Below are 103,847 nucleotides of genomic sequence, written 5' to 3' on the forward strand. Positions count from 1 at the left end.
TGGGCTGCTTGAGCAGCAGGGACGAAGAACATAATGTATGATTTTCCCATATCTGTCTCTGGGTTTCTGATTGGTAAGTGTGTTAGTTCAGCTATTGTTCAGTTATCCAGAAGCAAATGGCGCGCGCACACACACACACACACACACACACACACACACACACACACACAACCTGCTCAATGTCAAGCACCATAGACCTGTCCACCACACGACTCCACTTGTCTCTACAGAGTGGAAGCCAGGTACTCTGGAAAAACAACTGCTGTGCGCCAGACATGCCTGCTTCACCACAACTGTTGGATTAGCTCCCTAGGATTGGGAAGAGGACAACAGGATACCTGGGGCGGAGCAACTTCAGGAAGTCCCAACACATCCCTGAGCCTGTGTCAGTGGCCTTTTCTACTAAAGTCCATAGTTTCTTGTCCTGCTGTCTATTTGGACATCTTATGACAGGGAAAAGAGAGGCACCACATATCCCATTCAACATCCCACAGAAGCCCGTGAGGCCCATGGAGATTTTGCACCCTAGAGGCTGTACAGATTCCAGCAGGTGAGTGCTTTCTGCCCTAGCCTCCACCCACAAGCCCATGCAGAGCTTCTAGGGGCCCCACCAGCTTCTCAATGCAGACAGCACTGGCTCTCCTCAGAGATGAGGCCTTACGTGAGAAGAACACAGCACCAACCAGACAGGCCCAGCACCAGCCATCTGCTGTCAACGGTGGCTGACTTCATACTGGTGAAAACCCACGTCAAGCTATGGTTGGAAGAGGAGCATGTGACCATCTTCCCCAGGCTGTCATCTAACCCCTCCTGGGGAGCTTCTGTGGAATAGGCTGAGGTAGCTAAAGACTTCCTCCTACGTGGATCTAACCTACCCAAAGGAAGATGCTGCACGTGACCTGGGAAATCATCTGCTGCCTGGCTTTCTTAGGAAGTTGTTCAAAAAGATTTCAGTAAAGGCTAAGTGACTGAAACGTGGCAAGGAGGTTAGATGACACTTTGGGTACACCTTGAAGCCACCAAGGGTCTCTACCATGAGGCATGAACACACCTGCCTGCTGAAGAGAGATACCCCGCCCCCACAGCGTGCCAGCAGGTAGGAACATACAGCTAGGAGGTAGACGGGCTGGGGAAGGTTATCAGATGGGGACCACGGCTGTTAGTGTTGTTCAAGGGGGTGAACAAGCAGCGCTGGGCTTGGGGCAGAATAAAATACAACAGTTGTCCAGGAGACAGCTTGTCACCAAGCACCTGGAGGTCTATGTGCAGTGAACACAGGCATTGGCAGCGTTGAGCGTGAGGAAAAATATTCTCTTAGGACAAACAATGTATTTTATATAGCAAACAGGATTTGAAATCGGAGGGAAAGTTACAGTTGAATTACGGCCCTCGAGGCACGTGTTCCTTGTGTGCAAACTGCACACGCATGCCCTCTCCTAGGGGAGGCTCTAAGTCTGAGTGTGGACACTACGGGCTGCCCTCTGGGAAGGAAAAATGGCAGAAACACTTTACTTTTCTTCTGTGGACAGGCGGTGCAGGGCTGTGCCCAAGTCCTCCAGTCTGCCTTTGTGCTCCAGTTCCTGGTACAAGCAGCGTGGAACAGTGGCCAGGCCATGCAGCAACCCGAACAGGCAGCCGGCGATGGTTCCCGTGGCTCCGCTCTCACCTAAAAGGACAAACACAAGTGTGTCCTTGGGGGGCGGGGTTCCCGCTGACAGTCTGCTGCCTTTATATCTCTGAGACCATCCTAGTACTCAGGAGACTGAGGCAGGTATACTGGCATGAGTTCAAGGCCTGGGCCAGGAAGTGAGTATCAGGCCAGCCAGGGTATATGGCAGTACCCTACCTCAAAAACCAACAGGACCCCTCCCCCAGGCTGCCAGCCACGGAGGCAGCCTCAGTTCTAAGCTCTAGGTCCTCTCTGCTGTAAGCTGCTTCCCTTCTCTCCCCATTCAGGTGACGTCTTGCCACCACAAACCAACCAACCCAGTGGTGTTTCTAAGCAGACAGTCATGAGTAGTGACTGGGAGAATGCAGTCCTAACACATAGCCCAATCCCTGTTCCTGTTTGTATAGCCTGGGAATTTAAAAAAGCCTGTCCTCAGCTTCCACAATCAAGCCTCAAGTTTCTTTCTTCTTTCCTTCCTTCCTTCCTTCCTTCTTCCTTCCTTCCTTCCTTCCTTCCTTCCTTCCTTCCTTCCTTCCTTTTCTTTCTTTCTTTCTTTCTTTTTTTTTTTTTTTTAGTTTCTCAAGACAGGGTTTCTCTATGTATCTGCTGTGGCCATCCTGGAACTAGCTCTGTAGACCAGGCTGGCCTCGAACTCACAGAGATCCGCCTGCCTCTGCCTCCCGAGGGTTGGGATTATAAGCATATGCCACCACTGCCTGGCAAGCCTCAAGTTTCTTAACTGATCGACAGCCCTGGGATCCATCTTTGAGCAACTTCATAAAGGAGTTATATGTGAGGTTACCAAGAACATGCATCTGCATGTGGCAGCTGTGTCTCCTGATGGTCAGAGCCCCTTTGTGGTCAAGCACACTTGATGTGCAGTTAGCTTGGTCCTCTATATCAGAAATGCAGGCACCAGGGCACATTCCCAGTTGTCACACATGTGCACTTGGATTCATTATACCATGCTTTTCATCCGCCCTTTGTGGGAAGAAATATCCTAAAAGGGAGATCTGGCCCATTATGATTGGGAGAAGAAGGGAGTTATCTTACTCCACAAATAAGCTAACCACCTCAGAAATATTCATAAAATTGTCCTTAAAATTGGGCTGCTCCCTATTTCTGACAATGGTGTGTTCACTGCCTTTCCATCTCTGGTTTGCATTCAAGCCAACCACAGCCTACTTTTGTTTGTTGGTTTTTTAATATTTATTTTTATTTTATGTTTATGAGTGTTTTGCTTGCATGAATGTGTATGCACCATATGTGTGTCAGTTGCTGATGGAGGCCAGAAGAGGGTATCAAAGCCCCTGGAATTACAGTTCATGATGGTTGTGAGCTACTAGCTGGATGCCGGAAACTGAGCTCACTTAACTGCTGACCCATCTCTCCAGCCCATTGTTTGTTTTCGAGTCAGGGTCTTTCACAGCCCAGGGCGGCCTTGATCTCACTATGGAGCTAAAGCTAGCCTTGGACTCCCAATTGCCTCGACTCTACCTTCCTAATACTGGACATATGGGCATGTGCCACCACCACACCCTGTTTGTGAGGTGCTGGGGATTGAACCGAGGACTTAGTGCATGTTAGGTGAGCACTCTACTAATTGAGCTCCGCTGACTTCCCTTCTCCAGTTTTTAAAAGACTTTAGTGGGTTTATTTATTGTGTGTATGTGAGTGTGTATGTGCCGTAGTGCCTGTGTGAAGGTGTGGGAGCTGGTTCTTTGCTTCTACCATATCCTGGAATTACACTCTGGTTATCAGGGTTTTACCTGCTGAGCCATGCCCCTCACCACCTGACGCACCTTTTTTGTTTTTGGAGACAGAGTCCTATGTGATCCAGACTACCCCCAAACTCATTATGCAGCCAAGGATGACCTTGAACTTATGATCCTCATGTCTCATCTCCCAAGTGCTTGGATTACAGGTATGTGACACCATGTCTGGTTTTTTTGTGTGGGACTGGGGATCGAACCCAGGGCCTCATTCATACTAAGCAAGTACTCTGCCAGCTGAGCTACATCCCCAGCCCCACGGCCTGCTTTTCAGAATTTCAGGGTCACTTGCTTCCTGCAGTCTCAGGAAGTTTTAAAAATCCGTGAGATGAGCACAGTTGAGTATGCAGATGCAGTGTCTAAAACTGCATGAATTTGCCATTTCTTAAAAAAGAGTTGAGCTGTGATCCCCAAGTGTTGTGGCCCCCGTCTCTTTGGCTGGGGACCTTGGAACTGCCTCTGATTCCTCCTCACATGACCTTTGACCCCAAGCTGCTTCTGAGTCCGGGTAATGTTTCAGACACACTCTCATGTGCTAGCATATGCATACTTGCACACACACACTCACACACACACACACACACACACACACACACACACACACACACACAGGGGAGAGCAACTGGACTGGATGAGGCTGGTGTCACAATGGCTGATGGAGGGAAAGTCAGAGCAGTTGTTCTTGGATCAGATATACTTAGAGACCTGGGTGCTGGTCCTGGGAGAGGCCTTAACATGGATATCCAGGCAAACAGTGGAACCACAAAGAACCACTCTGGTCTGAGTTCCCATAACGGTTCTTCCTCTCCTTCCCGTAGAACCTGCTTCCAGGATGGCCCTGACTCAGCTGTCCGTTCTCAGAGGAAAGCTGAGAGAATGCTGAAGGACACATCATGGTTTGTGGAACCAAGTTCTGGTCCCCCATAGAACTTTCCATTGGCAGCTGAGGGCTCTGGCCACACACTCAACCGCACCAAGATGCATTTGCTTCGGGACACGGGTCAGAGGCAACTCAAGGGCAGTGGCATCCCTGTCAGGTTCTCTCAGTCATCCAAATCCACCTTGCCTCTCTAGGCCATGCAGGGCACCTGGCAGCTCTCTTTGTCTCACAGCCTGCCTCAGGCAAGTGCATTCCAGACACTCTGCATTCGCTCTACCCCTGCTTGCAAGGCTATAAATGCTGTGCTTTTGTACAGGCTGCAGACCTGCAGTGGGGGAGGAGCCTGTGTAGTTGGGTTGAGGGAGACCTGCCAGCTCTGAGTGAGCAGCTAGACAGAGAAGAGTCAGCCGGGCAGTGGCGGCGGTGACGGCGGCGGCAGTGCACGCCTTTTATCCCAGCACCCGGGAGGCAGAGGCAGGCGGATCTCTGTGAGTTCGAGACCAGCCTGGGCTACGGAGTGAGATCCAGGAAAGGCTCCAAAGCTACACAGAGAAACCCTGTCTCGAAAAACCAAAGAAAGAGAAGAGTCCCTGCACCTGGCCACTGTCCTTCTGACGGGGGTCGTCTGTGAGACTGGCAGGCTTGTGGGCCACACCAAAGTAGGTTACTGCAACTGTATCTGTGGTCCTGATGCTGGCATGTATACTGCAATCAAGACTCCAGAGTGTGTCTGGCAATGGAGAAGGGCCTGTGTTCTGGGTCTGTGGCTGAAGCCCACGTCTATGGACTCTAAACACTGAGAAGTGCTCCAGGGCACAGGGTCTGTACCTTCTGGGTGTATCCACCACTGAGGAGGACATCTTACCTCCATGAAACATGGCCCGCTGGCACAGCTCAGACCAGTTGCTTCCTGCAGCAAGGAGGGCATCATAGGCAATCATGGGGGCATCATGGCCGCGCCGCCCCCCTCGGCCTTCTGAGCTCCACTTCTTGTATGTCTGAAGAGAACCGTGGGTCAGTGTGCATCTGGCAAAAGAGCCAAGTCTGTCCCTGTGCCTGCCATCCACCCACCGGTCTTGTTCACTCATTCACTATGCCCTGGCTGAGTTCCACGGAGCACAGGCACAGTCCAAGCCTGGGGCTGGACTTACCTTGTCTCTCTCCTCTGCATCATAGTTGCCAGGGAAGGTGGCTTTGTTCTCTGTGTCTTCGCTGATTTTTCTCTCCTCCAAATAAAACTGCCATTTGGCTTCAAAGTAAAACCAGTGCTCTTGGTACTCTAGGTGCAAGCACAGGGCAGGTGGGCTGATGGTGCCTGGCGGAGGTTGACATGGGGAAGGGGGAGGTGGGCAGTGCCTTCTTCCTGCCACAGGTGTAGGGGATGGAGGTCCTGTGCCTAAAATAAGCAGCCCAATAGGCATGGCCGCTTCCAACAGCAGCACAGAAGATGGGAGGAAGTGATACAGTGCTGGTTATTAAACCGTTCTCTAAGGCAGAAGGTGGTCACAGGACAATATGAGCCTATAATTTTAATTAACAATCTCTTTCTAAAGCAGAAAAAGGGGATATGATATAGATATAATAGGATGAAAGGGTAGATTAAGGAAGGAACTTACTTCTAAAGAGCAACAACTTGTTTAAAATGTTTTACATTGGTTTAGATTTTAGTCTATTGATACAAACTTAGTTAATTTTGTTATATTGTGTGTATATTTCTACTCTTGTTTAAGGTATTATGTTTATATAGCTCATTTAAAATTGTAATGGATAATTAAAAATAGATTAATAACTGGTCATCTATGATAATCATACTCATAGCCATGTTAGTTAAGTCTTCTAGGTATACACAGAGATATATCAGATAGACAGGTACTCTTCAAACACTTCAAAGGTCTACAGAATATGGCATTTAAAATATTTTTAAAATTTAGACTTTCTGGACAGTGAGACATGTCTGCTCCTGGCAGTACCGATTTGCTTCAGAGAGGAAGATGGGCATTGAAAACACTTCATATCTTATCTTCACCTTGGCAAACATAGCCATTTGGGCTAGAAACTGTTCTTGCCTGGACTGCTTGATCAACTGGACATGCAGGACCCATAGAAAGGTGACCACTGAACTTTGTTTGACAAAATGGTCCTTCAGATTCCTGCTTCGCAAAGGAAACTGCCAGACATTCTACAGGACACTGAGAAAAGTGACCAAGAGACTCTAGCCCTGTGGGCTAAAAACAGATGCCCCAACTTTACAAAGGAACATTAGGTGACTGTCCAGGCTGCCAGCTGTCTCTGTCTATTCTTGCAAGACTCCTGAAAAATGTTTACATCCTTCTCCTGGTTCTCAGGTAATATTATATCCTTCTGAGGTCTTTGATGTGGTTGAAGACTAGATAGTTATAATTTCCTCAGTTATGATACAAGATAAGTTACATATAAAACCTTAGACTCACAAATATAAGATAGATAGGATATCTTCTTTAATATTGTAACTGTAATTCTTGCTAGATAATTGTTTTGTTATATGTAATTTTACTATGTAAAAGTTAAAACCTTCCTAAAAAAAAAAAAAAAAAAAAGAAAAGGGGAAGTGCTGTGGATATCGCTCTGTGTAAATAAAGTTCTGATTGGCCAGTGGCCAGGCAGGAAGTATAGACGGGACAAGAGAGAAGAGAATTCTGGGAAATAGAAGGTTGGGGAGAGACACTGCCAGCCGCCATGAGAAGCAACATGTAAAGACACTGGTAAGCCACAAGCCATGTGGCAAAGTATAGACTAACAGAAATGGGTTAATTTAAGATAGAAGAAACAGATAACAAGAAGCCTGCCACGGCCATACAGTTTCTAAACAATGTAAGTTTCTGTGTGCTTTCTTGGTTGGGTCTGAGCGACTGTGGGACTGGCGGGTAAGAGAGATTTGTCCTGACTATGAGCAAGGCAAAAAAACTCTAACTACAATTAGGTCTGGAGATGTAGCTCAGGGTTAAGAGCACTTGCCTAGCATGCATAAGATATTGAAAGAGAGAGAGAGAGAGAGAGAGAGAGAGAGAGAGAGAGAGAGAGAAATTCCCCAAACAAAAGAAACCCAGAAACCCAAAGTGAAATCAACAGGGAATTCTGTATTTTGATGAGCTTAAACCTGGGCCTGCACAGTAAGGGGAGAAGTTTCATTATTACTGATAGCCTGAAACCCAAGCCGCAAGTAGGCTGCAGCACCCCTGGCTAGCATATCTGATGAGGAGGGCACTGGCTGGGCAGTGGCCAGCAGGCACTCATCTTACAGAGGACCAAGCCCTCCAGAGACTGGGAGCAGCAGGAAACGGAGGTGTCTGCTCTAAGAGGTCCACAGCTTGTCCTTCCCTGGAGGCAGCAGAGGATGGGGAATGCCCTGGCCTTTAGGGGCTGGTAAGGTCTGGGGGACACAGCTGAAGATAAAGATCTAGACCCTAAGACAGACGGAGGCGGCGCACACCTTTAATCCCAGCACTCGGGAGGCAGAGACAGGCAGACCTCTATGAGTTTGAGGCCAGCCTGGACTACAGAGTGAGATCCAGGACGGGCTTCAAAGCTACACAGAGAAACCGTGTTTCAAAGCAAAAACAAAAAACCAACCAAACAAACAAACAAAAAAAGATCTAGACCCTGGATCTTTTCTGTCTCTGGCTGGACAGAGGACAGAGCAGAGAGTTCAGGGCTACAGGGAGATGAGTAGAGGCCGCAGCAGAGAAGCCAGGAGGTGCTGGGGCAGCTTCTTGGATTAGCACATCTGGACCTGCCGGGCTTCACAACGCTGAAACACTGTCTACTTGAATACCACTAAAGGCAAACTGCCTGTGTGGGACAGCACTGGCCCCAGCCCTGCCTCTACCCAGGGAGCAGGTGAGGGCAGCTCGGCAGTGAGATTTCCAGGCCCAGAGCCCAGGACCAGCAAAGTCTGTCTGAGTCTTCTAGCTGCCCCTCAGAGAGGGCACTCTGGGAACACTCTCTAGGAATGTTTACAGAACATCTCTTTCTGGGTGAGCTTAAGCTCTTTTGAAAGTTTTGTGTCCGAGGAGCCCCTCAGACTCCAGTTAAGCAAACTTAAAATCGAACAGACATAACAGGACTGCTTCTCAGGGGTCACCTCCCAGAAAGAGTTCATTCCCCAAATGTCCTGGCCATGGATTCTGTTCTCAGGTTCATGCCCTCACGGATGGCACACTTCCAACAATAGCCCCCTGGGTTCTGGAGTCCTTGGGTGTCCCTTAGCAATGTGAATGCTGTGCTGTAAGGGTCTGCTCTATCATAGCAACTGCCCTCCAGTCTTGGGGGGCACCTGGTGACCCTGCTCAGATGAGAAACAGCCCACTGAGTGTAGGCAGTATTGGGGGACCTTCAGGAGACTTCTAAGCCATTTGAGACAGAGGAATCAGGAAATGATGGCTTAAACTAAGCAAAAATAAATAAAATAAATATTCCATGGAGGCCAAGTAAGTGAGGGACGGATAGTCCAGAGATGAGCTAGCTAGAATGCCTGGCACTATCCTTTAGGCCCGATTTCCCTCAGTGCTGAGGCCCACTGGGTACCCTGTGTGCTATGTGTCCTTGTAAAGTTGTTTGGAAATCCTCTAGAACATGCCCCCTCCCCCATCTTGTGGTGACTTTGATGGGACTCTTGGAGCTTCTCAAGAATCCCTCAGCTTTACACTCTTTTGGAGAAGCAGTAGCCTTGGCCCTGGGCTCACATCCTCCTTTCTCTCAGGATACCCTGGATGGCTTATTTTAGACAGTTTGCTCCTACTTAGGTGCATAGCAGGACATATGGTGTCATCTGCACTCCCCACTCACACACATCCCTCTTAGAGTGGAGAACAGCCTGGGGGAAGAGGGACTTCCATATACTCAGTGGCTTGGGGAGTGAGCCCTGAGTTTTCTGGTCCTGCATTTGGGCTCCTGTATCTGTGTCTACTGCACAGCACTCCCAAGTCAAGTGGGAGAGGTGGGGTATACTTTGCTGCTTGTGTGTCCGAACCTTGAAAGCCACAGTGCTCCCAGGATTTTTGAGTAACAGGCTGACCATGTCCAAAAGGTGACAGGCTCTGGGTTAATGAGAGCAGATGGAAACCTTGGAAACACATGCCCTTAGTGGTCTCTGGGGACTCATGGCATGGGGACCCATCTTGGTACAGATGGAAGTATGTGGCATGGGGTACATCTCTTTGGCCAAGTACATACAGGTTAGGGTGTGGCTGTGTGAAATGTGTGAAATAGATGCAATCCCTCTGTGAATGCAGAGACAGTTCTCTATTGCCCTGGATACTTGGTGTCAGCTTGGACATGGGGAGGGTGTGGGTGTCTCAGGCTACTGGGGAAGCAGCCACCCATGTGGCTGTGGTTCTCCTTGAAGTCCTGGTACCACTTGGAGCAGGCGTCTGCTCTCTGCCAGGTGAGGATCTTTGTGAAGTCAGCTCTTCCTAGACTGACCGAGGGCTTCTCTAGGCATTGCCTCTGGGTGAACCCCTCGAGCTGCTGGGCGGCCAGGGCAGGACTTGAGTTGGCATGTGAGCACCTGTGCTTTGGGTGAGTGGAAAGCAGAGGGGCCAGAAGACACTCACCTGCCATGTGCCGAATGGTCTTCCTACAGTACTCCTCAGCCAGCGGAAGCACCTTCAGCATATCTCTCCCCCACTGTACAAGTGGCTTGCCTTGTACTGCGTAAGAGGCGAACAGAGCAGTGCATAGGGACCCAAGGAAACCTAGAGAGCAGGAGGAGGAGAGAAAGAGCTCTGTTACCTGGGCCAGTGGCTTTCTGAGTTCAAACAGACCATCTCCAGAGCTGTGAGTTCTGCCTCTCTCTCTTTTTTTAAAAAAAAATATTTATTTATTAATTATGCATACAGTGTTCTGCCTGCATCCCTGCAGGCCAGAAGAGGGCACCCGATCTCATTACAGATGGTTGTAAACCATCATGTGGTTGCTGGGAATTGAACTCAGGACCTCTGGAAGAAGTGCTCTTAACCTCTGAGCCATCTCTCCAGCCCCCTGCCTCTCTCTTTGTAGAAGAATCAAGACACTCACCTTTTTGGGGCCGCTACAGGACTGGAGACTAAGCAGAGAAGCATAGGCCATATGGTGGTATTTTCTCCACCCATGATCTTGGGCTATACTGCCCAAAGGAGGCGGTGCTTCCTGCCATTGTACATAACCTCTTTTAAGGGGGGTGGAGAAGGGTCATGTGACCCTGGATTGGCTCTGGTCAGATCAGAGGACGACTTCTGCTGTCTACTCCATTCTGTAATCATGAGTGTGTTTCCTCAATTTATATCTTAACAAATTCTGTTACCCATTTAATAGAGTCACGTGGATTGATTGTAGTAAGTGGCGCCCAACTGTGGAGAAGGGCAGCAGCCCACAGAACTGACTCCAACATCTACTTAGCCTGGAGTCCAGTTTCCCCTCAAGATCTATACCTCTTTTCTCTTTTGTTCTGACATGAACGGTAGAGGGACAAAGAGTATTTTCCCCCTTGTGTGGCTTTTTCCTCACCACACTTAGTGACAATTCGGCTTCCAGGTGGAACATCACTCTCACAGGACTCACGTCCGTCCAGCCCCCGCTGTACCTGTGGGATGGTTGTGGGTCATTCTGCCGCACTCAATGCTGACTTCAATGAGGGTCTCCAGACGTTCTGGCTTCCAGTACCGCATCCCAATGCACATTGCTTTAGTGGCAGCTCCAAACCCTGAACCTACATGGGAGACAGACACCTGAATTCAGATTTGCCCCTGCGACCCCTGAAGTCTGGCATTCCTAACTTCTAAAGAACAAGGTTTATGTAACAACATGTCATTAGAATATCATTAGATGAGTGGACAATAAACATGCCACCCCAACCCCAGACAGGAGAAAAGAGATCTGTGGGTCAGGTCGCAAGAAAGTGGAGTTGTCTGACCCCTGAAAATGCACTTTTTCCTGACCTAGGGCAGGCTCCGAGTGAGCGTCTACTCGGGGACCATCAGAAGCAGCGTGGACCAGACATGCCTGCATCCTTCCTTCTTCCCTGTCTCTCTTTTTCTCCTCTCCTTCCTTTTTTGGAAACAGAGCTTTGTTATATAGACACATTCTTGGGAGCTTTTCTCCTTCACACCAGTGTCATTAAGTTATAAGTGACATAGAGTCCTCTTCTGGCCTCCTCGGGCACCTCACCTAGGTGGTGCATTTCCACACATCGAGACACTAATATTCTTTGTTTCTGCTGTTGAGGCTCTCTGCTCTCTTTTGTGAGGTTTCCCGTAGGCATGCTCTATGAACTCTCTCCACATGCACAATGGAAAGGATGTAGTTTGCTGGTTGGAATCTTGCCCCTTTTCACCGCTCTATAGCAGAGAATTTCCACACCTCAACACACAGACCTACTTCATTCTTTTAAACAGCCACATAGCACTCCACTGTATAGATACACAGTTGACTTTCCCATTCTCTTACTGAGGGACGCTAGCTGCTTCCAGGTCTTTGCAAAAGTCATCCTCATGTACACGTTTCTGAGCATTGCTTTAGTATGTGTCATTATGTGTCTTTAGGACTTTTAGAAGTAGAATATCAGACCAAAAGGCATTTTCATTAAACGATTTTGACAGATAATGCTGGATTTCGCTCTCAGGGGCTTGTATCACTTTTGCCCTACCTGGGAGAAGCCCTATATGTCCCCTTTTGCACCACAGCGATGACCCTGAAGTCTTCCTGGTTGGTAGTTGTGATGGTCAGTTTTAATTGTCAATGTGACACAGTCTAGAATAACCTGGAAAGAGTGTCAGCTAGGGACTAGCCACATTGGGTTGGTTTATGGGCATATCTGCGGGGCTTGTCTTCATTAAATTAACGGATGTGGGAAGACTCAGCCCACTGTGGGCAGCACCATTCCTAGTCAGGGGATCCTGCACATTTAAAAGTGGAGAAATCAAGCAGAGAACAAGTAAGCAAGTAAGCAAATACACATGAGTTCATTTCCCTCTGCTCTTGGCTGTGTGATGTGGCCAGCTGACTGAAGTTCTTCCCTTGAGGTCTCCATAATGATGGGATGTAGCCTAGACTAGAACTGTAAGCTGAAACAAATCCCCTTCCCTCTAAATTGCTTTTTATCCAGGGTATTTTATCACAGTAGTAGAAATGAAACTAGAATAGCAGTCCTGCGATGCCTGCTTAAACCGCTTCTCTTGGTAGTGATGTGTTTATAGCTGTTCCAATTATCTCTCCTGGTGTTAACACCCACACCTCTCTCATTGTGCCTTCTATTGCACCTGGGCTGCTCTCTTTTGGCCTACCTGGGGTATCAGAGTGGCTGACCTGGTGCTCTGCTGCTCTCGTGCCCTTCAGAGACATCCCAGGCTTTAGCACATTCTCTTCTGTTTGGGAAGAGAGAGCCCAGGTCCCCAGGTTGATGGAGCTAGAGAGGGGGCTGACAATGGTGGCACCCACAGTGGGACATGTCCACTCTGGTCCCTTCAGGATAAATGCAGAGCAGTGGTTTCATTATTCTAAAGGAGTACCTGGAGACAGGGCCAGCGGGGGGAGAAGAGAAGCTCTGAGAGGTGGGAGGGAGCTGGGCCTGCCTATATGCTGCACTCCATGGACACAGACAGCACTTCTTACCAAAGTACAAGCTCCGAGGAAAGGCAGTGGAAAGTATCTCTTACACTGGAGATGGATAGCAAAGCCCCTCTGGGGGAAGCCTGATGCCATGTGGACAGCATCTTTAACAGATGCTCAAGCAAGCAGGGCTGCCTGACAAGGAGATGCCCTGTCCAGTGAAGGATCTGATCCAGACATAGGGGAATGCCATGATGAGTTCCAGGGCAGGCTGCCAGCACCTGCACCCTCAGGATTCCCAACAGCATCTCTGTGAACAGAAATCTTTCTGACCCTTTTCACTGAAGGGCGTATGCCAGGCGAGGAGGTAGTTGTCTGGCTTCAGCTGCGAGCAGCCCTCGATAGTGGAAGGGTCCGGCCGATGCTCTGTAAGCTTCTCCACGGTCTCCACATAGCGCTTTACCATCTCACGGTACAGGTCATCCAGGCACCAGTAGTCTGTGGAAGAAGGGGTGGGAACAGATGTCAGTGAGGATAGAAAGTGGGTGTGGTGCTGGGCATTGGAACGGCTTCCATCAGTGGCAAGGACTCATGAGTGTGCTTAGAGGAGAGGAGAAAGTTCGGTAACTCAGTCACTGCCTGGATGGATTTTAGACCTTAAGCAGACTGTTTTGTTTGTCTTAAGGTTTCTATTGCCGTGAAGAGACACCATGACCAAGACCAAGGCGACTCTTGTAAAGGAAAACATTTCATTGTGGTGGCATTCAGTCCAGAAGTTTAGCCCATCATCATTATGGTGGGAGCATGGCAGTGTGCAGGCAGACATGGTGCTGGAGAGGTAGCTGAGAGTTCTATATCTTGCAGGCAATAGAAAGTGAATTGAGTGTCACACTGAGCACAGCTTGAGCAAAGGAGACTTCAAAGCCCGCCCCCACAGTGACACACTTCCTCCAACAAGGCCACACCTATTCCAAAAGAGCCACACCTCCTAATAGTGCCACCCCCTTTGGGGGGGCTGGCTGTTTTCTCTCAAACCACCACAGTGGTGTCCTGAGAGTCTAGGGAACACCTCCCACCATCATTTTTACTAATGGTTTTGTCCACGCAGAATAAACTACATCTCACTATGCTATGCAGAGCAGCGGCCTCACTGTTCTGAAGGGACACCAGGAGACAGGGTGATTCCACTGAGATCCAGCTCCCTCCCACCCCCTTGGGAAACCCAGGCTCTATATGGCTGCTATTGCCAAACTGTGCCCTTTTCCCTTGAAGTGCATTTGGGAAGCTGGAATGGGTTAAACCCCTGAAGATCACGGGGCACAGGAGGTGAAAAGAACTAGTCTACACTGAACATCTGCCTTTGGTGTGCACGAGCCCTGGCCCACCTCTGCCTCACATGCCCCAGAGCAGCCATCTTTTTCTCCAGGAAGACGTTTTACCTGGCTAGAGCTGAAGGGTTCTGACTGCAAAAGCCAGAGGTTTTTGGCCACTAAGTTAATGCACGCCTTGGTGGACAAAGGTCAACGCACACCCAGACAGTGGAGGCCAGGGTGCTTGATCATCTAGAGAGCGGGCAGTAGTTGGGGTCCCCAGTGAGCATGCGGGTGATGCGCTCCCATGTTCTCTCTCATAGCCACCAGTGCCTTTTCACTCTTTGTCAAAGCGGCACTCAGAATAGAGAAGTGCCATTCGGAGACAACCACTGGCCCTTCCACTGGCCGTGGGTGGCCTGACTTTGCTGAGGGCTGGCTGGTGAGAGGTGATGGAGCATGATAAGGGGCTGGTGACCCTGCTCCAGAGAAGAACAGGCTGGAAACCTCCAAGACTCCCTTGTTGCCAAGAGAAGCGAAGGGTCCATCAAGATTGCCCCCATCATCAGGATTGCCCCCATCATCAGAACTGCCCCCATCATCAGGATTGCTCCCCATCATCAGGATTGCTCCCCCATCATCAGGACTGCCCCCCCATCATCAGGACTGCCCCCTCATCAGGATTCCCCTCCCATCATCAGGATTGCCCCCCTATCATCAGGATTGCCCCCCCCCCCCATCATCAGGACTGCCTCCCCTCCCCGTCAGGATTGCTGCCCCTGCCCGTCAGAATTACTCCCCGGACAGGAGCAGAGCCTTTACCCGCAGCTGCGAGCTCTTGGAGAACGGGCTTTCTCCCACCCTGCCCTCAGCGCCCCTGGAACAGAGGTAACCCCGCCATTCTTCTTCTAGGGCTCACGCCTAGCTTGGAACTGGGGCGGGAGAAAGGATGGGCAGAACTTTGTTTTGGAAGAAGGAGTGCCCTGTGTCCCAGACAGGCTTCTTGTGGCAACCCTACAGGAATAAAATTAGCTTTGTCTGCCTGGGAACCCCCGCTGGGAGGCAGGACCTGCGGGTGGCCAGGCCCTTGGTGAGCCGCAGCATCTGGCACTGGTTTATCAGCGCTATCTGCTTACAGATGGCAGCTTCCTCCTCTGTCCTGGCAGCCCAGCCCTCCCCAAGCCCTCTAAAACAAAATCTCTGCCTGCAACTGAAACCAAGCTTTTCCGGAATAAAAAAGGTCCATAGGTCCAGCACGCTGCTCTGACTGCTACACCCAGCTCCCTACCTCCCCATCCATCCTCCCGAAGCCAGTTTAGAAAGCTGGCCAGCAGCTCTCAACGGACACGACAAAAACCAAACCAACCAAACCCAGTTTGAAGTAAAATGCCTATGAATTCCACAAAGTTGCACCTGCTTCCTCTCACCCTGACTCTGCCCTGTGTCTGCTCTATCTCTAATTCAGCTGTCAGAGTCCCTGAGAGGAAGAGAAGGGGCTGGTCTGGCACACCCTCATTCTGTGGGTCTCAGGTTCCCTGCAAGTTGCACAGGGAGATACTTCCTGCCCACCTCCCCTCCCTGCCTTACTGATTGGCCCTGGTAGTCACCAGTGGCACAAGATCGTCTAGAGGCCTGACCCCAGCCTGCTGGCCTTGCACTACCCCATGGAGCTCCTCATCCTGTGGCTCTGAATGACTCCTACAGCCACAAGGATTTTTCAGGAGCAGTCCTAGGCTCAGCAACAGCTAGCGGGAATGTGGAGCTACATTCCTGAGCCCCAGAGCAAACAGTGCTGAAATTGGCTCAGTGCCTGGGATGAGAGCCCGTGGTCACTACTGTCTCTGTCTTTGCACTCCTGAGTGAGACTGACAGGTCTTGTCTTTGTTTCTGCTCTTGTGTTCTGAATGCCACACGCCGACCCTGAATGAGCTGTGGCCACTGTGGCAGCTAAGCCATGGCCTATAGACCACAGAGCCATTGCTGGGTGATGAATCAGGAGTGCCACTTGGTTAAATGTGCCAAGAGGGGTTCCACTCTGGGAAGCAGGCTACAGGGCATCCAAACACCACAATAAATAGGCGGTGGACGGGGCACATAAGAACATGGCCTGTGCCAGATTGCCCAGATGTGTGCCGTCACATGGTTGCACAGTACTGGACAAATTCCTTAACCACGCCAAGTATCCATCTCTCACCTGTAGAATGGAAACACTGAAGCCACCTTTCAGAGTATGAAGATGACAGGGCTTTGGGATAGTGCATGTAAGGCAGGTGGGGGAGCTCCTCATGAACTTTTGCAGCCAAGAGTTGTGCCCACCATTAGTAACATGTCTCCAAGGCCTCCTAAAGCAGACTACAGTTGTTAAAAGCGAGGTTGTTTAAAGACAAAACCTTGAATTTTAGTGAGCAGGAAAAGACATGCTTAGTGTGTAGAGCAGTGGTTCTCAACCTTCCGAATGCTGCCGCCCTTCAGTACAACTGCTCACGTTGTGGTGACCCCGCCAAGCATAAAATTATTTTAGCTGCTACGTCATAATTGGGTAATTTTGCTGTTATGAATCATAATATAAAAATCCAATATGCAAGATGGTCTTAAGCAACCCCTGTGAAAGGGTCATTTGATCCCCCCCCCCAAAAGGGTCACAACCCACAGGTTGAGAACCTCTGGTGTAGACTAAGGGGTGTTCAGTAAGTGTTTTCGCATGATGTACAATGAGAGGTCATGACAGAGCCCAACATAGCAGCACATGCTTGGTACTCCTGGTGACTGGCAGGGAACTCTCTTGTTTTTTTTTTTTTTTTTTTTTTTATCAACAAACAAAACAAAACAAAGCAAAAACAAACAAAAAGTAATACTGCAAAATGGCCCCAACTAAATACACACACTTCATTTTGAGCGGACTTTGGTCCGTTGATCTAATCTCATGGATCCTGTGCCATTACACAGGACTTATCTGTGTCAGGGGCTCTCCAGGGAAGCTGCAAAGACATGCCTAGCACTCTGCACTCACAGAACACCCATCAGAAATAAGCACACACTAGCCCTTTGATGGTGCTGTGCATAGCCGTACATACAGCATCAAGGAAGCTGACACCAAGAGTCAGTACCCACTGCAGCTTTGTTTGAAAAGTCCTGTTCTCCAGAGGTTGTGAGCTGTGGTGGGCTCTGAGCTGTGGCATTGACCATAAAGGCGTGTAAGTATGGCCAAAAATATCAGAAGAAATAAATACCTGGAATTCATAATTTCTTGAACCCCTAAACAATGCTTCACCACTTCCCACAGTGTGATATTGTATCTTATCAATGAGTTTTACTTAGGGGCCCATTGATGATATTCCTATACAGTGACAGCAGGATCCATAAATACTTGGATTCCATAATTATGCACACTGAGAAAGATGCTTTGCCATTTCAACAAGCTGTGACACCATATCTTATCAACGTGCTTCAGCTCTATTTAGGGACATGACATTGGTGGCATTCCTATACAATGACCACAGAACTAAGTTGAGCGTGTTCACGACAGATGAACAGAATGGTGGATGCATATGTAACATTTGTTGGCTTAACTGCTGCCCTGAGATCTTAATTTTGCAATGATGGCATGTCAGATCTGTGGGATATCAGCATTCCTTGCATAGAAAAGACACACTATGTTTGCATATGCACTATTCTCTGAAATCCCTGTAATGTCTTGTTGATCTTAGCACTGACCTGTTCCTTACTGAACACACTTTGTTCTCCTGAATCCAGACTACTCCTTCTTGTAACATTTACACACAATGTCCAAACTGAATCACTCAGATGGATATTTTAACGTCAATTATTTGGGATTGAGATGCAATCCCCAAACAACGTTATCTCAAAGGGTCCAAATTTCAAGCCGGAGAACATATTCTTTGGAGTAGATTTAGAACAAGACGGCTCATCCTCTGCAGCGAGAACCTGTGCCTGTGCCTTCCAGGGGCATGCTTGTGCCAGAGCAGAAACAAGGGAAAGTTGTTCTTTAGGATCTGGAGTTTAACCATCTGCAACGTGCTGCCGTCCCCCAAACACACACTGGGGAAACATGACCTGCTGCCTGTCAAGCTCCAGGTCTTGGGTGAATATGAAATCACCACCTTCAGCCGCAGTGTCAGGTGACGCGGGGCACCCATGCACCACCACCTGCAGGGTTCTTGGTGCCGGTTTGCCATCAACACAGGAAGTCACACACCTGTTTTTCTACCCCAACACCCCTGGAGCAGAGCACGCCAGTCGATCCTACCTGTGGTGAGGGCCTCAGCAGTTGCCATGTGCATGATGGTGTTGTCACTCACTGGCCACTTCCCAGGGGAGAGCACGAGGCTGTCCAGCCCCCCTGTCTTCTGCAGCTCCTGCTGGATTGAGCCTAAAGCACTGTTCTCCCTGCAGACATTTCCATAGCCCAGGACATCACCAACGCTCGCCAACAACATCGCAGCCTTGAACTTCTCCATCTTGGAAGGTGACTCCTCTTAGCCTGCAGTTGCCTTTGTCCTTTCCTGGCCACCCTTAGCCGGCCCGGCTGACATTTATAGTGGTCATTGTATCACCATCCAGCACTCCCCAAATGGCCAGGCGTTCCTTCCCTGCCTTGGCAGGTGGCACCAATGAGATAAAGCTCCGAGCTCACCACGTGGGAGCTGTTTGGACAGCACTGACTCTCCAGCAAGGAGCCTGCTGGCACCAGTCCACACCCAGAGCGGCTCAGAGCCCTTGAGCCATGCTCCTGTGTCAGCTCCTTGATGGAATGTGCCCCCTGCTGGCAAAGAAGTGCATGTCACAAGGTGACCATGACTGCTCCATCATTGCCGTCCGCTTTGCCCCCCCCCCCCTTTCAAATAGACACTCATCCTGCCATCAAACTAATACATTATGTGGCCCCCTTTATATCGCTCTCTTTCACTCAGTATAATGTTGAGGTTCATCCATTGTAGTTTTATGCTTTTAGAAAACTTTCTGATTATAAAATTGTGAGGGCTGTGGGAGTAGCACCCTGATAGCGCAATTAATTATCTGATCTATGTGAGGCCCTTGGTCAGATCCTCAGCACCATTTAAAAAAAAAAAAAAAAGTCATGAGCTGGGCGGTGGTGGCGCACACCTGTAATCCCAGCACTCGGGAGGCAGAGGCAGGTGGATCTCTGTGAGTTCGAGGCCAGCCTGGTCTACAGAGCTAGTCCAGGACAGGCTCCAAAAAGCTACAGAGAAACCCTGTCTCAAAAAACAAACAAACAAACAACAAAAAAAAAAACCCAAAACAAACAAACAAGTCATGAGGGAAGAGTTTAAAATCTGTAGCACCCCTAGCTCCTGTGACAAAGCACTATCTCACATTTTAGTGTGCAGTAAGTGGCTCCCACGCTAAACTTCAGAGTGTGCATGTCTCAGCAAGGACAGTGAAACCTAGTTATACCACCGCAAGCTTCATGTGTTGTAAACATTCCTGCCTGCTCATGGAGTTATTAAATAATATGAGGCTGGCTAGGGCACACTTTATAAAGCCAGGGCTCTTAGTTTGAAACGAACCAGGAGGCTGGCCACCACCCCATTCCCTCTCAAGCACAAACCCTGTGGGCATAGACCCCAGTTGGCCCTCCTGTGACCTGGTCTGCCACATCCAGAATTGGCAGGGGACCACTTGGGCTTAAACACAATTGGTGAGAACTTTAGTGCATAGCAAGATGCTTTTCCTGCCGGCACAATTCTCAGTCAGAAGCAATCCCTCACAAGCAGAATGTATACGGTTCCCACCCAAGTAAGTCAAACAGCAGGAGTCGGCAAGAGACCCACTCCAGGTAGGGTGACTGCTGGAGCTAAGTCCAAGGACTCTAGGGAGAGGAACTTTGTAAACGACCTTTGGGAACAACTTCCACACTATTTGGCCAAAATCACAAACAAGATAAGGCTATCTCACAAGTCTGTCTATCTGACAAACATTCAGAGCCCCTACTGTTCCAGGATGCTAGCTAGACACGGCAACAGACACTGGAGACGTCTCCTTTCCTGCCCACAGAGCAGCAAGTTCAAAGCCAACTGAACACTTTAACACAACACTGCACCTATGTCACTCAGACAGGGATGATGCTGTCTGCTCTGGAAATTGCTGGCAGGTACTAAGTGGTACAGATTACATGCATCCCTTAAACTTGTTCTGTTCAGTAAATATGTTTTGAACATAACTAGAGCTATATTAGTATATTCTGATATGCAGCTCCCACATGTCCAGTATATTGCACTGAGAAAGAAACCTAGACAAATGAAATTGTCTGTCTCCAATCACTTATTTACCTGGTGAGGCATGAGAGGTGGTGTGGCAAGGGCTTGCTGTTGCTACAAGGGGGCTCACTGCTGGTCCAGCCAAAGACCAGGGCCTTGATGGGCACAGGTAGGCATGTGTACAACCAAGAGTAAAGGACACACAACACCAGGGAAAATACTTTATTTACTATTTCTGAAGTTCTCAGCATTTCTGTAACATGCACAGGTCAAGTGTAAATAACTGAACAGAAAGCACAATTCTTGGAAAAGCCTTTACCAGTCACTAGTACTTCCTAGCCTATTGACAATCCCATAGAGTTTAAAATGTTACAGTTACACTCATGTACTTAACTTACTGTGTAAGTACATGTGTGTGCAGGGGAAATACATGCATGTCATGGTACATATGGGAGTCAGTTCTCTCTTCCACCATGTGGTTCCCAGGGATTGAACTCAGGTTGTCAGGCTTGGCAGCAGGTGCCTTAACCTGCTGGATCATATCACTGGTCTTCCTGAAGAATTTTAAATCTTAAAAAGAAGAGCATATTGCAGACCTTCAGAACTTAGTTATTTGTGTCTATAAATTTCTCTGAACAGAGGTTAACTACATGTCAGGAACCCACAAAGCCTGGAAGGATGCTTTGTTCTCAGGTTTTCATTAGGTCAGTTTGGTTATGTCCACCCTCAAAGACATTCCGCTTTTCCCTTTACAGACCTGTGTTGACAGGTCACTAATGACGTTATCTCACACAGTGAGGGTTGGCTTTGTGGAGACTGGCCTCCTGTTCCAATCCTCCACCTCCTCTGTGAGATCCCTGTTCAACATCAGCAGTACACCTCATTACAGGGCACACATGCCTCAGAGCTGTTTCCTAAGTCAGGAGCATGTCCCGTGACCAGAGGCTGCCCCCACAGCATATCTGGGACATGCTTTCTGTGCATAGGCATTTGACCAGTCCCGAGTCCTGAAGTGGGCCCAGCAGATCTGCTCCATGGCCACGTTGTAGGCCGGGCAGCAAGGCACGCTTGTGACACCAAGTCTTGGCAAGTGTGAGGTAGGGTCAGCACAGTGATGTTCAAAGCTTGACACCAGATGGGCAGACGGTATCCAGGTCCTCCATGCCTGTGCACACGAGTAGTTCTGGAGCACACAAACACCAGGAAAGCAGACGGTGACACGGCACAGCAGCATGGTGCGGTCCCACGGTGCAGACAAGGAGCACAGAGGCTTTGGGTGTAGACTCTTTCAGATGACAGATGTGTTTGCTTCCAAATGCATACGGCTATCCAAGGGCTGGACACTGGGCACTGGAGACATTATAGACAGGTGAAGGGAACCATTGCATTTGATTTGTAAATCTAATTTATCACTCAAAAAGAAGTACTTCTCATGGAAAAATGTCCTTTTAAATATAATAAAATATATTAAAAAAATAAGAAACTTCTCAGGAGGCAGCATCCAGGCCTAATAATAACCTTATTAGAAGTAAAACAGGCCCACCAGCTTGTAAACAGTTTGGAATGAACCTGCTGGATTACATCCTATGCCATCCCTGTGCAAATTGCAACAATGTCTTCTAGAGAAAATTAAAAAAAAAAAATCTAGTAAATCTAGAGATCTGAGAATTCAAAACTATCAATCTTGAATACCAAGATTAAAAGCAGTAGGCCATCTTCATCAGGGCACGTTTTTAACAGCGTGGACTTGTATAAGAGATCCATCACTCTGCAGACACAGATGATATTCGAAGCATAATTACAATGTGACTCCATAGCTTTGGAAACCGCTGGTGCTCACCTTGACATCATGAACTCAACAGCATGCTCTCAGCCCTGCCAACAGGTTCTATGTTGCTTTCTGTAAAGACAAGTCATGCAGGCGTCTCCTAAAGCAATAGCTCTGATGACACATCCCTAGCATCCTGAGGAGCTTCTCCGCTTCTACACGTCAGCCACTGCAGCCTTTAAGCCGAGTAAGGATTTGTTTCATGAATGGACGAGGAAGACTTCTGAAGTCAGCAACAAACGCACATGGCAACCAACCCAGTTGTCTCCTTTCAGGGTACATCTTGTCTTACCCTCCATCTATCTGATTTTTCACTTAGAAAGGGCCACGTTTCCCACCTGTGACCACTGGTCGTGCATATTCTACAAAGTCATCTATAAGGACAGGCCAGGCTCCTAAAGGAAAACAAATAGAATTTTAAAGTAAGTCTTATCCCAGTAATTTTGTATTAAAAATATTCTTTCCCCAATCCTAACATCTAAAGAACAATCCGAAGCTTGCATCTGATCAAATGACCTGCTGAAGTCACTCAGTTCTTCTGTTCCAGGGAACAGGGTCAGTGAGTGGTAGGTATAATAGCCTGGAGACCACACTCTCACTGACTGGGCCTACAAGGTGGCCTCAGGCCTCAGCCATTTATGGGAAGTTAGAATCTGCTGATTGGGAATGGAAACAATGGACCCACAGCTTCCTGGGGGCCAAGGAGCATTAATCCTTAGTCATGGGCATTCTTTCTCTGACTCCTTAACAGAGACTCCCAGATCTACCCAGTGCAGGGCACCATGGCTCACACAGCTCCTCTACCCAGTGCAGGGCACCATGGCTCACATAGCTCCTGTACCCAGTGCAGGGCACCATGGCTCACACAGCTCCTGTACCCAGTGCAGGACACCATGGCTTATACAGCTCCCCTGCCAGACAAGTTAGTTTTACTAGGGACAGTTATGGTCCCTGAAAACCAAGTTGTCTACATTCAACTATCCCTTCTCTTACACAAGAAACTTTCATTAGGCATTTGTTATGAGCAGGGCACTGTGTTGAGTGTAGGGGACATAGAGATGAGGGACATTGCATGAATTGGATGCTGTCACTAACAGGGTAGTGGCCATAAGGCATGAAGAGTAAAGATGTCCTGGACAAAGTCCAGGCCAGTTACATTTGGAGAGGAGCCCAGCTACCCAGGACCAGGCCCCTCTTGGGGAACAGTGTTATTGTATGGGAGGTCCTTAAATGTCTCTAATATGGGGTTCTCTGGCATTAGCGGGAAATATGGATAGACTCAGGATAACATCTCCAATCATCCTAACCAGGTTTTATGTGGTTCTAGAAGCTGTCAAGGAAGTTAAGTCAGTATTCTGTTCTCATCCCTCTGGGTGGGTGGCCCTTCTGGGCCAGTGTCTGGCCCTCACTCTGGAGTAGTCCATTAGCATCCATAGGAGGTGTGAGCATCTCTGGTAACCCTGTGAAGTCCTACAACTTCTAGTACCTTCTTCATCGTAGTTAGACAAATCATCTGCAATCATGTTTCCAAAATCTAGGAGAAGGTTCCAAGTATCCCTTGGAATTGATCTTTTGTGATGTTCCTAATACATAAGAGAAAAACATCCACCAGGTTAAGGTTCAGATCTCAACTCCCCGATACTCTAGTGGTCAGGGCACACTGCATTAGCAAGTGCTCTTCCTTAGGGTGGTGAGGAAGGAGGGCAGATTCACAGCTATCACAGGTGAAAGTAATAGTCCTTTATAGTGATGGTATGTGCTATGTGCCATAAGTACAAATAAAGAATACTGACTTATTAAAAGATTTTAAATACTACAATTATATATCGTCTAAACGTCTTTCCTTCCCACTTCCCTAAACCTGTCCAGAAGTGATGCAGGACAACATGGAGTTCTATCTCTACTTACCTCATTTCCTCACATTTGTACTTCTATACATCAAGTATTCCTTGTGTGGGATGAGGTAAGTGTCTAAAAATATCTGTTACTCAGTATCCCAGTGACATCAAAAACATGGAGACTCTACAATGTCTGCACCACAGAAGGGCACGTTCTGAGGCCAAGCTGGGCCTCCTGTCTCAGCTAGCTCTCTCCTCATCTCACCTGCAAAAGTACTCCTTCCCTTGAACTTACCACTGTCACACCAGCTTTTACATGCCAGTACATGCATGTAACATACACGGCTACTCTATGCCTGTTATGAGTGTATGCTATCTTTAATTGTTTCACGTTTACCTATTTCTATGCACGACCATGGGATAGAGGACAACTTGTGGGAACTCAGTTCTCCCTCCTTCCACTTTTTGGGTTCTGGGGATCAAACTCTGGTCATTAGACTTGGTGGCAGCCACTCTTACCATCTGGGCCTTTTGCCAGGCCTTGTCTTGTATCTTTATTTTTTTTAAGCCTGTTTATTTATTTACTTTATTCTTTAAGAACTTCATATACTATATTAAAACATCAACTGCTGTTTTTACAGTCTGTTCCCCCACCAACACTAGGTCTAAAAAGTAGCCAGCTGACATGTCAATCTAATCTTGCGCTCTGTCCTCTGCTCTAGTGGGTATATACTCTCATCTGGATCAGTCTTCCTATCAGTGACACTGCGTGTATTCCAGCATTCTGCTGACTCCATGGCATGGTAGCACCTTCTTACTTCTGTACACACAGCTGTGGAGTTCTCTGGACAATGTCTTGTAGTTTGGGTAGAACCCAAAGACAAGAACCCGGTGAAATAGCCAGTAATCCTAGCTACTTAGAAGGACAGACAGGAAGATCCCCAGTTCAAGGCCTGCTTGAACTCAGCAAGACCATGCCTCAAATCGAAAGTGAACCGGGGATGTTCAGTTGTAGAGCACCTGTCTAGCATGTAGGAGGCTGCAGGTTCCATCCCAAGTATCACAAAATGAGTCAAAGAGGAATTGGGTATTGCTTTATCAACCACTGAACATTCTATAAGAAACATGACACATGATGGGATGAGCCCCTTGACACGAAGACCTTCCCAGGCCACTAAGACAGTGCTTGCCCTCCATAGGCTATGCTCTTGAATGCTATCACTAGATAAAGAAACTGAGGCACATAGAAGCAATATGCCCAACATCACCAATCTTGCCCATGGCCGAGTAGATGCATGCCAGCTGGGGGTCACAGATAGAGAAGAGGAGGGGTGCACCAGCCTGGCCACGGGGTGGGCAGCATGACCTTCTTTCATGGTTGTGACAGTGTGGAAGGTCTGAGTCTCTCTGCTATCACTAGGACCATCTTTTGTGCATCCAGGACATGTCCTTGCACTCCACTTACTTAAGATTGCTCAATAGCTCACAGCTAAACTGGCTGTCCCTACAAGACAGGGCTCATACAGCCACAATGCCTTCTTCATGGCACCCCATAAAAGCCTCCTGTCCATCCTGTGTGTGTGGCAAATTAGACACATACAATGGCCAGGGTACCTCTAGGCAATAAGATTTGGTCCACACTCCCCAGAGCAGTGTGCGGCGAGTATGGTCCTGGTACTTTCTGAAGTTCCTCAGTAGCAATGAAGAGCTACTGAGCTGAGGAAGTTCTCAGAGGGGATGGCAGGTCGGGAGCTGCTGAGATCAGCTGTAAGATGATTGACAACGTTCTAGAAAAAGTAGCTGTGTAGAGAACAGCCTTGGAGCAGCTCCCATCTTTAGTTGGCGCTACGGTTGTGCTGTGGCATTCTCCAAGTGGTTAACCTGTGCAGCCTCTTGCCTAATACCTGAGTGCCTTTGTATTCATATTTTAGCCAGATGACTACGTTCAGTCTCAGCATCCATCCATCCATCCATCCATCCATCCATCCACCCACTCACCCACCCACCCATCCACCCACCTACCTACCTATTTATTTATTTATGTTTTTTTTTGAGACAGAATCTCACTATGTAGCCCAGGCTAGCCTGGAGCACACTAAGTAGACCAGGCTGGCCTTGAACTCACAGAGGTCCACCTGCCTTACCCTCCTGAGTGCTGGGATTAAAGATGTGTGCCCCTATTCAGAGCCTAAACTTTAGCATTTTAAATATGAAAAGCTTTCTCTTGATTGGGCACACAAGGCAAGAAACAGTCACTTACCAACAGAAATGTGTTCCAAAGATCTAAAAATTTAAACCTTCCAGACAATACTAACTTCCAATATGCAACAGCCATTTCTAAATCTGTCAGAGAGAAGTGGGAGTGGGGAGGAGAGGGGAGTGGGGAAGAGAGAGAAAGAGAAAGAGAGAGAGGGCAGTTAATAAATCTCGGTCTTTTTTCTATGGAATAAAAGTAATTACTTGGCAATCTTACCCAGTCTCTACACAGTGTTTCTGGAAATGACATGTCATCTAACATTATGAGTCTGAGGAGATTTCTTAGGAAGCGCTGGTGCATTATTTGGACATGCAAGCAGTTGTCCCCAGTTAACCAGTTTTGGAGACTTGCAGTCCAGGTGTATCAGACTTACTGTGCCTGATCCAGTCTAGTCTTACTATTAATGTAGATATCATTTATTCACAAAGGAGGCCACTGCCATTCCCAAGTGATAAGCTGAAAATTAATTGGAAGGGAGGGATCAGTTCTCGCCAGGAGTCATGTAAACTACAATAGAACCAGCTATCTTAGAACTACCTGATTCACAGGCAAATTGGACAGTCTAAGGACTCTGAATTCCTCACTGCACAGCTAAGACAAATTTCTACACACTGAGAAAACTATTTTCACTACTACAAAGATATTCAAAATTTAGGTTATTTATCAATCAAAGCCACTATCCTCTCCCTCAACTAGAAGACAGTGAGTACTTCACCATTCTTAAACAAATCTACACTGCGAGGTCTGTCTTAAAGCTGAGTATTTAATGGAACCTGGATACTGGGTTTTAAGGAGGCTCTGGAACAGAATCTCCAACCTGAGTTTTTGGGAACGGCCGTCTACTCCTGCTCACTGCAAACTTCTTATATGCTAGACACAGCAAGCCTACCTCTAAGCCTGACTATTTTAATCATGATGAATACTGCTCACCACAGGCAATAAAAGGATAGCTATGCTGAAATAGTCTCCTAATTACATTTCTGCATGTATGTCAGATAAAGCAAGGTGAAAAGCAGATCAACAACTATATTAAGGGAACAGATTAGTTTAAATGTGAAACCTGCAAAGAAGCATTTTTCAAGACTTTCTCCTAAATCTGGTTTGATCCCACTTGGACAGAAATTATTGATGTCAGTGCTCCAATTTGAGACTTCAGGGCTGATCAGCTGATCACTACTATTCCTGATAAACTAGAGATGAATGGATAGTGACCAACACTGGATAGGATGATATTCCCTAAGGGCTTACAGAGAATGCTGCAGGCCTGATCAATCCTAAGCACCCTGGAGTCTCCATGGAAAGGAGAGCATCAGAGAGTCCAACCATGGTGTGTGGAGAGCTTGCTAGGCCTTACCTATGGGACCCGCAGTGTAAGGCTAAGACGATTAGTCTTGTCCTGCTTATAAGTCTACATCCTTATCCCTGAGGAAGAACATTAAGTGAGATCTATATTCAACTCATCTTAATGATGTAAAGCGCTCACACTGGGAAATGGAGAAGAACCTGAGGAGGAAAGAAAAATAAAGTTTTATGGCATACTTTATAATCTAGTTGAGTCTGGGTTAGTTTGGGTCCTAGAAACCCTTCTTGTAAAGTACCTCATCTGGATGTGCATGAGTTACATGACTATAAAGTGAATGTATAAATTTCCAACATTAATATTCCTAAGTAAAAAATGTCACTCAATCCAAGTGAGTTTGGGCCATCTGCAAAACAACAACTACAAAACTCCCCAGCAGTAGACCTTGACACTGAATCAGGGGCCACAGACACTTTGGAATGGCAATGTTTTGGCATCTGTTTCTTTTCATGAACCTCTAAAAAGTCCACCTGTCAATTAAGAAAATGCTAGAAGGCAAGGCTAGTTAGAATGACGGTGTGGTGCTCCACTAGACAAAGCTCCCGTGTTAAGAAAAACAACAGCTAGTGAGTATGAAGCTTCATTTCCTCAACAATCAAGATTCTTAAAGCTAGCTGATTTCAAATGGTAGCCAGCATAAAAATAATTCAAGTTTCTGTATTAAAACAAAGTACCAAGCTGAGGTGCATCTCAGTGGTTGAGTACTCACCCTAGCATGTGTGATGTTCTGAGTCTAAACACAAGAGCAAGCACATGTGTGCTCAGGCATGCATGTGTGCATATACACATACATGTTGCTTAGGTTAACGATCTGCTGAGTACAGAATGAATAATGACATCACATGAAAACATTGCAGCTGGGTGCAACAGCAGGAAGATCACTTGAATCTGGGACTTTGGGGCCGGTATGCATAACTTCAGAAGCCTTGTCTCAAAAACCACCAATACTGTACATAGGATATCGGCACACACAGCCACCAAAACACAGCGAAGAAGAGAACCAAGCTCTCTGGACACTGCCACACCCCACAGCAAGATGCGCCTCTTCTAGGAAGCGCAGAGCCATGCCTGCTAACCTCTCCTGCTTGTGCTGATTCTTCAGCAGACAGACCACACAAGTGTGCTCTGGAAAGGCTCAACTGATTGGTCTGCTTTTCATTTACAGCCAATAAAGTGACTCAGTTTTCACTTCTTTTGACAAGGCCCTCAAAAAAACTTCCTCAGACAATGTGTGCTTTCGTTAAACAGAAGGAATCTGCTCAGATTGCAGAGTATCAGCAAATATAAATGATTTCTTTCATTTTCCCTTGTTATTCGGAGACAGGGTCTTGCTATATGAAGCTTGGTCATCCCTGCCATGCTGCCATCCACCTGCCTCCCAACTACCCCATCACACACGTGTACATGGCCATGCCCACCTTCAAGGGTTTGCTCTAATAGTATACTAAGTTACAGAACAGAAGGAATGGAAAAACAAGATAAACCAGTGCCGACATCTACTGAAGCCCAGGCGTCCTTTCCTCGTGACCACTAACATCAGGGATTGCTGTTACTTACAAACCTGGATCAGACTAATGCTCATTCTGAAAAGCCAAACTAGGTAAGTCTCTAAGAATGCAACTACTCAGAAGTAAAGCATCACCTACTTTACAGCTGAGGATGGCAACAGCACCCTGACTGTATGCACTACTCCAGTGGCGGGGAAGCCGGGTGGGCGGGCGGGACTTCCTGTGCAGACTGAACATGGCCAGGGAAGTTGGGCTCAGGAAGAAGAGCAGATGAACAGCGCAGCAGAATCAATCCAGCTCCAAACACAGGCTGATCTTTGAGGGGCCACTGAACCTTCCCTTAACCACTGAGCCATCCGTCTCTCCAGCCCCTAACATATTTCCACAGACATCCTGAAGCCCAAGGGAGCCTAAACCCAGCCTTCCGTTAAGTCTTGTGGATTCTGATGATACTTAATGGATGATCAGGGTCCAAATGAAAACAGACCTTAAATGTAACAGCTAAATCCCCTTACTCTCTTAGGAGATGGGGAAGGTGAGAGGAAGATGCCAAAGCCAAGAGTTTTAGTCCCCAAAGTAAAAACAGCTCCTAAGAGTAAGGATGCTAGAGAGTTGCTACACACCTTTAACCCCAGCAATCAAGAGGCAGAGGCAGGCAGATAGATGTTTGAGGCTGAGGCCAGTTAGGGCTACATAGTAAGACTTTATCTAAAAGAGTCTGGAGACGTAACAGGTCAGTGGTAAAGCACATGTTTAGCATGTGTGAGGTGCTATGTTCAAACCCTACTATTGGAAAAGAATCCCTTAAACGTTTTGATACAAGTGATTAGAGACAGAAAGTTACCCCAGCTACCAGTATACATCATATCCACAGAGTGGGTAAAAAGTGTAACTTTCAACTTCAAAATAAGCAAAAGAGCATTAAGAAATAAAACACCATAAACCACATTTTAAAGATTAGGTTAAGGGACCGTGTTTCCTTTTTTAAATGACATTTTGACACAAGTTAGAGTCACCTGTTAAGAGGAAACCTCAACTGTGGGACATTTCTTGGTTGATGATTGATGTGGGAGGGTACAGCTCACTGTTGGTGCCAACCAACCCTGGGTAAACAAACTGAGCAAGCCAGTCGCTGCACTGGCCCGCCACCGCTGGATAAGCTCCTGCCTTGAGCTCCTCTGCCCTGACTTCTCTGATGCTGGACTACAAGCTGTAAGATGAAACCAACTTTCCTCCCAAGGTGCTTTTGGTCATGGTGTTTTATCGCAGCAACAGAAACCCTAACTCAACCAGGGACAAAACTCAAGAACTAGAAACACAGGGGAAATGGTTCCAGAGATCTCAGGAGAAAGCGCCCCTGAGCAAATAAGTTCAGACCCAAAGGACTTGAGAGACAGGACATGCTGACAGCTGGGGCCAGGCAGTTGATAGAAAGGATTCATTCAACACTATTTTTGAAGGGAGGAGGTCGGGGGGGGGGGGGAGTGGTCAGCAGCTCCTCCCTGGAAGAGCAACCACTAACATGTAGCCTACTGATTCTGTTGTTACCTTACACCCTTGCCACTAAGCACACAAAGAGACAAGACTAGACGTGCACTCACAGTGTGGAGAAGCTTGGCTGTGGCCACACTCTGCAATCCAAAACCAGAATTCAGAACGCTAGCGTAGGACCACTGAGAAGGCTCACTCAGCTTGTAAAGGTGCTTGCTACTGCCAGATTGGCAGTGCACTGATGTGGCACACATATGTACATGCAGGCAAATCACCCAAACATATAGAAGAAAAATAAATAAACCTCAAACAATTAAAAAAACATAGGAAGGGCAGACCATAGGAACCTGCCGCCCTCCTTTCTTCCCAGGACCCATGAGGCAGTGTGCTCTGCTCTGCTTCCCATGTGTATACTGAGCACAAGATCGGGACGCAGGCTGCACCTGACCACAGTGAGTCTGCCTCAGCCACCTTTGCTAAGCACTCCACTTGCCTGTGCTGCACGACCCGTGAGTATGGGATGGAATGGCCTCACACATCTCATCTGTTTTCCTGAGTCTTTCCTGAGGTTTTCATGCTGGAGGTGGAAGCCAGGGCTGTGTGCAGGCCGAAACTGCCGACTTCCACGGCACCATGCCCCTTTATCGTCCAAACATCTTTTTTTAAAAATTTATTTTATGTGCATTGGTGTGAAGGTGTCAGATCTCCTGGAACTGGAGTGACACAGTTGTAAACTTCCATGTGGGGGCTGAGAATTGAACTCAGGTCCTCTGGAAGAGCAGCCAGTGCTCTTAACCACTGAGCCATCTCTCCAGCCCCCTAAATATACCTTCTAATTTGCTTGTTAATCCTCATTTAAAAGACCACGTAAGGCCCATACCTCAAATCTGTAATAGGTTTCATGTATATTTACACACTCCAGGCAAGTAATCGTAGTGATACGGATTATTCTCAGGAAGAAATGAGAACTAAATAAAACCCCCAAATAAACCAAAACCTCACACTGAGATTTTCAGTTAAAAACTTCCCAGATGTGTCCATCTGTCAAAAGGCAGAATTAATTGTACAGATCAGAAGGGAATTGTGATGCCGCTTACTGTACGGTAGAGCTGTTTCAAAGGCCTGGCCACCAAAACCACCACGCAGAGAACAAGTCCCACACATTCAGACTGTCTGCTGTTGACAGCAGCAGGTACCACGAAACGCAAACCAGTTCTTATTTGAAGTTTACAGTATTTAAATTCAGAAGACATTATCAGTTGACATTTCCAGTTACATGAAGACTACATGGAACCCGGAGGCTGAGACAGAGAGCAACATCACAGCTGTCTGCCGGGATCACAGATGCTGTCCACTCACAACGGGACTCAGACCTGGCACCTTGCAAACCTGGACTCCATACTCACCTAAGCCCTTTTGCCCAGGGTTCTTAGCGAAGGTAAAGGTGAACTGGTAAAAGTCTTTAAACTTGGCTGAGTCCTTAAGCTCTTGCTCCAGCTTGGGAAGAAGAGCTTTCAGTTTCTCTGTGCTATCACACCTGCAACAACAGAGAAAGGCTTGCGACCGGTCCCTCCTGGTTTACAGAAACCTCATTTCCCGGGTCCCTGCTAGTGCTGCTGAGATCCTACTGCTATCGAGCAGTGATGCACTGAGGCCTCTGGCTGTGTGTGGACACTGCACGTGCGAAAGGAAGGCACATGTTGTTTGTGTGTTTGTTGAAACAAGGTTTCTCTGTGTAGCCCTGGCTGTCCTGGAACTCACTCTGTAGACCAGGCTGGCCTCGAACTCAGAGATCTGCCTGCTCCTGCCTCCCGAGTGCTGGGATTAAAGGCATGTGTCACTATGCCCAGGCTGTATTGTTTTGACATGGATTTTCTCCTAAAAAGGCAATCCCCTTTAAAAACAGTAATCAGCCTGGGCTGGGTGTGGCTCAGCAGTAGAGTGCTTGCCTACTGTATGTGGGCCTGGATTCCATCCCCAGCTCTGTAAAACAAAACAAACAAAAAGCCCCCTCACACAAACAACCCCAAAACCTCAGGGAAAGCATCAACTGTTCTTTAAGGCATAAATGTGGAGCAGTGAAACAAATGGGTCTTTTTTGCTTCAACTGTACAACAGAGAACAGAGTAAGAACGGTACTCAACCACTTATCCCGGGTAGGCCAACTAGGGAAAACAAGCTGGAGAAACTCTGACAGCCGCAGACCATCCACTATTCCACATCCTTATGAGATGTGGACACGGTACTAATGGAGTGGATGCCTGCTGGTGAACAGGTGCCCAGGCACCACCCCCAGGTAACACACCTGGGCAGCAGGCACCCAGGCCCACAGAGGCTGAGGACTTCCCCTTCTCAGAGAGGCGGGGTCCACTCCCTTGTTTTCTGTCTATCTCGACCACCCTGACAGCACTGTATATCTCAGAGCTTGATGTAAACGTGAAATCTTGCTATTTTGTGCTTGGTCTTTTGGGCTATGTGTGAGGTTCATCCTGCGGCATATGCAGATACAACTCAGTCATTACCTTTGTCATGGGAATTACGTGTGTGTGTGTGTGTGTGTGTGTGTGTGTGTGTGTGTGTGTGTGGTGTGATTTATAGAACACACTGACGGTGGTTATGTTGGCTGTTTGTAGTTTTCTTATCACAAGTAATGCCGTTAGCATTTCTACACACACGGCCTGAGCACACAGGAACCCACACCTCACCAGGCATGGGTCACTGGGAGCAGCAGCTCTTGGGTCAGGGTCAGTGCACCTTTGATGTAACAATGTGAGACCCACACACCATTATCTCCCCAGGCCTATCTCATAGCCAACCTCCAGGCTCCATCTCCCTGCACCCAAGCTTCCATGATGAAGGAGACCTCACTTCTGACAGTCTCACTGGCCCCTGGATGCCTTTCAGGATGTGCTTGTTCACACCTCTTGCTTGCTTTCCAAGCAGGTTCTCATCATCTGTCAGATTCTTTAAGGGCTCTGCCAGCAGGCTGTTTTAAAGCCCTCTCACCTAGAGTGTACAGTGACTCTTTGCTTTCTTTTTGTATGATGAGATGTTTTTACTTATTTATTTTTGGCACAAACCCTTTGAAGAAGCCCTTCCTTTATCATGTTTATTTGGTGACATTGTAAAACTCACCCTTTTGCATGATCACAAAGTTATTTTCTGCATAATTTATCAGAGTTTCAATTTTTTGTTTTGTTTTGTTTTTTCAAGACAGGGTTTTCTGTAGTTTTGGAGCCTGTCCTGGACTAGCTCTGTAGACCAGGTTGGCCTCGAACTCACAGAGATCCTCTTGCCTCTGCCTCCCGAGTGCTGGGATTACAGGCGTGCGCCACCACCGCCTGGCGAGATTCAATGTTTTTAGTGTTGAGAACTCAATCCATTTGAAACTGATTTCCATATATGTTTTTAACAGGGATCAAAATTAAACAGACTTAGAAATCATCTTCCTTTTATGAAGCTATCTAGTAGAGGCTGTTGAAAACATGGGATTTCTTTTCATTAAAGTCTTGTAAGTGAAGCCATCTCAAGTTTTCTCTTTGAAATTTTAAATTACAGAGTCTGGTGATAGGGATGAGAACGTTCCCCCATAGGCTCACATGTTTGAACACCTGGTTCCCAGCTGGTGAAGCTGTTTGGGAAGGATTGAGGGTGTGGCCTTGGAGGAGGCGTGTCATTAGGGATGGGCTCTGTGGTTTCAAAAGACTCTCACTGTTACTCTCTGCCTCCAACTTGCTGATCAAGATGGGAATGAGCAAGCCCTGAGCTGTTCCTGCCACCATGGGCTCCAACCCTCTGAATCTAGGCCACAAATTAAATGCTGTCTTTTATAAGTTGTCTTGGTGACTGCATTTTTAAAAGTCAGATACAGGTTTGATTAAGAGTTACTAATTGTGGGCTGGAGAGATGGCTCAGAGGTTAAGAGCATCATCTGTTTTTCCAGAGGTCATTAGTTCAATTCCCAGCAACCACATGGTAGCACAAACCCATCTGTAATGAGGTCTGGTGCCCTCTTCTGGCCTGCAGGGATATATGTGCAGACAGAACTAACTCTCTCTCTCTCTCTCTCTCTCTCTCTCTCTCTCTCTCTATATATATATATATATATATATATATATATATATATATATATATATACACACACACACACACATATATATAATAAATAATTTTTTTAAAAAGTTACAAATTTTTACAGCCAGGCATGGTGGCGCATGCCTTTAATCCCAGCACTCCGGGGGCAGAGGCAGAGGCAGATGGATCTCTGGGAGTTCCTGGACAGCCAGGGCTACACAGAGAAACTCTGTCTCTGTCTTGAAAAAAGAAAAATTACAAATTTACCACAATTTTCTATTTCTTTTCATGTCAGTTTTCAGCAAGTTTATTTGAAAACCTTTCTCTATTTCAAACAGGCTGTCAAGTTCACTGGCATAAATTTGCAGCGTCTGTCACTTCTCTATGTTATTTGATTTTGTGAGTCTCAGCGGCAATGAGCTCCTGCTTTTGCTGATTATCAACTTTTCCATTTAGTAGTTTCTATTAAATTACTTTAGACCAGGCTGGTCTCAAACTGAGATATTCACCTGCCTCTGCCTCCAGAGTGCTGGGATCGAAGGCGTGCTGTGGTGACAACTGTGTCCCCTAATAAAGCTAGCCTTGAGGATCAGAGAAGCAGAACAGCCACAGCCACCACCTCACCAACTCCACGAATCCTCTGACTGAATTCCTCTGAGTCCCACCGGAAAGGGTCTCAGCTCAACTGCCTTAGTTCCTGTTTCCTCACGCCTTACATACCTTTCTCCTCCCTGCAGTCACTTCCTGGGATTAAAGGAAGTGTGCTTCCTAGTACCAGGATTAAAGGCATGTGTCATCACTGCCTGGCTCTGTTCCCAGTGTGGCCTTGAACTCACAGAGATCCAGACAGATCTCTGCCTCCCAGTGATAGGATTAAAGGTGTGTGCCACCACTGCCTGGCCTCTCTGTTTAATCTAGTGGCTGGCTCTGTCCTCCGATCCTCAGGTAAGTTTTTTAGGGCACACAATGTATCACCACAGTGTGTAGCACCACTGCCCAGCTATCCTCCTGCTTTCTGGACTTCCTCTTGATGACCCTCTACCTCATCCTCCAGTACTGGACACTGGACCCAGGGCTTGGAGCATGCTCAGTTCTGTCACTACTAGTCTGCCTACCCAGCTCTACTTGGGGAAGGATGGATATTGTGCTGGCTAGTTTTATGCTGAGTTGATGAAACCTAGCATCATTTGGGAAGAGGGACTCTCAACTGAGAGAATGCCTCCATAAGGCAAGTCTGTGGAGTTCTGTTGTCTAAGTTAGGGACTGAGGTGGGAGGGCCCACTGATGCAGTACCTACTGTCCCTGGAATGTGGTCCTGGATGATATAAAAAAAAGCAGGCTGTGAGCCAGGCAGTGGTGGCACACACCTTTAATCCCAGCACTCGGGAGGCAGAGGCAGGCAGATCTCTGTGATTTCGAGGCCAGCCTGGGCTATGGAGTGAGTTCCAGGAAAGGCTCCAAAGCTACACAGAGAAACCTTGTCTCGGAAAAACAAAAAATTAGGCTGAGCACGCCATGGGGAGCAAGCCATTGAGCACACTAAGCAGCACCTCTCCATGGCCTCTGCTTCAGTCCTGCCTCCAGGGCATACCCTGCTTGAGTTGCTGCCCTGACTTCCCTTGGTGATGCATTGTTACCTGAAGTGTAAGATGAAACTCTTTTCTCTCCAAGCCGCTTTTGGTCATGGCATTTGCTTACAGCAAGAGAGAGCCTAACTACAACAAATAACTTTATTAATTGCTCACCGTTTCTTCTTTCTTTAGTATCTGAGAAGCAGAATTCTCCAACGTTTTAATGTCACACTTTCTTCACCACTGTGCTGGCCAGTTTTATATCAACTTGACACAAGCTAGAGGCATCTGAGAGGAGGAACCTCAACTGAGAGAACACCTCCATCAGATCTGGTAGTTGGCAAGCCTGCAGGGCATTTTCTTAGTAAGTGACGTAAGTGTGTGCTTTAGGGACAATCTGACAGGTTTTCAGTTGTTCAGCAACTCAAAACAACTGATGCTAAAGCATCAACAGTGAATGAGAGTTGAGAAACGTCAGCAAGCGGAACAAGTTGGCCTTTCTACCACCTCACAAAGTAGTGCAATGAGTTTAACAATTAAAAGACACTTTGGTTGGGTGTTTTCATTTCCTGCTGTGTCACATCTGTTAAATGAGCAACATCTTAAGTCATTAATCCTAACCCTGTTAGGTAGACTAGAGAAACAAAAACCAAATGGTATTTTATTGGTATTTAATACAACCACATAACAAATTATACATTTAGTATAAAATAACATGAGTGGTTAAAAATTCTACCCTGCTATTCACTGTTAATTCAAACTTGGAAGAATATTTGTTTCATAATTTTAAGTTTTATTTTTAGTAATTTAAATTATGCACATGTTCACGTGTATATGTACGCATATGTGCAGGTCTCTGAGGAGGCCACATGTGTCTATGTCTGCATGTGTGCAGGTCCCTGAGGAGGCCACATGTGTCTATGTCTGCATGTGTGCAGGTCCCTGAGGAGGCCACATGTGTCTATGTCTGCATGTGTTCAGGTCCCTGAGGAGGCCATATGTGTCTATGTCTGCATGTGTGCAGGTCCCTGAGGAGGCCACATGTGTCTATGTCTGCATGTGTTCAGGTCCCTGAGGAGGCCACAGAGGTCAGATCCCCTGGAGCTTGAGTGACAAGCTGTGGATTTGAACAACCTGACATGGGTGCTGGGAACTGAACTATGGCCCTCTGCAAGAGCACTTAACCCATGAGCCATTTCCTCAACCCAGGGGAAGGAATTTTTTAAATTTAAAGGATAAGAAGATTTAATGTGAATAAAGATAGTAGATAAAAACTTGAGTTCGAAAGGAAACCAAAGGCTTATAATACACAAAGAAAATACATGTATATGAAACTAGCATTTGTAAGTAGTTGAAAAAATGATCCAAGTATCTTTCCTTCTAAAAAGTTTCAATTGAGAATAATTTACTCACCCCAGCTCTGTCATGCCATCCACAAATTCCTTTTTGCTAAATTCACATTGAGTGGCAGCCCTGAACTTCCACGCTACGACCAAAACACTAATACTGGCAGGGTCCAGGTTCAGATCATCACAGAACTGCTGAATCCCATCAACTCCGATTTTGTTTTCATCCTGTGGGTCTGTTGTTAAAATTCAGGGGGAAAACATCATACTACATTGAAAATCAATCTAAAATTACTTCTTATAATCATACTACTCTATTAAACAGTTTTTATCAAGCATTTCAGCCACACCAATCAATAAACAACCATTTTCTATTAAGTATGAAACACATTTGGAGCATTAAAAGAAATCTATCTAGAAAACAGTTCTATCCTTAAAAAATCTATGTTTCTGGATTTTTGTTTTTGTTGTTTTTTGTTTTTCAAGACAGGATTTTTCTGTAGCTTTGGAGCCTGTCCTGGACTAGATCTGTAGCCCAGGCTGGCCTCGAACTCACAGAGATCCACCTGCCTCTGCCTCCCAAGTGCTGGGATTAAAGGCGTGTGCCATCACTGCCCGGCAGTTTCTGGATCTTAAGGGAAGGAAGAAACACTGGAACTCTTATAAAGACAGGTCATCATTAAGAATCATTTAAGGGCAAAAAAAAAGGAAACCAAAGCCCAAACTCTGACTTAATTTCTGGCTGAGGACGAAGCTGAGGCACTAAGGGTTTGCCCCATGTGCACATGCTGGGGTGTAAACCCAGCTCTGATGCTGGAGAACACGGGAGGAAAGAAGAGTGTTCACAGTCCTGCCAAGCAAAGGTGATCACTGTTTTCTTTTTAAGTAATTTCACTCGCTAGCTCTACTGCTGTGGACAATAATTATCCAAGTCAGTTAGCCTAGGCATCCAAATTCAACAGCTTGGAAACTCACACTCCCTACCTCACATGTCTAGTTTAGAAATCAAAGAATTCGGGGTCTGTCTATCAAAAAATGAAACAGTAGAGTATATTAAAATCACTTCAGCAAGACTTCAGAAACTAGATCTTTTCATTCCTGACAGATATATGTATCATAATACATCATCATAGTATACATATGAATTCCATTGGTTCAAAGATACAAATGAAAGAAACCTGTGACTCCTTTGCCCAAATAAAGATTGCCCTTCATAGAAACTTTACCTTTCGTTGTCCAAGTACTACACACATTATTTCTACATATGATGGCAAAGAAGTTTGTGTGCTGTACATGTGGCACATGTGTGCTGATGTGCATGCCCATGTGTGTGTGGAGAGGCTAGAGGTCAACCTCAAGGATTTCCCCTTATTGCTCTCCATGCTATTATTTTTTTGGTGTTTTTATTTTATGTGTATGAATGTTTTGTCTGTATGTACTAAACCATGTGCATGTTTGTTGCTAGCAGGAGCCAGACACGGGTGTCGGCTTCTCTGAACTGGAGTTACAAAGGGTTGTGAGCCACCATGTAGATGCTGGGAACCAAATTCCAGTCTTCTGGAAGAGCAGCAAGTGCTCTCACCTGCTGAGCCATTTCTCCAACCCCACCGTCTTCTTTCTTGAGACAGGACCTCTCACTAGGCCTGCAGTATGATGCTTTGGCTGTATTAGCTGGCTAGTGAGCCCCTGGAGTCCATCTGTGTCTACTCTCCTAGGAGTGGAGTTATTGGCGTGTCTCCACACTTGGCTTCTACGGGGGTGCTGGGATTCCCAATGCAGGTCCTCATGCTTGTGGAACAAGTACTTGGCTCACTAAACCATCTCTCCAGCCCTACTACTCTACGCTGAAGGATACACTTGTTGTCTTTTGAGAGAGGGTTTTGCTGTGTAACCCAGGCTGGCCTTGAATTTGCAGCAATTCTCTTGCCTCAGCTTCCCAAGGGCTGGGATATGCCACGGTGCCAACCAGCAAAGAAAAAAAAATTACACAAATGAAATGAATGAAACCAGAAATCTTTCTGACAGCATTATGCACGGAGAAAACCCCCACCATGCTTATGGGACAACGGTTCTATTAAAAAGCAAACAAATAAAACCAACAAAAACCCTGCTTCAGCCTAAACAGAAGAGCTTGAGGGGGAAATGGAGTAACAGGCACAGCACAGCTGGAACAGCAGCTGCTCCACAGTCCCCAGCACAGCACTCACTGTACAGGACAGGGATTGAGGGGTTAGGTGAAGGCTAGCTTGTCATCAGTCTTCTGACTCTCTCCCTCATCTCCAGCCTTTCTGCTAAGGAGAGGGGCCTCTAGAACTAATCCCAGAAGAGAGTGTCTGGAGCTTGTCCGTCCCTCTAACATCATCCATGCTGTCTGTCCCTCTATCATCATCCACACTGTCCGTCCCTCTATCATCATCCACGATGTCCGTCCCTCTATCATCCATGCTGTCTGCCCCTCTAATATCATCCACAATGTCCATCCCTCTATCATCCATGCTGTCTGTCCCTCTATCATCCACGCTGTCTGTCCCTCTATCATCATCCACGCTGTCCATCCCTCTAACATCAACCGTGCTGTCTGTCCCTCTATCATCCACGCTGTCTGTCCCTCTATCATCATCCACGCTGTCCATCCCTCTAACATCAACCGTGCTGTCTGTCCCTCTATCATCCACGATGTCCGTCCCTCTAACATCTGTGCTGTCCGTCCCTCTATCATCCACGATGTCCGTCCCTCTAATATCATCCATGCTGTCTGTCCTCTCCAGTACCATCTGTGCTATCCATCCATCCCTGTATCATCCACGCTGCTCACCACAGCGTTGGCTTTGCTGCCATTTCACCCCTTACCTTTGTACCTTCCATACAGCTGCTCCAGCTTCTTCTGGTCCACAGTGCTCTTCATAGACTCTCGGTGGAATGCCTCTGGGTTTTGGAAGAAGCTGTCTGTAGCCTCGTCTAGTTTCCACTCATTCTGTGTCAGGCAGTAGATAGCAGTTTTCTCGCTAGCCTGGGTGCATGCCATGAACTGGCGGACTTTGTCCTTCTGAGCTGACTTAAGTTTATGCTTTGGGATGAAAAAAAAAAAAAAAGGTGGGAAAGCCAATGAAGCCATGTTTGCTCAGCCTCTGTTCTTTTTGTTTGTTTTTGTTCTGTTTTTTTGAGACAGGGTTTCTCTGTCCTGGCTGTCCTGGAACTCGCTCTGTAGACCAGGCTGGCCTAGAACTCAAGAGATCAACCTGCCTTTGCCTCCTGAGTGCTGGGACTAAAGGTATGTGTCACCACCACCTGGCATGCCTCTATTCTTAACACCTACATTTTAACTTGATTTATTTTTCTTGTTGGATTCAACTTTCAGAATAGCAGGAACCAAAACATTGCTCTTCATCAGTTCAAAAGATTGTACAGTCTTCTGAAAATGATATTTCTGAAATGGAAATGAAAGTGTCTCTATAGTAACAAATATATAAAAGTTTAATCTCCAAAACTAATGAAAATCAACCTTTTATAGGAAATATACTACAAGCCAGGAGTGGTGGTGTGCATCTGTCATCCCAGAACTTGGGAGCTAGAAGAGGACTATGAGCAAGTTCAAGGCCAGCCTCTATGCAATGAGTTCTAAGGTAGCCAGGGGCTATATGGGAGACCCTGTCTATAAATAAGTAAATAAATAAATAAGCAAGCTAGCCAAGTATGGTGGTGCATACCTGTAATTGCAGCACATGGGAGGCAGAGGCAGGTGGTTATTCAGAGGTCTGCCTGGCCTACAAAGAAAGTTCCAGGCCAGCCAGTAAGCTTGTCTTAAAAAACAAAAAAGAAAAACAAAAACATTTTCTTATCTACTCAGTTCCTGTTGTATAAAATATAGCTCTCCCCCCTTTAAAAATACTAGCACAATATCTCAGGTATACACATCAGGTACTGTCAACAACACAGGGACCTGATGCCATCGCAGGGGCCACCTGCAGAGTCATTAGCTTCCATTAAGCGCAGGCTGTAATGAATAGGGAGAAAAATGGAGTGTCTGGAAGCCCTAGTTTTAGGGCTTTTCCTGGATTACAAGCAGAACCATGCTGATGGAATACACAAATAACTAGGAGTTGCGTTGGAGGTCACTGCAGAAGTGCCACAGCACAAGAAGAGCTTGTGATGGAATGCACACGATAGTACTGCATGTGAGATGGAAGCAGGACAGGGGCTGCGGGTCGGCAGTAAATAATCAGACTGCCAAGTACGGTGCTATATATAGTCTCCAGTGAAACAGGAGAGCATCTGCACACTTGCAGCCCAGCGTGGCTACTTCTCTAAGGTAACTTAGGGAAAGTCACACCAGCAGTGTTACTCATTTCTAGAAATCAAAACAGAGTCCATATTCTACAGGTGTCTTTATTTGGTAGTACTGGGGATCAAACCTGGGACCTCATGCATGCCATGAAAGTGCCATGCTACAGTGGTATATCACCCGTACTGAGGCTTTTTTTTTTTTTTAAAGAAGCTTTATACAATAATAAGGGAACAATGTTTACTTAAGAGGATTATACTTATCTTGTTCAAATAAAGATGAGAATTTATAGCAACACAGAATAAATTTTAGCTTACAGAAATACATAGTGAATAGCAAGGTGTAGATGGAGAAATAAAGGGGAACAAGGCAGGAATGGGGTTAGAATAAAAGACATGCATACCATGTACAAGAGTTGAAAATGGGCTGAAAAGCAGGCTCCAAGCCTCCTAGCTGCCACAGCAAAGAAGAAAACTTGATTAGGTTAGGAAAATTTCTTGTAATCACATGTAAAAATCTACCAATGGATCCAACATAGTTCTGTGCTCCTGGCCTCAATCCTGAGGGAAATGGTCCTCACAGCCCCTTATGAAATAAGACAGGTGCAATGTCCCCTGTGAGGACGTAAATGTCAACAACAGACAACAGAGCACATCCCAGAGTCCTAAGGCAAACCGCACACTCATGTCAAAACACCAGTGCTGACTCAGCAGAAGATGATGCAGTCAAATACAGCACGCTTGAGGAGGCACTGCAGATCCTGGGTGCTGAGACCTGTTGGGGGCTCACAATGACGAAACAGTTTTCCTAAGACTCTAGAATGTCGCCAGTCTCATGCTCTTCTTCTCACTGAGTATGCAGGAGAGGCCTCTAGGCACTCCATGATTATTTGTGATATAAAAAGGATGAACACATAAAAGATCAAAACCTTTTTAAAAAAATATAGAATGTTTCATGTGCCATCCTTGCACAGTGGCCATCCCAATCTTCTCTGTATAGCTCCAATTTTAGTATATGTGATGCCAAGGTGAACACAAGAACTTACCTTTTATGATGCTGGACAGTAAGATATCTTCACAGATGTAAGGGGAAAATGGGTTCACTATTGCAACCTCCATCCCCAGATAGGGCCTCTCTGTGTAGTCCTGGCTGTTCTAGAACTCACTCTCTAGACCAGGTTGGTCTTGAACTCACGGAGATCTGCCTGACTCTGAGTGCTGGAATTGAAGGAATGTGCCACCACTTCCCAGCTACAAATTCTTTAGAAGATTTTGGAAATTTTACTTATTATTTTCATGTGTATGAGTGTTTTGCCTGCTTTATGCCGGTGCACTAGGTGTGTGCAGTATCCACGGAGGCCAGCAGAGGGTGTGGGATACCCCAAGACTGGAGTTCCAGATGACTGGGGGCTGCCATGTGAGTGCTGGGTATCGATCCCTGGTCCTCTGGAAGAGCAGCCAGGTATTCTTGACAGCTGAGCCATCTCCTCAGGCCCCATTATTACAAAGGCTAAAATATGTTTATTTTAAAATATAAATTTCTGACATGGTAAATTCTGATGACCACTACTATATACTACAAGTACATGGAGTTCCTGAGACAAAGGCATAGACAGTGAATACTGCAAGCTATAGTCATATAGTCTTTCACACATACTCAGCATTGAAGAGTAAAGGTCAATGGCTCAGACACTATGTACACGCAAATAAAACTTTATACAAGCCTGACTTATTAGTTCTAATGGGCTGCTCCAATAGGTTCTGGGGGAATATATTCTACACACTATTCCTTAAAACTGAGTCTTTGAAAACAATAGACAAAGAATCCAAGGTACATTCTTGGCTAAGATCAAATTCAAATTAGGACAGATCTTATACACTATCCTAGTTACCTGACAGCTGAAGGAGACAGTATCTTTTTATGAATCTGGCATTCTCCCTATGGGAAGACTGGCTACTTAAAAAGCCTTAGGACAAAGACAAATCTGCCATGCCCTCTATTAAGAATTGACATGGTGTCTTTACCGTGAAATAAATAGCACTTGGTGCTAGAATCGAAACTTCTGCCGTACCTATAGAACTAACTTTGGGAAATGTAATAGAGTATCATTCAATCATAAAAAGGGATGAACCAATGACAAATGCCACAATGTGAGTGAATCTCAAAAACACCATGCTCAGTCAAACAAGCCAGACACAAAGGGCCATCTGCTACAGAAAATGTTATATGCTCTATTGAATGTGCAGATCTGGAGGTTAGTGGATACCAGGGGCTGAAGAGGAGGGGGAACTAGGAAGTGCTTATGGGCCCATGATTTTCTTTGAGGTGATGAAATGTTTTATAACTAGATAAAGGGGGTGGCTGTACAATATTGGGACCATGCTAATCACTATAAATTTGTACACTAAAACAAACAATCAACACAGTGAGCAAGAACCTCCAAGACTGCCCACCAGTTATATCCCCTGGAATAGCCGTACTGTGTGACAAGTGTAACGTCACTGAGAGCTGCACATCAAGAAACTGTCGACATCTGGAAGAGAGGATGATGCCTGGTTCCGAGCTACATGGCTCCTGAAGTCATCTCTGTAGGCCTCTCCCAGCGTGTGACAACTCAGCCTTATCTAGAGCAATGGTTCTCAACCTTCCTAATGCTGCCACCTCTAATACAGTTCCTCATGTGGTGGTGACCCCCAACCTATTTTTTTTTTGCTACTTCAAATTGTAATTTTGCTACTGTTATGAACTGTAATGTAAATATGTGGCATGCAGGATAGCTGATTTGTGACCCTGGGGAAAAGGTTGTTTGACTCCCAAAGGGGGTCGTGACCCATAGGTTGAGAACTACATCTAGTGCAAAGAGCATTAGGTGATAGATGCAAGTATACATCAGGCACTCAAAGAGGTTCTGAATGACCTCTATGTTAGTTAAAGAGTGGGCAGAGTGCAGACAGGAACGTAAACAGACCTCCCTTCGATCGATTAAAATTGACCTATTATAGGACACCCCCACCAAGTGCAGACCTCAAGGGAGGGCCAAGGTCCAGCGGGAGTAGCAGCGGCACCCATGAAGGAAGAGCAAGGTGTTGGCAGCACTCACATAGTTTGACATCAGCCTCTATAGACTGTCATTAAAGAATGATATCAGGATACCGGCATGGTAGTTCATGCTTTTAGTCCCAGCACTTGGGAGGGCAGAGGAGGATCAAGCTCTGTGAGTCTGGGGACAGCCTGGTCTACATAATGAATTCCTGACCAGTTAGTGTTAGTGAGATCCTCCACCCACCTCGCACCCGCTCCCCCCAAAAAAGGGCCTGGCAAAGTGGCTCAGTGTGCTCACCCCACAAGCCTGACAACCTGTGTTCAATCTCCAGAACCCATGAGAAGGGGGAAGGAGAGAGCTGATACCACAGATGTCTTCTGACCTCCACATGTCTGCCTCACAATAAAAAATATTTTTATAAGGTTTATTTTAATTTTATGCGCATATCTGCATGTCTGGTGTCCATGAAAGCCAGAAGAGGGTGACAGATCCCCTGCAATTGGAGTTACAGACAGTTGTGAGCTGCTGTGTGGGTGATGGAAACCAAATCTGGGTCCTCTTAACTGCTGAGCCTTTTCTCCAGTTTTAATAATCAGCACTAAATCTAGAGAGTGCTTTAAAAACCAGCTAAGAGAAACCAGGCGGTGGCAGTGTACACCTTTAATCTCAGCGCTCGGGAGGCAGAAGCAGGCAGGTCTGTGTGAGTTCGAGGCCAGCTGGTTTACAGAATGAGTTCCAGGACAGGTATAGCTACACAGAGAAACCCTGTCTCAAAAAACCAACCAACCAACCAAAAAAACCAAAAAGCTACAAGAACTCAGGTTCAATGGGAAGGAGAATTGGTAAGAAAAATGGCTTATAGATTAAAAATTTACAGGAAAATAAGAGTTTCAAGTCCATCCATGTAGTAGATGAGAAATACATGTCAAGGTCTACTCAGGCAAGTGACTTCCATTAAAGCTTAACTTTAATGGGAACCAAAGTACTAGAGAGCATTTTCCATGTTTCATTATTTTAGTGTTTTAAAATGCACAGAATTTTTTAGTGTAATTCCTTACATTAACTTATTTATTTTCTGTGCATATGCCACAATGTGTTTGTGTGTGTGTAGGTCAGAAAACAACTTGTATTGTTGGTTTTCCTTATTTACCATATGGATTCTGGGGATTGAACTCAGGTCATCAGGCTTGGTGGCAGGTGCCCTTACCTGCAAAACCATCTCACTGGCTCCTAAAACGTACAAAAGTCTTGAAATAAAAACTGGGAGAGTCCAGTTGACCTCAAGAATTGGCTATTATTATTAGAACTATTCCTGGAAATGATATTTAAAAAAAAAACTTATTTTGAGACCAGGTCTCACTATGTAGCCTGGCCTGGAACTTGTTATGTAGACCAGGCTGGCCTTGAACTCTGAGATCTGATGCCTCTGACTCCCAAATGATGGGATTTAAAATGTGTGTCTGCATGCCAGGCTACACATACACACACACACACACACACACACACACACACACACACACACACACACACGGGCACGTATATGCCCCACAGATGCCAGAAGAGTACACTGGATGCCCTGAAGCTGGAGTTACAGGCGATTAAGCTGCCTGATGCTGAGTTTGAGAACAGAACTCAGATTATTTTTAACCGCTGAGCCATCACTTCAGCCTGGAGTGGTAGATTTTACTTGTGTTAACCCTTTCGGTCAATTAAATTGAAAAAAAAAAAATTTCCCTCTAAGAAAACCACTTCAGGAAGAGACAGGTGGAGCTCCTTCAGCGACAACCTCTTGGGTGTGTTCTTTGCCTAACATTTCCAATAGCTCATCTGCATCACTTTCAGATGTTTCAAAATTAAATTTACAGTAGACCACTGTTACAAGTGCCTAAAGTCACTGGTTAGTGTTTTCATAGTTTCCCACAGAGCTCAACACAGTTCCTCACATCCAACAGTAGCTGTTCAGAACTGTTTCAGCAATTGAATACAGAAAACAGGACAAGTGGACCTTCTGAACGGCTGAAGCTGGCATGGAACAGAACAGGTGACCTTCTGAATAGTGGGAAGCTGGAACTTCAAACGCTTGATGAGTTATCTTGTAAAAATAGCACACAATTCGGGCACAAAGGTGCTCCTATGTAAGATTTTAAAAGCATCTGTAAAATGTCCTTCCAGAGACAACTCCTCTTAGGCTCACAGGACAACCATTTGATCAAATCAATTTGTGGCCCACTTTAGGTTTGACTGTGCTTTGGCATATGCAGGCCTGGAGAGTGGGTCGTTAAATCCAAATGCTTCCGGATCTTCAGCCTCCCATATTTCCTTCCCACGTTAAGTTCCTGTTCGAATGCATACGTGAGTGGCTTGGCCGCTGGGTCTGCTAGCTGCTGGTCAGAGGAGTCATTCGGCTGCTCTTCTTCATTATTTCTTGGTTTCTGGGCTCATACCTTCTAGTTTTCCAGCCTCACCCTTCTCGGTATCCCTTCCACCCTCTCTTGTCTCTCTAAGAGGTTCTCAGCCCTCTGCTTTCCCCTACACAGACACCGCTCTAGGGACAGAGACAAAACTTGTCTTCCTGGGCTCCCATCCACGCCCGCAGCTTCTCAGAGCAAGGCTACCCCGAGGTCCAGAGAATGGGGCTGTCAAGGGTCCCTCCCGCGCGCGGTCTAGGCCTTTGCACAGCCCTACTCGGCTAACCCCCCTCTACCCCGGCAACCTGCCAGTCTCTCCCCGTCTCCAGGAGCCCCAGACTGATTTTGGCTTTGGAAGAGAGCGGGCAACCGGTGACATCCTCTCCCGGCGCCAGCTGCGCGGATCGCAAGCCATCCTCACCCCGCAGAGCCTCGCGCACCACCTCCCCGGGACTGCTTCCTTCCATCTCGTCCAGAAACCTGGGCGGACCGAGAGCTTGCAGAGCTCGGCCAGCTCCGCCCCCGTCGGCGTCACTGTCCACTCACGCCGCGGGTCGGCTCCGCCCACCGGGCAGGTGTCACCCGACTCACTCTCTGCCCCGTCCCGCCCTCCGGTCCGGTCAGCCCTGGGCCGATCAGGCGCCGTTGCCCTCCCTGAGACCCAACGGGGCTGCTCACACCTTACGGGCAGGGTCATGCCTCTCCCGGTCAACCGTGCCCCTCCCTCCACACCCCGACGGGGACGCCCGGCCTCCTCAGTTCAGCTATCCTGAAGCCAGCACAGAGCGGTGACCTCCGCGCCCGGCCCTGGCCGCACCTGCCAAGCGCAAACCCCGCCACCTACCATGCTCCCCAACGCTGCCGAAGCGGCTTCAATTTTCTGCGCAAGCGCACGCCGCTCTCCTCTGCGCAGGCGAACGCCGCCGCGGCTAGCAGCAGGTTCTCTGCGCAGGCGCAGTATACTGACGCTCACTTTGGCAGACTGGCACCCTCGCCCAGTCTCCGGCTCTCTGAGTGCAGTGCAGATAGGCGCCTTTCCTGTCCGAGGCGCGGCGTTTTGGGCAAACCGTGACCTCTCTTTCGGAGGCCGTTGCTGTTTTCTGGCTCTGAGGCTACGCACCTACTAGAAGGAGACTGGCCGGCCGGCTCTAGAAACTACAGTTCCCGGCGTGCGTCGCGCCGCGCGAGGGCCGACGGAGCTGTCCATCGGCAGCCTGCTTAAAGGGGCCGCGACTAGTTTTCAGCTGCACGTCAGAATAGCCTGAAGTAAGAAGAGGGCGGTGTCGTCCTCCGTGTCCTGGTCCCACGCCCATGAAAGGGATGTGGGCAGGTCCACGTCTGTCCTGCTCGCTGCGCCGTGGAGCTCCCGATCGGGGACAGTGATGCTGAGGTCTCATGTCCAGAGAGCGGCCTCCTCCATCGGGGTGAGCTCTGCGGGTGCCGGACTCCTGTCCTGAGACTCGCTCCATCGGGGTCCCCTTCCGGGGAGCTCAATCCTGGGGACTCCTACCCAGGGGTCCTTCACGGTTTGTCTCTTCCAAAGGGGGATCCTTCCTTGGGGGCCCCCTCTGTCCACTTTCCTGTGGGGTGCTCCTTCCCGGGAAGTTCCCCTTTCCAGTGGCTTCTTTTCTTGGGGGACTCCCCTTTCCAAGACTTCACTCAGACTGGACGGTTCAGTTCTCTGAGCCTCCCGTTTTTGCTCGTCCCTAAAATTTTGTGTCGATTCTGGGTCCTGCCCTGTGGGGTACTGAGGCAGACAGCCTCTTTTTAAAGGTATACCTGGAAACGGACACCCCAAGATTGTTTTTCATAAGGAAGTGCGGTGCCCTGCAACCCTTGAATTAAGCTTATACAGCCCGGGAGGTGTCATAGTCAACAAGCAACCAAGATGGGCTTGCAGGTTCCCCAAGAATTCTTAATTCTTCATTTAGGTGTAGGAGTTTGTTTGTTTGTTTGTGTAACAATCAAGGAAGTTGATAGTGACCTGGAAGGTCACCCTAGCACACTGGGTTAACCTCTGGCTCCAGCCCCTCGCTGCTGCTTTGCAGCGTCAGCCAACTCTTGAAAGAAGGGTAGGACCACATACATAGAGCCTAGTGGCGTTATTCTCAGCATCCAGCTCGTCTGTCTGGGGCGTAGTGTAGGTCTGCTTACTTACCAGAGAAATATTTGCTGCCGATGAAAGAAAGGGCCTCTTTCTTCACAGTCTTTTTCTCCTCCTCGGCCTCCCTAGCTAAAGAAAGAGCAAGCAAAGGCAGCAGGCTAGGTGCTGTGTCCTTTCTCTGTAGCCATTTGAACAGCCCTTTGGACACCATCAAGACGCTCTGGTCTCACCTTTCTTTGGTTCATGACATCCTATTCCTCTTCCATATTATGTTTTGTTTTGTTTTTTTTCCAAAGTAGTTTCAAGGATTGGCCAACTGGACATGCCCCCTTCCCCTGCCTAAAAGTTAAACTTTAAAACTTTTTTGAGGGATCACAAGAATGATCTTTTCATTTACTTCCTCTTTCTTGTTCTCTACTTCTTGTAGTGATTAGGTATGAATAATATGCTTCATGTGTGCCAACTACCTGTTGGGTTTATGGGGGTATAGGTGCTCTTTTCCAATGTTCTGTAGAATTTAAAATGGGCTTGGCTGTTGGTAGAGCACACCTTTAATCCCAGCACTTGAGAGGCAGAGACAGTCAGATCTCTGTGAGTTCAAGGTCAGCCAGGGCTACAGAGTGAGACTGTCTCAAAAATAAATATAAATAAGTAAATAAATAAATAAATAAATGGCTTTAAGCTAAAGGGTTGAATTCAGTAATTTTCCCCGTTGAGATTTTTCTGTCTCACCCACCTCTTCCTCTTCAACCTACTCAGATGTACTCTTATAAAGAACTACTTTGGTGGCTGAGGTAGGAGACTGCGGAGCCTGAAAATAGCCTGGCTTATGTGGTAACACAGTATTTCAAAAATGAAAAATAAGATTTTTTTCTTCTTAATAAGTGTTGAAGTAAGTTTTATGGTTCTTGTGTTTTGTTTTGTTTTGGTTTTGGCTTTTCGAGACAGGGTTTCTCTGTGCAGCTTTGGAGCCTGTCCTAGAACTCACTCTGTAGCCCAGGCTGGCCTTGAACTCACAGCTGAGATTATAGGAATGAATCACTGTGCCTGGACAATGATGTGACCCTTATGCTGGAAGAACTGATGTTGCTGTTCTAAATGAAGAGTAGCCACGAGTTTGACTCCCAGAAAGTTTCTTCCTCAACCAAAAAGAAAAAAAAAAAGCCAGGCATATAGTCACCCACCTTGAATTCCAGTACTTGGGAAGCAGAGGCAGGGGGATCTCTGAGTTTGAAGCCAGATTTAGTCTACGGAGTAAGTTCCAGGACAGCGAGAACTACACAGAGAGACCTTGGACCCTGCCTCAAAAACAAGCAACAACAAAACCAAAAATAAGAGAAAAAACATCTCTGTTTCTGTGCATTTTCCTCATTTGAATGTAAAACCGTGGTGGCTTAGTGTTTTGAGTTGCCTCAGCAGTTAAGAGCACTGACTGCTCTTCTAGAAGACCTGGGTTTGATTCCCTGCACCCACATGGCTGCTGACAACCATCTGTAACTCCAGTTCCAGCAGATCTGACATGCTCATCTAACCTCCATGGACACCAGGCACACATATAGTACATAGACATACCTGTAGGCAAAACACTCATACATATAAAATAAATAAATCTAAAAATTTAATGACTAATATTTATAAAACCTGTCTTGAGATGACTGTAGATTCCAGTGCAGTTTTAAGACTAATAAAAATTAGGTGGAGTAGACCCTTCACTTGGTTTCTTCAGGGACAGCACTTCGCCCTCTGGGCTGTACATAGGCAGAAAGTTGCTAGCAGTCAAATTTGGGATGTTGTGCAGATTGCCTAGCTGTGCGAGCCCCAGGTGAGGAAGTGTGGATAAGCATCTTTGCCCTCATCTGGTCCAGGCCTGTCTAGCTCTTGGGGACCTCTTCTACTTTTGCAGCCATAACCACCTCCTGCTCCTTACCCTAACAACCGTTCATCTAACTGTATCCCCATCACTTACCATTTTGAAAACAGTAAGTAGACTTGACATTGTTTTGCCTTTTGGGGGATATTTCCAGTCAGTGTTGCCATCTCTCCAAGCTGTTGTATGTGGCTCTTCAATATTACAGAAAGCCAGCATGTCTTTCCATTTTATTATTATCATTATTGCTTTTTTGGGAAAATACACTCTTCTTATGTAGTCCCGGCTAGCCTAAAATTAATATGTAGTCCCTAGTGATCTTGAACTCCTGGCTTTTCTGCCTTAGCTTAGCTTCCTGAGTAATGGGATTATAAATCTACGCCATCACACCTGTTATCAAAATGTCTTTTTAGTAATTAAAAATAACAAACTAAAATTGTTTAGTAATTTACTAAATTTTTATACTATAATTTTGTAGTCCATAGGATTTTGTAGGCAGGTTTTAAAGTAAAGTAAAATGAACTTATGTAAAAGGTGTCATTTGTATTTTAAGGGTACCTAGATAATTTCAATATCACGTTCATGTTATAAGTATCTTTTATGAAAAATATTACTGTTTGCACAACTGAATCCTCAAAAAGTTGTCGTAAAAATTAACTCCCTCCTATTTGAGCTGGAAGGACAACTGATCTCAGGAACCTGGCTGAGGAAGGAAGCAGAAATGGGTGTAATATGCCATTCTCACACACACTGTTTTTCTGAAGCACAAGATCGATAAAATAATAACACTTGGAGATCTTTTTGTTGTTTTTGTGTTTGTTGTTGTTGTTGTTGTTTTTTGTTTTTTTCGAGACAGGGTTTCTCTGTGTTGTTTTGGAGCCTGTCCTGGAACTCATTCTGTAGACCAGGTTGGCCTCGAACTCACAGAGATCCACCTGGTTCTGCCTCCCGAGTGCTGGGATTAAAGGTGTGGGCCGCCGCCGCCACCGCCTGGCCCCACATTTGGAGATCTTGGTTGTGGGGGCGAGTGGTAAGAAACATAAAAAAGGGATCCCAGGTCCCTGCCCTCTCTGAAAGACCACACAGTATGTCCTTCTAAAGGAGGGACTACGCCCCTTGGGAACAGGAGAAGGGTGGCCACTGCGGGAGGCCTAGAGGTGACAGATCCGGTTTATTGCCAGGAAGGAGGAAGTAGTCAGTTTGCTTTGAACTGGTGACCTGTGTGGTAAAGTCATGTTGACACTGGCATGCTGTAAAGCTCCTGCAGCAATGAGTTCTTCCTCCATGCATCCCTAGCCAGCCGCAAGCAGCTGACATGTTTGCTTTCAACCAGAATATGGTCTTGGTGATTTTCATCGTTATTCTGACCGTTTAACAGTGTGCTGCCTAGTTTTAAGTCAACCTGACACAAGGGAAAATCACCTGAGAGGAGGGAGCCTTAATTAAGAAAATGCCTTCATAAGATTGGGCTGTATGAAAGCCTGTAGGAGATATTCTTAATTAGTGATTGATGGGGAAGAACCCGCTCATTATGAGTGGGGGCATCCCTGGGCTGGGGTTTTGGGTTCTATAAGCAAGCAGGCTGAGCAAGCCATGATGAGCAAGCCAGTAAGCAGCACCCCTCCATGGCCTCTGCCTCAGCTCCTGCCTCCAGGTTCCTGCCCTGTTTGAGTTCCTATTTTGACTTCTTTCAATGATGAACAGTGATTTGGAAGCACAAGCCAAATAACCCGTGTGTCTCCTCCACAAGTTGCTTTGGCCGTGGGGTTTAGAGAAACAGTACATTTTTAGAATCAACGTGGTGAATCACTTGCATGTAGCAGCCCTCACTAAATGACCAGGCTTCTAGGGTTTTAAAGTTCTCATCTTTTGTTTGTTTGTTTGTTTTCTGAGACAGGGTTTCTCTGTGCAGCCCTGGCTGTCCTGGAACTCACTCTGTAGACCAGGCTGGCCTCGAACTCAGAGATCAGAGTTCTCATGTTTGTTTTTTGTTAGCCTGTCTCCATTGGCTTCCCTTCCTGGTTTTGCCAGATGCAGTCTCTAGAAATGCCTCCCTTTATTTGTGGTGCGGCCAGCCTGCTTGTTTGGAAAGTCACTGGGGTGAGCAGTGAATGGATATGTGTTTTAGGAGGCACATTCCCAGGGAGATGAAATGCTGGCGTGATTGTGGGTGGAGGAGGTCTTACAGGCATGGCGTTCACCTGGAGGCTCTGTTCAGAGATCAGATGGGCTTTGTCAGTGTTCTGCGGTTTCCTGTGAGCTAGAAATTGTGTTAGGTGCTATGCTGGCCATAACTCCTTGTGACCAGGGGTTCCATGTTCAGCCGATTCCATGTGTGACTCCTAGAGTTTAACTTACTGGACCTCTCTAATCTGCTTTTTCTGCGGTCTGTTTTTCAGCCTCCAAAGTCATTCTTTCTCAGTGGCCATTACTGAGTGTTGCAGCCACCAGCTTCGAAAACAAACTGCTTTCACCTGCCCGGGGCAGTGTCTTCTGGCCACCTCAGCTGCCGCTGGCACCAAGACCTTCCTCACACCCCAAAACTCGACTTCCGAAACCAGGTTCTCTGCCCCCCCCCCCCCCCACACACACACACAAACACTGATATGTTTGTGTTAGGTGTCCCTTCAGAGGAAAAGAGAATGAGACTGAATTTCAGTGGAAATTCAGTGGTGGAAAAGGTTTGAACATTTGGTTAAGTCCTAGAGTTCCAGGCCTGGTCAGACGTTTGCGAATTTTTAAAAATTCTCATGTCTGCTATGGCTGACATGGGAAAATTGACAATACTCCAAAAGGATTTGGAGAGCAGACAGAGTGGCAGAGCATACCACTCAGTGCCTCAGAAGACAGTGGCTTCCCACATGATGGGAAAGGTGATTTTTTTTTCTACTGTTTTTTGTTTGTTTGTTTTTTGAGACAGGATTTCTCAGTGTAGCCCTGGCTGTCCTGGAAATCTGTAGACCAGGCTGGCCTTGAACTCACAAAGATCTATCTACCTCTGCCTCCCGAGTGCTGGGATCAAAGCGTGCACCACCACCACCACCACCACCACCACCACCACCACCACCACCCAGCATGTGGTTCCTCTTAAGTAGAATAGTTTTTGTCTTTCACACATGGTCAGTTTATGAAGCTATATGTGGTTTACTTACTGTTGGTTGTTTTGAGACAAGACATTATGTGTCCTAAGCTGGCCTTGAACTCCCAATTCAATCTTTCTTTTTTCCTCATTGACATCCTGGGATGACAGGCATGCAACATTTTATCTGGAGAGGCTATGTTTTCAACTTTTAAAATTGTCTGTAGCTGGGCGGTGGTGGCACATGCCTTTAATCCCAGCACTCAGGAGGCAGAGGCAGGCGGCTCTCTGTGAGTTCGAGGCCAGCCTGGTCTACAGAGCAAGATCCAGGACAGGCACCAAAACTACACAGAGAAACCATATCTTGGAAATAAATGGACAGATAGATAAATAGATAGATAGATAGATAGATAGATAGATAGATAGTCTGTGAAGTCAGATGAACTTCCCTCACTTTCCACTTACGGTCCTTTAATATTCATGATTTGGTGGTCATCCGAATCCAGTAAGTTCAGAAGTTGATGTAGTGTCTGTCACATTTGCTTTTCAGCTGAGAATGCGTGTGTAAGATGCAGGCTGGATGTAGCGGAAGACCCCACAGCCGGCCCCTCGTCCTTGGACCATGAAGGTCCTGGATGAGAGTCTCTTCTGGATGCTGCTTCCGTTCTTCCACCTGATGATAGCCAGTGCTGCCGAGCACGAGGAGGTGGCCAAACATGCCATCAAGTTACACCGGGGGAAGGGCGCCACGGCCACTCAGAGGAAGCAGTGGGTCCTGGACAGCTGCCGGAGGCTCACGGGGCTCCTGCGGCAGAAGAACGTGGTCCTGAACAAACTGAAGAATGCCATCAGAGCGGCGGAGAAGGACACCAGCCTGTCGGGGGAGGAGAGGCTCTTCCAGGTGCACACGTTTGAGATCTTCCAGAAAGAACTGAACGAGAGCGAAAACTCGGTCTTCCAGGCCATCTACGGACTGCAGCGGGCCCTGCAGGGGGATTACAGAGACGTGGTCAACATGAAAGAGAGCAGCAAGCAAAGGCTGGAGGCTTTGAGGGAGGCCGCCATCAAGGTCAGCCGCCAGTCTGCGGGGAACCTGCGCGGGCTAGGGATCTGTCGGGATGGGAGTTCGGGGTGAGGTGACGCACACAATTAGGAAGGCTGGCTGGAGGGAGTACCTGTCTTGTAGCCTGTGTGTGCCATCATTGCTTCTAGGAGGCTCCTACCCATGTCATGTAAATCCTAGCGCTCAACTCAAACTGACTAGGGTTGGGTAGTCCTCTACCTGTGAACTCAGAAAGTAGCTCAAGTGCCACGTGTATCTGTGCTTCATGCATGGTACCACAATGCCTTGCAGTATTGCTGTGGGCAGCACATGGTCTCGTGTTAGCCCAGAGCAAGCTGGTTTGCTGTCGCATCCAGTCCCCTGTGTCGCCTAGTGTGTCATCCCACCCCGCAGCACGTTTTTTGCTAAGTTCAGTGTATTTGAGCAGTTTCGGATGCTTGACTCCCTCTGCTGGTTAGAGATAGAGTTGCACCTGTACGAATGGCCCATTAACCTAGAAAACTTGCAGATCTAATCCAGATCAGAGCCTTTAGTGGACGTGAGGAAGTCATGTCCTGGTGTGTGACCCTCACCAAAGCTTCATCTTACAAATCATTAGGAAGAGACAGAATATGTGGAGCTTCTTGCTGCTGAGAAACACCAAGTGGAAGCCCTTAAAAACATGCAGCATCGGAACAAGAGTCTATCCATGCTTGACGAGATCCTGGAAGACGTGAGGAAGGCTGCCGACCGTTTGGAGGAGGAGATAGAGGAGCATGCCTTCGATGACAATAAATCAGTAAGCAGCACTCCAGAGTGGCCCCTCCACCTGCTGAGCCATTATGACGAGCATGGGCCCCAACACGCTCGAGATGTTCACCTGTGTGTCTGAGGGAAGCTGAGATGGAGGATACGCTACAACACTTCTGCGCCCTGTTGAAATTAATATGGCGTGTCCTCAGAAGTGAGCTAGCTGTTCTGCCTTCTCTTGTAACCGTTACACTCACTCCTGTGTAAATGGCTTGTCTCAGGCCCTAGCTTTGCCACCCAGCTTGGGTTGGGACTCTAAACTCAGGATTTTGGGTGGTTGAGTTTTAATGCTTAGCTACCGGGACATCTGTTAAATTCTGCAAAAGACAGGCTTATAGCAGAAATAGGATTCCGGCTTCTCATGGTAAGGGAAAATTCATACTGTCGTCAAGAATGGTGGGTCTTGGGTGGACCTATAAACGGTCATGGAGTAAAAACAAATTAAAGTAAATGCAGATGTGTGTGGGGAGAATAGGAAACAGGGAAGGAAAGCGGTGCTTAATTCTTTTTGGGTTCGGAGAAGAGCTTCTAGTTATTTCTAAAGCTATAAACATTTGAAAGAATATACCATAAGGAAATTAGATGTCTGGAAGTAGCATAAGTCCTAATATTTTTACCCCTAAATTCTTTAGTTGGAAAATTCCCTGATTCTGGCCAGTGGATACTATTGGGTTTATTTGTTTTGTTTGTTGGAAGTACTGGGTCTTGAACCCAGGGCTGTGCACATTTCTGGAAAAGTGCCATACTACTGGATTACACACCCAGCCTTCTCTCCACTTTTATTTATTATGAGAGGGGATCTTGCCAGGTTGCCTGTGCTACCCTTGAATTCGTTCTGGAACCTAGGGAGGACTTGAACTTGGGATCCTTATGCCTTACCTTCATGAGCTGGGATTCCAGACCCTGACCCCAGACTTAACATTACTGATCTTTTTGTCACAGAACACTAAAACACTTCAGTTACTCTTGCAGATTTTTTTTTTTTTTTTTTTTTTTTTTTTTTTTTTTTTTGAGGGGCAAGTTTTCTCTGTGTAACTTTAGAGCCTGTCCTGGAACTCCCTGTGTAGACCAGGTTGGCCTGGAACTCACAGAGATCCTCCTGCCTCTGCCTCCCAAGTGCCGGGATTAAAGGCGTGCACCACCACCGCCCGGCTACAGTCCTGATTCTTTAAATGTTGGTGTGAACACATTTAGTTCTAATTGTATGACATCGGTTACTCTTCCAGGTCAAAGGGGTCAACTTCGAGGCAGTTCTGAGAGTGGAGGAAGAGGAGGCCAGTTCCAAGCAGAATATCACGAAGCGGGAAGTGGAGGATGGCCTGGGTCTCAGCATGCTTATCGACTCCCAGAACAACCAGTATATTCTGACCAAGCCCCGAGATTCCACTATCCCTCGTGCAGACCACCACTTCATAAAGGCAAGCCGTGGCCATCAGCCTGGGGCTGGCCCTAGGGGTTGAGCTGCCTCAGACCCGATGCCAGCCTTCTTGCCGTCAGAGGCTCCACTGGGGAACTTCCATCCATCTCTTCTTTCAGAAGCCTTTCTTGTCTTGTTTTCTTTTGTTGAGATGGACTCTCACCATGGAGCCTGGGCTGGCCTGGAGCTCACTAGGGAGTGCAGTTTGGCCTTGACATCCCGGCAGCCTTCCTGCCTTAGCCTCCTGAGTGCAGGGATCACAGGAGACAGCACCACGTTTGAGTTCTAAACAGCCTCCCTTGATGGGCAGAGAAGACAGGATGCCCAGGGCCTCCTCCCAGGTGCTAATTCTCACTGGAGAACCAAGCGCATGTCAGGTGCTGCTGCTGTCCATGGTTATGACTAGAATGGCCTCCCGAGCCGACTCTGTAGCTGACAGGCTTATCTACCAGGGCATTGTTAAAATCTGCCAAAGACAGGCTTATAGCAGAAATAGGATTTCTTCCCTGGAGGTCAGAGCTCCTCTGAAAGGTTCTCTTCTCCTCCTTTTGTGATGAACACATACTCTCTATGAAACACTGGAGACTGGATAAATACCCCGTTCCAAGTCTCACTCACCCGGGGGTTTCAGCACCGTGCTGGATCTTACCGCATCAGTTACTGAGTAGTGAGAAATCCAGCGGTGAAGGTCCCATGAATTAACATGTAAGCTCTTAGGGCCCTGGAACCGAAACACTCAGTGGAATTCAAGTAGTCACGGGTCATAGAATGTTTTTTAGAGAGAGCTTGAACAAGGAGACAAACCTGTTCAGAATTGAACTTCATCTCTGAGAACACAGTTTAAGACACAGCAGCAGTGAGGGTTAGCCCCTGACTTTCATCAATTGCTTTTTAGTCTCATGAGATGAGACGTCCCCTGCCACCCTCACAGTCAGCCGCTCTTGCTATTTTTCCTTTCTGTGTTAGGACATCGTGACCATAGGAATGCTGTCCTTACCTTGTGGCTGGCTGTGCACAGCAATAGGACTGCCCACGATGTTTGGGTATATAATTTGTGGTGTGCTCCTGGGGCCTTCCGGACTAAACAGTATTAAGGTAAGCATAATTCTCACTGTTTCAGTGTCTAACAAGATGGAAACCAAACATGAACAAACACTAACAAATCTGAGTTTGAGTCAGTGAAAAGACTCAAGAGGCCCTTGATGCATTTTTTAATCCATGGGAATGTTGCATTTCTTGATGCAAGGTGGCTTGATGACAGGCTATCTGTCTCTTTAAATTATATTACTATTAAAAAATTGCATTTCTGGTATTATGATGGCCTGGATTGTCCAGACTAACATTCAGACAATAATAAGTCAGCTGCAAACGTTGGTCTCAGTGAAATTTTATGTAAATAAAGACATTCTGGCAGGAACGAAAGGGTTCCTGGGCATTTTTGAGTATGTCACTTAAGTATACAGTGGGAAAAGGGAACTCAGAGTGGGTGCTGTGAGTTCATCGTGGAGGGACTAATCCAGGAGAGAGAGCACAGGACCAGCCTCAGAACCCTCCTCATTTCACTGAGATCCCCTAAGGGAATGGAAGGAAGCAGTGTGCAGGGACCAGAGGCTGCTCTAGTTCACAGTCCTTGAACCAGCTCAGAAGAGCTCTGTGACTTCCCCAGGCCGAAGTCTGACAACCACAGGAGACTCATCATTTTTTTTTTCTTTCCGAGACAGGGTTTCGGGGTTGGGGATTTAGCTCAGTAGTAGAGTGCTTGCCTGGCAAGCACAAGGCCCTGAGTTTGATCCTCAGCTCAAAGAAAAAAAAGACAGGGTTTCTCTATGTAGTTTTGGTGCCTGTCCTGGAGCTCGCTCTGTAGACCAGGCTGGCCTCAAACTCACAGAGATGCGCCTGGCTCTGTCTCCTGAGTGCTGGGATTAAAGGCGTGCACCACCGCCACCCAGCCAGGAGACTCACCTTAATAGCAAATGATCTCTGGCCAGAAAAAGAACTGTCTGCCCAGCCTGCTCAGGCTTCAAGCCTGGCGCCTTCCAGGAACAAGTTAACCTGATTTGGAGGCAGCCCTGTGTCCCGTGAGGGTCTCAAAGGCTTCACAGCACAGCGAACTGTGCCCCAGGCTCATATTCTGCACAAATATTTCCACTGACTTGGAACAGTATAATAAGATCAAGGAGAAACTCCCCTCTGCCTCACCCCTTCCCCATCCAGAGTGCAGAGGTAAAAGCAGGCCCACAGGAGCAGAGGTCGCTCCCAAACAAGCTGTGAAGTCAGAGTCACTGGGCCACACAGCACCAGGGTACTGTGAGCACTGTCCGCTCGCTGTGCCACGAGAAGGTGAACGTGATTGCGAGGGAAGATCCACGGGCATCCTCGCTAACAGTGGGATGTAGTCAGGAGAACCCAAACCGTAACTTGCCCCTGTAGGAACTCGATAGGCTTTCGTTATGAAGTTGAGAAATGGAGATTTAAGTGTATCGTTCTGGCCTCGAAGCAATGGTCTCACCAAGACAAGGGAAGAGAAATGAAAGGAAAATAGAAGTAAGGAAGCATAAAAATAAGAAGACGTCAAGGAGATAACATCTGGCTTAACAGTAAGGGGAACAAGTTCCCGTATGGAAAGACAGACTCACGATGGTGTCCCAACAGCAGCGGGGTAAAGTGGAGCTGTGGTGCAGGCGGAGCAGTGAGGAAGGCTGAAGGCATGCACAGACACAGAGCAAGGACGCTGCACACTCAGTCCGTGCTGACTCAGGATGATGCACCAACCACGTGAACACTCGAAAAAATTAAAACCTAAACACATTGTCCTGGTTCTTTTCATTTAATTTGACACTATTAAAAACAAATGACAAATGAGTCAAGATATATAATATATATTTATCAAACCTTACATAATAAAACCCCTGGGATGTGGCCAAATGTGAAAAATTCACCTCGCAAGAAAAACTTCCCCGTATCCAAACAAGAAGTCAATGTGAATTGTCTTCAACTCAGCTTTGGTGTCTCTTCCTTGTTCCCTTGGGTAGAGGGTGGGGGTGGGGGTGGGAGGGATGTGGGGGGGACTGAGGGAGGGAGGGAGGGAGGGGTGAGGCTGAGAAAAGGTGTAGCGAAGACAGATGTGGCCATACATTTGAAAGTCGGTGAAGCCCACAGCTGCTTCTCAGTAGAAACTGTAATGAAAATAAATATTCCTCTGGCAAATCAAGAAAGTGTGTGTGTGCATGTGCACGCCTGTGCATGCCTGTGCACATGCACAGTCAGGAAGTCAAAAAGATCTCAGATATAAGGGAAATTCACAGAATTCACTTACTTTTAAAAAACATACTGTTGGGGGGCGCTGGGGAACATTCCTCTGTATATCTTGCTAACCTGGGCTAAGTACATAAAACGTTCAATACTCTCCTTCCTTGTTTTTCAGTCTATTGTGCAGGTGGAGACACTGGGAGAATTTGGGGTCTTCTTTACCCTGTTTCTTGTTGGCTTAGAGTTTTCTCCAGAAAAGCTCAGGAAGGTAAGGACCCAACTCCTTGGCCATTGCCTGGGAGCAACTTGGTTTACTCACTTTTTTTTTTTAAACTCACAGAGAGTCTACTTGGCTATTAAGTGGTTTTCGTTTGTTTAACTAGTTTATTAAAAATAATAATTAAAAATAAATGAATTTTAATTTATTTTGATACTGGTTTTTTAGAAAATAAGTTTGAAAAAGTCAAAACTACTAAATGGGATGAATTTTCATATTTTCATATGGCTTTTTATGGATCCCTCCAAGAAAATGTGAAACTGAGCGTAAAATATGATACAGGTTTAATGGTCAATGTATTTCTCTAGAAGGAAGTTCCTAAGATAGAAAATGAATTAGAGATTTTTTTTCTCTGACCTCAAAAATGAGGGAAGTAACTGCTTAAAGACTGAAGGTGTCGGGGGGTTAATGACTACGATTGGAAGCAGGGCATGGTGGTCCATACCTCTAGTTCTACTGCTTGGAAAGTCGAGGTTCCTCGGGCTTGCTGGCCAGTTAGTCTACCCTAATGGGCAGCCTGCAGGCCAGGGAAAAACCCCGTCTCCAAAAGGTGGACAGACAGTACAAGGGATGACACCTGAGTTTGCCCTTTTTCACTGCACATATGTGGTGTGCACTTGCACGCACACGTACACTGCCTCCACCCCCCAATTGCACACCCACATGCATACAAATTTACCAACGAAAGAGTTTTAACTCATATGGTAACAAGTTCAAGAAATGTTGAGCCAGATGGTGGTGCACACCTTTAATCCCAGCACTCGGGAGGCAGAGCCAGCCGGATCTCTGTGAGTTCAAGGCCAGCCTGGTCTACAGAGTAAGAGCCAGGACAGGCACCAAAACTACACAGAGAAACCCTGTCTCGAAAAACAAAAAAACAAAAAACAAAAGAGAGAGAGAGAGAGAGAGAGAGAGAGAGAGAGAGAGAGAGAGAGAGAGAGAGAGAGAGATAGATTGGAGGTAGGTATGGTGGTGCACACCTTTAATTACAGCACTCAGGAGGCAAGAGCAGGTGGATCTCTGTGAGTTCAAGACTAGCTTGCTCTACATAGTAAGTTCCAGGCCAGTCAGAACTACACAGTGAAACTCTGTCTCAAAACAAGAAAAACTGAACAAAACAGCACTGTTGGGGGCTGGGGAGATGGCACAGCACGTAAGAGGTGCTTGCCACCAGTCCTGATCACCAGAGTTTGATGTGCAGGACCCACACTGTGGAAGGAGGTCAACTCCTGCAAGGTGTCCTCTGACCTATGTAGGCAGGCTGTGGCACCTCCCCACCAATCAATCAGCAAATGTTGAAAGAATGTTGTAAATAATCTGAATAACTAACAGCTAAGCGGCAACCTAACTGCCTGATGGAATGGTATGTAACCACTAAAATACTACAGAGTAGAAACAAAGGAAAATGTTCGGTACAGCACTAACCTCAAGCAAAGCTGAGGGGCTGGAGAGATGGCTCAGTGGTTAAAGTCCTTCCTGCCCTTGCAGAGGACCTGCATTGGGTGCCCAGCACCCACCTCAGGTGGCTCACAGGTTTGGAATCACCTGTAACTCCACCTCCAGGAGGATCCAGCCCTGAGTGCTCCTGAACTCATGTGCACACACCCACACAGAGACACACGTAATTAAAAATAAACAAACCTTTGAAAGAAAGAAATGAAATTGTGTACGGTAGTATGAACCTGTAATCCTAGCTATTTGGGAGGTTGGAACAGGAGGGTTCCAGCCTGAGCTGCATATAGTCAGACCCAATATGGAAAAAAAAGAGCATATTACATGATAATAGCATTGTAAAGAGGCAAGTGCATGCACGGAAACAATAGGGAAAAGCCATGGTTGGACCCTTCTCTGTGTTTTCAGATTTTCTACAGTACTTCTTTTTTCAAATAACATTTCATTATTTTTTGAGGATTTTTAAAAAATAATTTATTTTGGTTGTAAGCCTAGCCTTTAACTGCTGAGCCATCTCTCCAGCTTATTTTGGGGTTGGGGATTTAGCTCAGTGGTAGAGCGCTTGCCTAGCAAGCAAAAGGTCCTGGGTTTGGTCCTCAGCTCTGGCAAAAAAAAAAAAAAAAAAAAAATTTGATCATATTCACTCCCTCCCCCAATTCCTCCCAGATCTACATCTACTTCCCTAATCCCCAACTTTGTGCTCTCTCTTTCCCTCTCTCTCTCTCTCTCTCTCTCTCTCTCTCTCTCTCTCTCTCTCTCTTTCTCTCATTCTTTGAGAGGTTCAAGTTTCATGGAATGTGTTTTGATCATATTTAGGCCCCCCACTTTTCCCAGATCTACCTGCCCAAATTTGGGTCTGTTTTCTTTTTTAACCTATAAAGACAAATTTGTGCTACCCAAATATTCTTGGGTGTATGGTCTTCTGTTGGAGTGTGGTTATCTTACCAGGGGATACAGTCTTAGGAAACAACTGTCTCTCCCTCTCCCAGCAGCTAACCGCTGCCATCCATGCCATAGCTGTGGGTGGGATTGTGTGGCCAGCTCCAGTGTCCACACTGGGATTTGATCTGGCTTGGGTTTGCACCAGCTTTGTACCTGCTGGCACAGCTGCTGACCCGGGGTGTCTAGACGGCTCTCTGTGGTCACTCACTACCTTTGGCTCTCGAGCTCTTCCCACTCCCTCTTCTACAGTGATCACTAAGCCTTAGGAAGGAGGTATGCTATGTGCGTTCCCTTTAGGGCCCAGCACTCTGTGATCTTATTCTCTGCACTTTGGCCAGTTGTGGGTCTCTGCATTACTAACCATCTACCGCCAATCGAAGCTGCTCAGGTGACCTGTGGGTATAAGGATAAGTCATTAGGAGTCAGTTTAATGCTATGTTCATTTAACAGCAGAATAGCAGTAGGAGATTCTCCCCTAGAGCCCATGCCCTGTCTAGCCATAGATTTTTGGCTCAGTAATGGTGCCAGGTTTGGGTTTCATCTTACGGAATAGGGCTTGAGTCCAATCAGAAGGTGGTTGGTTACTCCATTAATGTTTATAGCACTATTGCACCAGAGGGCACACCTTGCCAAGCCAGTCATTGTTGTGGTTTGCATGATTCACAGCTGGTTATGATGAATGATGGCTTTTCTCCTCTAGTAGCATGCATGCACCTTCTAGCACTGTGAAAGCTAGCCGGTATTTTGGGTTCTTGGTGGTGGTGGTGGTGTTTGAGAGTCCTCAATAGACTCTTGATAGAACCTGATATTCACTCTGTAGCCCAGGGTAGCCTTGGCATTGTGGCAGTCCATCTGCCTCTGCCTCTCATGTACTGGAATTTAAACGTGTACCGCCCCTCCTAGCTGTCTGCTTTTTTTTTTTTAAACATTGCTGCAAGCTCTGTTAATCCGTCTGCTCTCACTGGGACCAACGTTTCAAGGCATGCTTCTTGAGTTCTGAATTGTATTAGTGCCATCTTCCAGAGACTTTGGTCTCTTCATGTTCTTCTTCTATCATAGGCCACATATGTTACTTTGTAAACTCAAAGTTCAAAGAAAATTAACCATTCTTCTAGATTCTAAATTTTAAAAAAGCTCCATTTTCCTGTGCATTCTCTTGAGGAATATGGGGTCGGAAAAGAAGCTTAGGTGGAAGGGATTTCTAGGGTGTCCTGCTTTGTTAGAGTAAGTCAGGACCAGCCATCATAGGTGCCATCTTGGGCAGGCTTCATGGAAACATGTAACCTCTGTTTCCAAGCACAGTGGCTCATCTGGGATTTTATAACTAGAGACAGTTGATGCAAACAGTGGTTCACGGAAAGCAAGGCAGGTAAAGTTCTATAATGAGCAACAGGACCTTAAGCAGGGCTCTGATCTTCCTAGACATCAGTTTGAGACATCATCTGTATGGTAGAATCTTGGTACTGTTTCTCCTGGTTTTCATAATTAATTTTTTTTTTCTGTAGTGTTCAAGGGTTGATACCGAAATGATGTTCTATGACATACTGCTAACATCATATTTGTAAGCATTGTAAAGAAGTTCTAGTTTTGACTAGCACTGTCTGGTGGCTCTTGCCTTTGTGATCCAGATATGGGGAGCGCCTGAAGGAAGGACTCTTGCTCTGTCAAGGGAGTGTATTGTGGGTGCTTGAGGGGGTGACGTGCCTGATAAAGGAGAAGAATGTTGGACAGGAGCCCTGCGTTGTCTCGAGTCCTTGTTGGCCTTCGTTTAGTGGCCCTGCACTCCTCTCCTCTCATCCGTGCTGGGTGGGAGCCCCAGACCTAGACATGTGCCTTGGCTCTGTACTTTGATCGCCAAGATGCAGCTTGTTACTGGTGCAGTTCCCGGTTTGGAATGCAGATGATCGGTATTGATTTAGCAAACCATGGTATTCAGTCCTTCTCTCCCTTGCCATCTCATGAAGATATAAATGACAGCCGAAAGGAAGGAAGGAAAGTGAGCACTTCACGCCAGTAGGTCTCCTCCCTGTAGGCAGCTTATATTTGGTAGAAGACGTCTGATAATGTTTCTCAAAACGGTAGTAACTGGGGACACCGTCTCAGGACTCTGAATCCTCAGAAGGGCCGATTAGAAACAAAGTTCCTGGAATCCGGAAGAGCTTCCCAGCGTGGCAGAGAATGCAGTCTCCCCACCCTGAGTGTCCATGTGTCCATCCCTGCTGACCGCTTAGTCTGGGTTCTTGGACCCGCCAGGGCCTTCCTCGCTGTCTTGCTTTGAAATTGACTTGAATTATTCTCTTTGTTCTGAGACATGCTCTGTAGTTAAGACTCAGAGATCCTCCTACCTCACCCTCCCTAGTGCCGGGGTTAGCTGCCTTTGAATGTTTTTCCTTTTTTTTTAAATCATAAGTTTATCTGTTTCTACCTCTCTAAATAAATTATGAATCATGGGGAGCCAAGGTTGTTTCTTCTCTTGTCTTTCTTCTGCTCTTCCATCAGGTTCCTGCTGTGCCCTTGGTGCTCAGCCCCTTAGCAGCTGTAGTACAGCGCATCACACCCTGCCCTGTGGCTTGACTTCAGGGTTTCAGAAGGATGTGCCTCGGGAAAGAAGAAACAGGAACCTAAGATAGCCTGTGGGGCTGGTACCCAACTGTCTGGGGATGAGAGCTATTGAGGAAAGTTTGCTAATAGGAGCTTCCTAATTCTTCTTTGCAGGAATCACCTGGGGATAAAGCCCATGTGGTCTGACCCAGGGTGACCAGTAGACTGCATTTCAAATGCATCCTGGGTCCCATGATCACTGGGAACTTCTGACTAAACCTCCTCGTACCTGAATCTTTCCATGAGTTGTTTCCCCCGCTGGGCCCTCCATGTGCTGGAGAAGTGCTGGGGATGGTCTACTCTCCCAAGGACCCCAGAGTCCTTCTGTTTCAAAGATCATTCAGTCTCATTGTTCCTCCCTCCAGATGTGGAAACTCAAGCTGTGGAATCTGTTAGGCACCTGAGTTCATGGTTAGTGATTGACAGAAGCAGTCTTAAACTCCAGACCCTTTAAGGGTTGGTAAGACTCTTGTAAAAAAAAATTGCCAACTTTGCTCACAGGAGTAACTGCCACAAACTCATGAGCCTCAACAGCTGAGTGGGCTTCCTAAGTGGCTCCACGAGATGCAGCCCAGGGCACTCCTACTGTTCGTGGCAGGAATGTTAAGATGTGAGTTAACTCCAGAGCACCACATAACTGTCAAGTACGGAGCGGAGAGAAAGGCCTCTGAGCATCTGGGACCAGCCTCCGTGGGGCTGCCCATTGTTGTTGTTTGTTTTTGCTCTTTTTTTTGGGGGGGGGTGTCTGCTACCCAGTTCCCAAATAAATTACACGGAGGCTTATTCTTACTTAAAAATGTCTGGCCTTAGCTTGGCTTGTTTCTAGCCAGCTTTTCTTTTCTTTTCTTTTTGGTTTTATTTTGTTTTGTTTTTCAAGACAGGGTTTCTCTGTGTAGTTTTGCACCTTTCCTGGATCTTGCTCTGTAGACCAGGCTGGCCTCGAACAGTGCTGGGATTAAAGGTGTGTGTCGTAGTAGTCTTCGCCGCCGCCGCCGCCGCCGCCACCACCACCCCAGCTAGCTTTTCTTAACTTAAATTATGCTGTCTACCTTTTGCCTCTGGGCTTTTCCCATTCTCTTACTTCTGTGAATTTTACTTACTCTTACTCCGTGGCTTGCTGTGTAGCTGGTGGCTGGCCCCTGGAGTCCTCCTCCTTCTCTGGCTACTTCTTTCTTTTATTCCTCCCAGATTTCTCCTTCTATTTACTCTCTCTGCCTGGCAGTTTGTTCTGAAACCCTGAAGGACTATCCTGCCTTGTTTTGGCGTAGTTCAGCGGTCACTTTCCTGTGGGGTCTGCATGCCTACTTTATACAACATACTTATCAATCAGTCCAGGCAAGAGCAGCTTCTTGCCCAAGTGACTAGCCTTGCCACATTGAAAGCAACTCCATAGGGCGTTCCTTCGATGCCCATCATCTCTGAAGTAAATTGGTGCTGCCAGGAGCAGATGTGTCTCATTATCACGAAAAACCTTAGGTTAACTAAACATTTTAAGTGCCATATTGTGTAGGTCTTTGAAGTGTTTGAAAACCATTTATCTATCTAAAATATATCTCTATGATCTGGAAAACACACCTAACATAAACAATTTTGATTTTATCAATGACTAACCACTAACCTATGTTCCTGATTTTCCTATATACTTTATAATAATAGCTTTCAAAAACTAGAACTTCACCCTACATTTCCAAATGGACTGCATAGGCACAATACCTCAAACAAAAATGGAAACATACATACAATATACTATAATAAAAAGAACCTTAAATTTGTATCAATATACAGAAATCCTTTAAACAAGAGTAGAAACATATATACAGTGTAACAAAAATAATTTAAAATTTGTATCAATATTCTATATTCCCCTAAATGATAACAAACATCCATAACCCACCAAATAACCAAAGACTACCCACACACCCCAACTCTTGGGAATGTGGGTGTAGTTTCCCCATACTGCTTCCTGCTGTCTGTGGATGAAGTATCTTTAGGGTCCCAGAGAGAAAATTTGAGATAATGACAAAGTCCTGGGAAGACCAGCTATAACCTTTACTAATAGGTATCACCTGTCAAGATTCAGGAGGTCTTGCCTGATCAACCTGATCCATATTAATCCTGAAGGAATCCACAGCCTCTCATCTCCTCTGGGAACAGAATTCCAAAACACTTTTTATTTCCATTTGACAAGTACATTTTTGATTGTTTGTTTGTGTGTGTGTGTGTGTGTGTGTGTGTGTGTGTGTGTGTGTGTGTGTGTGTGCTGTCCTGGATCTCACGGTGTAAAACAGGCTGGCCTCAGACTCACAGAGATCCACCTGGCTCTGCCTCCCCAGGGCTGAGATTAAAAGTGTGTGCCACCGCTGCCGGCTTTTGACTTCTTTTTAAAGTTAAGGCATTCCTAAAGTATCTAGATTGCTTCAGTTCAGCAGTTCAGTTCATAATCCCATGTGTCCTAGCAGCGATCTTTTGCTTCTCAACAGTCAAAAAATTCGAAATCAACCATTTTTTTTCTTTTCCATGACTATACCCTTTTCCTTTTCTTAAGCCTACGCACCTTGTTAAACACACTGTAACCTATTTAGAGTTTTTTTTTCTGTCTGGACCTCTTTTTTTTTTTTTTTTTTTGGTTTTTTGAGAAACGGTTTCTCTGTGTAGCTTTGCGCCTTTCCTGGAACTCGCTCTGTAGATCAGGCTGGCCTCTAACTCACAGAGATCCACCTGGCTCTGCCTCCCGAGTGCTGGGACTAAAGGCATGCGCCACTACTGTACAGCTGTCTGGACCTCTTTATTGCATATCTTTTAGACTTTTTGATTGCATGAACAAACTTTTAACTGCTAGTCAGCTGGCTCCACCCACTTCTCAGGTAGGGAAAGCGAAACTGAAAGCTCATGATGGGTCAGAAGTTCATGCTGAGGACTGCATTCAGCCTTCCTGGAGCTCTAAAATGCCAGTGCTTATGCTGTGGCAGGTGTTTTTACATAGTGTTTGTTTGTTTTGTTTTTCGAGACAGGGTTTCTCTGTTTGCTTTGCACCTTTCCTGGAACTTGCTCTGTAGATCAGGCTGGCTTCTAACTCACAGAGATCCACCTGGCTCTGCCTCCTGAGTGCTGGCATTAAAGGCGTGCACCACTGCGGCCACCACCACCACCACCACCACCGCCCTGCTTTACATAGTTTTTTTGTTGTTACTTAATATACTGGCTGCTAAAGGGTTTACCAGCAGGAGGTAGAAATTCTTAAAGGAGCTATATTTTTTTTTTAAGTTTTCTTATGTCCTATGTGGAAAATTGGGCTCTACATTGGGCACCAAAATGTTGTTAGTTGTTTTCTTACACTTTGTCTCTTTGGGGGACCTGCCACTCAGCTCCCAAATAAATCACACACAGAGGCTTATTCTTAATTATAAATGCTGGCCTTAGCTTGGTTTGTTTTTTGCCAGCTTTTCTTAACTTAAATTATTCCATCTATCTTTGGCCTCGGGGCTTTTATCTTTCTCAATTTCTGTATACTTTTCTTTCCTTCTTAATCTGTGTCTGACTAGGTGGCTGGTGGCTGGACCCTAAAGGACTCCTCCTCCTTCCTGTCTTGTTACTAGCTCTTCTTTCAGATCTCTCCTTCTGTGAATTCTTTCTCTGCCCGCCAGCCCCGCCTATCCTCTCTGCTGCCTTGCTATTGGCCGTTCAGCTCTTTATTAGACCATCAAGTGTTTTAGACAGGCACAGTCACACAGCTTCACAGAGTTAAACAAATGCAACATAAACAAAAGTATCACACCTTAAAATAATATTCTACAACAGCCCATCCCTACTCATGAGTCTGAGCTACATAGCAAAGGAGACTAAGCAGCTGTTGGACCCAGTCATCTGTCATTGGCCTCTATGGTGATCACATGATCTATATGTGGGCTCGTTTGGAAATCTCAGAGACTTTTATTCCTGATCAGCCTGGCTATGCATAATGGGAGGTCAGTGAGTGTTCACTCAGCTACAGTCGGACATCTCAGGACCGGCTTAGGAGCGTCTCCCCACCTTCCCAGTTCCAGAAGAACGGCATTGTTACCTCAGGAGCAGAGCAGGGATGGAAAAGTTTCAGGCTACAAAGCTTCTGAAGGGAAGCCATTGGAGGCTAGCTCTGTATAAAGCCTCTGTTGGTCTCCGCCTTATGGCTCCACATGAGGCAGAGGCAGATGGATCTCTGGTTTCAAGGCCAGACTGGTCTACAGAGTGAGTTCCAGGACAGCCAAGGCTACAAGGAGAAACCCTGTCTCAAAAAACAGACAAACAAACAAACAATATACACACACTGGAGGGGACAGAGAAGTCACATGTAGAAATGACCCATGGTCAGTCTTCCATATTTTGGGTTCTGCATCCATGGATTCAGCCAACTGCAAAATGAAAATATTTAGAAACAAATATTTCTGTACTGAATATATAATAGATTTATTTTTGTCCTTAATTCTCTAATTCATACTGTATAAGCATTTGCATTGCATTTATATTGTATTTAGTCTTATAAGCCATCTAGAGATGATTTAAAGGCTACAAGAAGGCATAAATATTATACATTCTTAATAGGAAGTTTTGAGCTGGAGAGATGGCTCAGTGGTTAAGAGCATTGGCTGCTCTTCCAGAGGACCCGGGTTCAATTCTCAGCCCCCACATGGCATCTCACAACCATCTATAACTCCATTCTCAAGGGGCCTGACATGCTCCTCTTGGCTCCGTGGCATCAGGCATAAATGTGTGCACTGACAAACATGCAGACACAATGCCCATACACATAAGAATAAATCAATAAAATAAAAAATAAAAACCACGGGAGGGTTTCCGTCTCTGGTATTTGGTGGGGTATGGACGGGGGCTATCACCAATCTCCAGGGATACTGTGACATGACCGTACATAGTGTTGGTGTCTGAGTGTGTCTCAGCCTGGGGTGTGTGTTTATTATGTTTGGGTGTATAGGCTGTGAGTTCCTCCCTGAAATATCAGTTCTCCACTCCGTGGCTCTCGTTCGGAGATGGGCTGCTGTCCCTGGAATGTGTATGAACCTATCTGTTCTCTTCAAGGTGTGGAGGATATCTTTACAAGGACCTTGTTATATGACACTGCTGATGATTGCCTTCGGCTTGTGGTGGGGACACCTTCTGCGGATCAGACCCACTCAGAGTGTCTTCATTTCCACTTGCTTGTCATTATCAAGCACACCCCTGGTGTCCAGGTTCCTAGTGGGCAGTGCCCGGGGTGATAAAGAAGGTAGGTAAGCAGCATGTTCTAAGTATGTGTGTAGTTACTGTTCATGGGCAGCTCGTCTACAGACTCATGACTGGAGGCCCGTGAGGAGAAATTGCAAGTCCTCCTTCAGAGGATTAATGGCCACTCCAGTACATGTTCAACACTTCAGGGGACTAGACCAGAGCGGCATGGAGCTGTCACAGGTGGCCTTACATCAAGCTCTGCGTCTTGGGCAGCATTAACATTTTCATATATGCTTGTTCGCGGGGCAGGCGGCGTTTGCTTTGTGGAAGTAAAACGTAAGGGCAAAATGTCGTGGGATCGTCACGTTGATGCCTCGAACACATCCGGAATAGAAGAGAAAATGTAAAAAGGAAACCAAGAAGACGTGGCTAACTCCTCTAATAAGACTGAAACTGTTGTGCCGAGCACAGAGAGCTCTGTGGGACCGTGCGTGGAGCCGCTCCCCCACCTCCTGAACTCTAAGCTGGGGTCGGAGCTCTGGAGTCCCCCTGGAACTGTGCCTGGACACTCCTAGTATGACCTGGGGGAAGGGGCTTCTCACTGGAAAAGGAAAACTGCCAGCTCTCCCAGACCTCTGGGACTCATGGGACAAGGGGTGTGACACTTCCTTGGGGGGCTCCCCTTGCTGTCACCACCTCAATGGCCACATCTCTGCTGATCTAGCCGAGAGACCGATATCCCTGTGATGGAGGACTGGGGGACGCAGGCTGAAAGAGTGGGGTGAGCGATGGAGTGTGAGGTGGCTTCTGACTGATAGCCTGCACATGAACAAATCTGCTTCTAGAAAAGACAGCTGTCAGCCTCTGACTGTGAGTCCCTCCTTCACAAGAATGTTCTCTAGACCCCAGCGGGCACGATCGAACGACTGAACATAAACAAAGATGCCACGTCTGTGGAATTGGATCAGGTTCAGAAAGCTTAGAAGGGACAAGAAACATTTAGATGCATGTAGATGAGATGGGAAGCTGGACGTGCGTGTCGGAGAAGCTGTGGAAAATGGCAGGTGGTTTTCCAGACCTGGGGAAAGACACAAAGCTTGGATTTAATGTACAGCTCTAAAACCGAATGGGAAAAATGAGAAGTTTGCCTCGTCATGTCAAAATACAGAAGCAGCATTTGCAGGCCAAGGAGATCTCGGCACCCAGTGGAAAAGACAAGTGGCGTGAAGAAATGGCACGTGCCTTCTCTACCATGAGGTCACGCCAGGAGGTGGAGACCCTGCAGCTGCCTGGGAAATCAGCCCATGGATGCAGAAATGCAACCAAGAGTCGGGCTGGCGAAGGGTTGTCCAACATCCTCGTGTCCCACACTGTAGGATAGCAAGAGCAGAGCGGCCAGAGGGTGGGGAGCATGCCAGGGAGACCGCAGGAGTAGGGCATTTACAGAGCTGGACCACTGGGGACTGCTTGGAAAGGAGTTGTTTTCCTTTCATTTTAAAGGTCACAGAGGTCACACCAGAACTGTAGACAAGGTCAGAGGACATGCCACTGTTAGTACATGTGGCTGGGAAGTACATACTCCGAGGGATTGGAGACTCTGGCAAGAAGCTTATAATCTAATGTGTTAGAAAGCTGGTGCACCTGCACTGTCAGGAGACGTAATTGGAGAGGCGGAGTCAATGTCTGGGAATATAGCTCAATTGGGAGAGTGCTTGCCTAGCACGCATGAGGACTTGGGTTCAATCTCCGCTATGGCGTGAACCAGGCTGAGTGGATTGAGCCTGTAATCCCTGCACTTGGGAGAGAGAGGCAGGGGTATCAGAAGTTCAAGGTGCTTTTCAGCCATGTAGGTCAGCCTGGCTAAATATCTTGTCTTCTTTTTTTAATGTATATTAGTAATAAAATATACAAGAAATTTGGAGATAAATCTCTCAAAAGGTGTGTGTTGTTACCCTTGAGAGGGAAAACTCATACTGCAGTACTACTCAAGATTTAGTCGGGGAACTGGTCTGTGTACATGGGTAAAAAGGCCTGATCTATAAGATGTTCTTTCTCCTTGAATGTATAAGCTCACAGCTGTTCTTTTTTCTTTTTGTATGTGGAGATGAGGATCGAACCCAGAGCCTTGCGCTTGCTAGGCAAGCACTCTACCACTGAGCTAAATCCCCAACCCCACAGCTGTTCTAATAAAGAAACCTGCTAGTATTTTCATGGGAGTTGGAAAAAGGAACTTCAGATTCATTAGAGGCCAAGAGGCCAGGAATGGCTCTTGAGGATTTGAGTGAGGAGAGGCTGAGAGATGGTTCAGTGGGTAAGAGCATTTGCTGTTCTAGCAGAGGACTGGGATTCGGTTCTCAGCACCCACACAGCAGCTCACAGCCTTCTCTTTAGCTTCGATTCCAGGGGTCCAGTGACCTCTTCTGGCTTCCCAGGGCACTGTGTGTACATGGTGCAAATACATATACACAGGCAAACGACTCACACACATAAACATAAATAAATTAAAAAAATATATTGAGTGAAGAGCCCTCCAGATAACAGGACTTCCTGTGGCTGTGACAAGGTAGTGGAGTCTTGCCACAAGCGTGTGTGGGTGTGAACAGGCAACCCTGTTGATGTAAGGTCCGGGAGGAACAGGGAGTCACTGGTGAGCCCAGCTGCCCTGATGGAAAGAGAGAAGCCAGAGCCCTCCCTGACCTCTGTGAGTTCCACATGGGTCAACAGCAGCGCAGGAGGAGCAGAGCTTGAGAACTACTGAAGGAAAGAGGGTTATCCTGTGACCTTAGTGTCCAGTCCCCAAAGAAAACACTGATAGCTGTGAGCACGGTAAACTTAGGGCTTTTTTTAAGGATTTAAAAAAAGTAAACATAGGCTGGGCATGGTGGCACACACCTTTAATCCCAGCACTTGGGAGGGAGAGGCAGGCAGATCTCTGTGAGTTCCAGGACAGCTAGGGCTGTCACACAGAGAAACACTGCCTCAAAAAACCAAAAATAACTAAATAACTAAACAAATGAGCCTAGGCCAGGGGGAGACTTTTACTCACTCCATAGAGTACCGAGTTTTAGTTACCCTCCCTATTGCTATGGTAAAAATAACCCTGACGAAGCACCTGAGGCAGGGCAGGGATTCTCTTGGCTCACAGTTTCATGGGAGTCCAGGCTGGTTGCACTGTGTCTGCAGTGAGGAAGGAGGTGCAGGGGCTACTGCTGCTCAGTCCCCTCTGCCCTGTTTTCAGTGTAGGACCCAACCAGAGAAATGACTACGCCCACATCTGGGCCGTTCCTGCCTCCACCTAATGAAGAAAATCCTTCACAGGCATGCTGAGAGGCTAACCTAATCCAAACAGTTTCCTCACGAGTGTCCCAGCAGCTTGTCTCGGTGGTCCTAGGTCCTTCATCTTGACAACAGTGTAAATCATCATTAGGCTCAGAGTAGGAACTTCTTTAAGTCCATGTGAATAATTACCCACAGGAAGATCAGCAAAGCATACCTGGGGGAGAAGATGCCCGAGTGAATAGCTCCAAAGATTCTGCTTCTTGTGAGCACCCCGGAGAGACAAGCCAGTAACCCCCTGATGCCATTTCCCCTTTCTACTTCTGAGTGAAGGAGGAGATGCTGTTCTGATCTTGTTTTGTTTTGAGATGGCATTTCAGAATATAGCCCAGGCTGCCTGCAGACCCACAGTCTTCCTGCTTCATCCTCAGTTGACACGAACTAGCATCGACGAATGTCGGGTCTCAGCAGCTCCTGCACTCTCAGTGCGACTGTATATAGACCTAACTTCTGTGGAGAATGATTTCAAAACAGAAAATCCTCTTTCTAGTTATATGCCTTTAAAAGGTCTTGGAAAACAATATTAAAGACAGCATTACTTCCAATAACAAAGAAAAATGACTAATAATGTAAGTGTTCAGTAATAGAACAGATAATGCCATCGGTAGCATATGCATTGGAATACTACGAAACCAATGCGAGCTAATCTCAGGAGAAGAGGAGAAACAGAGATGCAGAACATGTCTGTGTTGATACAATGTAAAGTCTGGAGACATGACCTTTTACACTTGCCCCCTAAAGAGACATCTGAATGCTAAACCCCGAGTGTGGCCTGTGATGGCTCTTCAGAGAAGGGGAGGGCTTGTAACACCAGCAACCGCTTGGAAGCTGGCAGCAGATGCCACTGCACGTCATGTGGCGCTCTGCTTTTTTCCTGCACACACAGGGTTTTGCAATTGCTTCTAAGAACACAAGGTAACCGCCAAGGTGGAAATGCAATCAATCCGCAGTTCTGCTTTACTGTGTGTTTAGGAGCCCCTTTCTGTGGGAGAACATGCCAGGGGAGGGGAAAGGAGTGGGGGTTTGCTCTAGTGGTATGCAGAATGTGGGAACCTGTCACCAGAAGGGCTGAGACTGGCTTGTTACGGGCTGGGGGTAAAGACAGCTCATATTTCCATTTTCTAAGCATGCCATCTTGTTTGCCACAGTGTCTTTTGATTGTGGCATTTTGCTATAATTATGTTACTAGCAATAGAAATAAACTATTTTGGTGATTTTCTTTATAAAATTTTTTTGGGGGGAGGGGAGGGCAATGGTGTACACATGTAGTTCCAGCTACTTGACAGACTGAGGCAGGAGGATTGCTTGAGCCTAAGAGCCAGGCTGGGCAACACAGTGAAACGTGCCCACCCCATCTCAAGCAAAACTAATAAAAAAAATTCTTTGAGAGCAAACATTGATTTTAAAGGTTATAAACCTATTAAAGTTGGTCTTGAGATAGACCTTGTTATATTGCTCAGAATGGCCTCAAACTCTTGTGCTAAAGGGTCCTCCTTCCTCTGTCTTGCAGTAGTTAGGACTACAAGTGTGCCCCACCTGTTGCTCCAAAGAGATTTTTAAAGTAGTTTTTATTTAAATTATGAAGGTTATTTGAATTATTTTGAAAATATGTCAAGTCGCGTGATTTTTTTTTTTTAAATTTTACTATTGTGCCTGTCTGTGAGCATGTGCCAGGGCATGCTTGTGGAGCTCAGACCATGATGCTGTGGAGTAGGTCCCCTTCCACGTTGCCGTGGGTTCTGGAGGTTGGATTCGGGTCGACAGGCATGTGCCGCAGTCGCCCGGGGCCTGGGTTTTGACGGGTACTCTTGAGTCTCTGAGCCTTTGTTCTGAGTAGCTGTCTCCCCAGCAGGCGACATTGACTACAGCACCGTGCTGCTTGGCATGCTGGTGATGCAGGATGTGCAGTTGGGGCTGTTCATCGCCGTCATGCCCACACTCATACAGGCGGGGGCAAGCACGTCGTCCAGGTAAGTGTCCGTACGCTGTTTGCCTGTTTGTCTTACAGTCACCTGTTCATAAAAATGCTACCCAAGGCCGGGCGGCGGTGGTGCACGCATGGGCTGTGGTGGCACCAACAGATTCTGGCTTTGTTGTATACCAATCCCTGGGCTGGAATGTTAGCATAGCCCCACAGTGGGACACGCGTGCGCACGCGTGTGTGTGTGTGTGTGTGTGTGTGTGTGTGTGTGTGTGTGTGTACATGTGAATGATGTGTGGTATGCATCTGTGTATGATATATGGGTGTGTGGTATACATGAATGCACATGTATGGTGTGTTTATGTGTGTGGTGTTCATGAATGTATGTTGTGGTGTGTGTGTGTGTGTGTGTGTGTGTGTGTGTTTGTGTGTGTGTACATGTGAATGATGTGTGGTGTGCATCTGTGTATGGTATATGGGTGTGTGGTATACATGAATGCACATGTATGGTGTGTTTATGTGTGTGGTGTTCATGAATGTATGTTGTGGGGTGTGTGTGTGTGTGTGTGTGTGTGTGTGTGCAGTGTACTTGCATATGGGGAGGGGTGTGCATGCAGAGGAAGCTATCAGGTGTCCTGCTTTATGACTGTCTCATTCCCTTGAGGCAAGGCCTCTCAATGAATCTGGAGCTAAGCTGGCACCAGCAAGACCCAGCTCTCCCCACCCCCCATTTCTGACCCCCACAGCACAGGGGTTCTGAGCATACACGTGGCCACACCCAGCTCTTTTGGGTTGTTGTTTGAGACAGAATCTTACTATGTAGCTTTGGCTTGCCTAGAATTTGCTATGTAGACCAGGCTAGCCTTGAACTCCCAGAGATCTGCCTGCCTCTGCTTCCTGAGGGCTGGGATCAAAAGTGTGCACTACCACACCTGGCCTTTTTTTTAATGGGTGCTAGTTATTTGAGCTCAGGCCTTCATGTTTGTAGAGCAAATGCTTTCATCCACTGGCATCTCCCCAGTCCTCGTGGAAACTCCTACATCCTCAAAAACTTATTAACTCCAAAGCAGAGATCCCAAGACAACCGACGTTTCAGTCATATGACTTAATTTTCTAAATTAATGTAATATATAGATTTTATTTTAGCATTTAAAAATAGAAAATGTGTACGATTCAGTCATTTATTTCATAACATGTTAAAAGATCATTTGTGGACTTTAAAGAAATATATTTGGAGGTGAACGCCATCTCTCTCTCCTCCCCAGCATTGTCATGGAAGCACTGCGCATACTCTTTCTGATTGGACAGACTCTCTTCTCGCTGGCTGCTGTTTTCCTCTTATGTCTCATCATAAAGACTTATCTCATAGGACCATATTACCGGAAGCTGCATGTGGAAAGCAAAGGGAACAAGGAAATCCTCATCCTCGGAGTGTCCGCGTTCATCTTTCTCATGTTGACGGTAATCCTCAAGTATCTGTGGTGTATATGGCCCTGTGTGCAGCGGTCTCACCGAAGCCTGCGATAACTCCACCTTCTCACTGGAGAACTGGTTAAAACAGTCAGGTTAGGAGTGTTTTTCCCATACACAGTTTATCCTGCCATGGCTGAACCAAGCACTCTGAAAATATGATTTGTGAGTGCTGCATTTATTTTGTATTTCCAGACAGGGTTTGCACTTTTAAAAACAGATATGTGTTCATGAAAAGGCACATAAGCATATTACTGTCTTAAGCTTCACACAGCTTTGCATTCAAAAGAGCGGATCAAGTTAAAAGCACTTTTTATTCTGTCTGGTGAGGATGAGCTGGTTAGCGGTATGACTTCTGAGCCATAAAGGGGATTTTAAAAACAGATCCATGTGTGTGTTTGAAAGAGAGGGGTTGAAAGCAAAGAGAGGGGTGTAGGAGAGTTCAGAGGGAGGGAAGGGAGGGGAAATAATGATGTAATTTTAAAAAATACAAGAGATAAAAACAGACAGAGCAGACTTGTGTTAGAAAGTAGACTTCTCTCTCCTAAGAGTGGGGAGAGGCCCAGAGACGTCCTAAACAGTCTAACTAGTAACAGCGGGGTTCCCACACACCTCCACTGTAGAACTGTTCAGCACAGCCATGCGCCTCAGCATTTATCCCGGGAAAATGAAGGTGTGTGTTCACTCAAACTCATGGATGTCCATAGCACTCTGGATTATGATAACCAAACCCGGCGCAATTGTCCTTCAAGGTGAATGGTAAGGAGCTGTCGTATACCAGGCTGGGGAGATGGTTCTGTTGTTAAGGTGTTTGCCTTGAAAGCATGAGGCCCTGAGTGTGGACCCCAGCACCCACTCAGAAAGCCGGGCAATGTCAAGTTCTTGTAATCCATGAGTGTGAAGGTGCTGTGGGCAGGAACAGACGCATCCCTGGGGCTTGCTTGCCACACAGTCTAGCTGGATAGGTAAGCTCCAAAAATAAATACTTAAAAAATACAAGAGAGGGCTGGCGAGATGGCTCAGCGGTTAAGAACACCGACTGCTCTTCTGGAGGTCCTGAGTTCAATTCCCAGCACCCACATGGTGGCTCGCAACCATCTGTAATGAGATCCAGTGCCCTCTTCTGTGTATATAATGAATAAATAAATAAATAAAAAATACAAGAGAGAGGGAGTGTGATTGAATAAGGCAGCTGATGTTGACCTCTGGCCTCCATAAGTGCACATGTACACACATCAACATACACACCCTAACTAAATAAGTAGAAACTATGGTATATCTGCTGCCCTACCATAAAACAGCTAGTCCACACAAAGCCCAGAAAGCCATGCAGAGTGAAAGCCGTTCTTCAAAGACTGAGGGAATCCTTTGTATAGTACTTATTAAATAGCAATTTTAGAAATTGAGGAAGGAAGTGAGTACTAGGGGTTGGGAAAGGCTGGCAGGTAGCCCAGCCAAGCCACTGGGTTAGACAGGACACTGCCCTGGGAACCTAAGGGTTCCTTTTCAAACCATCTGTCTTGAGATTAATGGTTCAGTGTTAAGAAGTAAACTAGCAAACTCTTTCTTTATGTATGGAATTATTTTATAAACTTGGGGAAGCACAACATTTGCTTCTGCTCATGATGGCTGTAATTAATCCAAGAATGCTACTTATTTAAGAATTTCCCCAGCTTTATCTATTCCGGAGTATTTTGTCTTTGAAAGTAACCTCCAGCAAGGTTGTCTTGTCTGTGGAGGTCCATGTCACCCTCCCCAGGGATGCAGCAGCCAGAGTGACTCTTCATGGGCACCTGGTCTCTCCCTCTGTCCACTCAGCAGTGTTTGTTGGGCACCTGCCATCAGGCTCTAGGTGTGGCAGGGAGTGCCGGCCTCTGCACATCAGATGTGGGTACCGTGCTTGTCGCTGTTGCTCCGGTTAGGGGCGGTGTGAGAGAGGCCGTTTGCTGTTCCCAGGGTCTCGCTCCTGGATTTCATTTCTGAGGAGGTGGATCGGCTGGGCGTGGAATACACATCTGGATACCTTCACTGCTGCCCGGTTTGCCCGACATCTCGTCTGTGACGTGGAGATTGATGGGGCCCAGTTCTTCCACACCCTCCCTCCGCACACTTGCTGCTGTCTGTCTTTAATCTTAGCTCTTCTGTTTCGTGTGTTTGTGTACACATACACAATGGGTTCTGAGTCCCATTTCCTTGGGGCTGCTGGAGTCATCTGTCCTTGTAAGAGATTCAAGACACCTGGGATCTGCTCTGGGATGCACCTTAATGTGGTCTGGTTGTTTCTCTATGGGACTGGTAATTTTCTTACTCATTTGTAGGCTTTAAAAAATATTTTTGGCAAGTTTTTTTTTTTTGTCTCATTAAAAAAGCAGCTATGGAATTTATTTAGCATAACCGTCACCATTTTAAACATCGTCCTGTGTGATTTGGTGGTTCCCAGCATGCTAACACTGCTGTGCCGCTATCACCACTGACGAGTGGCAGAGCATCCCATTACTCTCCCTCTTTACCCCATCCCCATAGCACTGGTCTATTGTCCACCACTGCTGCTTCCTGGCATTTTTATCCAAATTTGATCAGACACCACATGGCTGTTATCATGTGGCTTCTTCCAGCCTGGGGCCTTCAGGTCCACGTGTAGAATGTGCCAGCACTTCGGTCCATGTGGTTACATAATGTTCGTGTCACATTTATTCTTGCCAGTGTCTTTCTGGCCCTGACTTGCTCTTAATGGCAATTTTTAATAAACCGAGGTGCTTAATTTCAATATACTCCAATAAGCATTTTCTTTCTGGTTAGCACTGGCCATATTCTGTAGAGATATGTGGTGCTCTGGGTAATGAGGATGTTCTGTGGTGTCTTCTGAGAGTATCATCCCTCCACTTTTCTCATTTAGAGCTACAGTCCACCTGGGGTGTGAATTGTAGAAAAGAATCTTTGCCCATTGCTTTGTCGGAATCCAAGTAGCTGTGTTGTGCATTTGTATGTACATATGTTTAAATTCATTCTTGTACCTGTTGTATGAGGTATACGTGCACATGTGCACTTTTGTAAATACATGTGGATAGTGTATGTATATATATTTGTGTGTGTATAGATCTAGTGGATTGATGTGTACATGTGTGTCTTTGTTAGTGTGTGTGTGTGTGTGTGTGTGTGTGTGTGTGTGTGTGTGTGTGTGTGTGTGAATGCTTATGCATGGGTTGGGGGTGTTATTTTGATTTGCTACTGCTTTGCATCTTAATCCGTGCTTTCTCTCACACTGTTTTGTAGTTTAACATCCAGGAGCATTCTGGCCCAAATTTGGTTCTGTGTCAGGATCATCATAGTTTTATTGTGGTTTCTCCGACTTCCTCCTAAGTTTTCAGGTCTAGCCTTTCGTTTCTCATGCCTGCATAGGTCTCCTCAGCATCCCTAAGTCCGTCGGTCCCTTCAGGGGGTGGTGACACCTTCCTGGAGCAGAGCGTCTGCCTCCTCACTGTTGGCTCCTTCTGGCACCTCAGTGGCGCCTTGTGTTGGGTATGGCAGTCCTGCCATTTTGTGGCCTCTGCGTCTTGTTGTTTGATGGTGTTTTTGATGTCATGCTAAGTGGCACTTTTTTTTTTAAGTGTCTCGTGTTGGACTGTTATTTTCTATAGTTCCGTCTGACCTGGCTCACTTCTTTATGCTTCTCATCCTCTCTGTCCTGGTGGGAGCCTCCTCTGTACCCTGCCAGTGTGGTTACCTGTTGTATTACAATTATTCAGAATCAAGGTTGGCAGGCTGGAGAGATGGCTCAGTGGTTAAAAGCACTGGCTGCTCTTCTAGAGAACCAGGATTCAGCTCCCAGCACCCACATGGGAGCTCACCGCTGTCTGTAATAGTTCCAGAGGATCTGACACCCCCCCACAGACATACATGCAAGCAAAACACCAATGCACATAAATAAAATAAAAATTCTTAAAAACTAAAATAAAAGTTGGAAAATATAAAAATAGCACAGTGATCTACATGAGTGACTGTTTAAAATATTAATTTTTTTTCTCACCAAGTATGGTTAGCTCAACCAATGTTAGTCTCTGGTGAATGGTCTCTCTGGCCACTCCTGGGCCCTGCTGGGGCCACATATAGGAACCTGCGTCTCTGGGGTGGTGCTTGGGTACTAGGCAGTGTTGCTGTCCACTGTGGTTCTTCTCTTGGGTTGAGGAGTGTCAGGCTGTGAGCATCCTTAAGTATATCAGACTGGGCAGTACCGTATTTTCCCGAATGAAGTTGATTCCTCATCCCCAGGTCACAGAGCTGCTGGACGTCTCTATGGAGCTGGGCTGCTTCCTGGCTGGAGCACTGGTCTCTTCTCAAGGGCACATGGTCACAGAGGAAGTCATGACTTACATCGAGCCTATCCGTGACTTCTTGGCCATCATCTTCTTCGCATCCATAGGTACTCCCTGCAGGGCTGCAATGCCTTTGATAAGCATGTGAGATTCGTCTGCAATGTCTGTATGTAAATATGCTTTTCTGCAGTCTGAGGAAAAAAGGGAAAATGGGGAGGGAAGGGAAAGGACAAGAATTAGCTGGTTGCTTGTCAGGTTTCATCAGTGCAAAGGTGAGGATGTGTATAGCCATTTCAGGTGACCTTCAGGGGCCGAAATTTCATCCTCAGGTCCCTATGCCAGGCTCCTAAGAATGCCATGCAACTGTGGGAATTCAGTGGGTCTCATCCTGGAAGTGGGGACAGCAGATGGAGTCCTAATGCACCCTGGCCCCCTCCTCTCGATGCTTTATTGTTGGATGTTCATGTGCTTTGCTGTGGTCTGCAGATGGAGTACAGTCCCTCTGGGTGTGGAAAACTAGTCCTGTAGCTGCAAGTTTTCCTGTGTCCTGCAGCTGCTCATACCCAAGTAAACACACAGAGACTTACATCAACTATGAATTGCATGGCCATGGCCTATGATTCAATTTTCTTGCTACCTAGCTCTTATAACTAAACTCAGCCCATTTCTATTAATCTATATATCACCACACGTTCTGTGGCTTTATCTGTGTGCCATTACATGCTCCTCCCTGGATGGTGGGATGGCGGTGTCTCTCTGCCTCTCCTTTCTTCTCCTCCTATCTCTTTTGAATTTTCCCGCCTGGATCCATCCTGCCCTGCCATAGGCTAATGCAGCTCTATTTATCAACCAATCACATATTCACACAACACATATTCACAGCTCACAGAAAGACATCCCACAACATAGTCCTGAGATTTTCATACAAATACAAAAGGCTGGTGGGCCTGGCCTGCTGGCAGGCACTGGCGGCAATAAATAAACAAACAAACAAATAAATAAAAGAAATACAAAAGGCTGTCTGTCCATAGCTCTGTCCATCTTGAAGGAGAGGTTCACAGTGGGGAGGCCCAGCAGCTATCAGGGCTGGAATGAGACCATTTTACCTGCTGCTTTAATGTTCTAGGTAGGTTTTTGGGCACAAGACATCAGACGACAACTCATCTCTTGCCTCTCCTCTCTACCCCAGCTTCAACCCTCTGACACCCACTGAGCATGTTGACAGCTTGCTAGTTCTGACTCTCTGGCCTTCTGTTCCCACTTGATGGTCCACCTTCATTGAGGCGAGCTCCAAGCTTTATATGACACATTTTCATATTCCCCCAGGTCACCTGGCTAATGTGTGCTCCCCTCCATATCTTGTCATCTGGAATCATTGAATATCCATATTTTTGTCTGTTTGTTTGTTTGAGACAGAGTCTCTTTATGTAGCCCTGGCTGTCCTGGAACTCAATCTGTAGACCAGACTGGCCTTGAACTTATGGAGATCCTGCCTGCCTCTGCCTCTTGAGTGCTGGGATTAAAGGCTAGGAGCAAAAGTGAGAATCTAAATTTTGGAGTAGTTCTTGTTTGTTTGTTTGTTTGTTTTAAGATTTGCTTTGTTTTTGACTATGTGTCTGTGTGGGTATCTGCACATAAGTGCAGGTGCTCTTGAGTCCAGAGATGTCAGATACCCCCAAGTCTGGAGTTGGTTGTGAGCCACCCAATGTAGGTGCTGGTAACCAAACCCAGGTCTTAACTGATCTTAACTGCTGAGCCATCTCTCCAGCCCCAGAGCAGGTCTGTTTACACCTGGAGTTCTGCCAGCATGCTATTTGAACAGAAACATCTGCTCCCTGATCTTTAGATCAGGGCGACAGTTCCATGTGTGTTTGCTTTGGGAAATTCAAGCTTAGTTCTGAAGAAGCTTGCATACAGCCATCCGTCTAATCTCCAGTCAGTGGGCCCTCTCTTTGTCCGGGGTTCTAATCATGTAAACGACATGCTCTCCACTCAGAAGACACTTCAGCCTTGAGGTGAGGGAGGCGGAAGTGTGGCTGCAGGCGCCGTTAGCAAGTCCAGGGACAGCTACCAGGCAGTCACAGCCCTAATCACAGGGCGTTTGCCAGCACGCCCGTCTCTGAGAAGAGACTGCGCTTGAAGAGCCTGAGGAACAAGGAGCAGTTTGTGGCCCACAGCGAGGAAGGGCTTTCTGTGTGGAAGGAAGGCACCAGGCTAATGGGGAGAGTGGAGCTGTTGTGAGGCTGGAGGCTTTGTGACCCGGGGTTGTGTGGGCAGCACAGTGGAGATGTGGCACCAGATTTTGTAGCCCATGTTCTGACCGGTGACAAGGGTTATAGTCCGTGTTGCAACTTAGTTTGTCCCCTGTTTTAGAAATGCAGTTTTCCTAGGACACAGCTCACTTCGGATATTAAGACTAAAAGACCCCAGACCAGTCCCTCAAACAACAGATTTCTCTCATGCCTCCAGTTTCTTTACTAGAAAGAAAATGTTCATGGACTCCCTCATACTAGACCCAGACCTATCAGATGGGGCTCACCCCTGTGTCATCACACCTTGGGTACTTACCTCCTGCATACTTGACTCCAGATGGCCCTGTGAAGAAAGTTGCAGTGGGGTTTGTAGAGCCCAGTTAAGCCCATAGCATGCTGCAGTGGCAGAGCTGGATCCAGGTCCTGTGGTGTTGACGGTGCCTCTGGAGAAGAGAAGCTGCAGCCGCACACTGCCAGCCATCCTCATCTGGTTCTGTGAACAATGCAAACCGCTTGGTCCAGTTTTGAGTATTACACACACACACACACACACACACACACACACACCCCACTTCCCTGGGAATTAAGAAGAGTCTGAGGGGCGGGGCCTAGCAGTTGGTCCTTACACACCTAATGGGATCTAGCTTCGGGGAATCTTGCAGACCTTACACCCACGGCCTGGCCATCAGCATAATGACCATGAGGATGACCATGTACTTCTCATGACATATTTCATCCACCTACCTCTCTCAAGTCCATACTTGAAGAAGCAAGTACAACGAGATCAAGAGACCGGCTGGGGCCAATGGTAGAGCCTGCATAGTTCGCCGTTCACTGAGAGCATGCGGTGTTCACATGAGAACAAATAATAACGGCTACATGACTGATGGCACCTTTGTCCTCCTGTCACTGATGCTTGTGGCAAAGCTGTGGAGATGCAGATTCTCTGTCTCACTTTTGCCGTGTCCTCACCACTGGTTTAAATGGATTCTATGTCCCAACTGTTCCTTCACACACACCTGGGCAAGAAAGCAACCCCATCCACAGAGCAGAAGGGCTCTGGGTAGGCTTAGGTATCTGGAAGGTGTTTTCCGCCTCCAGCCCAGGTGCAGGAACCCCCTTTGTGCACGGGCGGAAAAATGTCATCACTGCAGGCGAGCCGTCATAACTAGGGTAGGAAGCACGGTATCTCCTGGGAGGAGGAGGGACTCCAGGGAAAGCCTGGGCATGGGAGAGGTCAGACCAGTGCCTGGCACAGGTCATTCCATGGGAGAGATGTGGGCCAATTGGGAGTTGTGCACAGTGCAGCCCAACCTCCTGTCTATTGAAAAGAGAGGTCTCCTGGGTAGCCTGCAGGCAGGAATCTAGGAAGACAGAGAGCTTAGGTGCCCCAGTGTGTGGGTTCTGCCTGTCCCATGGTGGGCTGGGTCTGGGGACTCTCCTCCAGCTGTGGTTGCTGTGGGACAGGATAAGTATTACTGTACCACACACAGCTATGTGGAGGGGCTCTGAACAAAAACATCTAAACTAACAGGCGGTGGTGGCGCATGCCCTTAATCCCAGCACTCAGGAGGCAGAGCCAGGTGGATCTCTGTGAGTTCAAGGTCAGCCTGGGCTACCAAGTGAGTTCCAGGAAAGGTGCAGAGCTACACGGAGAAACCCTGTCTCGAAAAACAAAACAAAACAAAACAAACAAAATCTAACTATGGCCTTACCAAGGAGGTCTGTGTGGGTTGGTGGTACAGGTCTAGAGTGTCCAGGGCTGGACAGCCTGTAGGACTTAAAACCAGCTAGCAAATGAGGAGGCTCCAGGGGCCTGTCGTGGGTCTAACAGGACATGAGGAACGTTTGGGAATGTGGTGGGAAGAGGCAGGGGGTCCAGGCATAGTTTAGGGTAGCAGCCTGATCTCTAGGCATGAGCTCTGAGAACAGATCTTTAAAAGGGGAGAGAACCCCAAAAGGACCTTGGATGTACAGCTGGAGTGGCTGGAGGGTCAGGTGGATACATACCCGAGTCCGAACCACTTTGAGGAAGCATCTCCGCATCTCAGGAAGAGGAAACTGTCTAGGAAAGAAAGGGAGCATTCTTATGTTTGTGTTTGTGAGTAAAACAGAAGCATGGTCTGCACGAGCTGAGGCCACAGAGTCTATTGAGTGGTTGACTCGGGGCCAGGAACCTAGGGTGGGAAGACAGTCTCCAGGTGCTGGTGTTTTCCTGAGAAGATGACAAAGCTTTGAGTGGGCAGAGCTGCTTCCTCCTCCTAGCCACCTGTCTTTTCGGGAGGAACAAAGGACAATGAGAAGGGCCTAGGGCAAGGCATGCCCCGTGGTGAGAAGTGGCAAAGACCGTGTGTAGATGTGGAACATTTCCCGACCTTTCCTGGGGCTGCCATGCAGACATAAGCTGTGTGTGCCCGGGTCCCCAAGTCTGCAAGGAGTGCTGGGTCCTGTGTCTCCTGGAGACTTCGCTGCATTCTCTGCAGGTGTGGCCTCATGGAGGAGGACGGCTGTACCTCTCTCTTTCCCTGGGAGAGGGAGAGGGCTTTGCCAAAGCACTCAACAGGACTTGGGTTTTAGTTTAGTTCTTCTGTAAGAGCAAGTTTAATTAGTATGCTAGAGTTGTAGATCTGTAGTGGAGAGATAGCTGGAGCCTGTTCTGAGGTGTCTTGTCTCTCTGTCTCCCACAGGGCTTCATGTGTTCCCCACCTTTGTGATCTATGAGTTGACTGTGCTGGTATTCCTCACCCTGTCTGTGGTCGTCATGAAGGTATGAGGCTGTCTCAGAGCTGGTGAAGTCCACACTGCTCTATTACACAGCACAGCACTTCCCATTGGCCCTTGTTTCCAGGCAGCTACTGCATAAGTCCCGCAGAACCCCGATGACACTTGTGTTTCCAAATGCCACTGTGTGGAGACACTCCTGATCTACACCTTGGCAGATCCAAGGAGGCAGGTCTGGACCAGTGGTTTGGATGTTAGGATGACGTTTCAGAATTGGGGTGCAGGGGATTAGCAGAAGCCAGGTTGGGGAGCATCTTTCTAGGTCTGCAGGCTTGTTGTGGGTAAGTCTGAGGAACTGCCAGTGCCTCCTTCCTGATGGAGTTGTGTTTCAGCATACAGGAAAACCGGTGGGCACTTCCAAATGTCCATCCTCAGGGCCACAATTACTGTGTGACCTGCACTGGTGGCCGAGCCACAGTGTGATTGCCTATTTAGCAATATCTGGCGAGTTACTGGTGCTGAGCCGCCTGCCAGTTCCAGGCTGCTCACCAGAGACCATCTCATGTATGGAATGAACCTCTGTCTTGAGCACTTCATATTTAATGCTGTTGATTTGATTTGCTGGGGGAAGGCTCATTTTCTGTCAATGAATCTGAACCTCTTCCTTTGCCTTCCTGTCCTATATGGATTTCAGATGGTTTCTGTTTATTTGGTGCCTTCTGGCTATTTGACAGGCTGTTGCATGTGCTTCTCTGCTTGATTTGGACTAGAAGCTTTTTTTTTTTTTTTCCATCTCGATTCTGTATTATGAGAGTAACTTTGTCTGGCCTTTGGTCATGGATAGTGATGTGATAAACTGTTCTCACAGTTTGTATTGGCAGTGCTGGTCTTGTCTCTCATCCTGCCAAGGAGCAGCCAGTACATCAAGTGGATTGTATCAGCAGGGCTGGCACAGGTCAGCGAGTTCTCCTTTGTTCTGGGGAGTCGAGCACGGAGAGCGGGCATCATCTCGAGAGAGGTGAGAGTCTATAATTCGACAGGCGTGACAGCCCTGTGGAGCACATTGAATGCTTCAGTGCAAGCATCTCTGGGAAAGAGTGAACACTCCCCAACTCCCACTGTACCTGACTTGGGAGTCCAGGCACACCAGGCCTCGGGGACAGCAGCATGCTCTCAGTGGGCACTGAGCTGGCCTAGAGGAAGCTATGATGGGAGTCATGGAAGCTGGACCTAGCTGCTTCCTTCTCATTGAAGGTGTTAAATTTCTTAGGTGAAAAGAGCTAGTTAATCCTGCCTTGTCTTTTATGTTTGATCTTAGCCAAAAGGCCAAGAAGTGACGCTGTTGTCTTTTACAGTAATTATAATTAGCAGGCTGAGAAGTGAAAGGCGGGCTGTTCTCTTGAACCTACAATAGATGCTCCCAGGGAAGCCCAGGGAAGCCCGCAGAGCATCCACAGTTCAGTGGTGGTCTCTCTGTGGGAGGAGAGGGAGGAGGCGGCAGTGTGAGGGACACAGTCAAAGCACCATGAAGTAGAGGCCTTTCTAACGAGAGAATGAGGGTCTCTGGACCCGATGCACAGCTGCATCATGGGAAAAGCATAGATCCGGTTTGAGTCCCTTGGACATGTGCGGGGCCCTGGAGGGGTCACTTCAGGCCAGGAGAGAAACCAGGCTGCTACCCTGGAATTGATCAGAACCCACCACAGCTTTCCATCAGTGGCCAAATCCCAGTTCTTCCCACTGCAGATGTCTGCTCACCCACGCCACTACTTGTCTTTCTTTAAAGATGGGTGAGCTCTGGGTGATAGTGTGTACCTCCTGACGCTCAGGGAGACGTGCGGGCTGCACGCTTGACCTCCCGGACCTCTTGTGACTGTGCCCATGTGTTACAGGTGTACCTCCTTATCCTGAGTGTGACCACACTCAGCCTCCTGCTCGCCCCAGTGCTGTGGAAAGCGGCCATCACAAAGTGTGTGCCCAGGCCAGAGAGGAGGTCAAGTCTCTGACAGCAGCAGAGGACACCAGGCTGTGGGGCGGAGCCCCTTCTCGGAGTCCTGAGATGGCCTGTTGCTGGACCTTCCTGCTGGCTTTCCTGACAGAGCGACGTTGACAAGGAGGCGGTATCCTCACGTTCGCTTGCATTTTCAGAAACTCTCCTGTATTTTTTCCGGAGTAATTAATTTGCAGTCTGTTGATTATGTACAGAGTTTTAACACTGCATTTTACAATCACCTGAACTATTTTGCCTGAATGTGCCTTTTTTTAATGAAGATTATTAACTCCTTATTGTTAATTCGTCAGCTCATGAGTTTTGGGTAAAGAAGAAAAATTAGAAAGCCTTTTTTAATTTATTATACAATTATAATCTGTTGGTCAAATATTTGTTATTAAACATAATGGTGATATGAGATTTTAATTTTATTTTTGAGCTTGTAAGCTTACTTTTGATCTTTAAAGACTTGCTGTCTGTCTTCTTGCCCCTTGTAACTATTTTAAATAAAACATTTTCATGTTGATTTTTATTAGTTTTAGTTTAAAATATTTGACTTTGAATCATAAGCATATGCATTCTTAAATAAAGACCATTTATGATCAGGGCATAACTATTTGAAACTTACTCCAATCTCTTTTTTTTTTTTTTTTTTGCCAGGGCTGAGGACTGAACCCAGGGCCTTGCGCTTGCTAGGCAAGTGCTCTACCACTGAGCTAAATCCCCTACCCCTCATCTTTTTTTTAAGTTAGATTTTTGTGTTGAAATAATCATTGCATAAAACCTAGGCAATGCTTTTTTATTATTATTTTAGATTTGCGTCTGTGTATGAGTGTTTGCCCATGTATTTATGTATATTTATATGAACGTATGTGCACCATGTGTGTTCCTGGTGCCTGAGGAAGTCAGAAGGGGGTTAGATACCATGGACCTAGAGTTTGGATGGTTGTGAGCCACTATGTGGGTGCTGAGAATAGAACCAAAGTCCTCTACAAGAGCAAGTGCTCTAACTACTGAGCCACCTCTCCAGCCCCATCAGACTTTAAAAAAAAAACAACTAGGATCATTCATGTGTCATCATTTAGTTCTCAAAGACCAAATGGATGCCTTTAAAAAATGTTTAAGTTCTAACTTGGGAATTTAACTGGTATGTTTTAGTTATTAGGTGCCCTAGAAATGAATACCTGGCCCTTGCCAGAGCTTCCCTGAGGGGCATATTCAGTCTCCCCAGGACCTTAACACAGGCCTGTGGCTGAGTAACCCCGGGAACTGGAATTTAGTCTCTTAGTTTTGGATGCTGGGAAGCACAGGGTCAAGGGAAGGAAGGCTCCATCCCTCTGCCTCTGGGAGGGTGCCCTGGGGCTGCATGCTGCAGAGGGGGTTTCCAGGAGGGAAGAGTAGCAGAGGGAGAGCCCACTCCCAGGAGCTTGTTTATATCGTAATTAGTCCATCCGTGAGGGTGGGTCCTCCCTGATTTAAACTTTCCTGGGCCCCAACACTGTATTGGGGATTAAGCCTGTTAACACCTGAATTTGGGGTAAGGAAACATTCACACATAGTAGGTACTTTATTTTTCAGTTGCATGTATTTTCTTTTTTAGTTGACAGTTGCAATTATGTATGTGTATATATATATATATGTATACTGCAGAACATATGTATGTGTGTGTGTGTGTGTGTGTGTGTGTGTGTGTGTGTGTATACTGTTACTTTTAACAAGCATTTCCCCATAAATACTGGTTTTAAGGACAAATTGACTGTCATACTCCTAGGTAGAGAGACAGAATATTAGGTGTGATTATGTATTATGTATGCATATTATGGGCTATAGTAATATAAATTAAACCACTGAAGTCAGTTGGAATAGACTGTCTTCTCTAAATGGAGAACAATATGATCAGGGGCTTTTAGAAAATGGTGTTGCTCTTTAAGTGGCATCAGCTTGCTAATTCCACCCCACCCCCACCCTGACCCCACCCCCACCCTGACCTGTGTGCTCTGGATGTGCTAAAGGAGCAAGCTAGTGCAGTTGCTGCTACATGTGACTAGAATGCTTTGTGACATCTGAAGGTGGCAAAGGTTGGTTGCTTGGTGAGACCGACTGGGAAGGGACAGTGTCAGGTCCAGAAGAGAGAACTCGAGGAGGTCATTGTCACCGCCTTCTGAGAGCTTGGTCCATCAGTGGCAGGGCATCAGTGCTTCAGAATAAAATGATCCCATGGTGTTTGCTGTGGCAGATGCTGCTCCTCCACTTACAGGTGTGGAGGCACATGCGTCTAAGGTTCTGTGTCCCCAGAAGATGGGGTGGTAGTAGGAAAGACATTATGTCTGGTTTCCCTAGCTTCCACCAGCCCACATCCCCTTGACATGCTGAACACTAGTCAAGACAGGGCTGCATGGACTCAGAGCCAGAAATGTCTTCCTGTCACCCATTTGGGCGGGTCTTGAGTAACTGAGGGAATGGAGCTGACTCACTAGCCTTCTTGACATTGGTTCTAGAAAGGTCAAGGCTCTTGGAACAGTTGGAGATCCCACTAAGAAGGGGAAGGGGAAGAGAGATGTAGAAAGGCCTGGGAGGAGCTGACTTCAGCATGGAATGTAGGGGAAAGAAGAAGATGGCTGTAGGCACACTCCTACTGTGGCAGTGGGGCCTGGTGATGATGACATGACCCCTCCCGAAGGACTTCATGTTCTGTAGCAAGCACCTCTAAGTAGGAAGGAGGACCCTGGTCTGGAGGGACAAAGGCAAGGCACAGTATTCAGGCATGTCTCCTACCTGGCTGGACTAGGCAGAAAAAATACTGCTTTACACAGGAAGAAGGAAGGGAGAGACAGACCATTCACTGAAGGGGATTTACTGAGTAATGGCATCACAGAGAAGCAGGACAATGGGCACAGGATGTCCCAGCTGAACACAGATAGCATCTGATTTAAAATTATCCTATCCATGGGGGCTGGAGAGATGGCTCAGAGGTTAAGAGCACTGACTGCTCTTCTGGAGGTCCTGAGTTCAATTCCCAGCAACCGCATGGTGGCTCACAACCATCTGTAATGGCATCGGGTGCCCTCTTCTGACCTGCGGTCAAACATGCTGCATATAAAATGAATAAATAAATAAATAAATAAATAAATAAATAAATAAATAAATAAATAAAATTATCCTATCCTGATGGTGCTGATCTGGTGCTGGGAACTCTTTTTCCCAAAAATTGGTTCTTAAAAGGTAGACTACAAGTACATTACAGAGTTAAGAGGTCAAAGATGTAGAAGTAAACTTGCCCAGAGCATGGTGGACAGACTGAAAAGGATGGGTTTCTGGCTGTATCTGTCAGTGCTCACCAGCACCACGAAGAACTGGTTATGACCCTAAGGTGGTCAGCTTTCACCTTGGTTACTCATTTTAGCCAAGTGACCATTGGTCTGTTTGACCTGCAAAGTGCAAGGGACCAAACTGTGGGAGCTGAATCTCAGGGTTGGATGACAATTGCCTCCATTCTTGGGAGACTTCCAAACAGCTACCTTTGGATAGGTTCCCCTGGCTCACACACACACACACACAAACAAACAAGGTGATCCGGGAGTTTACCTGAGACTAGTTTCCAGCTCCTCATACCCTTTTCACCTCTCACAATACAAAAATAGTGAGCGCATACTATAAGAATTTCTAGCCGGGCGGTGGTGGCGCACGCCTGTAATCCCAGCACTAGGGAGGCAGAGGCAGGCAGATCTCTGTGAGTTCAAGGCCAGCCTGGTCTACAGAGTGAGTTCCAGGAAAGGCGCAAAGCTACACAGAGAAACCGTCTTGAAAAACCAAAAAAAAAAAAAATTTTTTTCTTAGCTGGGCAGTGGTGGTATACTCCTTTAATCCCAGCACTCGGTGACATTTTTGCTGCAGTGGTTTTATCTGTGAGACTGTAGAAACATGACCTTGATGTTGCTGGCCATGATAGGTGTCACACAGAACAGTAATTTCTATTTTCAGATTTTCAAGCATGCATCTGACCCAACTATCCGATCTGAGATACATTGGTGTTTGCTAGTTAGGATGAAATCTAATCTTGAGGTTCCACCTTGCAAACCCTTCCCCTTTAGTGCCCTGTTCTTGTCATCTGTACCTTCTCTGACCCAGCTATCATGTAGGCTGAATACACACAAAGAAGACCTCACTTCCTTTCAAAGATGGTTAGGAGTTTCTGCTAAAACCAAGCATGCTTTGACCACCCAACCCAGCAGTTCTCTGGCAGTTACCCACATGAACTGAGATGTGTGTCCACATAACAATCTGCACACGGTGCTTTAGAGCAGATTTTCATAACTGCCAAAACTCAACCCAGAACCTTGAATGAATCAATAATCTGTGATGCACCCAGAGAGTGGAACAGTCATCAACTAAAAAAAATCAAAATCAAAAACAAAAACAGAACAATCAAGTTGTAGAAATATATAAGGGAACTTTAAGTGATGTTAAGTGAAGAAGCCAATTAACAAATGTTGCATACTTTGCATATTGTCTCATTCCAACTATATGACATTCTGAAAAAGACAGAACTATTGGGACAGTAGAAAGGTCTGTGGGGCTTGGGGAAATGGTGTGTGAGGGTGGGCATGGGATTGACAGAACACAGAGGACTTTTAGGACAGTGAATAGTTTTAATGACACTATTAAGTATGGCATAGTGGTGGTTCCATGCCAGTGTGCGTTTGTTCAAACTCAGAGTATATAATAGCAAGATTAGAACCTGCCAGGCTTGGTGGTGCATATCTTTAATTCTGGCACTCTTGAAGCAGAGGAGGGAGATCTCTGTGAGTCTGAGGCCAGCCTGTCTACATTGCCAGTGCCAGGACAGCATACTGACACACCGTCTCAGAGAAAACCACTGTCCGCCACCACCAAAAAAGGAGAGCTTGATACAAACTATGAACTCTGGGTGATAATTACAGGTCGGCGTAGGCACTGATTGTGACAAATGTACCATTCTGAGGCTACCTACTGGGAAGACACTGTTTCCATGGATGGATGGCTATAGGGTAGATGTTCTGAATCTGTCCTAAAAGTAATGTGGGTTTGGGGATATAGCTTAGCAGTGTGTTTAGCGTGTTCAGGGTCCCAGATCCAATCACCAGCGCTGCCATTAGAAAAGCAAACAAACAAGGCATGTTATTGCTTTGAGATAGAGGTCTCACTATGTTGCCAAAGCTGGCCTTGAACTCACTATTTTCCCACCTCACTCTCACCCACCTTGGATCAAAGGTATATAGGACCACACCTAGCTCATAAAAAAACTAGATTGCCAAGTTATAGCAAAAAAATGCTGAGACTTTTTGTTGAAATATCATGGAACCTATAACATGGAACTTAACAGCATAGTCTCCAAATCCATCAATGTAGTTTGTATTTGTATTTTGATATTTTTAAATAAATGTTTTATATTTTTTAAATCTATGGAATTTTGCAAATCTGAATTCATTTCAATTAGATTTCTTTCATGTTATTCTAAACTATATTTAAAATATATTTACAGTAGATTATTGTTCTATAGAAATATAAGCTATTTTATTATTGATTGATTGATTGATTGATTGATTTGCTACAGCAGAGTAGGAACCCAGGGCCTCATGTATGCTTGGCAAGTGCTCCACCACTGAGTTACACTCTGGCTCCATGAATGGATCTTGTATCAACTGCTAAATTTACTGATTAGCTGTAATAGACCTTTTGATTTCCTGCATGTGCAATCATCATCTGAGAATAAATATGCTTTCCTATTCAATATTTATGCCTTTCAATTTCTTTTTCTTATCCTTTCAAACATTTTTGGTAGTCCCTCCCCCACCATGTTGGTGTGGGTGTATGATGGATATGTATGAACCACAGCGTGGCATGCCAGGGTGCGTATGTGGAGGTCAGAGGACGCCTGTGAGGAATCTGTCACTGTCTCTCTTTTATCGAGGCTAGCTTGCCTGTGAACTTCTGGGTGACTTCCTTTCCCTCCCTCCTGTCTTACTGCAGGAGTGTGGGGTTACAGACCAAGTCCCTGCATCTGGCTTTTGGAGTTCTGGGGATTGAACTCATAGAGTCAGGCTTGTGCAAGGTGACGTTTTATCCACTAAGCTATATTGCCCAATCCTTTTTCCTGTCTTAGTGCACTGTTTGGGACTTCCTGATTTATGCTGTAAAGAAGAGGTTGATCATGAAATATCCACATTCTTTACATTCTCTCTCTCTCTCTCTCTCTCTCTCTCTCTCTCTCTCTCTCTCTCTCTCTCTCTCCCTTCTCTGTCTCCCCACCTCCCTTGTTTCATTTTGTTTCTTGAGACAGGGTTTCTCTGTATAATAGCCCTGGCTGTCCTGGATCTCACTCTGTAGACAAGGCTGGCCTCGAACTCACAGAGATCCACCTGCTTCATGCCTCCTGAATGCTGGGATTAAAGACATGTACCACCACTGCCTGGCTCAAATACTCACATTCTAAGAAATTATTATGTTTTATCTGAACCATTTGAAGATAAATTGTCAGTATCATGACTCTGTACCTAATTTCATCACCACATTCTTGTAAGTATGAGAATAATGTTACCTGATAAAAATGCCATTATCGTATCCTGGAACTCACTATGTAGACCAGGCTGGCCTTGAACTAAGAGACTCATCTGCTTCTGCCTCTCAGGTGCTGAGACTAAAGGCATGCACTATCACACCCAGCTGAAGCTTATCATTTTAAGAGTACAATTAACTAGTGTCAGTTTACAATGTTGCATAAACATAGTTATCATCTGTTCCTAAAACATTGTCATCATTGCAAACAGAAACTCTGCAATTACAAGGATTACCAACAGTGCTAGTAGTGATTCTGAATTTACCTATGTTAGTAGATTCACACAGTATTTATCCTTTTGTGTCTGGCTTTTTTGTTTTGTTTTGTTTTTTGTTTTTTTGAGACAAGGTTTCTCTGTGTAGCTTTGCACCTTTCCTGGAACTCACCTGGTGGCCCAGGCTGGCCTTGAACTCACAGAGATCGGCCTGGCTCTGCCTCCCTGAGTGCTGGGATTAAAGGCGTGGGCCACCACCGCCCGGCCTGGCTTATTTTATAGTATAATGTTTTTAAGTTCCAACCATATGGTAGCATGTGTCAGAATCCCATTACTTTATATGGCTGAGTATAGTCTATGTGTACATATATCCCATTTTGTTTATCTCTTCATTTATCAATGACAGGACTACCTTTGTATATCTAGGATAAATTTCAAATGGTCATTATTTGATGAAAGACATGAATCTATATATTCCAAAGGCCCAAAGCTCAAGGAACTCTGTATAGCATAAACTCAGAGATCCACACCAATACACATAAACCCAAATAACAAAAGCAAATAAATAAATCACCAAGAGAGAAGTGATTTGTCCCTTTCTAGGAACCTCCATAGGCTTGGCATCTCATGAGAAACATATAGAACAGAAGGCAGTAGGTTGGCACATTTCAAGTTCTGGGAAAAAAAAAAAAAGCAAAACTTGCCGATCAAGAGTTCTATAGCTGGCAAAGCTGTTCTTCAAAAGTAAGGGATGTGGGAGCTGGAGAGATGGCTCATTGGTTAAGAGCACTGGTTGCTTTTCCAGAGAACTGGATAGCTCGGTGGCTCGCAATTGTCTATAACTCCAGGTCTAGGGGATTCCATATCCTCTTCTGACCTCTGCAGGTACCTGCACACATATACACAGGCATACATGTATACACATAAAACTTAAAAATAAAAATAGGGTAGATGATAGGACATTCTTCAGATTAAAAATAAAAATGCTGAGGAACTTTGTAGCTTGTTTTGTTTGTTTGGTTGTTTGTTTGTTTGTTTGTTTGGTTGGTTGGTTTGGTCTTTCAAGATAAGCTTTCTCTGCATTTCCCTGGGTGGCCTGGAACTGGCTCTGTAGACAAGGCTGGCCTGGAATTCAGAGATCCACCTGCCTCTGCCTCCTGAGTACTGAGATTAAAGACATGTGCCACCACCTCCCAGCATGGCTTGGTCTTTTTAATTAAAAAAAAAAAAATCTATGGGCTGGAGAGATGGCTCAGTGGTTAAGAGCACTGACTGCTCTTCCAGAGGTCCTGAGTTCCATTCCCAGCAACTACAAGGTGGCTCACAACCATCTGTAATGAGATCTGGTGCCCTCTTCTGGTCTGCAAGGACACATGCAGGCAGAACACTGTATATGTAATAAATAAATCTTTTAAAAAAATTGTGTGTGTGTGTGTGTGTGTGTGTGTGTGTGTGTGTGTGTGTGTGTTTTGCCCGTACATATATCTCTGTATGTGCACCACATGAATTCCCGATGCCCACAATGGTCAGATAAGGGCATTGCTTTCCCTGGAACTGGAGTTACAGGTGGTTGTGAGCCACCATACGGGTGCTGGGAATAGAACCTAGGTCCTCTGGGAAAGCAGCGGTACTTTTAACTTGCAAGCCATCTCTCCACCCTCATGTTTGATTTTTAATTTCTTTTCTTTTGAGATGGATAGGCTGAAGCCCAGGTCAGTCTGGAGATCACTTTGTAGCCCAGGCTGGCCTTGAACTCATGGCAATCCTCTTGCCTCAAACTCTAAAATGTGCAAATTTCTGGTATGGCCCATCATCACATGTGGCTTCTACTCTTTTTCTAATAGAATTTAAAAGAGAAATGCATGAAGTAAATATGAATTTGCTAGTGGGCAAAATATACAAATGTGTAAATGGTAAGCTCAACTAAAACACAAATCGGCAGAATGATAAAGAACAGATCCCAGTATAGAAGACTTAAGATCTGTGTACACACAGTGGCTGAGAATGAAAGAAGGGGAATGGTCAATGCAAATAAGCCAAAGAGGATGACAGTGGTCATACCATGTTAGGACAGACAGACTTCATGCCAAAGAGGATGAGAGTGGTCATACCATGTTAGGACAGACAGACTTCAAGTCAAAGAGGATGAGAGTGGTCATACCATGTTAGGACAGACAGACTTCAAGTCAAAGAGGATGAGAGTGGTCATACCATGTTAGGACAGACAGACTTCAAGTCAAAGAGGATGAGAGTGGTCATACCATGTTGGGACAGACAGACTTCAAGTCAAAAATGGTCATGAAAGACATGGTGTAAAAGGGCCAGTTGCTGTAAGAGCTGATTCACCAAATAATATAAAATTTTAAATATATAAGCACCAAACACCACAGCTCCCAGGTAGAGCAAATGGAGCAGACAGGAAAGGCACAGCCTTAGAATAACAGTCCAAGTTTTCATTGCTTACTTCAATATTGAAAATAACAACTAGACTGCTGAATGAAGAAATCGACTGGACCGCTCAAGCTGGTACAGATCACATCTCCCAGTGGCTGTAAGGACAGTGCTGTTCTTAAATCACAGGGAACATCCTCCAGGGCAGGGGCTGGGGCCGGGTCCCTGTTAACATTTCCTATACTTTGTGATAGAAACAGCACCAATTGGCCAGTGAGCTCCAGAGATCCGCCTGTCTCTTCCCAAACCCTGGCCCAAGTTACAATCTGTGCCGCTAGGAATGGCAGTGTTTCTCAACCCGTGGGTCATGACCCATTGCAGGGGTGGGGGTGGGATGGGGGTGGGACCAAATGATCTTTCCGCAGGGGTCACCTAAGACCATCCTGCATATCAAGTATGTACATTACGATTCATAACAGTAGCAAAATTACAGTTATGAAGTAGCAAAGAAAATAATTTTATGGTTGGGGGGTCACCACAACACAAGGAACTGTAATAAAGGGTCGCAGCATTTAGGAAGGTTTAGAACCACTGATGTTACAGCTTTTTATATGGATGCTGGGGATCTGAACTCAGGCCATCACACTTCTACAGAAACCCACTGAGCTGTTTCCTCAGCCATGATGTAAATTTTGATTGTCAATATGACTGGCTTAGGAAATGCCTAGGATATTAATAAAGCACACCTCTGGGGAGGTGTAAGGGCATTTCCAGAGACCTGAGGGCTCTGACCGAGTCAGTGGATTAGTCCCTCAGTGAAGTCATAATATGATGGCATTATTGAGAGAAGGCGAAATGGAGGAGGTGGGGCCTAGTGCCAGGGAGCAGGTCACTGGAGACATGTCCTTTGGGTTCATCTCATCTCGACTCCTTCCTGTATCCCTGTTGCGTAACACGTTGTGAAGAAAACATCTACTCATCCCAGATAGAGAACCAAGCACAGGACAGAATGAGGTTCCCGTGATAGTCCAGCATGGTGAACCAGTGAGTTTTACTGGTGTTACTGTAGGCAAATGACTGAGCAGGAATGACCCTGGAGGGGACATGCAGGCCTTTGTGCTCACAGACACGCAACCAGGGGGACCTGGAATGTTAAACACAAAGGGCTGTTCCTTCCAGGGAAGGAATGCAAAACCTGTTTTACACCCAGAAGGCTGGAGTGGACATGTTTTCTAGCCTGATGATGTTTGCGCAATCTGCATGGCCAAAGACTTCCTGGCACCAGACCCTCCTCCAGACCCTTCTTGTAAACTGGTTTTTCTTAGTCCATCCATGGAACTCATCTTTGTGGAAGGTACCACATATAGTCAATCTATAGAGCCCATCTACAGAAGGTGTCACGTGAACCTTACAAAGAGTTCCATCATTGTTGTGTCTGCTCTGTATTTAGCTTGCTTGCTTTCTCAAAGAGGTTTAGATGTGCTTTCTTGTGTATGTGGGATTGAGTTCATCGTCACAAGAAAAGTTTTCACCAAACTGTGCTGTGTTTAAATATGCCCAAATTAAACAACTCGGATTCAGACTCGGCTCCTGAGTCGTGTCAAGCTGAACTGCCTCCTATGGCTCCTCCTGTCTCTGTGACCCGTGAAGATCACCGAGATCCCCGCATGACCCAAAGACAGCTGCAAAATCACCAAAGCCCACCCCAGAGACAACTCATGGAAACTGGAAACCTAGAGCTGTTCACACAACTTGCAGGCATCTCAACGGCCGAAATGCGTAGCTCAGCTGGTCATAGTCTTTTCCAGACGGCTGGGCTTGTCTGAGGTTGTCTCTCTCGGCAGTCCTCACTGCTTACGCCAGCTCGAGGAGAGAGGATCCTAGTGTATCTGGTATCAGGTACTTCCGGAAGCTCTGGAGTTGTTTACTTCCTGACTTTTTTTTTTTTTTTTTTTTTTTTTTGATGTGTGTGTTTTTGCCTGCATGTATGTATGTGCATCATATATATGTCTGGTGCCTAGAGGCCAGTAGAGAGTGCCAGATTTCCTGGACCTGGAATTACAGATGGTCATAAGCTGTCGTGTGGGTGCTAGGAACCAGATCCCAGTCCTCTGCAAGAACAGCAAGTGCTCTTAGCTGTGGAGCCATCTCTCCAGCCTCTACTTCCTGAGTCTTAAGGAGCCTCCCTCAGAACATTAGGGATCTTCCCCACAGGATGGAAATGGTACACAACAACCCAGTTTCAATTGCTGCTTCCCAAGGGGGTGAAGAACAGTTCTCCTCAGCTACATTCTTCTTCCACCATGATATTCTTTTTTGCCCCCCAAGACAGGGTTTCCCTGTGTAGTTTTGGTGCCTGTGCTGGATCTCGCACTGTAAACCAGGCTGGCATCGAACTCACAGAGATCCGCCTGGCTCTGCCTCCGGGGTGCTGGGATTTAAAGTGTGTGCCACCACCACCCGCCACCATGACATTTTGTTTGGGGCCCAATGACCATAAAAGCATGAAACCATGCGTCAAAATACATCTTTCCTCCCTTAAGTGAATTCTCTCAGGTATTTCTGTCTCCGTGGAGAGGGCAGTAACTAAGGTGCATATTGGAGAGTATGTCTTATTTGAAGTCCATTCATTATAGTGCTTCCTGGCTACTCACCACCCAAGAAACAGGTCTGCCTATCACAAATTATAAGCAAGAACCGGGAAACCAATCCGCCGTGACACTTCCCCTAAACCACCCATTTTATGCATTCTCTGGCTCCGCTGTTCAGCCTGGTCACCACTGGTTTCCAATTCCTGTCAATTTGGCTTCCAGAGTGGGATGGGGACCCTCTGCAGCGTACAGAGAACTGAGTTAATGGCTCTCTGAAACAATCACGGTGAAGGCTGCTGTCATGTAAAGTTACTCTGCATAGTTAAGAAATCCGCCCTTGTTAAATGCACATGAGAGGCAGGTGCCACTTCCCATGGTTGAGACCAGGATGGTGGCTTTCTTTTGTTTTCCTGTTACCTTGGGGAGGGGAAGGGAACTAGAGAATCTAGAGAATTGGAGGACTCCTGGCCATTTGAAGGCTTCCATGCATGATTTCAATTCTGGCACGCAGAACCAATGTTAATTAAATGCTTGACAGCTTAAGGAGGTGGTGCTTAGCTGAGGTGGTAGGAGCAGGTGTAGTCAGCATAAAGGTGGTTAATTGTAAAGCCATGCAAAATAGGGGTGTCCAGTAATAATATGTTGCATATTTCTAAGGGAGGCCTTTGGTCTGTGCTCCTCAAAGCTCTTCATAGATGTTAATTAGCCCAGCACTTGGTACAGCTCTGACCTCTATATTACTAATCAGCTGGCTGGGTCATTCTGCTTTACCCAGATACACATGATCAGGCAAGGAGACGATTCCCTAGTGCTAGTAATCCCAGCCCTTACATGCCCGAAGTTTATGGGATGACTGGCAGATCCAGAGCCTCACACCTCTGTTCCCTGAGAGCCAAGGACCTACTGCTCCAGGCTCCAGAAGCCAGCTTATGGCTGGAGCTACTGAAGTTGGAGGCTTAGATTACTCTGGGCTTTAAAGACCAGCTGCCACAACGCTGGGCAGTTACTGGAATCCTTAGCTTCCATCAGCAGCAATGGGCAGTGTCTGCCAGCGCTGTAGCTCTGCATGGGTGCTGGGTGCTGGCAATTGATTATTGGTGGAACTTTCAAGCCTAGAGTAAGACCGTTACCCCTTAAGGCTTGGCAGCTCCCTGGAACTCTTCCAGGGACTGATACCCCATTTCTCTTCTCCGCCTCATCATAGCCTTCTTCATCGAGGCTCTTCACCTTCTGGTGAGGTCTTCCGATTTCTGCTGCGTCTTGCCCCACCGCCTGTGTATGCTGTTTGTTGCTCTTGCCCCAGAACTTGCTCTGGAACTCTTCAGAGTCTCCCTTGCGGCTGTCACTGCTCTGCGGACGCCTCTGTCATTTCTTCATATTACCAGTCTACCTTGTAAAAATAATAATAAAAAGTGTACGACCACTTGAGAGAAGAGTTCATTGGACAAAAGACTCACCCAACTTACTGAAAAAGTGAGCCAAGCAGCTCGAGTATATATAGTCAGGAATTGGTTGTGGCAAGGATGTCAGCGCCAATTACTGTCCTTCTGCTAGGCCACTAGAGGGAATACCCTCCCACACACCCTCCACCCCTTGTGTCCTGGGTGAAAATAGTTACTAGAGCTTACCAAGGCTCGTGATGGCTGGCAAAAGTCTGGTGCAAGCTGTTGAGATAGTCATGTCTCGGATGTTGCCTCTGGAATCACGGTTCTGCTTAGCAATGAGCAGCTTCCCTAAGGCATCAAAGGAGTGTTCACAACAGGACAGCAGCCATGACAGTCCAGTCAGATGCTAAAGAAGGGCTGTGGGACTGAGTCCTGTGACCCAGGCAGCTAGGCAACAGAGAAGGATGTGTCAGTCCAGGAGTCAAATTGGCCTGGCCCCCAACATCTTAGCTTATTCAAAGGATATATGAACTTTTAAAGGGTGCTTACACTAACATCCGTCACTGGCATGAACGGTTCTCTGATAGTGTTTAACAGCACTCTGCTCTTCAGACGCATATTCTTGGGGAAAGTAGGGCCATGCTATCTGATTTAGGGGGCCTGGCGTATTCTCTTCCCAGGCTCTCCAACTTTAGTCCTAAAGGAGTGGTCTCCAAGATGGACTGAGTTTTCAGGGCTCAGGGTCTACCAGACCCTTCCTGGGACGAAGTGGATGATTTCTGAAGCAAAAGGAGCAAACAAGTTGTCTTTCCGGCTGCTTCCCGCCCTGAATCATTGACAACCCAAGTTCAGGCCATGTGGCTGTGAAGGTCAATAGTTGAGCAGTAGCAGGGATCCCCATGTCTCTGCAGTGTCCAGTATGTGTAGGCATCCCAACAGTCTTCACTTTATTCTGTGTAAATGTATAAGAATCCTCTCCCTGGGGTGCACATGCATGTATTCCATGCTACATACATGTATACAGCTATATTATCTGCATATACACAGGTGTGCCCACATGTGGCCCTTCTACGTGTACATGCAGCTATGGCACACACCACAGATCTTTTCTCTGTTGGCACGGGCGCGCGCGCGCGCGCGCGCACACACACACACACACACACACACACACACACACACACACACACACAC

General features: G+C 46.6%; 3 protein-coding genes and 1 pseudogene across 10 annotated transcripts; 1 reads left to right on the forward strand and 3 right to left on the reverse strand.

The window, feature by feature from the left end:
- Nucleotides 1-1,309: 1,309 nt before the first annotated feature.
- Nucleotides 1,310-18,810, reverse strand: Adprhl1 (ADP-ribosylhydrolase like 1). The gene is made up of 7 exons (XM_036166767.1): nucleotides 18,461-18,810; nucleotides 13,217-13,381; nucleotides 10,920-11,045; nucleotides 9,913-10,053; nucleotides 5,473-5,600; nucleotides 5,187-5,319; nucleotides 1,310-1,666 (listed from the first exon to the last, which is right to left on the reverse strand). The coding sequence occupies exons 1-7, from the start codon at nucleotides 18,669-18,671 to the stop codon at nucleotides 1,509-1,511; spliced, it is 1,062 nt and encodes a 353-aa protein (XP_036022660.1). The 5' UTR covers nucleotides 18,672-18,810; the 3' UTR covers nucleotides 1,310-1,508.
- A 1,830-nt stretch (nucleotides 18,811-20,640) lies between these two features.
- Nucleotides 20,641-48,584, reverse strand: Dcun1d2 (defective in cullin neddylation 1 domain containing 2). 7 transcript variants are annotated; one of them, XM_036209296.1, is made up of 9 exons: nucleotides 48,283-48,583; nucleotides 42,391-42,440; nucleotides 41,022-41,132; nucleotides 40,556-40,772; nucleotides 37,773-37,941; nucleotides 32,121-32,251; nucleotides 26,359-26,441; nucleotides 23,747-23,843; nucleotides 20,641-22,655 (listed from the first exon to the last, which is right to left on the reverse strand). In XM_036209296.1, the coding sequence occupies exons 4-9, from the start codon at nucleotides 40,728-40,730 to the stop codon at nucleotides 22,576-22,578; spliced, it is 735 nt and encodes a 244-aa protein (XP_036065189.1). In that variant the 5' UTR covers nucleotides 40,731-40,772; nucleotides 41,022-41,132; nucleotides 42,391-42,440; nucleotides 48,283-48,583; the 3' UTR covers nucleotides 20,641-22,575. The 7 variants fall into 7 exon arrangements, with proteins under 7 accessions (XP_036065189.1, XP_036065186.1, XP_036065190.1 ...); XM_036209293.1 differs by lacking the exon at nucleotides 41,022-41,132 and having other exon boundaries at nucleotides 48,283-48,584; XM_036209297.1 differs by lacking the exon at nucleotides 42,391-42,440.
- On the reverse strand, nucleotides 42,924-43,022 carry LOC118569242 (annotated as a pseudogene).
- Nucleotides 48,392-89,856, forward strand: Tmco3 (transmembrane and coiled-coil domains 3). Of its 2 annotated transcripts, none has more exons than XM_036209288.1 (14): nucleotides 48,392-48,862; nucleotides 53,809-53,970; nucleotides 55,039-55,557; nucleotides 56,150-56,329; nucleotides 57,567-57,758; nucleotides 58,724-58,852; nucleotides 61,182-61,274; nucleotides 71,349-71,535; nucleotides 76,663-76,783; nucleotides 78,000-78,195; nucleotides 82,474-82,624; nucleotides 87,457-87,536; nucleotides 88,359-88,508; nucleotides 89,383-89,856. In XM_036209288.1, the coding sequence occupies exons 3-14, from the start codon at nucleotides 55,111-55,113 to the stop codon at nucleotides 89,494-89,496; spliced, it is 2,040 nt and encodes a 679-aa protein (XP_036065181.1). In that variant the 5' UTR covers nucleotides 48,392-48,862; nucleotides 53,809-53,970; nucleotides 55,039-55,110; the 3' UTR covers nucleotides 89,497-89,856. The 2 variants fall into 2 exon arrangements, with proteins under 2 accessions (XP_036065181.1, XP_036065183.1); XM_036209290.1 differs by having other exon boundaries at nucleotides 76,666-76,783.
- The last annotated feature ends 13,991 nt before the right edge of the window (nucleotides 89,857-103,847 follow it).

Source organism: Onychomys torridus, chromosome 17, assembly GCF_903995425.1.
Source record: "Onychomys torridus chromosome 17, mOncTor1.1, whole genome shotgun sequence".
Classification (NCBI taxonomy): domain Eukaryota; kingdom Metazoa; phylum Chordata; class Mammalia; order Rodentia; family Cricetidae; genus Onychomys; species Onychomys torridus.

What these genes read in the sequence shown, in the direction of transcription:
- Tmco3 (XM_036209288.1), top strand. Translation starts at nt 55,111, where the DNA reads ATGAAGGTCCTGGATGAGAGTCTCTTCTGGATGCTGCTTCCGTTCTTC. An exon ending in TGAGGGAGGCCGCCATCAAG is followed by an intron (nt 55,558 to 56,149) that starts GTCAGCCGCCAG and finishes ACAAATCATTAG; the next exon opens with GAAGAGACAGAATATGTGGA. An exon ending in GGGGCAAGCACGTCGTCCAG is followed by an intron (nt 76,784 to 77,999) that starts GTAAGTGTCCGT and finishes TCTCCTCCCCAG; the next exon opens with CATTGTCATGGAAGCACTGC.
- Dcun1d2 (XM_036209291.1), bottom strand. Translation starts at nt 43,105, where the DNA reads ATGGAGGTTGCAATAGTGAACCCATTTTCCCCTTACATCTGTGAAGAT. An exon ending in GATGGCATGACAGAGCTGGG is followed by an intron (nt 32,252 to 37,772) that starts GTGAGTAAATTA and finishes CTGTTGTTGCAG; the next exon opens with GTGTGATAGCACAGAGAAAC. An exon ending in GTCTAACTACGATGAAGAAG is followed by an intron (nt 22,656 to 23,746) that starts GTACTAGAAGTT and finishes GTTTTCCTTTAG; the next exon opens with GAGCCTGGCCTGTCCTTATA.
- Adprhl1 (XM_036166767.1), bottom strand. Translation starts at nt 18,671, where the DNA reads ATGGAGAAGTTCAAGGCTGCGATGTTGTTGGCGAGCGTTGGTGATGTC. An exon ending in GACCATTCGGCACATGGCAG is followed by an intron (nt 5,601 to 9,912) that starts GTGAGTGTCTTC and finishes GCTTGCACCTAG; the next exon opens with AGTACCAAGAGCACTGGTTT. An exon ending in ATGCAGAGGAGAGAGACAAG is followed by an intron (nt 5,320 to 5,472) that starts GTAAGTCCAGCC and finishes GGTTCTCTTCAG; the next exon opens with ACATACAAGAAGTGGAGCTC.